Genomic DNA, 144,179 nt, shown 5'->3' on the forward strand with positions numbered 1-144,179 from the left:
AGTTCCCATAATGTCACAACATTTCTTAACTTCCAGAGAAGACTGTTTAAAGCAGTGGTTTCCAACATTTTTTGGGCATGCCCCACCAAAGCATCGCTTAAATCCTGATGCCCTCCCCTCTGTGGCATGTAATTCTTATTATTCAAAAAGTGAACTCCTATTCATGTGGTGTGGATGAAGCCTAAAAAGCCATTAACTTGGTTTAAACAACTTTGTAAAGAACATGGCACCCATCAAAGACAAAAATAAGGATGCCTGCCATAGATGTGGGTGAAACATCAGGAGGGAATGTTTTTGAAACAGGCCATACAGCCAAGAAAACTAACAGCAACCCAGTGATTCCAGCCATGAAAGCCTTCAACAACACAGTTGAATGTGTTTGTAATGAAAGTTGCCACCCTTTTCTGTACTCATGCATTCTCTAGTTAACTCTTACATTCTCCCCACTTCTATTAGTGGCCTTTCCCTCCCTCCATTGTCACCTGCTATTCATTCTGATTTTAATTTTTAAAATGTTTATGTCACAATATATATTTCTATACTGTGTGTGAGGCTCCTAGAACCATAAGAAATGCAAAAGAGTCACTGTTAATAACTCATTGCCCTCCTTAAAAATCAAATTGTTCCCCTTGGGGCGTGTGACCCAGGGTTTAAAGATATCTTCATTATTGGTGTGAACCGAAATAATAGTAGGGTCTCTGATTTAATGACAATTGGCATAAAAATAACTCATTTTTGACTATTTAAGAGACTATGCTTAGAATCTTCATGGAATATTGCCAAATCAGGAAAGAAAACACATCTTATCTGCCATAGTCATAAACAGAATGTGCGGGCTAACGGGCTTGGAGATGACCATATGTTTGTTTTATAGATCTTCAAATCCTATTATGTATCCAATTTTAGTTTAAGTATAGCAATCCATGTTAGGCAATGGGAGCTGAGGGGGAGAGATTTCAAAGGGAAATGGTTAAGAAGATACCGGTATAATCATGTGTATTGTCTGGGTGTGATTCTCCTCCCAGCCATTTTTCCCCCTGCCTGTCTCATAGCTACTAATCTTCTGATTTCATGCCTTCTGTCTCTTTCACCAATGTTTTAAAACTTGATATCTTAGTGTTTCCCCCTCTCACTCTAAAGATGACATGTAGTTGACACACTTTATAAGTGGCTTGACCTAATTCTTGCAGATTACTATGAAATGCGTGTTAATAGTAGTAATTGATTGCTTGCAATAGAAAATGACATTAGAACATTAATTGGCATCTGAATTAGCAGTACTGTAGGTTTGTCCTTTGTTTCACAATACCTCCCATGCACAAAGAGATCTCTTTAAAACTTGGGGTGAGATTCAAGTCAAGCTGGATGGATCAGTGCGATAAGATGCTTTCTGAAATATTAGCTGTACATCTCCCCAGCCAGACTTCCTGTTGCTGTCCCCTGCCCTCCATTCCACCTTCTAAGCCATGCAGCCTCCAAACAGCTGTATTGGATGCCCCATCTACACCAGAATTTCAAATTGGTATTGAAGAAAGTGGTTTCACTGTACAGATTTTTTGTGTGTCAGGAAAGACTTGAGAAACTTCAATTTGCTTCTGGTGTGACAGAATTGGCAATCTGTAAGGACATTGCCCAGGGGCTGCCTGGATGTTTTTGATGTTTTACCATCCTGTGGGAGGCTTCTCTCATGTCCTCACATGAGGAGCTAGAGCTGACAGATAGGAGCTCACCCCATTCCCTGGATTTGAACCACCAGCCTTTTGGTCAGCAGTTCAGCCAGCATAAATGTTTAACCCATTGCGCCATCAGGGGCTCCACTATGCAGATAATTACATAGGAAATCCTGGAACCAGTCAGAGGCCCGGATGGCGATTACACAAACCAGAGCACAGAGGTGAATTAAGAGCTTTCTTTTGCACACTTTTGTGGGATTTTGTTGTCTGGCTACCAGTTTGAACCTAGCTTTGAACTACATTGAATGTTCAGTATAGATAGGGCCTAAGTTGTTGGAGAGTGAGGGAATGTGCAGCAACATGTCCAACTATTTTCCTTAAACTGGATGTGCTGCAACAGACACTAGCAGGGACCTTTAGACCTCCCTGGGATACCCTTGTAGATGAGGTCCTTGCAGGACACTCTGCTAAAAGAAAATACCTCATGAATACACTCAGGCAACCTGGAAATGTTTAAAACCTAAGTTTGGGGGAACCTTGGTCATTGCATATCTATCTTGTTTGCTGTGTCATAATAAAATAATAAAAACTGTGCGGTTTTGTGGCATTGTATATTTCTGCCGCTTCTGTGACTGTTCATTTGTATTTTGATTCTGTAGCCCACTTGTCGATGGGTGTCCAGAATCAGCAGCATCCACCACAGTCGTTTTTATCCTAGGCGATGACTGAGCCAGTATAGACTTCGTTTTGGTTTGTTTCTCCATAATGCTAATGAGTTAGGTGCTCTTAGTACCACTCCTCAACTGAGACCGCTCTGGCTTGGTTGGACCTGCCGGTAGTTACACTACTGCCAGCACAGCTCTCAGCATCTTTGGAACAGTTAAGCCCCCCCCCCCCCCCCCACCACCACCACAAGGTGGTACCCATTGAATCCTAAACACTTGGGAAGTGTTCAACTTGCGATTTTGTAATACAAAATCCAGCATATATATCTCATTTGCTGTGTCATACTATGTCTTCGTGTCAAAATAATAATAACAACAATAACAACTTTATTTTTGTACCCCGCCTCCATCTCCCCGAAGGGACTCAGATCAGCTAACATGGGGCCAATCCCAGGCAATTACAATAAAACAAAATAAAATAATACAAGGCATGTGTCTTAGGGTTACTGTGTAAGCATGTTTATCTGATGATGATGATTGCATATTTAGAATTCCAGTCGTCAGTGACTGAAAAAGTGAGTTGCAATGTCATAAGAAAGACTCAAGACATTTTAACTTACTAGCAGGATGACTGCCATCATATTTTTCTCCATCATGGGAGATCTGGAATTACTCACCTTCTCAGTTATGTACAAGCCAAACTTCTCTGAGAGTAAATTAGATTGAGGGTGAAGGGTATTACTTTGCAGTGATTTTGCCCATAGATTTTCTGATCATAGAACATAGTATTCCCAGTCCTTCCACTGCATGTGGTTTTTTTGTTAACATAGTTTGTTGTAGGTATTGGGTCTCCTTAGTGTTTGTACTCCCTACATTTTGTGTCTTTATTGTGATTAGCAAAACCTAATGGTTTTTACTATTGTATCAGATACCAGATATACATTGAACATAATAAATACATCATTTTAAATATTTTGTTTTGTCCCTCTTGTCTGTATGCTATAGAATAGGCAATTCACTTTATCTAAACTGATATTTATGTGTTTTCTGACATTATTCATTCTATGTGTGGGGAGAAGGTGCTTGAATCTCTATATTTTAAGTTAATTATGGTTGAGAGGGTATATGATAGCCATGTTTATAAATATTTGAAAGCATGACTTATTGAGTAGGGGGCAAGCTTATTTTCTGCTGCTTTAGAAGTGAGGACAGGGAGCAATGGGCTAAAGTTGCAGGAAAAAAGATTTTATGTAAACATAAGAATGAATGTCCTGACAGCTGCTCAACAGTGGAGTAGGATGCCTGGGGTGTGTGGTTGTGTCTCATTCTCTGGAGGTTTTGAAACAGAGGTTGGGTGGCCATCTGTTGGGGGGTGCTTTGATTGTATTTTTCTGCTTGGCAGAAGGTTGAATTTGATTACCTTTGTGATCTCCTCCAACTCTATAATTCTAGAGTTGGTGTCCTTGAAGATGCTGCTATTGCTCTGTATGCAGTCACAAGAAAATGACTGCATTGGGGGGATCTGAGGTATTTAATGGTCAGTAAAGATTTACAACCTGTCCAACAACCAAAAAGGTATTGTATTTATGCCCAGGTTTTTAAGTAACTGATACATTTTCATGTTGTTTTATGCTGTTTTATACTATATTGTTATATATTTTTTTTAATTTCATGGATTGTTTTAACTTATGTTGATATTGGGCTCATGCCCATGTGAACCGTCCCGAGTCCCTTCGGGGAGATGGGGACGGGATACAAAAATAAAGTAGTAGTAGTTGTTGTTGTTGTTGTTGTTATTATTATTAGGTGAGGTTGAGATAGTATAAATCTGACCACACCATTGTATTTAATCAATAGGATGCAAGCTATATTAATAGATTTAATTCAAATAGATTTAAATGCAAGTATTTAGATGCTGCCTTTCAGGACAGGCATCCTTCTAAGGACATTTACTAGTAAGATAACACATAGATTATAAAACTGTTATTAGTAATTGTCCATAAGACAAATCTTCTTCTTAGGAGATTCCTCGTAGTTCGAGGATGATGGTCTTCCAGTAATTTTTCTTGGAGGACGCCTGTGCGTGATTTTTTTTAGTGTGTGGAGGTCGGTGCACGGCCGGTCAACACAGTCTTCACAGAGTGAGGTCCCAGCAGTGGTGTGATTACACGAGAGTGGCTTCTCAGTCTGTTGTAGCCTTCTTCCGCCTTCACAGCCGTTGTAACATGTACCATGTTATCCTCCGCCTGCTCCGCCGTTGAGGTCTTTGGGTCTTCGGATTGTTCTTGGTCTGGATCCTCCCCTGTGGCCACTCCTGGGAGTGTGTGACTCCGGTGGTTGTGCCCACAGGTTCATTGGAACATGAAAGCCCCCTCACCACGACAAGGTGACAATCCATCGAGGGATTATAAAACTGTTATTAGTAATTGTCCATAAGACAAATACATAAGGCACAACAGTATGTCCCACTCAATCATATAAAACTCAATCAGATCAAATGTCAGTGTTTCCAATTTCTTTCACCACATCAACTGAATATGGTCTGGAATAACATCTTGATTAGGATTTTGGTTCTATCAAGTGTGCAAATTGGTAAAATATGCCATGCCAACAGCTGCAAATTCATGTATACTATTTACACTTTTATTTAAACTCTTCAACAATACATCTTTCAGACTTCCACATATTTATACATACTTTCATTGTGCATATATATATATATGTTTATTTATATATTTATAGAAAAATATTTTTTAAGACTCAAAAGCCTAAAGGAGCTGAGAAAACATTATTGCTACATTTCAGCATTTACATAAAACAATCGGAGCAATAAAACAAATCTGAAACTATTAAGCCGCTCTGTAACCAAGTAGTCAACAAAAACAGAATTATAAAAATATAACTTTTCAGATTATAGGAAAAACATTGTCTACTCAAGTGCCAAAGAAGTACCATGATGTCAACAATTATTACAAGTTTTTCTCTTATAGCCGCAAAGGCCAAAAGGTTTTGCATTTATTTAAGATGGTGGTTATCATAACCTTCAAGGAGGGTTGGGGGAAGAAAGCATACTAGTCATATTTTCACCTTTAATATATACATATACTGAATATGTGGATGGAAGACGGACTGATGCATACCTTTGGGTCCTGTCACCTATACCTATCCAGAAGGTGTAAAGTGGCCCAGGAGGTGTACAGTTAGTCACACAAAATCTCTTCTACACAACTGTGAACTTTAACTGTGTAATGCTCCTACCCGCACATGTGAAGCATAGATATGAAGAACCCTATAGAGTTGATTCAGATAATAGTCAGGGCACTGTCAGCTGTTACAACCCTCCTCCTTGCTGTGTTTCTTGCATGCATACACTAATGGGTTGCAAGTGAAAACAGGTACAGAATGACTCTAATCCAGTGCACAGTTCTGATAATACACACGGAGCTTGGAAAACACAGTCTTCCCCATTGTCAGAAAAGGAGGAGAATCTGCATGTGCAATGAGAAACGTGACAGGCAAAGGGAATATTTCTTTTTATAGGGGGGAGAATGGAAAGCCCCTGCTTACATGGAGCTTGGGTCAAGCAATGCCCCACAAATTTCAGCGAACTTTTGAAAAGTGCAATGGTGTAAATGAATCCAGTGTAAGTGCCTACATTTAAGAAAGGGGGGGGGGCATATTTTTGGAACCTTAACCCCAAATAATCTGGTAAAATACATCACTCTCGGTCAGCAAAAGTTGGTGATGTTGGACATAATTTGAAGCTTCTGGCAGTGCATGTTTAAGATGAACTTTCATTTGGGTCTACAGTTGCTCAATAAAGTTGTATTTGGACACAGTTACATCTAACAATGTAAAGCCAACAAGAGAAGTTGTTACATTTGAAATGTAAATCACAGGAGTCCTAAAGGGAAGCTACACTGAAAATATACAGATATTTTAGCGCAAGTCTATTACTCAAAAGATGATCTGTGAGATTTTTGTTTATTGATTGATAGGTCCTTATAGAAAACCAAAGAGTATTCAGACAATATGGCAATATAGACACGTAACTCCTAAAGCCATTAGCCTGCATTTTGTGCTAACCTGAAAATCCAGTAACTTCAAAATTTACTTCTTTATCTATGTTTCTATCCATACAGCAGTCAGTACTACAGGAAAACATGCCCTTCCCAAAATGCGGCCATGTGAGATTTTGTTCTATTAAGCTTACAGTTACATGTACCCAAGATATGCTTTGAGTACAGTAAGAAAATTATTTGACTGTTCTACATTTATATATATATACACACACAAAATAATAAAATATGGACTTTTTTGGAAATACATAGCTCACAGCTCTCCTAATCAGACAATTAGAGCTACGTAAGGTACATATCATAGTTCCTGTTGTGATACAAGCAGCCGTATCTTCACCAGACCTGGGAACTACTAGGATGTTCTCCATCAGTTTATGATGGTACATATTTGTCCACTTGAAATTAGCCATGCAACAGTTTATCTTTATTTCTCAATATATGTCGTTAGAAATAGGTACACTGATTGACCTTCCAGTGTGTATAATTGGGATAAAAGAAATATACTGGGGCCCTTCTGCAACATCACAAAATATTGGAGTGTGTGTGTATACAAATGGGAACATAAGCATACAAAACAAAAGCTTGGAAATTATCTTGTTCCCTTCTTATATATCTTCTGCCTCAACTGGAAAATGCAAACAAGATGGTTATTACCTGTTATAGCAGTGGTTCTCAACCTGGTGTCCCCAGATGTTTTTGGGCTACAACTCCAAGAAATCCCAGTCAGTATACCAACTGTTAGGATTTTTGGAAGCTGAAAGTAAAAAACATCTGGGGATCCCAAGTTCAGAACCACTGTGTTACAGAGCTGCGGAACCTGTATCCTTCTGGATGTTGTCCTGACTACAATTCTCATAATTCCTGAACACCAGTAAGGCTGTCTATATCTTATGTGAGATGAAATAAAACATCTGAAGCTAGCTCAATGCCTTTGTTTCTTTCTAATCAGGTGTGTAGAGTCTTGGATTGGGGGGGGGGGGGAGGTTAATCCAATCCTGGATTTCTTCTCTTGCAGAAACAGAATATAGTATAACTAGGAGGACTACAAAAAGCTTTTCCTCACTGTAGTCCTTGGAGTATCTGCAAGAAACTGTTTGACATGGCTGCAAAACCTTTTGGAACTGATTTCTTGACAACTCCATAGTCACAAGAGGAAAAAATGAAAATCTCAATGCTACCACCAGCTTCACATTTGGATTTGGCCCAGAATGTTAAAGTTTGCTTACATTTCTAAGATTCAAAGCTTTAGAAGTAATGGAAATTTCCTTTCCAAATTTTCAAACACGACCACCAACTTTCTAGAGTTAGAGCTCTTGAGATCTCCATTTTAAACATGTTGCTTTCAAAGAAGTTCATATCCCATTTTTAGACATTCTTCCCCACTCCCAAATTTTAATGTTTACTTTCCACTTCTACACTACAAATGCAAATAACACAGCGACTAGACACAGCCTCTAGCAAACAGTGCAACAATGCTGTAAATGTGATGGGCAATCTACTTTGTTTTTAACAGCATGTACAGTAGAGTCTCGCTTATCCAAGGTTCTGTATTATCCAATGCAGTTTGCCTTTTAATAGTCAATGTTTCTGTAGTCAATTTTTCAATAAATTGCAAAATTTTGGTGCTAAATTCATAAATACAGCAATTATTACATAACGTTATCATGTACTGAACTGCTTTTTCTATCCATTTGTTGTAAAGCATGATGTTTTGGTGCTTAATTTGTAAAATCATAACATAATTTGATGTTTAATACGCTTTTCCTTAATCCCTCATTATTATCCAACATTTTCGCTTATCCAATGTTCTGCCAGCCCGTTTATGTTGGATAAGTGAGACTCTACTGCAATAAAAAAGAAAATTACTGTAGTATCCCTACTACTCTCAGTGTAGCGGTGAATAAAACGAGAACAACTCATAGCCATTGGTTTAAAAACTGCAGAATCTCAATCATGGCTGGCTGAATTTGTTTTCAAACATCTTCATGTGTGAGGAGAGGCTGAGTAAACGAAGCACTGCTGCCCACTGAGTTGATTCTTGCAGAATGATCTGTACCATTTCCTTGACTGCAAATGCCGCTTGTAACATTTGAGTAAATCTGGAAGAGATGCAAACCGGAATCAATACTCAATGGTGATACAACACCAAAGTACCTATCAACATTTTTGCATGTATTTGAGCCAAGTTAACACACTTGATCAGTCATTTCCTGAAGTACAGCCTTGGTTACAAAATCTCATGTCAAAGTGAATTATTTGGGAAGGAAAATGTCATTTGGGCAGTGTTCTTGAGGACCCAATGTCTTCCCAATACATTTCTGAGGTCAACTCTGTCTTTTATTTCTCTCTGACTTTGATCTTTATATTCCCACCCCATCAAACATACTGAACCACAGTTTATAGCTGTGGTTCAGTACAACATTTCATGATGCATATGATGAAATGAATCCCAGGCTACTAAAAGCCATGTCATAATCAATTCATTATCTTTTAATGTTCCACAATACGTTTTTTTAACTATTATTTCTTTTTGTAGTAAAAACCTTATAAATTAACCTTAGGGCTTTGAAACTTCCCTTAAATTACTAAAGCCTGCAGGAAATTCTCCACTGATGAGGAAGCTATCTGTTACTTGGTAGGACAAATACTTCTCTACAATGAGTTTAACAATAGCTACATGCAATACTTTCTCAGAAATTATTAATAACTATCCAAGGCTCTACAACTTTGTCAAATGGAATCATTTAAAATTGAACGCAGGATGTTGGTATCATTTCCAAACACTGTGTCAAATAAAACTTTTTGCAATTCAGCCTAGACTACTCAACACTTACATGGTTTGTAGTATCTGAAATCTGTTGTTCAATCAGTTGTACAACTTGCTTAAAGGTTGGTCTCTTTACAGGATCAACATCCCAACAACTCTTCATTATCTCATACCTACAGTCATGGAAAGAATGCATCAACTCAGATTTTAGCAGCAGATAAACCATTGACTACAAACATTAGAAAAGTCTGTTTGTTTTCAAAACAACCTATTAAGTCTACAGGTCAACCAAAGGGAAAAAATCAGAATATAGAATGAATACATATTCAGACAACCAGTGTGCTGTAATATTCTTGAGTATCAGACTATGATTCTAGGAAACCAGAGTTTAAGCCCCCATCCAGTTATTACTTCTCAGTCTGAATGACACAGGGCACGTCACATTCTAACAGTCTCAGAGAAAAGGTAGTGGTAAACCTTATTGTTCACCAACCCTTTTCTGACTTGTGGTGAGCCTAAGGTGAATTAATCACAGGTGTTCTTGTCAGGATTTCTTCAAAAATTCCTTCCAAAAATCGACTGTTGGATTCTACTGAATTTTTTTTTATCTTAAGTGCAGGTCCCAGCCTTATTTCCATCTTCACTGCTTTACAAATGTACTTTAGTGAAAGTCCTCAATGATATATCAAAGTGCTACAACTGGTTTGGTTTTGAATGCATTTTGTTAGCCAACTCTTTTAAAGAACATTTTCTAAGATTGAGCCAGGGGAGCTGTATAGTGTTTTAATTACTGTAACAGGTCATTACTGTTTTAAGTAATTTTACCTGGCTTGTTTTAATTATTATGGGTTTAACTCTATTTTAATATTTATATGCTGTAGGTTTTAAATTGCACTGTTTTTAATGTTGTGAGCTGCTTTGGGTCTTGGTCAAGGAAGAAAGATGCACACTGCACATATCTAGTTTGTAATTCAAAAAAATATGAAAGAACAATACAATATTTAAAATGAAGAAAAATTTTAATCAACATAAACTTACCAGAATTCCAAGTGGAAGTGTGAGCCTGCTTTTAGCTGATATGATAGTTCAGTTAATTAGGATTGTTGTTGTTGTGCGCCTTCAAGTCATTTCACACTTAGGGTGACCCTAAGTTTAAAATTTATGGCAGGGGCCAAGTAAAGGACATTGGAGGGCCACATTTGGCCCACGGGCCTTAGTTTGGAGACTCCTGCTCTAGGGTTATTATATTTATTTATTTATTTATTTATTTATGTAGGAATTTGTACATGTTTTTTCCAAATTGTAGTCCCCCCCCCCCCCACGGTCTGAGGGATCATAAACCGGCCCTTGGCTTTAAAAGTTTGAGGACCCCTGCCCTAGAGTGAATCCAAGACCAATTGATAGCTATGTCCTACTGACTGAAATACGGGCAGAGAACGCTTCTCAAGCATTGATCCTGCATATGCTTTAGACCTTAACTCACAGAAGTACTAAGGGTAAGCAATTCTGGAAGCAAAAGTAAAAAAGCACCTAGAGAACTAAAGTTTGAAAAAGGCTGTTGTAGACTACAATCTATAGGATTAAATTCAACTGTTGGTCCACTGAATTAATTACTGGATTAAAATTTAGTACATATATAAACATCATCAATGCTGAATAAAAGACTTCTAAAGATAGCTGTGGCCCTGCTGGAGAAGGAATTTTAGCCACTGGAGCGAAAGCGTGGTTTAAGTGTCAAGCCCATGTTATTCCACATCTCCAATATCAGCTAAAACGGAATTGTGCAAAAATAAGCAAACAGATGCAAATATGAAAAGGAAGCATATCTCAGTTGTACAACGTGGCTTCTGCAACCAAAATATCCAAGATCTCAGAAAGAAAACAGAACATTAATCTATATCCCTGCAAAGCTGCTGGGGTCAATCAAAATAGACCAGTGTTTATAAGTATTGTACCTAATTGAGGTCATTTGCTCATGTTGCTGCTTACAGATTTTCCTGGTGGAAGGTTTAATTCACCTGAGTGTTTTGATTTTTTATTCAGTTTTATGTTTATATTACACAGAAAGCACTCAACTCTTGAGTACAAATGATTCAGTAAACTAATATCCCAATCTCATGCAGATATACTTGGGACATCAATCTCATTGATTTCACAGGGGCTTACTTCCAAGAAAACAATTTAGGAACAGCTGTAAGTCTGTGATAGGGAATCTTATGAATATTCAGAATATAATTAAGATTTTTCTTCACTACTGCAACTTCTCAAAGACAGAAAACAAAGACAGTTATTGAAATCAAAAGCTGGACGCTTGTCATTTTTCATTTCGGAATTGTAAGAAGTCTGGTCTCTCACATTTCAGCAGGTGCAAATTCTGGGCTAAACATCCTGTATCCTTCCTTAATCCTTTTATAGAACTTGGAATCCACAGGCATTCCAGGATAGGGGCTGCCTCCTGTCAACACAGAAGATGTCAATATATCATAGCGTGTTTAAAAAATTTAGAGAAATAAAACATCCAAGCAGTAATCTTGTTGAGTTGCATGAAGCAGAAACCCAAAAGCCGAGTGTGTTTTACCTAGAGAGAAGAGTTCCCAAAGCAAAATTCCATAAGACCAGACATCACTCTCAAATGTGTATACACACTCAAAAATGCTTTCAGGTGCCATCCACTTGACAGGAAGTCGTGCCTGTGAAAGAAAGAAAGACAATGGATGGGAAGATTAAGAATTATCCCATACTATTTTATGACAGTAAGATTGTCACAAGCTAAAGATTTTTAGCCAATGATCCATCTGCCTTTGAATAGATTAATCAGTGATTAATGGTATTTGAACATATAGATTTCTCATTGTACTCAAGGATTCTGGATTCACAGATTCAACCATCTACATCTTAAGATTCTTTTAAAAATGTACAAAAAGTAAACATTTGATTTTGCCATTTTATATAAGGGACACTATTTTTCTACACTACTGTATATAATAAGATTTGAGGAACCACAGATTTTAGTATCCCTCGGGGGTACTAGAACCATCCCCAGTAGATGATGAGAACCTGTTGTGTGTACATTACCGAAATGGAGAAAGTTGTCTAACAGTTTTATTTTTCATTGAACAAAAACACCTCTCATTTTAGATGTAATAACTGTAATTAATTATTCTTCATTCAGCTTTTATTTCTCTTAACAGGAATGGATCAGACCTTGGCCACACAAATCAGCCAAGGAACCAAGGACTGTTGGAATGATGTATCCTTTGCCTTTGAGGAAAAGCCTTAAGGAAAGGAAGATCAACCTTCCTCTCTCCTTCAAAGGGGCCACAGAAAGAGCTGGAAGCTGTGGTTCATCCTCCCTGTCTGAAAGAACAATCTTACAATACTGTGACTGTAGAATAGAAGGAAATTACAGCACAGTCTCACTCCACTCACTGGTCAAGAGACTAAGCTCACTGGATGAGGTGGGCTTAGTAATAGGGTTTGTTTTCATTGTGAAAATTTGCTTTAAGCTGCCTTGAAGATCATTCAATAAAAAGGCAACATATAAGCCTCCTATGTAAATACTTCCTAAGTGTTCTTAACTGGAAGCCCTGACAGTTAAAATTGGTTCTCACTGATTTATCACTGCAGCCTTTGTTGATGAGTCTACCAATTAAATCAATTACAGTTTACAGCTCCAATTATTGTACAGCCCACTGAGAAAGTGATCACTATTAGAGTACAAGGAGCTACAAAGATTCCTTATCGTAACAACCCAGATGATACTACCAAGGCAACACACACACACAGAATAAAATTCCTTTGGATGTATTGTTGTGACCTTACATTATTGTCTCTTAAGATCCAATTTGATATCATGGAAGACATTTATTTTTGGCCTGCTTCAATGAAGAATTATTTGTCTTATGTCTCATAAACTACTCAAATTATGAAGACGGCATATTTTCAATTCAACTACAGTAGAGTCTCACTTATCCAACACTCGCTTATCCAACGTTCTGGATTATCCAACACATTTTTGTAGTCAATATTTTCAATATATGGTGATATTTTGGTGCTAAATTCGTAAATACAGTAATTACTACATAGCATTACTGCATATTGAACTACTTTTTCTGACAAATTTGTTGTCTAACATGATGTTTTGGTCTTCATTTGTAAAATCATAACCTAATTTGATGTTTAATAGGCTTTTCCTTAATGCCTCCTTATTATCCAACATATTCACTTATCCAACATTCTGCCGGCCCGTTTATGTTGGATAAGTGAGACTCTACTGTACATGTAATCTAAAGGCCCTTAAAAGGTTTGACAAGTGTGACAACCCACAACATTTTAGCAATACCCACAGAAAAGTAATCATACTATAATCAGACAGATTATGAAGATTGCGGTCCTCTTATTTATTCAGCCTTGTTTTATTGTATCCTTTCTTCCAACTTTTAGGTTTTATTTGATTAAAGAAAATGTAACTTACATCTCCATAAATATTTGGGTTTTTGTACTATAAAGTTGAAAATTAAATGCCTAAATCCAATGGTTAGTCATTGAAAGAGGGGACCCGTTGAGATAATCAAGCTTATGTAAGTGCTGACTTGACAAGATGCTGTTGTTTTAATGGGTCTACATTTAGTTCAGACAAAAGGATCTTAGGACAAATAACTAGGTAATTAATAGTTTTTCTATTTGAATGAGATAATCTCAAACAACAGTGCCTTATGTCGCGCAACAAATAATTTTTGAAACTAAAGGGACCTTCTGTAACAATTTTTGATACAGTGCATGTGTTTATGTAAGAGGTTATGTGAAAATGAAAATTAAGCTTGTAATGTGTCCTCCTTTGGGCTATACTAAATTACCACTCCTTTGAACCACTTCTGGTACTTTTCTAAAAAAAAAAAAAAGACTAATACTACTGCGGTCAAGATATTCAAGAAATGCCTCATCTACTTTTTCATATTGCTATTACAAATTCATTTTCTGCAACCTTATGGCAACCTTTATAGTTTAAAACCGATATCTAATGGCAAGACTGGGATAGACCTAATGAATCAACTGCTGAGTGGTAAGTCAGCATTATGTAAATCTTACAGAATCAAAAGGTCTCCTGTAATTGGGTTCCAGCCTTGAAGTGTCATGGGTTATCAAACCCATGACACTTCAAAGGGCCACATGGGTGATTTCACCAAAGTTACTGTGATGTTGTCGAAGGCTTTCATTGCCAGAATCACTGGGTTGCTGTGAGTTTTCCAGGCTGTATGGCCATGTTCCAAAAGCATTCTCTCCTGAAAATTTGCCCACATCTAAGGCAGGCATCCTCAGAGGCTGTGAGTTATATTGGAAACTAGGCAAGGGAGGTTTATATACTGTATCTGTGGAAGCTCCAGGGTGGGAAAAATCTGACTATCAGTATTTAAAAACTCTAAAGCCAGGACAGTAGATAAAGAACACTCTGAAACCAGGGGAATTCCAGACATGAAACAATTGGGGGCAGCTAACACCTCCCAACAAAGGATTCCCCCAGGCAGGGATCAGCTATATCTTGAAGCTGCAAGGCCATTAAAGGCTAATCGAGGTGGTTAATTACAACATTCACACTTGCCTCCAACAGACAAGAGTTCTTTCTCCCACCCTGTTTTGTTAGGTGACCATGCAATAAGTAGCTGCTGGGAAGGAAGAGTATGGAGTGTTGAGGTGGACGCTGACTGGTGGAATGTTTGAGGAGATTTGCATGAAATTGACATCTAATTAATGACAAATGTAAGTTCAGATGGAGAGGTGGACTGGTTGTAGCCAAGGATTTGAAAAAAAAATTGCAAGAAGAAAAGGGAGTTAAGTTAGACTAGAATTGGAGTAAGAGAAATGAGTTCAAGTTGATTGATTGGTGAGGGTCTGATTTAGCTTGAAATAAAAGGTATTTTAAAGGTTATGTATAATGCTCTGTATTTTTATGTTTAAATTCTGTAACAAAGATTTTGTTTTTACATACTTTGGCTTCTGGAATTATCATTCTGAGAATCTGGTTTCAGACAAGGTGTCTGTGGAGGAACTGTTGAAGGTGGGATAAAAGCAATATAAATCCTCATAGAAACTTTGAGGGCATTTAGATTGATCCCACAGAAGGCAGCCAGGATGAATTCCTTAAGCATAGCAGATATGGGATCAGGGAAAGCTCCCACATTGCAAAAGGCTTCACATTTGGTGGGCTTAATGGTAAAGACTCCTATATTTGGCCAAAGTAGTGGAATGGTGTGAGAGAAATCCTCACAGTTGGTGGGACTGGTGTGATTGCCCAACTGGAAAACTCCACATTTGATGTTTTCAGTGGTGGATATAAGCACCAAAGTTACCACTGTGGAGTACAAGAACTTGCTGTGCTGGTTGCAGAAAGCAATTTGCTTAACTGCTTCATTTAACTGTATGAAGTAGGATCTCTGAATTAGAGCTTCAAGCCATATCTTTGATCACGCAAAGAGGAGCAAATCTGTTCTTGTCATACTTCGAGGGAGACACTGCCTGCTGTCACTTTCCAGAGTGATTGGGAGGGCTCCTTAGCATCTGCTCTGAGATTATGCCAGACACAATTACAGGACATCTTCTTCCCCTTGTTGTTAACAGCTGCAGCTAAGCCCTCTTTCATGCCATAAAACATCAGGCAACTCAGGACACCAAAACCCCTTAATTTAGACAAATGGAGAGCAATTACTTACTGCCCACCTGCAAGCTGTTGTCTTACGCTTAAAGAAAAAAAAAGCCCCAAGGATGGAGTTAATTAGACTGAGGCTGGAAATTAAAGCTGGTGTCTCAATGCAGTTTCTCAGCACATGGATATGCTATTGAGGGGGTTTCTTCCTAAATTTGCTAGTTTTGTTTGTCAGATTCTTTATCTCTGCTTAACTGCCTGCATCTCATAATGAAATCTGCAGTAGAAAAGTAGTGGCAGCAAAAACAGATCTAAAAGGAAGGCATGCAGTCATCTTTGCTTGAGCCCTGGATGAGACGGATCTTCATTATCTCTGGAGATGGTTTCAACGGTGTCCCCACCTCCAGTACACAGGAAGAGATTATAGCTTTATTACAGTGATTTAGCTGAGAGGAAGTTTATTTGAGGGGAGGCCATTTGTAATGAACAGGTAACATAAGGAACCTACTTCATATCTTCTGTTAGAACAGTAGTAACTAACCTTTTTTTGACCAGGAACCACTTGATCAGGGACCACTTTGACCAGGGACCACTCTCCAACATTAGTACCAAAAGGATTACGAATCAGTTTTTGGTCAACATTAGATTCAGTTTGGTTATTTGGGGTGCTGATTCAGAAAATTGCATTGGATAGACCACATCAGCTCTAGTTTATGATACAAAACATATGCCATCCATCCAGTAGTTGTTATCTGCTCACCCACAGAAAACCATATTTAATAATCTAGAGCTGATTTTCCGCACATGTCTCGCAGACCTTATTTTAGGTCTCACAGCCCACCAGTGGTTGGGAACCACTGTGTTAGAACATCCAGGCCATTTTGCTTCCACTGCCCACCTCCATCCCCATTCTGTGCTTTCTAGGCAGAGCATTTTTTGTATATATAATTTTTAAAGGCCATTAAGAATCAAGGAAGGTTTTACAGTATGCTTTATACAGATAAAAGTGATATCCAAGCATACTTACATTTCCTTTGACAACATAGTTTGAGTCATTCCTAATGTCTCTTGCAAGACCAAAGTCACAGATTTTTGTGATCCGTCCATGAGTGAGCAGGATGTTGCGTGCTGCCAAGTCTCTATGGATGCACTGAATGGAACAGACACAACAACAAAAGATATGCATACAATATCAAAAAACAAAAATAACTGTTTATAACTCTTCTAGTGTGAAGGGCTGTCTAGATTGGAGGGGGGAAGTGACATGTAAATCAAATGTATCTTGGCGTTTCTCATTTAAAGCAGGGGCTAGTTTTATGTCCTGAGAACTATGGGGGGGGGGGGGGGACGGACCACTGAAAAGCAAAAGAAAAAAATGAAGTGGCCAAGAATCAACTTCTTGGTCCTCAAAATAAGTATTTTGTGATGTGAAACAATACAGAGAGATGTTGTAACTAATTTGAAATATAAGGTTTTTTTTTAAGTTGTTATGGGGATTCTGCTATTCTTGGTTATTTGATTTTTCTAATGATGACTTATAATGACGATGTAAATCTGTAATCCACAGAATGACTGCTGGTCTTCCTAAAAAGACTGGCTGGAATGGTACTTTGTCATAATATCCTTGTCAAAGTTCCAGTGACAGAGTAAAATAATTTATCAAGGAACCTACACCAGTTTCCTTCGAGAATTGATTGTTCCAAGGTAACTATGGGAAGAGTCTATATTTAATTAGTTTACTCCACGTTGCCATGTGTCACTTTCTATGATGATTTTATTTCATTTAATCTGTTTACCTTTCTCTCTAGAAATTGTACCTTATCCTTCTGAGACTGCCAATTTAGAACATGACTCACTGCATAGTTAATTAGAAGGAAGTTCCATGGAAATCAAACGAATATGCTTCTAAGTTATGCCTTTGGGATGGAATTTGTTGTTTGCTTTAGGGGTTCTTGTATCAAAGATGCTGCATAACTGGGTCCAAACATTCTGTATGTTTTGTATAAAGAAGATTAAGTTACCGGTAGGTGAAACCAACCAATGGTTGACTTCATAAATTAGAATCTTCATGAGCCAAAAATGAGGGCATAATTTTTAAAAGTTCCTTAACAGCTAGATTTCTAAGCTTCTCCCAAAGTCAGACCAAAATGCATATGAGCCCTCTGATTCCACAATGTGACAATTACTGCCCCACTCCAGATATATCAATCTCTTCCCTGAGCAGCCTAAATGGAAAGAGTGCGGATTTTCAAGTTGAAGAGCTTTGTTTATTCCCTGCACACGTTCTGCACTCTCTTCTTTCATAATTTCAGAGATTGGGGTGGTGGTGCATGAGACAGGGAGGAATTGCTGCCTCATACAATTTGGTCCAAGGAAGCATGTTTTAAAGAATCAGAATGGCAGGCAAGATATAAGTTGACTCCTTTTAGAAAGGATTATCCAACAAGGAAAATATGCACCATTTAAAGTCACTCTGTATGAAAAGAAATCATTATTTTCCATGTTTCTGACTTACATTTTTCGAGGACAGAAAGCTCATTCCCTTTGCCACCTGGTAAGAAAAACTTAATAGGTCTTCAATATCCAGAGCCAGTTCATCATCTTCTAAGATGGCAATGGTGACATCCTGATTAACAAACGATCCTAAGCAACAGATGTGGGAACAAGGCACAAATGGATTAATTATGGCTGTTTGGGAAGATAGAAGGCTTTCTATTAACAGAGCATGATACCAAATTAACACAGCAATGCTACTCAAACATATTACAGTACAGTCTCACTTATCCAAGCCTCGCTTATCCAAGCCTCTGGATTATCCAACGCATTTTTGTAGTCAATGTTTTCAATACATTGTGATATTTTGGTGCTAAATTCGTAAATACATTAATTACAACATAACATTACTGCGTATTGAACTGCTTTTTCTGTCCAATTTGTTGTATAACATGATGTTTTGGTGCTTAATTTGTAAAATCATAACCTAATTTGATGTTTAATAGGTTTCTCCTTAATCCCTCCTTATTATCCAAGATATTCGCTTATCCAAGCTTCTGCCGGCCCGTTTAGCTTGGATACGTGAGACTCTACTGTATCTGCTATGAAAACACAAAGCAATTCTGAACATCTTATTGAAATCTGCCTGCTACCCTGCTTAAAAACCTTCAGTATATATTATTCGAGTTAAAAAATTGACAATTCCAAAAAAGAAGATTTTCTACTTTCCTTCCTGCCAACTCACCTGTCCTTCCTGGACTTCTTTTAGCAGTTTTGGCATGGACAACCTTAGAAACTCCAGGTTTCATATCCATATATTCATTGGTGGCATCACTGTATGGAGAAAAGAGGACAACTTTGCAACTCAAACAAAAAGCAATTGGGGAGAATAAATATCTTGGAAAGCAAACAATATTTACACGGAACGTTAATACATTTAATTAAAAATAAAGCAAGGGAGAATATACAGCTAGTGATTGTGACTAAAAGCTCCTTAGTTTGACTGTTGGCATTTAAAATGAAGGGATTTTAGGATGCCATCAACTAGAATGATTTCTAAGCTGATGCTTTGGATTTCAGAAAAGTTCATTTTTGTTACAATAACTTCGCCACACCAAAACTAGCTATCTTCTGATATACTTATAGGCTCATTAGTTATTTTACTCTTATGCCTTGTTTTCATGGATGTTTGAATTCACAATAAATCATGGCTTCCTGCGGCAGACACAAGCCAACACTCTTCCCTGTTCCTTTCCCTTGAACTCATTTGTTTCTACTCCTCTTCCAACATGGTTCAATGAGGATATCTATACTAAACTGGCCACAACTTAGCAAGTCATTCCAACTGTAAACAGTCGAATTTTAACTATAGTTTATAGAGGAAAGTCAATTTCCTAATCCATAGTTTTAAGATGAGGTGTTTTGAATGAAATGTAAATTAAACTAAATATTTTTCTGGTTAAAAAGACATGTGAATCAAAGACAGAACAGAGAGTTCCTAAACACTCACTAGTGGTTGTAGCAAGCATTTGAACCTGCTTTGAAAGTCTGGGCTTAAAATTCCCACGATTAAAGAAAATGAAAGAAAACATGTAACTAAATCATTGGTGAGGCCACATCTTGCAGTCTAATGGTTACAGCCCTGATGCGCTGACCTCATTCAAACCGAAGATAAATTCATAAAAAACAGAATGTCCCAGAGAAGGTTCCAACTTAAACTTTCTTTGCTTGGAGAGATTTTTGCATCATCTACCAGCAATTTAAAACTTTGTGGGAGTTAGGGGCACATGATCCCTGTAAAAGTTGAAAAACTACAAATCACAAATGCCTTCAAAGACAGTTCTCTAGTCATTTCTAGACTCTCCTGCCAGATATTGACCACAGAATCATGCTGGAGGACCTAGAAGTGTCTAGAGAACATATCTTTTTGGTTGCATACAGGGTAGCAGTGGAAAATAAGTAATCTGTGATTATGCAAATCCACAAATGTGGAGACTAATATAAGTCAGATGCAGACTTTCCCAAGCCCTTGGAACTCTTCAATGATTAAAAACTTGGAAGGTTCAAACCATTTTTGATTTAGAGCATTTTTACTGCTTGCATGAAGGGAAAGAGTTAAGCTTCTCACCTAGAGGGGAAGACCTAAGATGCTAGGCTACAGACCTGATCAGATATTGAGCAGATCTGTAACTTAGCTGCAAAACGAATTGGGTCCTCATATGCTCTGAGCCTTCGGCACTGAAAGCCAATGAAAGAGTAGACTAGCCCCAACAATCCAGCTATTTCAGTAGCACAAAAACTGAACAGGTGGTGAACTGGAAAGAGATCTGAACTCAATAAAAACTTCAATGACTGTGTAATTCTAAATGAAGTTACAGCTTTTATTAAAATCTAACTACCATGTCTGTGCTCTCATTTTTGTTCAGGATAAACAGTGTGGCTTGAAAGTAATATAGACATTTTCTTATGGTGCTAAGCTTACTGTGTTGTCTGTCTAGAAAGACCCAGTTCATAATGATTAAAAGACACAAAAAGCCTATATTCAAACATTTGATGTCTACTGCAAAAGAAAGACAGGCTGCATGGAGGACACAACACAAGAGGGAAGCTGTAAACATAAATTTCAGGGTAAGGCTTCTCCCACTGCTCAGACAACAAGCCAGCTCTGGTAAATAGAACAATTCTATGTAGCCATCCCCTGAAAAGAAAGAGTGAAAAGGAAATGCGATAAACAAAAATTCCTCCTATCACAGAATGGATACAAGAATTGGCACCAAATCCTTACTACATGTGTTCTTTTTGATGGAGGAGGTTCTTGTAAACAGCTGTTTCTTCATGCTTTGGGCAAATAAAAGAATCACGTTTTCTCCTCAGGAAATTCAAAAGGTCGCCATAACAGCAATATTCCGTGATGACCAGGGTAGGACCTGCAGATGCAGAGGAAGTTAGAAGTGGTGAATGTATTTTGCATCCTGGCTCAGACATAATAAAAGATTATTAGGCCACGTGCAAAAAATAGCCTGTTTCAAACAGCACTACAGAGCTGCGTTTCAGCTTGAAAAGTCAGGGTGAAATTACATCAGCAGCATCTCTATTCAGGACCTGGGCCCTATTTCTAATTAAGAAGATGTCATTCCCAATTAATTATTTCCACACATCAATAGGACTTCAGTGTTAAAAGCACACACATATACACGAATTAAATAAGTCTTGTGATAATGGTGCAAACCAGACACATCTGTTTCATTTTGGAGCCCTTCCTGAAGGAAGTGATCTGTTCCAAATGTAAGTTTCTCACATTAATCCTTTGATTCATTTCTGTTTATAGAAAGACATCTCCCTCTTACAGTAATGTTTTGGAAATGGTATAAAATATTATATTCAGGAAAAAACAATTCAGCTAGAATATGCTCACTAAGACACAAAGTGAGATCTTCCGGACTTTCAAAACTGTTATTCAGATTCTGAAAAAGGAATAAAATCTCAATTGTTTTTATATAAAAATGGGATTTCTCAATGCCTGATCAGTCATTTGAATATCTAATACCATTGTCTGGGATTTTGAAGTTAGGATCTTGGATAGTTCTTCTATACACCCCAATACATATAGATACAGAAATACTTTTTAATAACTACTCAATACGATAGCAAAAATACACCTGTTTGTTTATATAGGCAGAGTATGCAATAAATATTGTGTCAAAAACCGAGGGGTAAAGGAAGCCAGGACTGCTCAATCCATGTTACAAATAGCATTTGTAACAAAATATGGCAGTTTGGAAGGCTCTTGTTCAGGTGCAATCCACCCATCTATTCCTTATTTCAGAACAGCCCACATTCTCTTCCTGGGATTTTTAAAAGGGTTTTATTTGGTTCAGCTGAAGACTGAATTCAAAGGAAAAATTGGCCTGATTCAGTCCAATCTAAAATTAACCCAGATTGTTTCTGGCCAGATGGGTTAGTGACTGGCTTATATGAACTCAAAGACCTCCACTACATTCTGGGTCTCTCTGGATTAACAAGAACATCAGAGGTAGTGGGGTCAGCATATGAGGAATAGTCTATAGTGCTGTATTATAGGGAGAGACATAAGTGGGGATGGGATTCTAGGCCAGCCTCCAATTCAAGGCAAGTTTCATTAGTACTTCCTGATACTTCCACTTGCAGTGTCTTCACAGAACACTTTTGTCTAATGTCACACATTATCTTGTTTTCTCCTTTCCTCATCCTTTAGCTAGGCAGAGAGGGACTGAGAGATCAATTTGATGAGACTACTGTCAGATCGCCCAATTCCTCCTTATGCATTATTTGTTTGTTGTCAAAAGTGTGAGGCTTTAAAGAAAATATAGTGTCCTCTGGAGTTTCTTGGGCATGTATGTGAATTTCTAGGATTTTCCCTATTTTTCTAAGGCTTACTTTAACTGAACCATTATGTGATTCTATGTTTATGTCTTTAAAGTTTCACTTCTTTTTTTTTTTAGATCTAATTTTATTAAAATACACAAAGACACACAGTGTGACATACATGGCAGTTCAAAATATAATTTCCCATTTTTGGTGAAATCAAATAGGTACAAATCTTGACTAAGAGTAACAAACATTTAAGGCCTGAAGGGAAAAAAGTGTTCAATAAGATTTTCAAAAGAGATTTTGTTCAACTTGCGCTGCCTCTGATGTACTACATTTTTGCTTTGAGCTTAGACAGGAACCTCTACTTTTACTATGCTATTGCCTTCTGGCTATTTTTGCTTTGTATATTCAGAAATTTGGAGCTAATGTTAACTTTGTAGTTATAGATTAATGTATCAATCAGACAGAGAGAGATACACAGGATTGCCTGCTTCTTAAAGCAGAGCATACACAACACATAGGAACAGACCCTACACATATTTGTTCATAGAGAAGTAGAATTTTAAAATAGTTCTTTAAAGTTGCCTAACATTAAGCAACCTAGCTGCAATTTGGGAGAGTTAATCCTGTCTTGAAGCTCCAATTTCATTCAGATGTGGCAAAAACCTTCAGACAAAAGTTGTAGTTTCCAACAGAGGTGAATAGGAGGAGCAGTAGCAGAAACCTGAATAACAAATCATGGCTTGTATTTGCACACTGGTTTAGGCCAGTCACTCCTGGGTCCACCGGGCATGTTCGTCTTCCCTAAGTTGTCCTGGCTCATTCCTTCCTTAAGTTTCTTTGCCCTTGTAGTTTTTGCAAATACTTTTGTAAAGCTTGGGATTTTCCTAAGCATTCTGATGATAAATCTCTGTCTCTTGAGCAGGGATTGCATTGTTCTATTTCTGTAATGACTCAGATTCAGGTGATTACATTTATCCCTCATTTATGGTTTTGATTATTCAGACTTGATTTAAAATCTCTAGGAATTTTAAAGTCCTTCAATGTGACTTTATGGTCAAATTCCTCCTGTAGGATGATCTGTAGGAGGATCTAGAACCTCTCTCTAGGAAGCTGTAGGCCCTCCAATACAATCCTGTGGCTGGCTTCCAGTTGAAGTTGACTTCCAGTCCTGCTGGAAGACCCAGAGATTCCTAAAAAAAGTGTTCTCTCATATTTTAAAAAATGCAATTTCTTTATTTGGAGTTTTTCACTCTCACTGTGTTCCTGTGCACTTAACCACCATGAATGTGGAGGGGTGACTGTAAGTCATTACTAGTGCTTTACTAGTTGATTTTCATTTGCTCTAGGGCTCACAGACCCTTCCAGTTTTCTAAGCTGGATACCCCACAGGAAACTGAAGCTGTATTTTCCATGCAAACCTTGAAACCACTCATGGATGTGTCTTTCTGATGAGAAACTGCCCTAGAAGCACTGTAGTTTTTTATATGGAGAAATTGTCAAAAACCATACCTCCAATTGTGCAGGCTCCTAGTAAATTCACAATGTTAATATGGTTGCCAAGGTAACTCAACACTTTCAGTTCTGACATCAAGGCTTCCTTTTCAGTGAAATGGGCACTGGCTAGAGAGAGAAAAATGGGGCTCAGCAAGTAAAGGAGCAGAAGATAGTCACATGTTGGCATATAAATCTGGCTGCTTTCTCACATACATACATACATACATACAAACAATGATACCTTGACTTAAGAGTTCAATTCATTCCATGGCTGAGCTCTTAACTCAAAATGCTCTTATCTTAAAGTAAACCTCTATTTAATGTTCTTAAATTGAGATGCTCTTAAGCCAAGGTTCCACTGTACCCTTTAATACAGTGGTTCTCAACCTGTGGGTCCCCAGATATTTTGGCCTTCAACTCCCAGAAATCCTAACAGCTGGTAAACTGGCTGGGATTTCTGGGAGTTGTAGGCCAAGACACCTTGGGACTCACAGGTTGAGAACCACTGTTTTAATATGTTTAAGGAGGTTCACACAAACCTTCTGCCTTTTCTGTTATGGAACATTTCCTTACTTATGGAATTCATTTGGAAAGTTTCACTTCTACAGCAAAATGCAACATTCAATTAAACTACAGGATCATGGCTTTGCAGAGATAAGAGGAATGTCAATGACTATCTAAAGGATGGTGAACATTCCACATTTGTGGGTTTTATTTTTTCCCAAGGGTCACCCACTAGCAGGCACCAAACCCAGAAAAAAATGGGGGGGGGGGTTGAAACTTTTTTAAAGCGAATCATGAAGAATAATTCCATAACACAAAAAGCTCCATCGATAAACTTCAGTGGACACTCAAGACAGATAAAACTTCAGTGGGCACTCATGGGGATTTGGTTAATCAGTTAAAATCCATTAGTAAATCAGGTTATTTTAAAACCTGAAAATTTTCAGGGGGGAGGGGGGGACCCCTCACCTGCCCCCCCCCCCACTTTAGCTACAGCCCTGCCCACTAGGCTTCCATGGTCGAGCAGGAATTTGATCCTTGGTCTCTTGGGAGTAATAGTTCAGAACTCAAGGTAGTGCATTATAGCAGCTCTCTGGTTTACTGTATGATTTCACATTTTGGTCTTTGTGCTGGTTTGGGGCCCTACTGAGTGCCAAAACAAGAGACAATAACTGAAACAAAATGAATGGAAGCCTCAGAACTTACGCTTGAGCATTTTTACAGCTACTCTCAATCCTCCATCAGGTTTGAACAGACCATAGGCAGTTGCTTCAACAACTTTCCCAAAAGCTCCAGCTCCTAGAGTCTTGCCTATAGGATTTCCAGAGATCATAAAAAGTGCAGATTTAAGAAAACAGGTTAGCCATGAAAATTAACCATATACTGTAATATACAAAATAAGCTAATCAGTTTTGACCATTTCGATTAAACAAACAAATCCAAAGAAAAGATTCCTTGCACCCATGCTGTTGTTGTTGTGTGCCTTCAACAGACACATGACAACTCTAAGACAAACCTATCCTGGAGTTTTCTTGGCAAGATTTGTTTGGGAGGGGGGTCTCTTGAGGCTGAGAGTGTGACTTGCCTAAGGTCACCCAGTGGGGTTCCATGACTGAGTGCAGATTTGAACCCTGGTCTCCAGAGAAATAGTCCAGTATTCAAACCATTACATTATGCTGTCTCTCCCTGCATCCATGGATTTTTAAAAAAATCATTTGATGCAACAAAAGGAGGGGGCATGAAAAGCTGTTACTGGGTTGTTGTATGTTTTCTGGGCTGTATGGTCATGTTCCAGAAGTATTCTCTCCTGATGTTTCGCCCACATCTATGGCAGGCATCCTCAGAGGTTGTGAGGTAAATGTTACTATTTGCAACAAGCACAATATCCAGCATAACGATCAGATAACAGAGTTCTTTATTTTATTCTTTCTTTTCACTCAGTCTTAATCTTTGTCAGTCCTCTCTTCTCCCCATTTTTTAAATTTTTGACATGTGAAATATAATGAACACAATACATTCCAAGCATGAATAGGAGCTCTGGTGTTAAATATGGTCAGTGATATATATTGTGTTCGGCTGAGGACCCTATTATACCAAAGCTAGGGTACAAAAATTACAGTATGACTCCTGTATTTGTGGTGATATGTTCCAAGCTTCCCATGTAGATACTTGTGTTGGGTTATCTAGCAATCATGTATGTATTTTCAATGTGGGATGGTTTATGTAGTTAGTTTTGTTTGTTGCTTAGTAACCTGAAGCCAAAGCTGCATTCCAGAGTTGATGGCACCATTTTAGGGATGATGTGGGAAATGGGAATATACTTCCTGGAGACATACAGGAAGTTACATATGCCTTTAGAATTTGGGGCATAAAAGAAGAGACTTTATTTTGCTCTTCAAGCTCTTCCTGCCTCTTTACCTCTTCCTTTTTTTGGCTCTTCCTGATGTTACTTCTTGTTAAGAGATATGTAGTATCCTGAACTGTATTCTTTTGGAACTAAGATTTTTTTTTTACCTGTATGACCATCATCATACAAGTGAGTAAACATATTTTTACTATTTTACTTTTGATGTCTCTGATGCTTATTTTATGCACATGACTCTTTAAAGGAAAAGGGAGGCTGGCTATTTTGTTTTTTCTCACCTCTGCTCACATAAACTCCTAGACTTCTGTATTTGTGTACTCTGCACCAATATCTAATCATATTGGTATCATAATCCTAACAGGTATGAATATATTCCTAGTAACTTGAAGTCATAGGTAATAGCAAAACCTATATTTTGACTACACTTGAGCCAGTAGCATTCCATAGAATAGCACTGGAGGATCTAGGAAACCCACAAACACTTCCTGGAGCATGGAGTAATATTATTTTGGAAACTGGATATTAAGTCCATGGATAAGAGGGTCATACTGTACTTTAGAAACATGGTATATTTATGTATTATCTGCAGAATATCTCCAGGATTTTTCCTATCCATTTCCTCCAAACCAGCACCAAGAAATTGTAGTCAATAACCAAGGAAGATGCAAACTAGGTAGAAGAGCTGTTGTGGGTACCATGGTGTCCAGGGCATGGTGTTTGCAGGTTGCTTTAAATATGTGATGGGCTTTGGCCACCCCTAAAAGTAAAACTATTTCCTCAAATGACCTGCAAAAATGTTAAAATTATTGTCCACCCCCCCCCCCAGTACAATAAATTTTTGCTGACAACTTTTAATCCACCATCAAAATCAAATGTGTACAAACCAACCAAAAATTAGCCGGTTTCTTGGAAACTCCCATTTGTCATCATATGGAAGCTGTGTTGGGTCTATGTAAACATAGTTGTTTCCATTTATTTCATCAACCACTTTCCACTGAATCTCATACTTGGGTTTCTGGAAGACAGAAACAATCTTTTAAGTGACCAAACTCCCAATGTGAGGTCAGAAATCAGTTAAAGGATGCTTACTACATCAGTATTTATTGAATTTATTTATTCAAGGCTCTTACCTGAAGATATTTGTACACAAGAACTATAACTGTGATGCACATGAGACCTGCTGCGACTCCAAAGCCAATTAGCAAAGGGGTGAAAAGGGTATGAGTGCTGATTTGTTCTAAAGTGAGATAAGCAAAAAAAAAAAAAAAAAAAAAAAGAGAGAGAGAGAGAGAGAGAGAGAGTTGTTTAAATCTTCAATAGAGAACTATAACACCAATTTGACTATCATTCCAATATGACATTAAAGCAATTAAAAAGCTACAGAGCAATATAATCATATTCATAATCAAATAGAATCATATTCTTGTAAAATGGAAACACTGGTAGTGGTTTTGGAGTTATAGTACAGGAAAATCAGAGATTAAACATTTATATAATAGATTAAAATCTATAGCAGAGCTTGGGAAATTATATTAAACAGCAATTAGAATCATAGATTAAAAGAGTTGGACGTGACCACTTGGGCCATCTAGTCCAACCTCCTGCCATGCAGGAAAAGTAGATTCAAAGTATGCCCATCCAGCCTGTTTAAAAGCCTCCTACACAGTGGTGAAGAAATATAGATGGACAAATGTTAACGATGTAGTAGATATAAATCAACAGTAGATATAAAAGAATGATACAAGTATTGTATGATACATAAATATCTGCTATGTGATAAAAGTAATTATTGTATGAAAATTTTTAAATTCAACAAAAACTATAAAAAACCAAAAAAAAACCACCAAAAGGAGGAGCTTCTGCCACACTCTGAGGCAGAGAGTTCCGCTGTTGAACAGCTCTTATGGTCAGGAAGTTCTTCCTAATGTTGAGGTGGAATATCCTTTCCTGTAATTTGAACCCATTGCTCCAAGTCCTATTCGGCAGCAGAAAACAAGCCTGTTCCCTCTTCCTTGTGACATCCTTTCACATATTTATACATGGCCATCATGTCTCCTCTCAACCTTGTCTTTTGAAGGCTAAACATGTCCAGCTCTTTGAGCCGCTCCTCATAGGGCATGGTCTCCAAACCCTTGATCATTTTAGTCACCCTCCTCTGGACGCATAACTTAATCATACTGTTATTGAAGGGAAACAAATAATTACAAGTAACTCATTTGCCTAAATCTAGTTAAATAAATGGGATATTGTCAAATCAACATCTATTCAAGTACTATTGATTTAATGGGTATATCCTTAGTTGGCATTAACATTGGATTTAGGTGATTAGTTATTTTCAAACCCTGCTACACAGAGTATAAAAGCATGTTGAAGAAGAAAAATTAAGTATTTATCTCTACAGCAACATCCTAGAATATGATTGTATTATAAACCAGAATAATGTTTCTGGTTTCAGAGAGTTCATAGAGTTCATAGAGTGTAGGTGAGTTTGTGTATGAGTTTGTGTGTAAACTATATACCTATAATTGAAATGAAGTTTCAAAGGCAATTTTTGCTGTTACCTTTGACTGCAAAGTTGAAATAAGCTGTGCGCCTGTCAATGGAGTTGGAAGCCTCACATGTGATTGTGCCGTTGTTCTTGAACATGCTGGCATCAATGGTGCTTTCAACGACTACCTTTCCAAAGGAAGGAAAGGGTGAATCATTATAGCTGGTCTTCACGTCCACTGGAGAAATATTTGATGAATCTGAACACCTGGAAGAAATAATTTATCTGAATAAAAAAAAATCAACAAACTGGCAGAGAAGAGCTAGATGCTCTGCATATATCTTCTACTACTAAGTCAATAATAATAATACAGTAGAGTCTCACTTATCCAACATAAACGGGCCAGCGGAATATTGGATAAGCGAATATGTTGGATAGTAAGGAGGGATTAAGGAAAAGCCTATTAAACATCAAATTAGGTTATGATTTTACAAATTAAGCATCAAAACATCATGTTATACAACAAATTTGACAGAAAAGTAGTTCAGTATGCAGTAATGCTATGTAGTAATTACTGTATTTACAAATTTAGCACCAAATTTAGATGTATTGAAAACATTGATTACAAAAATGCGTTGAATAATCCAGAACGTTGGATAAGTGAGTGTTGGATAAATGAGACTCTACTGTAATAAATTTCGTCTTTAAAGCATTAGCTAGGCTTGCATCCATGATAAGTCAGAATTCTGAAGAGTTTTGGTTTATTATTCATGCAAACTATGTCCATACACAGGACTTGATAGTTCCTGGTTTGAAAATGTTCTCTCCCACCCACTCCTTCCAAAAAATCTGAATCTCAAACCTTGATTTTTCCATTTTATGTAAGGGACACCATTTTACTACACTGATGTATATAATGGGACTTGAACATCAATGGAGGTATGTATTCACAAGGGTCCTAAAACCAAAGTTCAGCAGCAGATACTAAGCGACCACTGTAAAGTATTATTCTAGCTTTGATAGACTTATCACATTGATCTTTTAATTAACCTGCAAAATATTTTCAACAAGAAAACAAAAAATATGTCAAGAAATTATTCACAACTTGTTATTAAAACAGATCAGATACATTAAAACAATGTAGACATTGACAGGCTGGTCTAAAGAAGCAGGTATTCCTGCGATAAATTAGCACAAGATCTTGCGATTTACTCCTTGGGTTTTGCCTTTCCATGTGTCTGTTTCCATTCTTTTCATGTGTTATCATCTTATTGGGCTATAGTGATTTATTTTATTTGTGCTAAGTGTTTTCCAAAGTGAAAAACCCCGTGGCTGTAGTTTGATGAGGGTGTGCCATGTTTGAAGGACAATTTTTTCCCTCTGAAACTTTTAATTTTTCTTCTCAGAAAAATGCAATGGTGAAAAAGTGCTAGGCCACTAATGTATTGAATAGCTATGGTATATTCTAACCCTAAAATATTTTTAAAAACAGGTAAGAAAGGAGGAAAAGTTTTAAAAAGATCACCTTTCTTTAACCTTTCCCTGTGTTTACCTTGAAACAGAGGAAACGGGCAAGGGAAGAAGAAGTTCAAACAATATGCAAACACCAAAGAACACGTTGCTAGAGGAATTACTGTGGGAATGCTCTCCCGCAATTATGAGCCACAACTATTTTTGCAAATGTGCAATTTAAGACTTATGTTTTGAATATGATGTGAGCCACCTTGGGTCCATCCTGGAGAAAGGCGGCATAGAAATCTCCATAATAAATAAATATATTATTTTAGTTTGAGAACTACAGCAATAAGCATCTCTTCACACTTACTTTGTTTAGAAGAGTCTATCTTTAAAGCCATATTCATAATTGTTGGCATGTTCTACTGCCTCTTTGTCCTATCTGTTGTATTATGTGTCACAGTAGGCACAACCCAAAAGGAGACCTCTTTCATGGGAAGAAGTTTCCTTTTCAGAGAGAGTGAGTTCTCTGGGAGGAGGAGTTAGAGATGAAAATAAATGAAATGGAATGGTCGCAATTGTGGAAACAAAGGCACTTGAAAAATTTATCAATAAGAGTTAAAGAAAATTATTATAAGATAATTTGGAAATGGTATTTAATGCCATTAAAAATGTCAAATATTAATAAAAACCATCCAAAAAATTGCTGGAGAGGCTGTCAGGAAGTGGGAACATATATACATAAGTGGTGGCATTGTAAATATGTTAGGAAATTTTGGTACAAAATATTTAAAGAGATAGAGGATATAATGAACATCAAATTGGAAAGAAACCCTGGTATTGCATTATTATCAATATATAATAATAATAAGATAGATAAAAAATAAAAAGAAGCAATAACAAATTTATTGACAGTAGCAAGACTGCTTATAGCAAGGAACTGGAGAAAAGTAATAGATGTACAGATTGAAGAATGGTACAAGGAAGTATGGAAATCGGCAATAAATGATAAGCTAACATGTAAATTAAAAGTTAAAAGAGGGATATGGAAAAAATGATTTTGAGGATGTATGGGGGAAATTTATTGAGAAAGGACTCCAAAAAAGGGATGGAGGGCTACCGCCTCAGGAAGAAATGAGATTTTGGTTAGACAATACATAAGAAATGGCTCGGGGAGGGAGGGGGGATACACAGTGGTGAAGAAATATAGATAGACAAAGGTTAATGATGTAGTAGATATTAATCAACAGTAGATATAAAAGAATGATGCAAGTATTGTATGATAAATTAAATATCTGCTATGTGACAAAAGCAACTATTGTATGAAAAATTTTAAATTCAATAAAAACGACTGTAAAAAAAAAAGAGAGAGTGAGTTCTGAATTTAGTAATGAAAGAAGCATATGGCTGGAATGGGTTTTATTCAAAACTCCAAAACTCAAAACACTTCAATCTGTACTGTCAAAAGCTGAAGCAAACTCTGGGAGATTCTGGAAGGTTTAAGACAAAAAAAGTAACTTTTCCAAGCAAAACTTGTAAAGACAATAAGTTAGGAATCACTGTAAAAAGCATGTTATGATCTTTCTCATTTTATATTGTAATGCCACAATTCAAACTCTCTGTAACACAAAACACATGTACCAATTTACAAAATTTTGCTATTGCACAGCTGATGACAAATGCATATTTCAGAAGAAAACTAATGAAAAACAACTGTTGAAGAATGGTTCAGATAAAAAATGTATTATCCGCTTGTAATAAAAGTCCAGAACACTGTCAAATACTCAAGTATTTTATAATCTTGTTTGCAAATCCTCTACCTGCACTGAAAATATATACAATCATCTTACAAACTTGGTAATTACCTTTGTAGTGAATTCTTTTCTTTTCCCTAAGCTTAAAAGCTTAGGGAAAGTACCATAGAAGCTACTCTGTGTAAATGGAAACCTAATTACTCTGCATCCTGGAAAATTGTGTTATTACATGATAAATCCAAAAGATAATAGCCATACACAGAAGGTATTTTGTAATTGTCATTTACAGGGTTAAATAATTAGGGCCAAGAAGAGCCTGGTTGTAAAGAGGTGGAAGTCCTCTGAAGTCTCACTTGGCCCATAATGCCTGGTCATAAATTATAGTGACTTCTTCCAGTAAAGGAAGAAAACCCACAGAGTTTTAATGAAAGAAAATGCTAGCTGCCACGTGGGTGATAACATGTAGAGATTGCTTGTCTTACCCCAACTTTCTAAGGGATACTGATTGGTCATACAGCTGAAAAGCTAGGGAAAACGAAACTTGAGTCTCTGAGTTGACCCACCCCATAAAGAACAGGTATCATGATCATCTGTTACCCGCCTCTACTCATGGCTTGAGGAGGAGCACAAAACAGTTAAAACAGATCACTATAAAACATACATTAATGACACACACACATACACAAAAGCTGGGTTGCAAATTAAATCTTAACAACCAGCCTCACTACTGGTATATTTAGTGAGTTTCAAAGGCTGTGTAAGCAATGCATACAAGTGCACAGTTTTTTTGTTTTTGTTTTTTTGCAATCATGCATGGCTATCTGGCTTGTCAAAAGTGAGGTTAATGAACACGATCCATCTCCCTTTCCCCAATGCATTCACTGAACATGTAATTTTCACAAAGAATATCCCAACATATAAAATAACTTCTGTAGCATCCAAAGTTGCTGGCAGGTTACTTGGTGGAGCCAGGTCACACAGCAAAGGTTCCATGCTGTTGGTTACTTCTGAAACGATCCTCCAGGAAAACTCATTGTTATAGTTTATCAGGGTTGTAGGGCATGATGTAGTGCATACATTTAAAGTCAAGAAACCAATTATAAGTGTTGGATAACAGTTGGATCTACACATGTTCAAATGTTTTGTCCACTCACCTCTGCTCAGTTCCTGGGCAAATGTACCAGTTTATTGTAGGGGCAGGGTACCCTGAAGCCACACAATGAAGCATGCCGTTGCTAAGTCTTTCTGAAGTGACAATCTCTGGTTTGGCTGAAAATAAATGGGCAAATCAAGGTTAGTTCTTGGATTTCTGTGTTATTGCAATTCCTATTTTACCCATACTACTGAGCAGATACAAAAACATGTTCACAGTAGGTAAGGCACCTTCCTAAGACAGCCCTATCAATGACAGTGACTCTTACACCTGTGTTGTTGTAATGTTCCTTCAAGGTGACTTTTACTTATGGCAATCATTAAATGCCCCTAAAATATTTTCATTCCATTAGTGTGGACAAATTGTAACTGTCCTGACATTGGAATCCTTATCTGAAAAGCTCTCTACCAATCATACGTATAGAGAAATACCAATGTTCACGTATATTGGTCAGATCTTTCAAAAGCATTGTATATCTCTGGTTCAGCCACACTTTATTTGAACGACCTGTTGTGGATCCTCCATAGAAGGATTTGTTTAGCTTCTGAATCAGGAAAGGAGACCCTATGACCCTCTGGGTGTTACTGGAACCCAGCTACCATCATTCATCATTAAGACTCACTGGAACTGCCGTCCAACAAAAACGGAAAATCTTCTAGTTTCCCATCTCCAGATTAAGTGGGTGAAGATTAATGGTTTATAGATTGCTATGTACCAAAATATGTATCTCTACCCACTAAGGTTTATGGTTTTGAGCTTCCTTTTCCAGTGCTTTCTTCTAATACTTTTAAGAAATCACAGAACTTATGTATTCAAGAGATTATTTTCTCAGCCTGAGGGAAGACAGCAGCCATAAACAAGATTTACAGACATTTATGCTAGCTACCTTTGAAAAAAAGCATTAAGATGAACAGGTACACCAAGGAAAGGCTTTTAACAAACTTATCCTTAACATCCTGTAAGGATTTATTTAATAGAGGAATTGGACAGCTGTAACAGGAAGTCTAGCCAACATCATTTGGTAACACCTATGTAGTCTTGACATTCAGTCATTTCACATCCTCAGATGATAAAAAAAAACCCAACTACAAACGGAAAAATGAGAACCCCATTACTCACAACAGTTTGGAAAAATTGCCTTTTGGACTAGAGCCCCAAAGCAGCAGGTGAGCTATCACTGGGTATAAAAGTTGAGATACCTGGATTATTTATGATGTTATCAATACAGGACACTATTTTCTATGTGTAGTCTCTTTTTATTATCACCTGTGCCTTCAAGTTGCTTGTGGATTTATGACAATCCCATGAATTTCATAGGGTATTCTTAGGTAAGCAATTCCCAAAGGCAGTTTTGCCAGTTCCTTCCTCTCAGACTAAATCTGAGTTTATTGGCAGTCTCCTAGCCAAGACTGCCCATTCATCTGCTGCCTTAAGGATTCAGTATGTGCTCTTTCTCTTTCTCTCTGTATTTGCATTCAGTGTCCCTCTCAACACATGAAACCAACCACCCCTTCTGAAAATCTGTCGGGGTTGGTTTGCAACATCACTCAACTGTATGTTTAGTGTAGTCATCAGACACATCCTGGTCAGAGGCAGAGTCAAGAAAAACAGCCCCAGGCATGTTTCAACTGTTTTATTTAACTCCCAAACAATCAAAAGTCATGAACAAACTTCCCACTTCCCATCATAAGATACTTTGACTGCCAGTATGACTCTTGCAGCCCGATCTTAAACTATAGAAGTTTATGGAGGACATATTCACATGAGAGGCTAATCCAGAATTTTGGAGAATTATGGTTTATTCAGAAACAGCTGAGTGCTGCCACATTTAGTCCTGCTTTGCTTCTCTCGGCCAGTCTAGTCACAAACAAACCAGTTGTTTTCTCATCATGCCAATCAAATGCAAAGGCCTGGCTCTGCTGTTCCCTAAAAGGTGAGAAATTATAAACCAAGAAGTATAAAGTCCAACATTTCTCACTTGCCTTGAAGACAATTTTGCCCTAAGTGGCAAAAACACATAGTGCTTTTCATATTTGTTGAATACACAATGATAAACTACCAACTTTAGTCCAGATTGGCTAGAAGGGAAGGTGTGGTGTTGTACAATGAAATAAAGCAACACTGCCAACTTCCAGATCATCTCTGTGAATCAAATAGCACTGAAATTACAGAGGTGAGCCATTCTCGGCCAATCTGTGCTGCATGGTGAAATCTTTTAACATGCACAAATCCCCACAGAGCTATATTCTTATTATGCTTTTACAAAAACTCTTTATTTAATACGTCAACATACTGAACTCAGGAATCCTGAGTCACAAGGCATTTAAGGAAGAATATACAGAACAAATTGAGCACAGGCTAGTAGAACTACATGTGTATTATATCCTTCACCAATTTATTTTTAATATTATATTTCCTCCTTTTCTGCTATCAGGTCTCAGATACAAGTGTTAGCTACCGGTAGTAATTTACTTCCTGATATTGTGGTACACAAAGACAACTAGTCACTTCTGGAGTAGTCTTCACAGTGACTGGTTGCCAAGTGTTGGTGATACTGTTTGTGGCACTGTGACTAAGGTTAATGGATGTTTGTCAAATAAAATCCCAGAGTACAATCTTTAAATTTATTCTTCTTGGCTTTAGAATTAAATTTTACGCATTACAGATGAAAGTCTTCCTAAATTTAGAATACATTTTAAAATGTCTCATTAAGATCAACTTCCAGAAGGGTAGTTATGTTACTGTTGCAGCAAAAATAGCACAAAATCTTATGGATTGGTTCCACAAGAAGCTTATACAAATGTGTTAATCTAAAAGATATCACAAAATTTCATGTTATTTTTAATGAAACTTATCAAACAGTGATACTAGTGTAAAGGTCAAAGTGATTGACCAAGACTCCACAAGACCAGGTTTTACATGTCTCCTATAACTAACCTTGGGCAAGTCAATTTTTCAAGAGAAGAGGAAGGCAAACCTGAATAAATCTTGTCAAGAAAACCCCATAATACAGCCACCATATGTCAGATTGAATTTGAAGGCATGTAGCTATAACACTCTTCAAGATTCCTATGATTGGGATGAAATAAGAGCGAATAGTGTTTTGCTAGGGACTCCTTCCAACTTTCAGCCTCTAATTCTAATTTAAATGAGGAACCTTATAAGAGACTGAAATGAGACCAGGATTTGTGATCCCAAATCAATTGGGGCCCCTTCCACAGATGAATAAAATCCCACATTATCTGCTTTGAACTGGAATATATGGCAGTGTGGACAGATAACCCAGTTCAAAGCAGATATTGTGGGATTTTCTGCCTTGATTTTTTGGATGGAAGGGCCCTGGGTGTGTTATATTCTCTTTCCGGGCCTCAGCATTTCTATTTGTAAAACAAGTTTGAACAACCCCAGAGATACAAAACAGGCAAAAAAGGTCTTGTGACCTTTCTCTCTGTTGAAGCCTCAAAAGAACAGATTGCCCATCTTAAAGTTGTTGCCCTGCAGGGTTTGTGTGTGTGTTCAGAGTACCCCCCCCCCCCCCAAAAAAAAAAAAGAAAAGAAAACTGTTAGGGAAGTTCAGGAGAAGGGAAAAGCCCAGGTCCGTGTAAGTCCCAAGATTCATTGGGGCCAAGTATGAGTTATTTGATCCGGACAGGTCCACCTGTGTATGAAGGAAACTCCTATTTTTTAAACTAGGGACCCTTCCACACAGCCATATAACCCAGAATATTAAGGCAGATAATCCACATTATCTGCTTTGAACTGGGTTATCTGTGTCCACACTGCCATATAATCCAGTTCAATGTGGATTTTATACAGCTGTGTGGAGGGGGCCAGGTTTCCACTCCAGAACCTATATTTGCTATTTGTAAAAAAATGAACACCTAACTCAAGAGGAAAACGGTATGGCTAATACAACCCACACAGTATAATAATAATAATAATAATAATAATAATAATAATAATAATAATAATAATAATAATAATAATAATAATAATAATAGACAGACTACAAACAGAGGCACAACTATGTGGCCCAAATGATTCATTGGAACTTATGCCTCAAGTACCACCTCCCAGCAGTAAAGAACTGGTGGGATCACAAACCTGCAAAGGTTGTGGAAAATGAACACGCAAAGATACTGTGGGACTTCCGGATCCAGACTGACAAAGTTCTGGAACACAACACACCAGACATCACAGTTGTGGAAAAGAAAAAAGTTTTGGATCATTGATGTCGCCATCCCAAGTGACAGTCGCATTGACGAAAAACAACAGGAAAAACTCAGCCGCTATCAGGACCTCAAGATTGAACTTCAAAGACTCTGGCAGAAACCAGTGCAGGTGGTCCCAGTGGTGATGGGCACACTGGGTGCCATGCCAAAAGATCTCAGCCGGCATTTGGAAACAATAGACATTGACAAAATTACAATCTGTCAACTGCAAAAGGCCACCCTACTGGGATCTGCGCGCATCATCCGAAAATACATCACACAGTCCTAGACACTTGGGAAGTGTTCGACTTGTGATTTTGTGATATGAAATCCAGCATGTCTATCTTGTTTGCTCTGTCATACAATAAAATAATAATAATAATAATAATAATAATAATAATAATAATAATAATAATAACAACAACAACAACAACAATAATAACATCTGCCTAGAAGATCAGGTGGCAGAGGACTCTTACGAGTAAAACAAGCAGTCAAAGAAGAAGAACATAACCTGGCAGAATATGTAAAGCAAAGTGAAGAACCTGCTTTGATTGAAGTCAAAAATCAGAAACTCCTCAAAGCACAGCAAACAAAAACCAGTACAAGAAAACCGCACTACAAACTAGAGCTGACAGCTGGCACAACAAAACATTGCATGGAAAGTTCCTTGACAAAACTGAAGGAAAAGCTGATAAGGAGAAGACCTGGCTATGGTTCACGAATGGGACCCTGAAGAAGGAGACAGAAGGCCTGATCCTTGCAGCCCAAGAGCAAGCCATCAGAACAAATGCAATTAAGGCCAAGATCGAAAAATCAGCTGATGACCCAAAATGCAGACTGTGCAAAGGAAGCTGATGAAACCATTGATCATATCCTCAGCTGCTGTAAGAAAATCACACAGACTGTCTACAAACAGAGGCACAACTATGTGGCCCAAATGATTCATTGGAACTTATGCCTCAAGTACCACCTCCCAGCAGTAAAGAACTGGTGGGATAACAAACTTGCAAAAGTATTGGAAAATGAACATGCAAAGATATTGTGGGACTACCTAATCCAGACTGACAAAGTTCTGGAACACAACACACCAGACATCACAGTTGTGGAAAAGAAAAAGGTTTGGATCATTGATGCTGCCATCCCAGGTTACAGTCGAATTGACGAAAAACAACAGGAAAGACTCAGCCGCTATCAGGACCTCAAGATGGAACTTCAAAGACTCTGGAAGAACCAGTGCAGGTGGTCCCAGTGGTGATTGGCACACCGGGTGCCGTGCCAAAAGATATCAGCCGGCATTTGGAAACAATAGACATTGACAAGATTACTATCTGCCAACTGCAAAAGGCCACCCTGCTGGGATCTGCGTGCATCATCCGAAAATACATCACACAGTCCTAGACATTTGGGAAGTGTTCGACTTGTGATTTTGTGATACGAAATCCAGCATATCTATCTTGTTTGCTCTGTCAGACAACAACAACAACAACAACAACAACAACACCAACAACAACATTTGTAGACCACCCTATCCCCCTGAAGGGACTCAGGGCAGTTTCTAGGATATAGGGCAAACATTCAATGCCAAAAGTTTTACTTTACAAGCTTATCTGGCACAATCATATTGCTAGAATAGCTATTTGCCTTTACTAAGTAGGAAGAGTTGGAGTGTTAGACTACAACCAGAGTTCAGATCCCACTCAGGGCCCTTCCACACAGCCATATAACCCAGGATATCAAAGCGGAAAATCCCACAATATCTGCTTTGAACTGGGTTATCTGAGCCTACACTGCCATACATTCCAGTTCAAAGCAGAAAATGTGGGGTTTTATTCAGCTGTGTGGAAGGGCCCTCAGTCATGTAAACCCACTGGATGGCTGCAGGCATATCACTCTCTCTCAGCCTCAACTAAAGATTTGGGCAAATCCCCTTTAAACAAATATTGTCAAGAAAACTGCATGATAGTTTTGCCCTGGGGTCAGTATAAGTCAGAAATGACTTGAAAGCACATAACAACAACCATTAGGTAGAAAAATAAATTGACAGTAAACGTAATGTAAATCGACTCAATGGTGCTGAAGTGATGACTATTGAGATTCAAAAGAAAATGCACGTCTTTAAGTTCTCTTGGAATCTCTTTTGCTGATAGTTCAAGAGCACTTAATAAAGTAATCAAATTAGAGATTTAAAGCATTTAATGGTTGATTATTGACAAGAGAATGGAGCTATGCAAAATAGCTTAATGAAACATTCAATACTTAATTTGTTGTAGATGAAGCAGGGAGCAATATATAGCCATTAGCAGCTTCTTCTTCTGCAACAGGGGATAATTAGGAACAATTGAGTGCATCAAGTAAGCCCCTGCAAGACAACTCTCAGAATTGGGCACTGGAAGGGCAAAATACTTGCTAGCTGGCCTCAGTTTGGATCATTTTTAATTGCACCCCTCTGGCTACAAGCAATGTTGCTCTTGGTGTTGTAGGACCATCCATTGAAAATCCTATTACTTCATGAAGGATATACTGTTGTGATCAATCATTATTCTTAGCCCAGTGGCGGGGAATCTTTTTTTGCAATCCTGATGTCTTGGATTAATTACGAGAAGTCTCAGAAGAATAGCCAGTGCTAAGGGACTATATACAGGAATTGCAGTACAAATCATAAGAAGGGCTAAATGTTCACTACCTATGGATCAGCCTGATCTACTCACTGCCAGGATAACATGGGAAGCCCAGCCCTAGACAGAAGCTTGGGATACAAGGATAATAATAGTCATTGTAAGAAACTGGGATTATATGCCCTCTGAAATTGACGGAGAGATACATGGGGAAACCAGACCTTCCATCAAATGTGTATTTTGTGCCTTCCTTCCTTCCTTACTTACTTACTTAATTTAAAACTTTCTTATAACACTTCTCGGGTGAACTGATGTACTGAGAAGATTCATATCAGCCATCTACAAAGTAGTTTACATTGTGTCTTTCTCCAGCTACCATCTCAAGGAGTATGATTGTTATATTTGCTATTCCAGTCTGAAGCTCTAGTGTTGATGAATGGAGTGGTTAGGATGTTACAATTGTGCCTTTTGTGTCATCCTCCTAAAAAGAGAGGTGAGGATGCTCCACCATCTGTTTCACCATTATCAAGGATAGGAAGAAAACCCCAAAACCATGGTTTTCCAGGGAGAAGACGCTTTGGATCAACTGGATAAAATGTTGTTAATTTCTATGTCAGCTTTGGAATAGTTCCTAGTTATGAATTAAATACAGGAATTCACTGGGCTCAAAAGCCTGGTGAGTCTTTTGGCACTTTTGCCCTAGCCAATGTGAACGAGCCATGTTGGGCTGAATAAAAAGATCTTCTTTGCTACTCTTTACTCTGGAGAAGTTGAAGATTTCTGAACAAAGTCACTCATAATAAAAATGAACTGGCTGGTTGTGCATCAGAAGGTAACCTTAGTATCCGCTGTAGGAATCCATCATAAATTTAGAAGGAAAATGTCATTTTCTGAATTCTGGAGACTAGGCACCTGAACCAAAGTGTATAAACCCTAACATTTGGTAATCTCAGCTTTTTAAAATCCCATAAGATACATTCCATAAATTAAAAGTATTTCACACAGCAAGATATATGTCAAACTTGAAATTAAAATTCATGGGCCCAGGATATTTGCAGAAGCACGACTTCATGGTTTCCAAACAAATCCTGAAAATTTACAGTTTTTCCCAGATTCCTATGCCATGTCTGAACCCATGCATTCCTTTTAGAATCTACAAAACATCAGTTTAAGAAAGTAACGTATCAAATGTCAAAAAGACAAGCAGTTGAGAGAACACAGAATATAAATATATAATATTAAGCCAGGATTAATACCAAGATGAAGAAAGAGGAATTGGAAAACACAGTTCTAAGTATTCTCTTTGAATACTGTTAGCATGCAACACCAACTCATGGCAAATGCCAGAAAATACCATCAAAATATGGCTAATGTTAAAAGGGAAAGAAAGGAATTGAACACCATGATTTTAGGAGAACACTGAGTAACTACACACACAAGTCTTATCACATTCACGTTTTAAAAGTGCTGGCTCCTGCTTTCAATCGTGTGGCTGCTTCCAGCAGAATTCTTTAAAATGCTTAATGTTATATCATTCCAAGGCTCATCCCAGTTTGCATACTAAGGCTTCAAGGGTGCTCCCCTCCTCCGCCACTTCAGCCATTAAGAAATTGTGGCATGTTATTGTGTGTTGTTTATGTTAAATACAGTGATCTGTGATAAAGCAATACTTTTCTGTTTGTATTGCTCTTTTCTGCTCGTTTCTACTTACTGTTGACATAGACGTTGAACGCTATAGAGGAGTTAGCATCTGAATTGGACACAAAAAATGTGTAAATGCCTCCTTCTGTTCCTTTCAGTCGAGTAAGGTGAAGCTCACTGGAGTGTCTACAGAAGGAAGAAGTACAGCTTTATTACTCTTGTGACAAAAAGGCAGAAAGGCCAGTTACTCTCTTGATATATATGGGAAACTGAATAGACTGCTAAGACACCCAAACTTAAATTTTGTTGCATTAGCGACAATTGTTTTGTTTTGTTGCTGTTGTTTCTTCCAGAAAATCACACTCCTGCCTGTGAGTTTAATGCAATAGGGAAAGTGCTGCCTTGGCTGTGTGAAGGTGAATATGGACTTCACCCAGTGGATGTCTGCAAATTGTTATGAAGTTAATATCTTTCAGCGTAAACCATTTCACATATGTTTGGATGCTAAAATGGTTTAAAGGCTACCATATTAATCTGGAAGTAGGGCCTACTGAACACAGTAGGACTTGCTTCTGCATTAACTAGTATAGAATTGTGATGTGTTTCTTGGATACAGTGAGAAGGGGGAAAATGTAGTAGCAAAGCTATGTGATAAGGTAGTGGATTCATTTGCCATTTGCTATTACTTAAGACAAGGCTTTCAATTTGCTTTCCAATATATTTGTCAGGATTTTATGTTTTTCTTTAAGCGAATGTTTATTTATTGACACCAACTTGGATGTAAAAGCTCATGAAGTCTTTTTCTTTAATTACAACTGCATATATAGCACACATTTATAAAAATCTGATACCACTTTAACTGATGCAACTAAATCCTAGGAAATCCTGAGGTTTGTGGTCTGGTGTACTCAGAATTCTCTGCTAGAGAGCACCAGTGGTCTCCCCTGAATTACAGTCCTGGGTCTGTTTAGCAAAGATTGTAAGTACCTCATAGAATTACAATTCCCAAGATTCTATAAGATTAAGCCATAGCACAAAGTGTTATAATGCTGCAACAACTGTACACTGAGGAATTCACCCTGTGGTTCCCCTATGTCTAATGGATATTGAGAGTGCATGTCCTCCATTTAAGCATTCCTCTTCTACAGGAGTTCATTTCACACTACATAAGCAAAATACAAGGTAGGTACTATGATAATTCTGGTGTCTGTAGATTGGTTATGTATGCACTTCAGCTCCCCGACAGAGATCTCCAATTATTTCCCCTCCCTCGAAATTAGAAATCTTAGGATTCCACAAGATGGAACTGTGACAATTACAGCACAATCACAGATCTATAATTCTGAGAGAGGAACTCAGGAATCTTCAAATAGAACAACGTATCACCGTAATCATTCAAAGAGGTCCTCTAGTAATTCCAAAATGGGCTACAGTCGCCAAATTTCAACTATTATGTCAACTCTGGGGAAAAGAAAAAGCTCTTGAGGCTCTGGTATCACACTACTCTGGTACTAAACTGTGGGACTGATAGATGTTATAGGATATATACATCTTTACCAGCTAAACCAGTGGCTCTCAACCTGTGGGCCCCCAGATGTTTCGGCCTTCAACTCCCAGAAATCCTAACAGCTGTTAAGCTGGCTGGATTTATGGGAGTTGTAGGCCAAAACACCTGGGGACTCATAGGTTGAGAACCACGGAGCTATACTGATTCTATTGCTACTACTAGATCTATTAAAGTATATAGAAGTAGTGTAGCTCATCATATCAGGAGGGAAGGGCCCAGCTGTCCCACCATATAAATAAGGTTTGGATATGTCTCTGCCCTTTCAGCTTTTGGAAATCATATTTAAAGTTTGTTGTAAACTGCTATGAAACTTCCATATGGTTACTCTTCTGGAAAGGAAACCCTAGCATCTACATCAATGCCTATTTGGTTGCACTATATTTTTACTTTACCTGTTTCGGTCTATATTTGTGACTCTGACGTAATGATCAGATGAATTTTGCAAGGTTTCATTCATATACATCCATATTTCTTCTTCTGGTTTGGGATATGCTTCATAGGTCACTATTAAAGCCAGATTTTCTCCATCATTGACATGTACCGTTGAATCTGTAGAAGTTGATAAACTGACATATCCTTTACCTGGTGGTTGAAATACAGGTTTTATTTTTATTTTTAAATTGCCGTCCCCATCCCCCAAAGCACATATAATTAAAATCAAGGTCAAAAGCAAAAGGAAAATTTACAGAGAAAAGTATGCCATAAATTGCAATGTGTAGAAAAGCAAGCCTTATTACTTGGAGGTTAGAGTGAGTGCCAATGACATTGTACTGAATGAAGTGAGCAATAACTCGTGTTTCACATAGGGATCTTCCTTCTCTATGGATACTTCCATGGATTCAACCACAGCATTTACTGGGGCATTCAAGTCTTGGGGACATGTGGCTCAATTTATTTTTTGCTTATGCATTCACTTTATTTAACTTATATTCCACACTTTGACCTGTATTAGAAATGTAAGGTGGTTCACAAGATAAAAACAGCTGCACAAATATAACAATGATAAAACCGCCTTGCAACGAAGAGGTCAAAGAGGTAATTGTCTGAAATGTCACCTAATCCTCACTAGCAGATTTTGGGTGGACAAGGCAGCAATTGTCCTTGTTCCTGGTTCCACTTATTGAAGGAGTTCCATCAGTGGAACAACCATACAAGACTGTACTAATTCACTATGTGAACTAATACTATCTTAGAAGCAGAGGAAACAAAGAGAGGGGGTGGGAAAACCTTTTTTTGTGCCAATTATGGATAAAGGCATGTTCAGAATGCTCCTGCTAATTACAGCACATAAATATGTTCCTAATCAGTTTAGCACTTATGGTAATTTTAATATTTAAAAAGTACTATGTGTCATAGGAATCCAGCACTCTGGGGCAGCTTTTCAGGAAAGCATGTTAATAAACAGCACATCATAAGCACTTCTGATGGCTCTTGACGGAACTAATCTGGAGTGTGTGTTTCAAAACAATGGTTCAAGCTTTTAAGTGAGCCCTGGAAATCAAAGCTTTCACACTAAAATGTGCTCTTTGGGTACAATCCAGCATACCTCTGGGAACAGCTCCTCCCATATGTTCTTCCCTACTCAATTACCAGATAACACTTTGTTTCATGGGTCCTCAGTTCAGAAAGTAAAGGACATGTTGATGCAGGGCATAGCAACCATTTTACCTGGTTAGACTTTCACAAAAACAAGTCCACCAAGCCCTTATGCCATCTTCCTTTTTCTATATGGTTGGAGGTTTCTTACTCAGTAGGGTACAAAATTGATATGGTGCCTTGAGTTTCAAGAAATTGCTGTTTTTACATTTAAAAAAAGAGATTAACACTTAAACCTCCAAGAAGTGTGATTCCCCTATTAAATAAAGTTTGTGCTTCTGCCTCTTATTTTCACCCCACAAAAGAGGCCGAAACAAGGCACATCTGGTTTCTCAATGTGTGTCTTGCAATAAATCCAGAGGTAAGCCGTGGGGTGGGATGAGACACTAGACCCACTGCAACTGCTTACTTCTATTCTATCATCTTCAATCTGAAATTACAATCTTCCTGTGTTCAGTACAGGACTTTAACAGATAAGAAGTGTGTAAAAGATTCATAAATACTATCAAATGTTTATATTAGCATTATTTTCATGTCACATCTTTGAGTGATTATTTTATAATTTTACGATACAAGGGAAAAAACTCCTAGACCAGACCAAAAGCCTACGTAGTCCAATATTCAGGCTCAATGGTAAAAAGCAGGATATAAGTACATGATATTTTCATTCAGGTTCCCCAGGAACTAATCTTCAGAGGCATGCTGCCCCTAATGTTTTAAGTAATGGCTAGTGGCACCAATGGTCATATTATTAAGTAATTTATCTATTATTTCAATATGTTTACAGACTATTTTCATTTCATTGGTTTGCATGTCACCAAGCAATCTTTTTGGAGGGGAAAACATATTATAAGCATTTAAGGATACAAAAAGGATACAAAAACATAGCGAGTCATGATGCTCGCTACGTATTTTCAGAATGTTATTTTACTGTTATTGTTTTAATTATATATGCTGTTGTCGTATTGTTTTATCTATTGATCGAACTTGGTCCCCATGTGAACTGCTCTGAGTCCCTTCGGGGAGATAGAAACAGGTTATAAATAAAGATGATGATTATTATTATAAAAACAAGGAGTCACTAAGGTTGTCCTGCACACGTATCTTCTGCAATTCTTATTTCAATATAGGATTGCACAAGAAAGTGTCTAATAAATTATACTTTATCATCACATAAAACAAAATCTAAACATGCTTGGACCTGAAATAAGCTATTGGAAGAGGTTATTGTAAAACTGATTTGTTTTGAAATGTAACATTAAAAAATAAGCGACACCTATCTCCAAAAATCTTCTATTTCCCTTTCACCTTTAGTGGGCTGGACAACACACAAAATACATATATTTATCAGTTGCTTCCCCTATGGCACAGAAATCTTACATGTTTACGATGTTACTATTTACCTAGTACTGTCAAGGTTATAGTGACATTGGATGTTCCAAAAGGGTTGCTTCCTTGGCACGTGAATGCTCCAGAATCATTAACTCCCACTGAACGGATGCTCAGAGTTAATTTTTGTTCATATCCATAATCACCCACATTCTTGCTTTTGCTTGTAAGATTCTGTTGGCAAAGGGGGGAGGGAGAAATTAACATCTCAGATACAGTGTGCACAGCATCTTTCCCAGATAAATTAAAAATAGATGTAATTATAACTTCAACATATTAATATTCATAACTTAAAACCAGAATAATAAGCCTTCATGACAAACTTGTCACTGGAACCTCTCCATACAAAATGACATTCTCAACGTGCACTCTGAAAAGAAAAAATGTCCTTCCTAGAGCAGTATGCACTCATACACACATTTATCCTTCTTATTTCCTTTCTCCAGATTTGCTCCTATGTCCTTGGTATTATGCCTTCTTTTCTAGTAATAGCTACATAAGAGGTTTGTCTTTATTAAGATGTGCAGTCTTTGGGTGGCTTCCAATATTATTTCAGCAGCCAGGAGGCCAAGGCGGGCTGTCTTCTGTTGTGCCCCTTCAGGATATTGCAAAACAAGGTTCACACTGGCAGAGCAAGACTTACAACAATGAAACTTCACAGCAGTAGAGTGAGACTATACCAGTTCGCAAGAGAAAATGCTATCTTGCGTAGTAATTTCATCACTTAGGGCAAGACCCAATACTAGCTCAGGACATTTCACTGCCTCAGGAAACAAGATGGCACATATCCCTTTCCACATACTAAAGAATTTTTCTTTGACATAGGTGAGTTGCAATGCCATTTAACTGAAAAGAGGTCAGTGTAGGGCAGGCAGGGAGGCCACTTAGCACATATACCTGTATTCTCCAACATCTTGATCCTTCTTCTTTGTCTTTCTCCCCAGAACCTACTGCCTGAAATATTTGCCTCACAGTAATTAGTGGTAGGGCTAACCCTTGTTTTGTCATTTCCTCTCCAGCCAGTCTCAGTGAAGGACAAGTGATACAATAGCTTTCACAGTACTGAGGTGACAATATAGAGATTTTTTATTCTAGCATGGGCAGGGCTTATAGCTGTTATGGTGAGGGAATACTCACGTCCAAGGACAGCGCCTGATCTGTGGAGCTTGGGGGAAAACACATTTTTGGATTACAACTCTCAAAATCATTCAACCAGCATGGCTACTCATTTTCAACATTAAGTTTCTCATATCTACTGATTTCCTGGAGCTTGAAAAAACTTATTTTTGGGAATTCGTGGCCATGCTGGTTGGATACTAGAGCAGAAGAGGCAACCCTTGCAAATATTCCTACCAGGTTTTTTTATAGAAACAAATATGAAAAAATGTATGCAAGAACAAAAACAACGAAAAGCAGCAAAATATGAGAGTAAGAAGCCAAACAAGTAAACATTTTTTTGAATACAAAATTTATAATGATTTCAGAAGTATCTTAGAAGTCCCATTTGCAGGTCCCATGTTTGGCTGGTAGCTAGTGAGGCTTTGCTTCACCATTTGGGTGGGTAGCCATCAGATAAAGCATTTAAGAGACCCAAGGGCTGAAAAGGATGGCGGATTAGCAGAGAATGGCATCTAGGACTCCAGGGAGAGATTACCCAGGATGTATTTTCCCCAAGGCTGTGAGATTTATCTGTCATTACAATGCCACATGAATCCTTTTTCTATTCACACACAAGTTGTTGGTTATTTTCATCAACCCCCCCCCCCCCCACCAAACACACACACCTCTTAATAGATATCTCTCAATTTCTGAATGGCCAATGATTCAAGAGATAGTTGGGCCATTATCTCAAGGGAGCAACTGCTACTAAGGTTCCCGGGAACCATTTTGTCTGACCTGCTTCAGTTCCTCTGGCACACTTGTTGCTTGCTGATGGTTAATGACTGAAAAACCCTCAATCTACCCCAGCTTTGATTCAACCTGGAACTGAATTCAGCCAACCAAACCACTCTTTTTGAAAATAGTTAATGCTCATAATCATCACCATCATTGTGACAACAGCAGCGGTTCCTGAGTTTAACTGCAAGCCTTTTTCACACTTGCAACCTCCTCCTGATGATCATCACATTAAGAGTAAAGAAAACCTAGGCATCCTTATATCAATGATCTAAAGCAGGGGTTGACAAACTGTGCAAAGTGATAGTGAGGGGTTCTGCAGCTCCATGATGCTTCCTGCATCCTCCTCCTAAGAAATGCAAGGAAAGCCCTCTCCCCTTCTTTGCTTCCTATTCCCCTTCTACTGCTCAGGGGGTGCTTTGTTGTGTTTTTCCTGCAGGGCAGAAGGGTGTGGACTGGATGGTGTCTGGGGTTTCTGCTATTATTATTATTATTATTATTATTATTATTATTATTATTATTATTATTACTACTACTACTACTACTACTACTACTACAAAGGCTAGATGACCATCTTTTGGGAGTGCTTTGATTGTGTTTTTCCTGCATGGCAGAAGGGGGTTGGACTTGATGACCTCTGGGGTTTCTGTGTTGTAATAATAATAGTAGTAGTAGTAGTAGTAGTAATAATAATAATAATAACTACCAATACCACTACCACCACTATTACTACTATTACTACAAAGGCTTAACTGGATGGCCCCCCGGGGGGGGTCTACCACTGAAATACTGTTAAGTTTATGTTGGTTAGTTAAAATTGTCCTTCCTTTTAAATACTGTATTGTTCTTTCTTTCGTTCCTTTTCTTTGGCACTGTGTGAATTCACACAAACACTCTCCATCCATCTGCCACTGACCCAGTCCATGTCTGATAAATATACATTATATATAATATAATATAGAATATAGACATTTCTTGGGGCTTCATGAGAAACTTTTGCTTAAAAAAGGGCTCTGCAGCCAAAAAAGTTTGAGAACCCTTGATCTAAAGGGTTTAAGTCAGAGAACTATTATTTCATACCTTCGAGATACTCATCATATATATATATATATGTGTGTGTGTGTGTGTGTATGTGTGTGTGTGTGTGTATGTATATATATAGGGGGCTTCACCCTCATCCTACTTTCCTGCTCCATTTGTGTTCTCCTACTTTCAATGTAAAGAAAAATAAGTACAGACGGACTACTATATATGCCAAATGGAACAAAATGTTGGTTTGTTTGTTGACCTCTTTTTCTTTTCTTTTTTCTTCTTCTCTTTTTTTAATGTATCCCCAATATTTAATAAAAAATTAAGCAAAAAAAAAAAAAGATACTCATCTTGAAGGTCTAGCTTTCTATCTTTACCCCAGAGTCCAATACTGTTCCGTTTAAGAAAACAATTCCCCAAATCCCCCACTACCATGGCAATTCTGCCTCTCTTCTGAACATCACATTATATTTGATGCTTTAATGTTCTAGTGGAAAACCTAGGTGCCTGTTTGGGAATTGCCTTGTAAAAATGTAAACTTAAAATACTTTTCGAATGCATTTTGCCATCTGGTTTTGGATTACAACTCCCAGTAGTCACGTATGGCCAGTGGTTACAGATACTGGAATTTGAAAATGTTTGGAGGAATACGATCATGGCAGCTGAGTTCTTTAACTAACTTGTGACCCCATAAATAACCTGAAGGCACTAGATTCAGATTTTGGGAGCAAAGCAAGGTCTGGGCTGACTACTACTTGAAAAGGAGAGTGCCACGGATAAACCATTTCTGAATCTTCCTTGTTTTTTTAAAAAAAATGAGATGAGATTTTTCATTGAAATGAATTGAACAAAGTGGATGGAGAAATCATGTCAGTGGAATTTCAAAGCTTCTATATTTTCAATCAGATATTCCACGCAAATCCACAGATTGTTGCTATGCTAGACTGGTAGATGATATTTCAGCTGCCATCTGAGGCAATTGCTTCACATTTCCTCAGAGTAGAGCGCTGATGTCAAGGGTATGGGGCAGAACAGCCATGAAGTCTATTAAAAGGTTGAGTATCCACTTGAAATTTGTCCAAGCCATTGCTCTGGATAACAACTCCTGCTGTGAATTTTATTTTGTCACCACCAATGACGTATACATCCTCAATGCCATCCTATGGTGTTTTTGTAAATACTGGTCTTTTCAAGTACATTAGTTAAGACTGATTGGATATAATGAACTCACCACATTAGTTTGAACAATCCAATTAGCTCGCAGAGTGCTATCAACATCCCTGATTGTGCACATAACTTCAAATTCTTCACCTTCTTTAAGAAGTTGGTCGGCTTTGGATAAGGTGATGACTGGAAGGGATTTGTGAACTGGAAAACAATTTAGGCATGTATTATTTTTCATTACAAGCAGAGACTTTAACAGAGAAGTGGGGGAGGGAAATCAACATTTATTAACCTCTCAATAAAATGTCACATCTTAAGAGCTGATCTGAAATCTCCATAATACATTAGCATAGTGCCCTTGCTTAGTTAAAGCATGAAAACATTTACTGAAACTAAACAACATGCACAAATAACTCTATGTTTAAGCCCATAGAGACAGAAGGCTAATCAGAAAACATATTCCATAATCATTTTTGTAATGTTGAAACTCATAAATATCCTTATCCACTCATAAAAGCTCAATGTAGGTAATTCAGGGAAGGTCAATATTTTCTGTGTCAAGGGCCACATTGTTTTGGAGATAATCTGTAAATAGCTAGATGTCAGACATAGGTAGGGCTGACACCAGTCGGACCAAAGCACAAGGCAGATGAGTTTCCCCACCTTTTCTTATTCCCACCCCATTCTCTCTTCCTCTTCATCTAGCAAGGCTCCTGGGGAATTGACAGTATTGCAGAAGTCTGACCTGACCACTTGCGTAAGGCTTTTGGAATTAGGCTGAGAAACATATTAGATCCAACTGAGCCCTGCATGTGGCCTGAAGTTGAAGGTTTTCCACCTTTGTTAAAGATTCAGTCCACTGGTTACCTAAACTGTAGAAGGACACAACTATGTACTAGTTCTTAGCAAGACATTGCGGACAATACGCATTACCTGGCCGCACAAAAAGGTTGATGGCTTCTGACTGTTTTTCCACTCCGTTGTGTTGTGCTACACATTGGTAACAGCCCAAAAATGATCTTTGTACATTTTTTATGGTAATTCCTTTCTGAGGGTCAGGTTTTAACACAATATTCTCAGGTAGAGACTTGGCATTTTTACATCTTTTCAATGTGAAATTTGAAATCTCTGGGTCTGTCACTGGGCATTGAATAAGAGCATCACTGTCTTCAACTGCATACGCAACAGATTCGTGAAAGAACAGAACCTTTGGATCTGAAATGAAAACAAAAACATGTTCTTGAAGATTATATATTGAAACAGTTATTCAGATAAGAATTCAACAGCATGCCACACATCAAAACTATTCCTTGTCTTTATTGGCATATTAAAATATATTCTTCAGCACTATTCAAGAAATTCATACATTTTTATTATTACCTGGGCTCCACATTACTTAATGAAATCATGTCAGACTATTCAAGATCTCCGCTAGGCTTTTTTGTAATTCATTGGAAGCGTTTACAGATTCTACACTCTTGTAGGAACTAGGAAATACTACCATGTAGACCTGGTTCCAAGGAAATCAAGAGTGAGTAATCTTCTCTTTGGTAGACAAAGCACAAATAGGAAGGACTGTTTCTTGGCAAAGTAACAGTTTCTCATGAATCAATATCTCAGGAAGAAGAAATACTAATGATGAGCTCTGACCATTTGCGATTGGTAGGGAAGGGAAAACAGAAGGAAAGACCCCTGCATCCATCTGTCCATCAGGTCTTGCTTTCTTGGAGAAATTCATAATAGTGACTCACAAGTACTACCATCACCAAACCAAGCCTGGGCAGCACAAAGAAACATCCACAATGAAGGCATTTCAAACAATAAATATAGACCTAGTCTACATTGCCATATAAAATCCAGATTATCTGCTTTGAACTGGATGATATGGCAGTGTAGATTCACATAATCCAGTTCAAAGCAGATGTGAATTATCTACATTGATAATCTGGATTATATGGCAGTGTAGAAGGGGCCAGAGATTATGGAAGGAGCAGAATGCACAAGGAAAGAAGGAAAGGATATTTAACTTCAAAGACTAAACAAGCATCATTAAGACCTTCACTGTACTTCACCAAGAACCCTATCACCAAGGTCTAAGAAAGTAGTTTAAAAACTCCATCCCGCAGAGAATTACCAAAACAACACTAGTCCCCCCAAAAACCACTTCACTGTACTTCCCCACAAGCACTGTGACTGGACTTTTGATATGCATGGGAACTTGGAAACTAGAACTGTCAAATCAGCAAAGTTCTGTTTTATCCCATCCTCTGGCAATTTCTTTGACTAAGTTGTTTTGGAGACACATTGCCTGTTTTTAAAATGGATTCACAAACTAGTTCAAACTGCCTTGGCTAATTCTATTCTGAACCCAGTTCAGACTGATGCAGTCTGATTTGTAACCAATCCATATCAGTCCAAGCCAGTTCACTTAAGTAATTTGCAAAGCCCTAATAAAAACAGCAGGTATGAGGGGAAAAAAAAACCCTGAGGAAGACTATGAAGAAAACAATAAATGGAGGAAAATGACAAAGAAACTCAGCCCCCATATATATTGCCATATTATGCATTTTCAGAATGCAGCTTAACTGCATTGAACTACATGATATGGCACTGTAGACTCATATAATCTAATCCAATGCAGTTAAACTGCATTCTGAAACTGCATTAAATGGCAATGTAGATGGTTCCTAAAGTGGGGGAAGATGGGAGGCAAAAGGAGAAATTATTCTGGCATGGTGTTAGCAAACCTCCAAGAAACCAAATGCTTTTTATAATCCTGGGCAAATAGAGACAGCATATCTAAAGAGTGGGTGAACTCTAAAGGTATGAAACTCTGAAGGCAACTTACAGTGATCTAAGCATTTGCTTAACCAGCCTAACCTTCACCTCTAGTGTCTGTCTCAGGGTTTGGATAAATAGGAACTACCTTTCCATCAGCATTATATTCTCTGCTTGAATCCCACTGAATGCAAAAGTCCATCAAAGCCAGCATTCATTACAAACATGCTTGGCCAGCCAGGTACCTTTGGGAATTTCACAAGGAGAATGTGAAGGCGCCAGCTATCCACTCTTGCTACTTCCCAGCATTTGATGGCCAGAGGGAACTTTGATGACTGGTGAGCAAATAATATTGCTGATTGTGATTATCTTCTGGTTCCCTAAAACTCCACTTCTACAATATGTTTGTGAAAAGGTGGGTTTTGCTTGCATCAGCAAAGCTATGAGAAAATTCGCTGAGTTTGAAAAATACTACTGAAATGTCTATTTGCTTTTCAAAATAAGGACTTGAAGCTATCTGTTCAAATGAATTTTTACTCATATTAAATTATAATTAATTACAATCTGTCCCATTGAAAATCAAAAATCCTTGTTTTAATATGCTTTGCTCATTATTAAGAAAATACAATACATTCTTCTCTAGATATATCATCTACACTGAACACTTGAAAAGGAAATTGGAACAAATATATGGGAACAGTCAATAGGTCACAAGAAGGACATGTTCTGGCCCCACACTGAACTTCTCTTTCAATTGTTTTACACTCTTCACTATCTAACCCAGGGAGGGGCAATTTCCATGAAATCAGGAGCTTTAATGATTTAAATTTAAATTAGCCCGCTCTATATTATATTATTTCAGTTTGGCAAATGACACAATCAGTTTATAGCATTTTTGGTGTTTGTAACATCAGTGTTTGAATATTACTAGGGGTAAAGTTATGCAGACGTCCAGTTGTTAGTCTCAGCTTGAACACACCCATTGAATCAAAGGGGATTTCATGAATTAACACTTATGTAACTCCTACTGATTCAATGGGTCTACTTTATCAGAACTAACAACAGAATAATAAGCAGAGTTTTGAGTCTGCAAAAAACTTCAATTGTTTGCAATACGCACATTCTGTGATCAGAGAAAAGACTAGAACTATATATTTTCTCCTCCTGGAAACATGTGAAGTATTTTTAGGTTATCAGAAGAACACAACAGATTAAATGTATAGGTTCTTTTAAAAATGAAATGAATTACTCAGCTTATACTTTCCAGTTCATGCTATTGTTTATTTGCAGGCTATGCAGGGGATAAATTCCCACATAAAGTCCCACTACATTTCTATTTCCTTTTGTTTATTTAGCATGAAATGTATCCTGCACAACATTCACACTTCATTATCATGAGCAGGTTTTTCCCATCTCATTAACAAAGGGGGGTTCCTGTAGAAAGCGCTGCGAGATCAAATGTTTAATCCCTTTGCAAAAGAAAATAATTGTAATAGAAATTCTTGATTGATTGTTGTTCTGTGCCTTCAAGTTGTTTTAAATTCGTAATATCCCCAAGGTGAATCTAAGAGAAGATTTTATTGGCAAGAACCTAGCAGAGGTTTGCCTTCTTTTGAGGACGAGAGTGTGTCTTGCCCAAAGTCATTCTGTGTGTTTACAAAGCCAAGCAGAAATTGGAACCCCTAATCTCCAGGCTCAAATTCAAACCTTTACACCCCATTAGGAGTGAAGGTTAACTTTATTCTGCTGTAAACTTGTAAATAAATACTTAAGCACTAATAGCATCCCTTCAGATCAACAAACTCTACTGTGATGTACAACCTGAGGTGAATGTTGAAGCAGTATTCTCCACCCCTGCTAGTAGCTTTCCAACATACCATATTTACTCGAAGATAAGCCGAGTTTTTCAGCCCTCATTTATGAGCTGAAAAAGCCTCCCCTGGCTTATAATCGGGTCAAGGCCAGCAACGGAGCATGCAGGCTATTGCTTGCAATATGTGATCTATTTCTCTCTGCTCCACCCTTTTCAGTGTGTTTACTTTTGCAAAGCCTCCCTCGCTCTTAATCAAGGGAATGTTTTAAAAAGAGAGACATCCTTGCAAGTCAGGAAGAAGAAAAATATATATTCATTAATCTTATGAAAGCATTTTTCCCTGAAATATTTGTTAAACTCTCCTACAGATATATATAGGCATTAACCCTTTGCAAGCTTTTGCAATCTCTATGTACCTTTATATGTGTATCTATCTATATACATTAATGTTATATATGATTTTCCCCTCATATGTTTGTAGGTCTTTGCAAATCTTTATACATATAGATCCATGTACCTGTGTATCTGTAACCATACATATACATTATTTTTATATATAAATTTACCCTCATATGTTTGCAAGTCTCTGCAAATATCTATATAAAGAGAGATGTCTGGATAGATAAGAATATATTCTTACCTACCTATATATAGGGCTTGAAAATATTACAGGGGGGAAATGAACACGCAAATATATATAGACATGTCTAGATAGATATGACTATATATATATATATATATATATATATATATATATATATATATACACACACACACACACACACACACACACACACACAGAGAGAGAGAAAGAGAGAGAGAGAGAGAGAGAGAGAGAGAGAGAGCTTGCAAATATTGTAGGGGAAATGCACACACACACACACACACACACAATTTGCAAACGTTTCAGGGGGAAATGCATATGTGAAATTAGTATCTATAATTATAGATCTATATCTAGCTCTGCATTGTTTATATAAGCATTGAATGTTTGCCTGTTACTATGTTGGAAGCAGGCCTGAATCCCCATGGGGAGATAGGGTGGGATCCAAATGAAGTTGTTGTTGTTGTTGTTGATACCATATTGTTTTTGTTGCCCCTGCTTTTCCACTTATAGAGCTAGTTTATTGCTTTTCTTTGAAATACGGTAAATATTCAAAAACATTTAACCTACTGATGCCTCGATTAATGAGATTTTATTGGTATCTATTTTTATTTTGAAATTTACCTGTAACTGTGCATTTCCCACCCATGGCTTATACTCAAGTCAATAAGTTATCCCAGTTTTTTGTGATAAAATTAGGTGCCTCGGCTTATATTCGGGTCGACTTATACTCGTGTATATACGGTAACTGTTTGGAAAGCACTAACCTGTCCCTTCCATAAAGGAGGAAGACATTTAATGTAAGAATGGTGTGTACAGCTCCCAAAACTCAGGGAGCAAGGGGATTTTTTTGGTCTAATTATCATAAGGAAGACTGAGAAAAGGCCAATGGTTATGCTACTAACAGACATGGTCACAATTCCTTTGTGTATAGAAGGGTACTTCACATCAAGAGGCCAGTCATGTAAGATGCTCCTATATCAATACTGGTGGTCCTCAAGGAGACTAATACAGGGTCACCCTACATGAATTACCCTAAAGAAGAAACAACCAGCTTGCTTTAGAAACTAGTAGAGTCCTTTCCTCCTTCGCTTAATCATATTTTTACAACTCCAGAAAATCATATTTTATTTTCATAGAGATATGGTAACTGTCCTTCATCCTCTGTGGCATAGATGGACAAAATGCAATCCACAGACTGCACTTGGCCCTCATGATTCCAATGTGTGGTACAGTGGAATCTTGACTTTAAAGAGTGTCTCAACATAAGAGTGTTTTGATTTAAGAGTCATTGCTCAGCCCAGGTTTCACTGTGACATAAGAGCAGCATTCTGAGTTAAGAGCTCGTGTGAGAGGGAGCAGTCTCCATGTTTCATGCTCTTGTCTACTTTGAGGAACTTTGGTTTAGTTGATTTTGTGTGGTTTTTATTCCTGGTTATGTTTGGCTTCAAGAAGAGAGTGAGAGAAAGCAAGAGAGGCAGAGAAGCTGGAATGAGTACAGTATGAAGAAAATGATGCCTCTGCCTTTTCACTTTGTGCTTACTTGCCACAACTTCTGATCATTTTAAGGTTATTTTTATTTGTTATTGTTCATGTGAATGTGCATTTATACAATATTTGTCATTTATAAAGTGCATTTTATTTTTAAAAATGTAACAAAAGGTAACCCTAAGGAGCCCCGGTGGCGAAGTGTTAAAGCACTGAGCTAGAGACCGAAAGGTCCCAGGTTCAAACCCCAGGAGCGGCCGCTGTTAGCTCCAGCTCCTGCCAACCTAGCAGTTCAAAAACATGCAAATGTGAGTAGATCAATAGGTACCGCTCCGGTGGGAAGGTAACGGCGCTCCATGCAGTCATGCCAGCCACATGACCTTGGAGGTGTCTACGGACAACGACGGCTCTTCGGCTTAGAAATGGAGATGAGCACCAACCCCCAGAGTCAGACATGACTGGACTTAACGTCAGGGGAAACCTTTACCTTTTTTTAACAAAAGGAGGGGGGGTTGGGCCCACCAAAACGAATTAATAGCATTTCAGTGGGAAACTTCACTTTGAGATAAGAGCATTTTGAATTAAGAGCTCAGTCACTGAACGAATTGCTGTATAGTCTTAGATTGAGATATCACTGTACTTGAATCCTCCATAAAGTGCCCCAAAATCTACTGATTGCCCCAATTTCTTACAATTATGAAGAACAAAACACAGTAGTATTGTGTCCTCCCAACCAAATCTATGGAAAATTGTCTAAAAATGACATAACTTCCAGCACATTGAGCATATTTATTTGGTCTTCAGAGAGTAGTGGTGTAGCCTCTGTGGTCCCCTCCATGTCCCAGGCATTTGTGGGGGAGAGGGAACAGACTGAAGTTCAAGAGTAGTTCAAATACATAAGCCAACAGCCCAGAGAAACCACAACAACCCTAAGCCAACAGAGTTGGGCTGAAATTTCTATTAGCCCTGTCCAATATACCCATTGATAGAGATTATGGGCTTCGTTGGCTAATACATAATACACATTATTCATCCTTACATCACAGGGAGCACTTTAGAAACCAAGGGACCTGTATGTGGCAATAATTCTTTAAATGCAGTTATCAAAAGTTTACTGGGTTGGCCACATGTGTTCCCAGGAACTCCTAGCAGACTGCATGGCTTCATTCCATTCTTTAAAAGAATGGAAAACATGGCAGAACATTATTATTTTTCTCCATTTTCTCTCATTAACACTCAAAAGTGTGTGAACCACCATACCAATTCCCCTACCTAGAAGTCATTCTGGGTGCGACTGTGCAGTTTGCAGGGATTGTAGTGTAACTTTTTTCCCGTCTTAAGTGTTACCATAGAAAAATTGTGGACATTCTGGCAAAATATGTACTTCCCATTTGTTGGTACTTCCAAAAATCCTTTTAGTGGTATAATGGCCCACTCCATTGGAATACTCATTAGAAGCCCACACTTCAGATCCACAGCTTTTATTAGTCTCAAGAGATCTAGGCTCACTTGGGGATGTTTCTAGTTTGCTCTGGGAGACAGCCACAGATTGAACATCACCAACCAGAACTGTAGTGTCTCAAGGGAACCTTTTAAAAGCCATATTGTCCAAGACAAATCCCTTAGGTAATATTTTCAAATAGAGTTGAGGAATTCAACTCTTACTGGAAATGAAGATCTGCTTCTAGTTTCAATGAGTTACATACTGTGGATATCAGGTGCTGCTTATGGGTAATTACTGTTATTAATATTATTCATATACAGTACCCCAAAACTATAACCTTGTTGTAAAAAACTGATGTAAAGCTCTATTCATGTCTCAGACTGGATCTTCTCAATATGGATATCAGAATGACGGCATCATGCTTTTTTGATTCAGAAATTTTCAGCTGAATCACAATGCTTACTTGAACAGACATCTTCATGGTTCAGTGACTATGACCCCTGATTAATTACTTGCAAACGTTAATAGGACTTCATTGACTTAACTTTATGGCAGCTATGAGAAATGCATGCCTCTGGAAAATGCAAACACCAAGGCCTTTTGCACCCTTTGACCTATCTAGGCTCCCCAGACCACTCTTTTTTCAGGATAAAAAAGATTGTCTTTCTTGAAAGCTTACAGAAGAAGCAGCTTTAAATAGACCGCAGCCCTCTTCCAAACAACATTTAACATCAATAATACCTGTTCTTCAAAACTCGGGAGTGGATTTCTAGCCACTTCTAGACTGTTTTTTGGCAGTCAATTTAGTCCCCAGAAGGTTCTGGAGCAATAAAATGGACCTTTAATCCACTGCTGATACCCAAACACAACCTAAAGTATGGATTCATTTACAACCTGGAGTTACAACTTTAAGATGGAGTTCTATAATTCTTTGTTTATTTAGTAACTGGTTGTCTCTGAAGTAATTTTAAAATGTGGAATGATTGACAGAGAATGTACAGGTGCATATGAATTGGAACTGTTTGAAATGATGTAAGGATGAAAGAGAGAGGGTTGAGGTTAGGTTAGGAAAAATTGTTGAGAGACATTTTACTGTGTGTTGAGGGAAAAGCTTATCTAGGTATGATAAGATGAAGGGTGAACTGAAGGACAATGCAGGGTAACATACAGTTATTATGTATAGAGAAGTGCAGCACAATATCACTGACCTAATGAAGCCTATAAACAAGTATTTCTTACTGGGGTTCTTAATCTAGGGTTCACAGAGGGAAGTCCAGTTACAATCTACAAACTGGATGTTTAAAAATTTTCCTTTGATTTCATTATTGTATTTTTATTTTTTCTCATCACAGAAAATGTTAAAGTAAAAAAAAAATTCCTACACTTTTTGTTTGTTCAGTTTAATGTAAATAAAGAAAATTAATGTGCAAGGCAGTAATTTCACTGTTATGTAAAATATTGTGCATGTCTGTTAATATGTATCGTTTTGGGTAGGATGAGGTCCACAGCTTTCATGAGGTTCTAAAAGGGGTCTACAACTCAAAATAGGAAATGAACCACTGATTTATCTGTTGGAGAGTGAGGAGTCAGAAGTGAGTATGTAACATCTTGTGCTGGTAAATAATACTATGTTCCTTATGGTATTTGACAAACCACCAATGAATGGAATCTAATAGCCAGTGCTACAACAATAATTTGCATATTAGGACCTAGATCTGTATAACGAGGAAAGAGAGGGAAAAGAATACTAATAACACCTTACCTTTAACAAAGACGTAAATGGAGTCATTCAAGCCCTCTTTGTCCTTGCACGTATATGTCCCTGTGTCTCTGGGTCCAACTGCATTTATGTAAAGCTCCTGGGATCTTAGATGCTTGGGCAGTGCGGATGGGTCTGCATTCTGGATATGCCAGGTCACAGCGCTATCATCCCTACAAAACAGCCTTAATTCTTGCCCACTATTGACAACTAAAGGGGATTCTTCTGGAGTGATCGAAGGTCTTGTGCCATCTGTAATAAATAAATGTATAAGACACTGTTACTTTAATTTGTAGTGTTATTTCTTTTGAAAAAGATAACTAAAGTACTACAGTTTCAACAATTCCATTACTCTAGAATAAATATTCATAGTTGCTTCATTATTTTTATCCAGCTTGCCTTATTCGGTTGACAGAAATCTAAAAATATAGGACTTTTTCACACTTGTTATAGCATTATGATTCCACTTTAAATATCATGGCAATCTCCAATGGAATCCTGGGCTTGTAATTTGATGAAGCACTACAACACTACTGATGAGAATTTTAACTTTATTTATTGTGTCAGATGATGTAAATATGGAAGAGTAGTATGGCTTAAACTCTACTGAAGCAATGAAACTTACATAATACCAGCATAGTAACACCAGCTACTGATTGATTTCATTTACTGCTGTCTCTACACTGAGTGGTGATCCCTCTTCAGTGTTTCATGTAGCTCTATCTACTGTTAACTTGCAATGCAAAGGATTCAGTCTTGAACCCTTCAGATGCAAATTAGGTGGCCAATCACCAAGTTCTATCTTTCCCCAATCTATTCTGACTCATATTGTAAGCTGTGTGTTCAAAGAACTAGATGCAGCCACTGTATGTTATCACATCTAATGCATACATAATGTTATGTTTACTGAAAATAGCAGGTACTGTGCTAAAGGGGATCTGGGAACTGGCTTAATTCTAGTCAAATTTCTGTAGTATTGTTTGCTATACAGAGATATACATAAAAAGTAGTAATCAATGGTCATAGCTTGTGAAGGAGCAATATACAGGGTGTTTGAAAAAGAACTCCCTAGTTTTAAGTATAATTACATTAAAACTAGGGAGTTCTTTTTCAAATACCCTGCATTTATCACAAGATATATCTTTAACAATTTATTAAGGTAAAAGTAAAGGTTTCCCCTAACGTTAAGTCTAGTCATGTCCAACTCTGGGGGTTGGTGCTCATCTCCATTTCTAAGCCGAAGAGCCAGCGTTGTCCGTAGGTACCTCCAAGGTCATGTGGCCAGCATGACTGCATGGAGCGCAGTTACTTTCCTGCCGGAGTGGTACCAATTGATCTACTCACATTTGCATGTGAGGATGCTAGGATGGCAGAAGCTGGAGCTACCAGTCAGCGCTCACTCCGCTCCTCGGATTCGAACCTGGGACCTTTTGGTCTGCAAGTTCAGCAGCTCAGCGCTTTAACACACTGAGCTCAGAATTTACAGGCTCAGAATTTCTCTCTGGTTATCTGATGTTTTCTTTATTTCTATCAACTGGCACTCTGACAGATTATGGTTTGGTTTTTAAAATAATGTGGAAGTACTTCCCTATTTGACTTACAATGTACTAGTTTGGTGCAAACAGGAAAAACAGTTCACTTAATTATTCTTTCAAAAAATGATTCTTCTCACCATTAGAGACAACGTCACCAAGCTAAGTCTACAAATGAAGTTTGCATAGAATATCACACAACATATATTATATGTTTATCTCAGCACCTCAGCAGTTCTTCAAAGTACAATTGATTAAGAGAATGTCAAGCAGACACCCCAGTTAGTGAGTAATCCAAAGAAACTGTGACACAATAAGGCAAAGAGGTTAATCAGATTCCCCAGAGCAGGGGTTCTCAAACCTTTTCCTCTGCTGAGCCCTTTTTGAAGCAAACCTTTCTCGTGGAGCCCCAAGAAATGTTTATATATTATATATAATGTACTTATAGTGTTCCTTAATTTATCGCAGGGGTTACGTTCCAGGACCACCCGCGATAAGTGAAAATCTGTGAAGTAGAGGCACTATTTTTATTTTAATATATATGCATTTTTAAAAAAATAGTTAGGTGGCCTTTCTCCCCCTTGCAAACCCCGGGGAGTCAGTGAAGCCTTCCCTACCAGTGCTTTGGGCCCCTTGTTGCTCTGGCTGCCTCTGCTCCTGGAGTTAGGGAAGAAGGAATGCAGCTCCAGCCCGGTGAATGAGCAAGCAAGGGAGGGTGGGTGAGAGAATGAGAGTGGGGACGAGCAGCAGCAACAGCAGGAGCCTGGAAGAGGCAGCCAGGCTCCTTCTGCCACCGCTCCAACTGGGCCACACCAGGAAATGTGGAGGACTCGGAAGAGGGGTCAGGACTCATGGAGGAACCACCCACCCTCCCTTGCTCGCTCATTCACTGGGCCGGAGCTACATTCCCTTTTCCCTGGCTGCAGGTGCAGAGGCAGCCAGAGCAACATGGCAGGCATGAAGCAAGGGGGCAGCAGCAATTGGGTAAATAAATAAATAAATTTCCCACAAAACAGCGAGTCCGCAATAAGCGAACCGAGAAGTAGCAAGGGAACACTGTGTATCAGGCAAGGACAAACTTTTGGACACAGGGGCCACATTGCATTTTAAAATTTGACAAAAGGCCTGGGTCAGAGGCAGATGGATGGGAGAGTATTTGTGTGAACTAATTGGAAAAAAATATGAACAAATTCCTATGCACACTGCACATATCTCATATCTAGTGCAATAAAAAAGGAAAGAAAAAAACTACACAAAATTAAGAACAATTTTAACCAACATAACCTTAACAGTATTTCTGTGGCAGATCCCAGGAGACATTCAGTCTAACCTCTTTATGCCATGCAGGAAAAGCACAATAAAAGCACCCCCAAAAGATGGCCATCCAGCCTTTTAGAAAAAGGAGGAGGAGGAAGAACCCCAGGGGCTATTCAGTTCAACTCCTTTCTGCCATGCAAGAAAAGCACAATCAAAGCACTCCCTGAATGGTGGGAGGGAAATAAGGGTTTCAAAGCAAAGACGGAAAGTGTGTGTGTGCATGGGGGTGTGGCAAGGAAAAGAGTGTGGGCAACGAGGGAGGTGGGGAGGAGAAAGGGTCTGTTTCGGCATCTCTAAACTTTAATTTCCCTGCATTTCTCAGGAGAAGGAGGAGGAGGAGAGGAGGAAAGAATTAGAGGCAGAAAGCAGCAACACCATGGAGTCCCGGACTCACTCATGGCACCCCAAGGGCTCCATGGGGCACAGTTTGAGAACCCCTGCCCTAGAGGATATGATCGACATAATCAACATACAGCCTTTCAAATCAATAGTTGAGTGTGTGCTACATTGGATAACGTTTTAGACAGCAGTAGCGGTATCTGGATTTAAATCTTAGCTAACTCATCAAAATCATGCGGCCTATTAATACACTCAAGCCAATGGGGAAGTGGCTTCAACATCACAGCCAACTAGGGAAAGAATGCACAAACTGAGGATTCCAAATTAATGCCAGATCATGTGGAAGAAAAGATTCTATGATTTCTCCCCCTTATTTTGAGAGATGCCCAGTCTTTGGCCAATTTCTAACAAAATGTATGCATTGAATCAAGCACTGAATAACATGTCAATGTTTAAGCAAATTACATAAATGTAATGTGTCCACTCTAGTATAAACTAACAACTTGATGTATGTTCGTCCATACATTATATTTTCACACATAGAGCCTCTGGTGGCCTAGGGGATAAAAGCCTTGTGACTTGAAGGTTGGGTTGCTGACCTGAAGGCTGCCAGGTTCGAATCCCACCCGGGGAGAGCGCGGATGAGCTCCCTCTATCAGCTCCATGCAGGGACATGAGAGAAGCCTCCCACAAGGATGGTAAAACATCAAAACATCCAGGCGTCACCTGGGCAACGTCCTTGCAGACGGCCAATTCTCTCACTCGAGAAGCAACTCCGGTTGCTCCTGACACGGAAAAAAAAAATCACACATGAAAGCAAGAGGGCTCTACACTAAGAAATTCTCAAAGGATCAACCAATACTGGCTAACCTTGGGTTTATCTCTCAGCTTGACTCATGCCTATTTGTTTGGAACAGACAGAGATAGGCAGAAAGAAAATTTGATAGGTAGGTAGGTAGAAAATAACCACGCTACTGACATCAAACCACTTATTATTCCAATGATTCAATATTAATTTCAATTCCTTCCAATCTTCAAAGAATGTTTAACAGCAGAAAATATGCATAACAAAGCATTTTCTAAAGCCATTTATTAATATTTTCATGCATGCCTGACATTGTAGTTGCTCCTTTAGCAATGTATTTGGAACAACAGCCTTCTTTCATTCCCTCACTTAGAAGTCATACATCTAAAGCCTACTGTTTTGCTCACAATAGATCTTCTCTTTTAATTTATCATCACCTCTAACACGGTAGTCAATGTGTAAGAATGTCTCCAAATCATCATGAATACAAACAAAGTCACAGGACTGAGGTCTGCATTTCCCCGAAGTCATTATGTCCATTTATGCTTTCCAGAAAGGGAAAGCCAACACTTGTGACTGAAAAGCAACATACACCATGGCGCAAAATGGTCATAACTGGACTAGAATAGGCTAAGGCAATTAACTTATGAGCCGCTAATTTACTGTATATACTTGTGCATAAGCCGACTACATGGACAGGTTCTGGTGTCAATTTTCCTTTGACCTGTGGATAAGGCAAGGGTAAAACTTTGGGTAATGTAACAAATAAACCTTTTCCTCACTTTTTTTAAAAACGCATAAAACGAACATACTGAGGAAGAGCTAAAGAGGAGAGGATTTGTTCATTTTAAGGAGTATGTAAACTACATTGGTGATCTTGAATGTTTACATTTACAGAAATACAGATAAAGAAAGGAATATACATGAATGACAATGTACCTGGAAAAAAGGGACAGGGAGAAGACCAAGGAAAGGAATGTCTTTATTATGGACTTAGCAAAAAGGCAGTGAAAAGAGGGAGAGTCAAAAAGTGTGCTTAATCAATGATCCCTTCCACAAACAAGCCAGAAAATGGCAGTTTCCATCCTTCCTCATCTTCTTTTTTGGCCTGAGCAGAATTCATCAGCAATGTGGGTGAGATTGAAGAATGTAGCAAACCTGTCATTATGGGCAGTTAAGGTGGAGTAGAATAGTAATAGCCATTTTATATAAGAATTTACTGAATAAGATTCTCTGTAGAGTGACTATGGGGGCCATTTATGGGGACTCATTGTGACCTCAAACCTCCGCAGGGGTGGAGGACCGATTAAGATGGTCCGCCCCAGGAGACTTATGGATCTGGACGGACTCCTGAGGTCTCTTGGAGATCTTTCTCCTATTTCTACAGTAGCCCACAAGGCACCCCTAAAACAATGCTATATGGACAGAAAATCACAAATATCTAGTTTAAAGGAAATGTACATGGCGAAGGAATGGATGGGAAAGATAAGGGGAAAAAGTCATGCCCGTGGGATGCTGGATTTAGCACAATCTGAACTGGTGCCTGTGGTTTCACCTATTCACATCTGATAATATATGTGTTCTCTATGAATTTTCTAGGTCCTTCAGTTACACCAGTGCAGGGGTCCCCAAACTTTTTAAACAGGGGGCCAGTTCACGATCCTTCGGACCATTGGAGGGCCAGACTATAGTTGGCCACTGAGCAATAATAATTAATAACAACAACAACAATAAAAAAGAGGGTTGGAAGAGACCCTTTGGGCCATTGAGTCCAATCCCCTTCTGCCTTTGTGCATTGAAAGCACAAGCAAAGCACCCCTGACAGATGGCCACCCAGCCTCAATGTTAGTAATAATAATAATAATAATAATAATAATAATAATAATAATAATAATAATGAGGGTTGGAAGAGACCCCTTGGGCCATTTAGTCCAATCCCCTTCTGCCTCTGTGCACCAAAAGCACAAGCAGAGCATCCCTGACAGATGGCCACCCAGCCTCAATGTTAATAATAATAATAATAATAATAATAATAATAATAATAATAATAATAATAATAAAGAGGGTTGGAAGAGACCCCTTGGGCCATTTAGTCCAACCCCCTTAATAATAATAATAATAATAATAATAATAATAATAATAATAATAATAAGTTTATTTGTATCCCGCCTCCATCTCCCCCGAAGGGGACTCGGGGCGGCTTACAGCAAAATCAAAATACAAACAATGATAAAATATAAAACATCAGGACAAAAACAAAACCAATAAAAAATATACACAATAAGTTAAAAAACACAACGCAGAATTAAAACATCAGGTTAAAAACAATGAGGTTGCAATAGTGGATAAGCAAAGTGTACGGTGCACATTATGGGTAACAAATTCATAAATAGATAAAGTGCATTAAAATCATTTAAGGTCACATTAGGTACGGTAGGGAGGAGTCCTGAGTAATATCAATCAATCAGGAATTGGGAAGAGCGACCAGTGCAAAAGGTCGAGGAGCATAATAATTCTTCTGCCTCTGTGCACCAAAAGCACAAGGAAAGCATCCCTGACAGATGGCCACCCAGCCTCAATGTTAATAGTAATAATAATAATAATAATAATAATAATAATAAGGGTTGTAAGAGAAGAAGAGACCCCTTGGGTCATTTAGCCCAACCCGCTTCTGCCCTTGTGCCGTGGGGGCCGGATAAATGGCTTCAATGGGCCGCATCTGGTCCCCGGGCCTTAGTTTGGGGACCTCTGCACCAGTGGTTCCCAAACTTATTTGGTCTACCGCCCCCTTTCCAGAAAAAATATTACTCAGCGCCCCCAGGAAATTATTTTTTTTAAATTTTAATAGCAATTAAACAGAAAGATATATGTATTAATGTTTCTACCTTTTCCCTAAAATATAGTAAAGAAAGGTGTAAATTTGAAACATTGAAGTTTGAAATTATAATAATCATCATCATCATCAACAACAACAGCTTCATTTGTACCCTGCCCTATCTATCTCCCCCTGGGGACTCAGGCCAGCTTCCAACATAGTAACAGGCAAACCTATAATGCCTACATAAATAATGCAGAGCTAGATATAGATCTATCATTATATATACTAATTTCACATGTGTATTTCCCCCTGAAACCTTTGCAAATCCTCTCTCTATGTGCATTTTCCTCCTGCAATATTTCCAAGCCCGATTTATCAATGTTTATATCTATCTAGACATCTGTGTGCGTGTGTGCGCGCGTGCATTTTCCCTCTGCACTTGCAAACATGTGAGGGTAAAATTCATATAACATTCATATGTAAAATTAATGTATACATCTAGGAACAGATATACAGGTACATGGAAATCTCTACTTATCTATATTTACATAGGATTTGCAAAGACCTGTAAACATATGAGGGGAAAATTCATATATTAATGTATTTGTAGGGGGAACATCTATATAAATATTTAGAAGCTTTGGGGCATGCATTTACCCAAGGAAGAAATGCAAGCAAAGCCCCCCTAAAAACAACTTTGTCCACTTTTCTCCTGCCCTTTCCCACCTCTTTTCTTTCTCCCTTTTTCAAACTCTAGAAGTAGCCAGAAAAGGCTTTTTAAAACTTCTCTCCCCCTCCCAAAAAAGCCCACCTCATTTTTGTTTCCTTAGGAATAAAAAGAAATATACACCTTCTGTTGCTCTCTTTTCCCTCCTTCCCTCCCTTTGGACTCAAATGTTCTTGCAATAATAGCAGTAGTAGTAGTAGTAGTAGTAGTAATAATAATAGTAATAGTAATGAATCGTGCAAATTTACAAGAATATCTTTTTTCCTTCCCCTTCTACCCATGCAATCTGGTTTGCAATTGTTTCTCTCACATTCTCCTTTCGCTTTTGAAAACATTTGCTTCTTGTCTCTGTCTCTCTCTCTCAAAAATATAAGATAACCAGCCTGGGAGGAGAAGCAGAGGAGGGAGGTTTGAGAAAAGAAAACATACTGTGGCCTCCAGGCTCTGCTGCTGGCTTGACCTTGACCCGAATATAAGCCGGGAGAAGCTTTTTCAGCTCATAAATAAGGGCTGAAAAACTCAGCTTATCTTCGAGTATATATGGTAATCGTTATTCATCGCCTCCAAATGCACCTGTGGCCATCACCGCCCCCCTGAATTGCTGCTGCGCCCACCAGGGGGTGGTAGCGCCCACTTTGGGAATCACTGAGTTACACTATAGTTCGTATCTTCCAGTTAAAGTTGTTCATTCCAATAGGATTTGCTATAATTCAGTTTTCTGTTTCCATGGTAATTTTGTGAACACATGTGTAATACTGTATATTAAACATTGTTATAAAATACAGTACATACAATTTACCTTGATAAGTACATTATACCTGTGATTATACAAAACTCTAGTATAGTAACTGCATCATATGTAATGAAAGAGAACCAACAGGGTTGTAATCCTATATAGGCAGTCAACATCGCCTGAATGCATTTAAACATAATCTTGCAAGCCTTAATGAATATTCAAGTCATGTTTCTTTATACTCCTCTCATGAAACCCAAATATCAAAAAGAAAGAGAAAGCTATGTGATTGTGTGAGAAAAGAAGCTGTGCAACACAGTTCTATTCTCAAAGGAGTCATTTACTGCCACAAATCAAGTTTTAAATAATACCCTCAGTTCTCTTCTGTCCCAGGTACAATCTCCTATATATGATTATAGCTTTCCCCAATGCAATATTAACCACTGGAGATGATGCATTTTTTTTCTTTTTTTAGTAACAAGAGGCAATACTTAATCATTTCAATCTCCAATAAGGCAATTTAAATAATCTAAGATGTATACTTTGCTTCAATTTCTTTTTTTTATTCTGGCAGACTTTTAAGAATTGAGTTTTTGCCTTGAATGAGGAGTGTTAAGACTTTTATTTGTTGTTTTTTAAAAAACATTTTCTCTTTTAAATTGGTTTTACATTTTTATATAAAATTGCTTTTAAACTTTTTTTATTCTGTGAATTTTTAACTATGTCTGTTTTTACTGTTAGTTCTCCAGTCCTAAACTAGGGGAAAGACAGGATACATGTATTGTGGTTGTGGTTTAAATAATATATTGCATTTTTATATTGTTTAATTTTTTCTTTAACAAAAAGGAACACACCATTGTTGACCATTATAACAAGTAACTTTTTTTGCCAGTGAGCAATATCACTTGCTAGGCCTAAACACCAGATTCAAAGTCAGCCCTGGTATGTACTTGGATGGGAGACTGCCAGTGAATACCAGATGCTGAATGCTATATTTCAGAAGAAGGAAATTACAAAACTATTATTGAATATTCCTTACCTAAGAAAACCCTATGAAATTAATGAAGTCACCATAAGTTGATAGGTAATGTGAAGGTATGCATGTATACACATACCGGTCTACTGAAAAAATCACATTTAAAAATAAATTCATGTTATTCTGATACCTTTTTCAAGTAACATTTCCAAACTTTGTTATTAAGAATGTTAATTATAAACACAATATAAGATTTATGCTATTAAAGTTCAGTTGTGTTTTTGAGTTCTTCCAACTTGGCACAGCCATTGTTTGCTCTGAATTAGCTATACACCTGTGCTGCATTTTGCACATGACTACCCAAAGACAATGTTATCTGAAAGGTGATTATCACCTGTATTTCTTATTATGTGCTCAGCAGGAAGTTTTTAAAGATCTGGTCCCTGATATTCCTTCTTACATTCTCAGTACCAGGGGGAAAACAACAACAAAGATCACAATACCTATTCATTGTTTACCATGGCATAGACATCTCACATAGTCTCTTTTTAGAACAAAGCATTCTGTGGCCACAGTTTGACATCACAGGCTAGGCAGGCTTAATAAAAACAGTTCAATTACCCTTCACAATTACAGTTCCTGAGCTAACTATCCCAACAGATCAATAGTGGCTTCTTTGGAAACTCTTGAAGGAGGGAGGGGGAGATAGGGAGACAGGATTAACAAGAGTTCTGTTGTTTACCAAACGGGACATTTCCACCATCTGTGAAGTTAATGTGATAATGATAATCTCTCTCCCTCCCTCTCTTTTAAGATTAATCCTTTTATCTTTAAAACTCTAAAGAACAACAAACCAAAATACAATGAATGTGGCAGGTTGCATCAAGGGTACTTAATTACAAACCAATTTAGAAAAATTAAATAAAAATTATATATATATTTTGAAAAATCGTAAGTGTGTGGCCATTTCATTTTTTAAAAAATTCCAAGTGCATGACCATAGACTATGAGGGTTTTTTCTCATGGCCAAGGCTAAGCAGTGTGTAGGAAGACGCTAAGTGGACAGAAGGGAAGTGGCTAAAATGTCATGGAAACAGCTGCAGAATGGGTAAGAAAGAGCAGGTGGAAAATAGGTACTGAGACCAGGAGATGTCAGCTGGCTACTGCACTGAGTTACAGCTGAAATGATTGGAGGTCTGTGGTTCTAGAACTGCAATAAATGGATGGTCCTCAACCAGAATCATTTTTCAGCTGCAGACACCTGTGTTACATTTCTATTCTGCACCCTATATCAAATGGCTACATAGTACATGAAGATCCCAAATGTGGCTACCTGAATTGGTCACCAAATAAAAGCACCCAACCCTAGAACACAAAACTGGAAGGTTACAAAGGAAGGAAGAATAGCTTCAGCCATAAGCTGTGGATGGAGCTTTGGTTTAAATAACTATTATCATGCTGCACGACAAAATACAGAGGTGGGGAATCTGCGATCTTCCAGTTGTGCTTGAACTCCAGTTCCCATCAATCTTAACCAGTACAATCGCCAACATGAAAGTAATGTAAATAATATGTGTATTAGCAATAGTAGGTAACAGAATATAAGAGTGAATGCACTGGTGTATATTTCTGCCTAGTTTCGTATTACGCATTACAACAGTGATACCCAAACTCTAGTCCTTCAGGTGGTTTGGACTTCAATTCTCAGAAGTCTCAGCTGCCTTGACAAATAATCAGGGATTTTGGGAGCTGAAATCCAAAACACTTGGAAGACCAGAGTTTGGAAATCACTGCCTTACAGCGTGCATATGTCTAGGCAAGCTATTATGAATGGTTATTAGTCATGGCTTTGTATTATCAACAGTAAAAGAGCCCGCATGGTCTAGAGGTTAGAGCACTGGATGATGACTCTGGAGACGAGAGTTAGAATATCTTCTCAGCCATGTGCCAAGAAAACTTTGCAATAAGTTGCCATAGGTCAAAAACGACTTGCAGACACAATAACATTATCACCAGTATCATACATGTTACTTATTACTACTTGCTGGGAAACACAGATGTCTATCAGTGGGCTTATGATGGGCCACATTGGGACAGAATGCTGAACTATATAGACTCTCAGTCTAATCTAGAACTAGTTTTATTAATTGCATGGTTAATATCCTTGTCACATGAATGCGCCTGCCAGTCAAATAGTCTTATTCATTTTCAGGACACTATCAAAAATTCTCACTAGGATCTTTTTTTTTGGGGGGGGGGGGGGGTTCTTTGCACCTTCTTTGAAATGATCCCTTCCAGGATTCTCATACTTTCTTCTTATTTCTCAGTGGTTTGATTTAGGCAGAGTTTGCTCTGAGATTAAATGGTGTACCAAGCGTAGTATGATTAATTTTTGTACCACTTCACCTCATGAATTCTTCCCAAACAAACACTGCCTGCTCAGTATAAGTGTCAAGTTTGACTTCAACTAACTCTGCAAGATAAAAACTGCTTTCTAAAATGCAATCATCCTTCTTCCAGATTAAGAAAATGCTAATCATCTATTTGCTCCCAATGCTAATTTTCCTTCTCTGGCATTACATATTTAACTATACAAAATATGAAATAATTACATTGGAACAAATAAAATGGATCAAAACACACATTAATGGAAAATTGATTATGCAGATGTGTGGGGATTTTGTTTTCATTCATCCTAGCCCTCAGAGGACGCTTTGCTTAATAGAATAGCATTCCAACGCAAACTCATCTTTGGAAGCACTGTTACAAGAATGTTACTCGTTCACTCTGAAATGCTTCTTGAAATGTGGATTATGGGTATTAGGTGACATTTTCTTGATTTCTATGAAAACGGCAAGGAAGAAAACTGAAATATGAAATATATTCTTTAATACCATAAATTGACTCACAAGTCATTTCAAAAACACTGAACTGAATCAAACTGTACCTCTCTTTGCAATATGAATGCTAATTATTTCAAGGGACGGCAACAATTTAATCAAGATATTGAAGTTTCATTAAAGATATTCTGATAAGTCGGCTAGATAAAGCTTTTAGAAGAAAAAATAGCAATAACTACATAATTATTCTACTGTTGCTATTTTGTTATCTCTGGAATTTATTTCCCTTGCAATATCTCATTTCAAGAAAAATGCAACAATGAATAAAACATGCAGATTAAAATAATCTATACAACTAAGATGGGGACAAAAGAATGCTAATACTGTGTCCTGACTCATGTCGACAATGGCTGCACCTATGTCTGCAATACCTGGATGGCAGTAGGAAGTTCAGAAGTGGAGAGTCAGTCTGGAGTCTACAGGGACATCCTAGTCAAGGTAATTTTGAGTCTGCAGGTGAATGGCTCGCTAAAATGGCCAAATTTGAAGATTTGAGCTACAGAGGATCAAATCTTAATAGTTCAATAATACACTATCTATTCAAGCTTTAAGCCCCTCTGAATTCAAAGGTGGTTGGTAGGGGACAACAGCGCAGCCATATTTCAATAACTGAGGTTTGGTTTCACCTTGGAATATAACTTTTTCTAGCTTATAATGAAAGGCCACATTCTGAGAGTGCCATGTCTCCAGATTTCCTTTTTAGATGATATAGTGACATTTGAGCAAATGTATTTATTTTTATTGTCATGCATATTGTTATGGATGCTATGCACCATGGAGACCGTATGTAGGCATTTAAGGTTTATATTATATTTTACATTCAACATACAAAACCCTACATTCAAATGTCACATTGTCAGGAAAGAGTAGAAACAGGGAGGAATAGCCTATCTGTGAGTGGTTTTTTTTTCTTACATAGCTAATGAAGGTGTGGGCTGGATGCCAATCTACATGCCATCCATACAATATAGAGGAGCCAATTTTGTTTCAATGCTATCGCTGTAAATATTCACTTGAATAATGTGATCAGACTCCACCTTTGTCTGTGAAAGCCAACTGATTAAAATAATTAATTCACACCCTCTTCAAGCCAACCACTGAGTGCATCTCTTTGTAAGAGACTTTGCCATTCGATCTGCTTGACTCACGTAGTCAAAGGCTCCACTCTTTTGAGTCTGGGAAACTGACAAGTCATTATTTTCAGAACCAGACAAGGTAATTCATGGCTCACTCCCAAACTCACTACACATCTGCAAATTGCAAGTCAGTAATTCAAACAATATATACGTTGTGGGCAGCTTTCTAGGCACAAACCAAAGGAAGTGTAAACACCCCAGTGGAAGTCTCTAGAGATGAATGAACCACTCGAAGCACGAACTGTACTTTTTGACAGGCCACAAACACTTTCTGAGTTTGTACATTATATAGAAGACCTAAGGTGCCCTCTTGCTCTCTTCTGTCACAGAGTACTGACGACCCCAGAATAAGAGGGACTTTTTTTTCTTCTTAAGAGGTGTTGCTGAAAAGTAGAATTAATGGTTTTATTATATTCTGTCTAAAATTTGACCCATGCAGCCTCCAGCAGTATGAATGGGACTCCCCATGCCCAGGAGGTAAAAGTTCTGTGAAATCACTGTCTCTTATCATCATGTTGAACAGACTTGCTTTCTATCTTTCTCAAAAATAGCAAGGAAAGGTGTCTGTCATCCTGTTCCACAGTATGGACAATGGATAGCTAGTATAACCAGTGGTTATGCTGCTTACACAAGTCTGAGTTGTAAGTTTTCTTAGGGAAAAAAAAGCTCATCCTGTTAAAATGCCTAACAATATCCAACTTCCAGTTATAACTGAACTAAATGAATGAGTTTTAGGGGCACAGTTATCTCCTGTGATATTATACTTAATTTCAGCTACAAAGCATGTTCCTTATTTCAGTGGTAATATGCAGCTTGAAAGAAGATCATTAGTTAACTGAGTGTAATTCCTTGAAAGGGAATTCTACACTGTAGAATTAATGCAGTCTGACACCACTTTAACTTCCATTGCTCAATGCTATGAAATCATGGGAGTTATAGCTTTACAAAGTCTTTAGCCTTCTCTGCCAAATAGTGATGGTGCCTAATCAAAATGCAACAGTATTGAATACATTTTAATAGTACATTACATGAAATTCTGCCTCTTCCTTGTAAGTACACTGTAGAACATTTTCTTCTCAATTCCAGATTTCTTACTTCAAATGTATTGCTTTAAAGCAGTGCTAGAAACCGGTGGCCCTTCAGACTACAGCTATTATCATTCCTGGCTACTGCATACATATAGAAACTGGAGTTCCACAACAGCAGCCCCTCCTGTTTTTCATTCGATGTCTTATTTCCTGTACTTTTATTTCCTGTTATTTCATGTAAACTTTCTTCACATATGAAGAGCTTTTCATTCCTGCATCTATACACTTTGTTTGTAATATTTCATTTGATGCCATGAGGGACTTCCGTTCTCCGTAGTTGTTGAGAACTGCCAAGCAAAGACTACTACTCACAGGAAAGAAACGGCACAGTACTTCCGAATACCTTTGTTATCTCTCATTCCAAGCAGTGTAACTCATCTGTCACACTTCCAAAGAGAAATACCCTACTTGCATTACAGATTGCAAGCAGAACAGATTTAGAGCTGTTATGAATCAGAGCTAACTTCTATTCCTATCAAAGAGAGCTGCCAATGTACAACGAAATCAATTTTAAAAAATAAATGTGCTACAGATATATTTCACTTAACAAAGATGTGTGCCTGGCCATTACTTCTTTAACAGAAAATTTGGTAACAGAGGCAGAAATACCATGGAAAGAATCAGGAAAAGTTCCTACACTACAAAAGAAGAGCCCTTCAAAATATTCTAGCCAACTTTTTATTCAATACTAGCATTATGTGCATGTCAAATGAAGTAACCAGGTAATACACAAACAAAAATACTTTGAATCTTCCAGAGACCATTTGAAAGCTTCTTTCAAAATGCATTCAAGGATTTATTTCAAGAACCTCCACTTTTCTTGTGATTTCTATTTTGGTGGCCAAACAGACTGATCTATGCTTTTTTTTTGTGTTGTCGAAGGCTTTCATGGCCGGGATCACAGGGTTGTTGTATGTCTTTCGGGCTGTGTGGCCATGTTCCAGAAGTATTCTCTCCTGACGTTTCGCCCACATCTATGGCATACCTCACAACTTCTGAGGATGCCTGCCATAGATGTAGGCGAAACGTCAGGAGAGAATACTTCTGGAACATGGCCACACAGCCCGAAAGACATACAACAACCCTATGTTTTGTTTTTTTTTTGGATGTTCTGAGGCTAGTTGATATGGCAGGCTTATCTGGTTTCTCCCTTTTCCTTTTGTTCTTATTGACAAAAGGGTTCTGGCGTCATCTGCTGTTTACCTTGCCCATTTTAAGTGGGCATATGCTGTTATAGTGGAATAAGCAAGCATATAATTTCATGCTTTTCCAGTTCAAGCTTCTTCATTGTTTATTGAAGATACACTGTCACAACCTAACATTGAAACTCTGTATTTCTCCACCTTTCCCTCGCAATTCTCCCAATGCTAATGTTGACTTTAAAAAAACCCTCTCAGTTAAAATGAGAATAACGAAAGAGGTGTTTGTACAGGCATAAAAGTAATTCTTTGTCATAGGCTTTGTTAACTGAGATATGCCTCTTTTTGGTGTCTTCTTCACAGTTTCTTTCTTCAAAGCTAAACTGTTAAGTGTTGCTATGAAATCTGCTTAATGAGGTATTCCTGGTTGCAAGGTAATTTTAACAGCTCAAGAAAAGAAAAAAGCTAAAAGAAATATAAACACTTGCCTAGCTATTACGGTGTAGAACACAGCCCCCCAATGTTTAGTGGTAATGCTGATTAACCATAATTCAGAAGTAAAAATATGGGGCTGATTAAGTTCCAAGCAGAACATAATCAGTTCTGCTCATAATCACTGTACGTTGCTAAAAACATTTAAGTAAAATTGATATGAAATTTAAGCACAAAACTACATGTTCTACCTGTGTGAGATGAAAAAACATGTTATATACCTTTTCATGTAGCCTGTTCATTTGTCAAGATTTGTCATGACTATTTTTTTTTAAAAAAAGAATAATTGTGTTGTTGAAGGCTTTCATGGCCAGAATCATTGGGTTGTTGTGAGGTTTTGGGCTGTATAGTCATATTCCAGCAGCATTCTCTCTTGACATTTCACCTGAATCTATGGCTGGCATCTTCAGATGTTCTGCTGGCAGTGAGGCGAGTGGAGTGTATATATATCTGTGGAATGTTCAGGGTGGAAGAAAGAGCCCTTGTCTGTTTAAAGAAAGTGTGAATGTTGCAATTAGCAAGCTTGAAATTAGGATTTTAATAGCCATGAAACTTCAAAGTCAATCAGTGAGGCTATCTGTATAGAGGTAACCTGGCCTTTGTTGCCTGGAGGCATCCTCTGTTTGGGAGGTATTAACTGGCCTTTGACTGCTTGCTGTCTGGAGTTCTCCTGTTCCTGAGTAGTGTTCATTATTTACTGTCTTGATCCTGGTGTTTTTTAATACTGCAACCAGTTTTTGTTCATTTTCATGGTTTCTTCCTTTCTGTTGAAATTGTTCACGTATTGTGGATTCCAATGGCTTCTCTATGTAATCTGACATAATGGTTGTCAAGAGAGGTCTAGAATTTCTGTGTTCTCAAATAATAATGTGTTCAGGTTGGTTCATCAAGTGCTCTGTTACAGTTGACTTCTCTGGTTGAATTAGTCTGCAGTGCCTTTCATGTTCTTTGATTTGTGTTCAGGTGCTGCATTTGGTGGTTCCTATGTAGACTTGTCCACAACTGCATGGTATATGGCAGACTCCTGCAGTGGTTAGAGGATCCCTCTTATCCTTTGCTGGACGTAGCATTTGTTGATTTTTCTTAGTGAGCCTGTAGATTGTGTGTAGGTTGTGTTTCTTCATCAGCTGTCATATGCGGTCAGTGGTTCCCTTGATGTATGGAACAATTGTTTGGAATCTATTGTACAACTTTCTTTTGCAGAGCACTAAAAATAAACCTATAAATTATTATTGCTTCTTAGCACATATACTCTATAGCCCTACTGACCACAATATGGCTTTCCCCAAACTAAATATCCTAAATCAAGGTACCAGAGAGGATCTGAAAAATAAATCTCTTTCCCTACACTATAAATTTACAATTCTCATATCAGTTTACAGGCTTCATGGGACTGACTTGCAAGAGAACTCTTCCCATGTCAATAAAAACCTATGGAAAGCCATTCACCACACAGTCAACTGATTACTATGTATTCCTGTAAAATTATACAGTAGACAGAAACAATATTTTGTCTCATTTTTAATAGAAACACAATCATACACATCTTTGCAGAGGAGCCACAACAGCAATGTTGTTTGAAGAATGATTGGGGTTGACAGAAGATGCAATGCTGAACCCAATGACATGGGCATTTGTGTAGATGACCAAAAATGGATGACCATAAATTCCTGGAAAAGCTTTCTCCATCCCAGGATAACAGGATCTGGGCCATAAGGTAAAATCTTGACCTATGTTTGGGGGGGGGATATTTCTCTGTAAAAAAAGGGCTACAATAATATAGAGGAGATTATGTTGCATGTCAACATTATCTGCATCCAATCTCTGTTTGAAACCTGGGAAATCTGCTGCCAGTCAGTGTACAGATACTTGAATTGTTCAGACCAATTTGACTAGATGAGGGTACTGGGGCAAGGAAGATGAATGAACATTATGGCAGGCATTACCTGGCATATTGATATGCTTTGCCTTGAGCCCAACACATTAAATGATGAGAATTGTAGTCTGCAACATTCAGTGAAAAGGGAGTTCCCATTTCTATTTAGTTCAGTGGTTCCAAACCTTTAAGAAACTGCAGAGGTAAAAACTGGATACATCGTAGACCACAGAGATAAATCAACCCATCTCCCCACCAACTGCACACAAAGAAATAAACTCATTTTAAGTAACTATAATGTATTAATCATCATACTAATATTTACATATAACTTTTTTTGTTTTGTTATATAAAGACACCATGAGACTTAATGGAAAAAATAATGTGTTTGGGAGGATTACTGTAATCCTCCCAAACAGAGCCCAGGCTCATGTTAGTACTTGGACTTCGTGAGTTTGGAAGAATAAGAACTCCTCTTCCATTGGCCCAGCCAAAGGGAGAGAGCATCCACGTGCTTCCTTCCCTTGACTCCTCATGAGGAGCCAGTGATGGAGGTTCCCTTGGCCTTTGCCTTCACTGATCTGCTGGCCTCAGCCACCTCCTGGTCTTTACAATTCAGCCTGTGAACAGTGCTTACTTCTTTGCCTCAAAAGCAGGTAAGGAATGAAGGATCCAGCACCACCATTACTGCTCCCTCTCTTTCCCAAGCGTTGGACCCTTCCTTCCTTATCTGCTGATGAGGAGGCTGTTGCTGTCAGAGCCCCATTTGCAGGCCCAGGCAAGTGAGCTGGGCTGAAAGAAGGGGGCTGCAAATGGGGCTGCAGCAGAGGCAAGGAAGAAAGGATCCAATGCCACCCTTCCCACCCTCTCCATTTGCCAAGCATTGGACTCTTCCTTCCTCACCTGCTCTTGAGGAGGCTGCCGCCTCCACAACCCTGTTTGCAGTCTCCTCTTTGCAACCCAGCCCCATCGCCTGGGCCTGCAAGGAAGGAAGGATCCAACATCAGACAAAGGGAGGAGGTGAGCATAGCAGTGTAGGATCCTTCCTTTCTTGCCTGGGCTTGAAGATGCTGCTGCCAGATCCCCATTTGCAGGCCCAGGTGGTGGGGAGCAGGGTTGAAAGGAGGAGATTTCAAAAGGAGCTCTGTCAGCAACAGCCTCCTCAAGAGTAAGAAGGGAAAGAAGGATCCAACTCTGGGCAAAAACTATCCTTCATTCTTTACCTGCTCTTAAAGCAAGGAAGGAAGCCTTGTTCGTAGGCTGGATTCCAAGGAGGAGGCAGCCAAAGCGATCAAGCCAATGGGAGTGGAGGCCAGAGACAGCACCATCATCACTGGCTCCTCATGAGGAAGCAAGGGAAGGAAGCACATGGGGACTCTCATCTCCCTTTGTCGTGGCCAATGGGAGAGGAGCACCATAAGCCTGAGTGCTAACAGGAGCCACAGCTCTGTTTGGGATCAAGGAAAAGAGAGTCAGTAGTAGAAGCATATGTGTTTATGGGATTTTGCCCCTTCCTAAACAGCCAGGATGCATCAACTCAGGTTTTCTGTGAAAGACTCCCACTTTTCTGTTTCTTGTGGACCACTGGTTGGGAACCATTCATTTAGATACTGCTTCCAGTTCAATGGAGAGGCCATGTGGGATGAGACAGTTCTTGCCCACTCTAGAAACAGCCTGCTTATATAAAAGATTCATTTGGCTACAGCAATGTGTTGGAATAATATCCAGATACAAGTACTGAGCGCAGACTCTTCTAGGATTTAACACAGTTATTTTCTCCAATGTTTATAATAATGGTCATGCTACTGCACTTTGAAAACATCTCAATAGTGCTACCAACAATCGTAAAGATATAGCATGCAGTTATAACATTGGTAATTAATTTGTGACTTGGCAATCTTATTCAACAGTTTGCCCAAATGAAATGCTCAGAAAGCTGTGTTCTAGTTAAACATCCAGGTTTATCACTTTCAGTCATAATAACCTTTAAAACTGATGTAAAAGCCCCAATTATGATCCAGCCTCATTGGCTCAAATTACAACTGGGAACTCAGAATAGGATTTCATCTAGTAAAAATAAAAACTAGCAAAGAGAGTATTTGAAAAGAAAAGGAGAGAAAAAGACCAAGGGAAGAGGAAGCAGTAAATAAACTGTATTTCACTAAACCAAGTACTACAGGTTGGAATTTTTACCTTCCTTTCAGGACATTGGAACTAATTTCCTCTTGTCCTTTTACAACAGCTAAAAGAGACTTGAGGAAGTGAGTCAAGATCCTGGAAGCTATTTGTACAACACTACAAAGAAAAATAACATCTGTACAATTCTGCTAAAATGTGATGGGTAATACTGTGTGGGATGACACTTCTCTGGAAGAATAAAAATGACACAAAAATGTGGGAAAAAGCACTGCCTAAATTCAGACTGCAAACCTGCATATGATTTTGTGGGAGCAAACCCCATTAAATTGAATGGGGCTTGCTTCTAAGTAGATATGCATGAGATTGCACTGAGAATCTTGATTATTTACACTTCTGCTTTAAAAAGCTTTTCATAAGTTAATATATTCCGACCTTTGTATCTGTGAGGTGTATGTCCCAGATTTCGCATGGAAATGCAAAGCTGCAGATAATAGTAAATAGAAATGAAGAACTTTTGACCTACAACTAGTACAGAGTCATGCTGGAGAACCTAGAAAAAACCGACAGATGAGACATTTTGTCAACAGTGGATAAATGAAACTACAGATATCCATCCAAGGATTTATTCCCAAGTTTGCGGTCCCAGAAACACTTTATAACAGGCATACAAAAAGCAGTAGCTGTCGTTTTTACTACTTAGATTGTGCTAAAGGAGTATTTACTACTTATTTTGTAGTAAAGGAAAACAGTGAAGGTGAACTTAGTATTTAGCATTAATACAACTGAACTCTTCTTTCTCTCTAGGTTGGCAATTAGAGAGTTAGAGTTCATTAGAGAGACCATTTTCTTCCTCCTGAAGAGCAGAAATGTGCTATGTGCACAAGTGAACGAATTCTGAATGAAGTGCACATTCATTCAATTTTGGCTTCAGATTATATGGAATAAGGAAGATTCTAAGGACATCTTTTTTCCACAATGGGATTTTCCTGCAAGGGATTGTGTGTTTCTGGTTCTTGATATTGCCTTTTTCTTTTCCACTTTGCCATTCTTTCTCTTCTATCTTCTATCAAATAGCAACCTTTGATTTGTCTTTATATATCATGCTTAAAACTTTCTTTGGATGCTTCTATATGGAGCAAATTAAACATCTGCCCTGGATTCAGCACATACCTACAGAATCTGAGGCTATGTATCCAGATGGTCCAATCCATTCCTTTGGATTTGTGCTGCCACAACTCCTCACAAATGCCTGGTTATCACCTGTCTCACACCCGCTAAGTTCATAACAGATGCCTATTTAATCAACAAGGGGGTACAATACCTCATTTCTTGTTGGTCGTGCAGGAACGCTGTTGTGACCTCACCAAATATGACCATGGTGGCCAGGAACTCTCATGGAGCTCTATGGCCAGAAAGAGTGGCAACAGCAACAAGGGGTCCACTCATACCCTTCTCTGTGCTGATCACTGCAGGAGAAGGATGATGGTAGTGGTGTGCATGTGGAGAATGGATTGGACTGAGACAGACTTTATTCAGCTGACTAGATAGCCACAAAGCTCTGAGATACTCTGTTGGGTTTTCTGTAAAATGGGATGCTGTGGATATATGATCCTCATCTTAAAACAAGGAGGGGAACAGAAAAAGAGAGAGAGACCCACAAATCAAACCAGAAAAAGGAATTCCAGTATGCTGTGTATCACATATCTGAGTCTCTCACATACATTATGGTTTTGAGAATGCAAGAAACAAAAAAAATTTCCCCACTGAATCTTGTCTTCTCTCTCCCACAATAGAAATTAGATTTTTTTAAAAAATCAGCCTAAGCATGCCAAAGAGATAGGTGGAACTGGAGAGGAAAGCCGGAAATAGAGGGTGACTAGCAAGCCAAGTCGTCTTTTTAGGCAAAAATGGGGAATGAGAAGGGAGAAGTGGAAGGAAGACTGTAACAATGCTAAAAAAAACAAACAAATGGAAAGGTGTCTGAATACTGCTACCTGAATTGCTATCGTCACAACAATTGTTGCAAAATTTCCATGCAGACATAAACTGTAAGCTGAAGTCACCTATCATATACTGCTCACAACTGGATTGTATAGATTCCTGGAAAATTGTTCTATGCTTCCTGTTAACAAACAATGAGAAGAACTGGAAGTAGGTGAACTATCACAGTAGCCTGATTTTTATTTTTTTGCCTTTCCACTGTGGAGATGCCAACATCCACTCCAATCTTTTTCTTTCCCAGAAAGAAAAATGTAGATGTACTATCAAGATCAGCAAGATTTGGCACAGTACTGGAAACAGAGAAAATACTTATCACACCTTTCTCCCAATCACAAGGCTCAAGGTGGCTAACAAAATATTTAAAACAATAGAGTATACATACCATATATCATTTGTAAAACAATTAAACAATTTGTAAGTTAAAACAATAAAGTATCAAAATACATTTAACTATCTCTATATAAACCTTTTAAAAAAACCTTTAAACAACACCTCAGCAGTTTATAAACTAAGGACACTACTTTGAGAAATAAAGCAGTTGTCGATGAAAACAATGAAGAATCCTATGACTAGCAAACACATTGTAGGCCTAGGAGGCTTGTTAGCCTGTAATTCTATACACTCTCTCCTACATGCAAACTCCACTGAACACAATGCAAGAACCTTCTGAACAGATGTGTGCAGATCTGAACAGATGTGTGCAGATGTATTCATCATTCTCTACTACTCTGTAAGGAAAGGTCTTGGGGAAACTTAAAATAAAATACAAAATACCATAAACAAAAAATAAAACAACTAGCCACAGTAAACAATTTTATTCCAGCTAATATATATATATATTCATACTGTTAAAAATACTCTCCCATCTGCATATCAATGAGAGTGACAGGCATACATTTCAGGGAGAGAGTTCCTTAGGTATAGTGCTACCACCAAGAAGACTCAACACTCTGCACCTACTCAACATCCTTCGTACAGTGGGTGCTTTTAGTTCCCTTTATTATAGTAGTCCATCAAAAATTTCAGGTAACTGATTATTCAATAAAGATGTTATATTTATATACATTAGAGTCAGAGACTGGTATATTTAGTGTAAATCTGTGTTCTCTTTTAAAGACAGGGTTCTTTATTTGAATGGCTCCTAGATCTCTGCACAATTTAAAGATAACCTCAGGAAAAAAGAGTCCTGCAGTTGTCCACCAGCAATTAGCACCCAGATAGCAGACCATAAACAATTATGAAGGCTTATGATTCTCATTTTGATGAAAAGTACATTTTTAGTTATAACAATTCTTTATATATAGAGAGGGGGGGGGATGAACAAATGAACGAATGTTAATGCAACTCTGTCCTCTCCTTACTTCTGTTTATGTTGAAGTATTTCTTCTTTCTTGGCAATGGAGAAGCAGCCACCCTAGGAAGATTAACACATCTTTGTATGTTTACTTTACAACAGAAGTGTACGGCTTTGGGACAGGATTGGGCACATTAGATCTCTAGGACAATCTGAGTGGATACATCCCCACCCTACATAAAAAGCCTACAAAAGCTGTTCCTACATACCCCCAACACCCAGTTTTTATACCACCACCACCACCCTGAAACGTTAAATGGCCTGTGGGTTGTGATCGAGGTGACTACCCCCCCCCCCCCAGGACTTTGTAAAAGATAGTTCAAAAATCAAGACTTTATGTTCTATATTCCATATATTTATAGTAGAAGGTGATTGAGACTTTTTTACTGGAGTTTACTGTGGATTATCCCTGCACTCTGAGGCAAGAGATAACAACTTCATGAATTGTAAAATCATGCTGCTAAAACTCCACTTTTATGAATTTCCATGTTGGGTTCCCCAGATGTTATGAACTTCGTTCTTATCAAATATTTTCAATTGTTTATATCATTCATGATTCCCCTTTATGCAATGTAACTCACTTTTATGGATTCTCCCTTATTTCCATGAAATCTATCTGTCTGCCTATATGTATTTGTACTCTTTGGGATCCCCGGAAAATATGTATTTTTCCCAGCAGGGTTTATATTCCAACTTTATTTTATTTTTCATTTTATTTCATATAATTGTCAAGTCATGAAATCAAATAGGAAATATTTTGAACCCAACCTGAACCCCAGAACCCATCCCAGTTCCTATGACCCAGGCTTCCCTTCCCAAAAACAAAAGGATAATCTGCCACCGCTTAACCCAATCAAATTCAGATTGCATGGACAATATAGGGCTTGAGTCGCCGAATTCGGAGTGTTGTCCTAAAGGTGATTCGCCCCAAGGCAAACATTGTCATATCTCACCCAAAGGAAAATCCAGGACACCTCAGGAAGGCGCCCTGCAGAGCCTGTAAATATGGCTCATTACCACCCATCCTTACTTCCACCTCTGACACCCCAAGGCATATCTAAAATCTGTATACGTGGCAGGAACCCGGACACCCTTGATTGCTGTCATTAATCCCTTTAGAAATCGGTCTAGCAGGAATTAATCCGATCTTTCCTGCTCTGTCACTTCATTGTTTCAATAACTCCCGCCTTCTCCTTCCTGATTGGCTCGAGTGGGGACAAAAAGCAGCTCCCTATTGGGCCAACAGAGCAAGGCGGGAAACGAAAGCCCGCCTCGTTCAACCTTCTAGCCTATCAGCGATCAGAGGGGCGGGGGAGTGGGGCGGGAAATTCAAAGGGCTGTCAGACTGAAACTTTGTATAAATATGGCTTTATTTTGATTATGTGGCACCCTAGTAGACTGAATGATCACTACTAGAGTCCTTTTCAGCTGAATCGCTCAATAAAGACTCCTTGGAGGAATTTTCCTTCAACTTCGGCGGACCTTCTTCATTTCGGCTTCAGGTTGTATTGCGGCTCATATTTTCCTATTGGCTCCGCCAAGGTCCGTTCTCTCAGGACCGGGTCGGGTCTCTCCTTAAGGGCCCGATCCCCTAAAGCGCGGTCGATAACAGGGTCCCATCATCTGGTGAAAGGGAATTTAGGGAAAAACATATTTTGATCTCTGGGGACCCTGGAGGACACAAAATCGGCCCTGACCTGCAAACAGAACTTTGCCTACCTGTGCGTTACAACATGGCTGTTTATTAACATGTCTCTACTTAAAATTGTTTATAGACATGGTTTGAAATTGTTTTAACCTTTCAAATCTGCTTCTATCTTGGCAAATTGTTACGGCATTTTATTCTATCTAAACTATTTTAGTGTTTCAAATTGTTTTGATCTGCTTTAATTTATTTTATTTACATGTTGCCCTGAGATCTCATGTTAACAAATTAATAAAAGTATTTAAATAAACAAACCTGCAAACTTCCTAACATTAAGTCACGTAACTTTAGGAATGGCTTTATCCTATGAAAGCTGCCACAAAGCCTTTCAAATGCTGCAGGATTATCTGCCTTTGCCACAAACTGAGAAATGCAGGCCCTTCTGCAAGTCTCAGCAATATCTTCATCTTGTGCAACATGGCTGGCAAGATGAAATCAAAATGATCATATGATAAGGTGACAACTGGATCTATGAGGTTAATGGGTACAGCAATCACAGAGTTCTTCAACTGTACAAACACAAAAGCTCAGAAAGATGATTTTAAAAAAACCAAAAAAAAACCAAAACCCTACACCTTGCTGTATATATCAGCTAAAGGAGCCATACTGGCTGGGGGAATCTGAAAACTACAGTTTTTAAAAGTAATTTTTCCAAGCTTTGTTTTCTTGAAATGTTAGGGAGAGATACAACTTCTTTGAGGTCATACTGAGAAACTCCCAGCCAAATGAGGATTTCCAAACTATAAATCCAACACGCCTTCTAACATATAATAGTTGCTAACCTAGAAGAAAAAAGTCTCTGGATGTAACCTTCCATTATAGAATCCTAGAATAATAGAGTTGGAAGAAACCACATAGGCCATCTAGTCAACCCCCTGCCATGAAGGAAAAAAGCACAATCAAAGTACCCCTGACAGATGGCCATCCAGCCTCTGTTTAAAAGCTTCCAAGGAAGGAGCATTAAAACTAGAAAGGAAGGAACTGTACAGGAGAACCACCAACTCATTAATTAAGGCAAGGACACAGTTAAGCCAAATTACACAAGTGTTAAATGCTACAACACAGAGGTAAGTAATATATAGACCACACAGAACTCATTCATTTTTAGGCCTAAGTGGCACCGCATTGAGGCACAATTGCCCATGGCAATCCACAAAATTTGAACTGATTTGGCCTTTCTTGTCACTTCCTGAGACTAAAGAAGGGAAGAAATTATTCTTCTTTGCAGTCTCTATGATGCTTTAGGATATTTGGTGGAAATTGTGTTGAAACAAGGGAAGGCTACAATCCAGTCCTTCAAATACTTAGGGATAGCAACTGAGACACACACACACACAAAACAGAGTTGTTATCCCTTATTTAACAGCTCAATTAATAGGAAAATTACATTTAAAGTTAGATCTATTGCCAGTTTCTGTCTACTGGAAGGAGTGAAGCAGAACAGCAAACAAAGAAACTAAACCCAATGTAAATGTCTCCTCCGTGTTTGCCTAGGTAGAGATCCATTAAGGCAGTGTGTCTCTCTCTGCACTTCATGCTTCTACTCAGTATTAATAAATTAATCCAATGTGTCACTCAGAGCAAAAACAAACAAGAGTTCTTCTTTTGAGGCTCCAGAGATCCTCCAATGTCTGAATATAGTTAAACAATGACACAAGAGGCCAAAATAATCATTCCAACAACCTCTAGTCTTCAGTACCAATGCCTGAGGAGGAGTGATGACCTTCTAAAAAAGCTGTAAAACTAAACATGTTCTCCCAATTTTTTCCTGAGGAAAAAAATATCTTGGGAGATTAAACAAAAATTATGAAGCACCTATCTCACATACTGAAGGAAAGCTGGATATTGAATAATATCCCTCTGACATATTTGACTATGATTCAATATTTGCAATAATTAAGTCACTATCAGTAGTGATAATGAAGAAAATATTCTAAGGGAGGATGCGCTGAAATACATTAAAAATAGATTTCACACACACCACGATGGTTTTTCCCAAAAATATGTAGGCCAATAGATAAAGGTTTCCCCCTGACATTAAGTCCAGTCGTGTCCAACTCTGCGGGTTGGCACTCATATCCATTTCTAAGCCGAAGAGCCGGTGTTGTCCACAGACACCTCCAATTTCATGTGGCCGGCAAAACTGCATGGAGTGCAGTTACCTTCCCACCAGAGTGGGTACCTACTGATCTACTCACATTTGTATGTTTTCAAACTGCTAGGTTGGCAGAAGCTGGGGCTAACAGTGAGAGCTCATCCCGCTCCCCAGATGCGAACCGCCGATCTTTCGGTCAGCAAGTTCAGCAGCTCAGCGGTTTAACCCGCTACATCACTGAGGGCTCCACAAAGACTATGGAAAAACAAAATGTGTGTAATATCTTATTTGAAATAATGTTTAAAGCAGGTTTGCAAGTATTTCTATCCTATTCAATTGGCTTGCACCACTACTTACACTGTACTTTTTCTTTTCTACTCATCAATAAGATTACTTTTTTCTTCTCTTTCTACTACTGAAGGCCAAGTGACCCTGAAGCAGGGGTCAATCTTCCTGAGCCAGTGGACTTATTTGGAATTGTAAGAAAGTGTCATTGACACTCTCACAAAATGGCAGGTACGATGGTCATGGATAGTCACAAAACGCATTTCCTACAAGTCTCAGTGGAAAAGCAAAAACAAATATAATTTTCCAAGAACCTGAATACCAGGCAATGCTGGGGACTGGGCTTCAAAACACAAAGCTATTCTTCTGAACCCTCACTCATCTTTCTCAAAACACAATTCGCTTATGGCAAACTAATGAGAATGTGAGACATGTAACCTGGCTGACAACCCAGTACCAAGGCAGAGGTGTGGTTCCAGCCGCAAATGTCAAAGTTTATTATTTTCCCCAACAAAACACAATGAAAACCCTTATCAAGGAAGATAAAATAGAGATGCTCAGAAACACACTGTAGAAAAACTATCAACCACACAGCTTGTAAACAAACACAAAATCCCATGAAATATTGACAACAATCACATGCATGCACCCTGGCAAAACATCACACTAAAGCCAACCAACCAAAAAAACCCCAAACAAACAAGTGGAAAATACACACACTAAGCCAAAAATAAAATTGCTCCTACACACATAAAAAAGCAGACAACACACAGTGCAGGTGTCAACTGTTCTAATGTTGTGGTTTTCCAAGAAGTTTCCCCTCCTGTCAACTATTTTCTGGGCCTGGAATGTACGTCAAAGTGCATCACTGGACTGAAACCTCTTCCTATATTAATTTTCAAAGCATGCTTCTGGATATCATCCCTTTTTTTTGGAAAGGGAGGGGGTTAAAAATAAAATAATTCAATGGGGGAGAAAGCCTTGTGGGCAGCAGGAAAGGTGCACAGAGCTAGGAAAGAACTCTGTATTAGACAGGTATTTTTGGGATAATATCAAAAAAGTCACAAATATAAACTTCCACTGTAAGTATAAAACAAAAGAATGATACAGGAAGATGGTTTGTGTCAACCGGTAGTATAGTTGTTTGTCAACCCATAGAACAGTGGTTTCCAAACTTATTTGGCCTACCGCCTCTTTTCCAGAAAAAAATATTACTCAGCGCCCCCTGGAAATTGTTTTAAAATGTTAATATCAATTAAACAGAAAGATAGATATATTAATGTTTCTACCTTTTTAGTAAAATATAGTAAAGAAAGGTGTAAATTAGAAACATTGAAGTTTGAAATTATGAAACTATTTTTTGAACTCAGAATAGAAAGGTAATATAGTTATTCATCGCCCCCAATGCACCTGTGGCCATCACCGCCCCCTGGATCGCTGCAGCGCCCACCAGGGGGTGGTAGCGCCTACTTTGGGAATCACTGCCATAGAGCTTTCTTAGGCAAGGAGTACTTGTAGGTAGTTCGTAATTGTTCTCTGATGAAACATAGTCCATATCGCCTTGTATTTCATGGCAGTAACTAATTGGGGTTAACACTGCTTAGCTTCCACAATGTGTCCAAACAGAAGAGCATGTAAAAAGCAAAACAACTGTCAACATTTTAAAGGGTTGTTTCCAAGTATTTTTGCATGGTTAGACCTCTCTGGAAGTTTCAGATGCAATCCAGAGGACCCTGAGGATGGATCTACACTGCAGAGTTAATGCAGCTTGACACCACTTTAACTGCCATGGTTCACTGTCATGGAATCACAGGAGTAGCAGTTTGAGAAGGCACCACCAGTATTTCACAGATAAAATTAAAGACCGTGTAAAGCTATCTCCCATGATTTCATAGCATTGAGCCATGGAAGTTAAAGTGGTGTCAAGTTACATTAATTCTACAGCGTAGATGCACTGTATATAAAATCCAATCCACATCAATCTGATTAGGATGCTAAATTGTATGATTATTACTAAGTGTTCATTGTTACTGATTGCAATTGGACATATAGGCATTGTCATTTCCTCTGGATTGTGTACCTTAGTTCTAGAGAGGTTGATGCCACAGAAGAATCTTTGACATATAAATCTTTGGGAGGGGAAACAGAATCTGATGAGCTATATAGTGTGACATTGCAATCCAATTTTAACAAACTACCATGTTGCAGCAAATGCTTAACTTTGTTTTTGCTGATTTAGCCAAAAGCACAGTGTCCACAGGACTTAGAAACATTACTTTTTTGAATTGCAACTAACAGAATACACCAGCCAGCATGGCTACTACATGGATAGTGGGAATTGAAGTACAAAAAAGTAACTTGTCCAAAGGTTCTTTCCACCCCCGTATTTGGATAATGTGGCCTCAATAATTCCCATTCCATCTCTGGCTATTTCTGCTTCATATATAAATACAGTAGATTCTCACTTATCCAACATAAAAAGGCCAGCAGAACGTTGGATAAGTGAATATGTTGGATAATAAGGAGGGATTAAGGAAAAGCCTATTAAACATCAAATTAGGTTATGATTTTACAAATTAAGCACCAAAACATCATGTTATACAACAAATTTGACAGAAAAAGTAGTTCAATACACAGTAATGCTATGTAGTAATTACTGTATTTACAAATTTAGCACCAAAATGTCACGATATATTGAGAACATTGACTGCACAAATGCGTTGGATAATCCAGAACATTGGATAAGCGAGTGTTGGATATGTGAGACTCTACTTTATTGCTTATTACTTGTGGGATATTCAAGAACACAAGAACTGTCCTGCAGTACAAGATTAGTTTAATTAATGTTTTGTTAAGATGGTTAAAGGTCACTATGAACAGTTGAAGAAAGCTATGTAGTTAATGGTCAAGACAAGCTCAAACTTAAGAATTTGTTCTTAGAGGATAGTAACACCTCCTGCCAATGTAGCCTGATAAACACTTCTGCTTTCCCAAAGCCTCTTGCCGCTTCTTGCACCAAGGGTATGATGCCAGGGGCTCTGTTATTGTGTTGATGCAGCTTTCACATGTACTGCAACTACTGCTGTCCATATTTGCTCTGAGTATGAAGTAATCAGACTGGTATTATAAGTGCATGTCAAAATTGCTTCATCCAACTTCTGTTTGTGCTCTACTGTACTAATTCCAAGAGAATCAACACACAATTTAAAAGCAAACAATGGGGCACAAATTTTATGAAATTCATTAAAGTCTAACAAAACATAAAAACCTGCAAGTAATCATTAATGTATACTAATTAATAAACAGGGCAATTTGTATCCATTCCCAACCTAATTTGGATTCATAAGTATGACGTTGGATTTGTGGATATGAAGTCACTAACACAACTTCACTCAGAATTTTAAAAATTACCTTGAAAAAAGAATATATATGACAACATGCTAAAATTATACATAATTGAGTGATGACTGAACAATGCTCTGGGACTCAAAGTATCAGTCTTCCACAGCTTAGTTATGAATGGCTTCAGCATGTCATGCTATTCATTCTTCATAATGGTTTTGGACCTGAGATGGAGATTAGTATATCCCAAGATCTCAAAGGGTCTATCATGCATACAACACAGCACAAGAAACCAAGAGAAGATATTTCTGAGAAGATCAGCATGAAAACCATAATTGGGAGCAAAAGTTAAATTTACTTTGATGGGTTCTTTAAAAGGCCATTAGTGAAATTTTGGATTGCATGTGCTGTGTCACACCACATAACTATTAAACATTTATGATGATAGTGGACAAATAAAGAATAAAAAAAACCTGCGCACATTAAGACAGAATAAACACAACTCCTGCTAGAAAGTGCTCAATGGATTCGATGTTAGGAGTATTTTCATCGCTACTATACTTTTTAAGGATATTGTTTAACCACACAGACATGTTGTATTGATTAAGTGATAAATCCACCTCAAAAGCAGCAGTGCACTGACACTGATATCTTTCCTTCCAATGAGAAGCTGCTTCCCCAATAGAAAGTCAACTCAGAATAGGCAGGAACTTTGGAAGCATGCAAAAGGTGTAACTATGTTGCTAAAGTCTCCTCTCCGTGGCAAATTCTGGTACTGCACTTACACATCATGCACCTTATGCTCCTTCATTTGGCAGTATTTTATAGATGTGCAACCTACCACATGTTAAAAATGTTTTAAAATGCACATCACCAGAATCTTAACCACAAATTTGATTCTGATGGAGAAAACTGACTTAATAACATCCTTGTGGGAGGCTTCTCTCATGTCCCCGCATGGAGATGGAGCTGATAGAGGGAGCTCATCCACGCTTTCCCGGGTGGGATTCGAACCTGGCAGTTTTCAGATCAGCAACCCAACCATAAAAAAACAAAACAAAACAAAACAAAACATCCGGGTGTCCCCTAGGCAATGTCCTTGCAGAACGGCCAATTCTCTCACACCAGAAGCGACTTGCAGTTTCTCAAGTTGCTCCTGACACGAAAAAAACAAACTTAACATTTGAAACATTACTTCCATGCTACAAGCTCTTATATGAAACATTTATTTTTATTTGAGTTGAGTTGAGTTACAGTTCCATCCGTTTCTTCAAGAATGCTGAAAGTGACAAACACAGCATTCCTTCTCTGTACTTTATCCTTGGAACAACTCTATGAGAGTAACTCATCCAAAATCAACCCATGAGTTCCATAGCTTAATGGGGAGTAAAATGTGGATCTCCAAGGCCCTAGTCCACCCCTTTAACCACTACAGTATATTGGATTTTTCAGGCAGTTCTCTTTGGAATCCATGTTAATACTGGTTAAGCTTTTTATCTACCATTTTTGCAGAATTTTGAGCACCCCCTTTGTTCTTCACTAACTTTATTATCCAGTTCTTGGGAAGCAAAAGCAAAACACAGAGTTGTTTCAAGGATAAAGAGAGGAGATGGGAGTTTTCATTTTCTACATGCACCAAGTTCTTTATTTCTAATGAAACCCTGCCTAAGAATTACAGTGTCGGATTATCAAGATGATTGTGGGATTGCTTCTTTTTGTTTGCTCTGCACTGAATAGAGAAGTATACTTTGTGGATGGCAATCCCAAGACTTCAACCTGGTACTCTCCAGGTGTGCCAGTCTACAACACAGCTATTCAGTTGCCATGAAAGCATATGAGAGTCCCTGGAGAGGTCCAGCATCTCATTTACACAGAAATATGCACTGCAACAGGGATGAGTCTTTGCTAATTTCACTCTGAAAATGAACAACAAACCTTAGCAATTTTCTTCCTGGTGAAAATGTTTCCATTCCTGCACAGCAGGGGGTTGAACTAGATGGCCAATGTGGTCTCTTCTAACTCTATGATTCTATGATTTATTCTCTGCAAAAACCACACATAACTTTTTTGTTCAGGAAACAGCATTTTTTGCCTAGAAAACTGTAAGCTACCATATACCATGCAGCTGTGGACAAATCTACATAGGGACCACCAAACGCAGCATTGCCCGAACACAAATCAAGGAACATGAAAGGCACTGCAGACTACTTCAACCAGAGAAGACAGCCATAGCAGAGCACTTGATGAACCAACCTGGACACAGTATATTATTTGAGAACACAGAAATGCTGGACCACTCTAACAACTACAGTAGAGTTTCACTCGCTTATCCAACGTTCTGGATAATCCAATGCATTTTTGTAGTCAATGTTTTCAATACATCGTGATATTTTGGTGCTAAATTCGTAAATACAGTAAATATTACATAGCATTACTGTGTATTGAACTACTTTTTCTGTCAAATTTGTTGTATAACATGACGTTTTGGTGCTTAATTTGTAAAACCATAACCTAATTTGATGTTTAATAGGCATTTCCTTAATCCCTCCTTATTATCCAACATATTCGCTTATCCAACATTCTGCTGGCCCATTTATGTTGGATAAGTGAGACTCTACTGTACCATGTCAGACTACACAGAGAAGCCACTGAAATTCACAAGCACATGGGCAATTTCAACAGAAAGAAGGAAACAATGAAAATGAACCAAATCTGGCTACTAATATTTAAAAACTCTAAAATCAGGACAGTAAATTAAAAAAAGGAATTCCAGACAAGTAATAACCAGGGTCAGTTAACACCTCCCAGCAAAGGACCCCCCAAACAGGAAGCAGCTGGACTTTGAAGCTGCAAGGCTATTCAATGCTAATCAAGCTGGCCAATTGCAGCATTCACACTTGCCTCAAGCACACTTGCCTCAGGCAGACAAAGAGTTCTTTCTCCCACCCTGAACATTCCACAGATACATAAACCCCACTTGCTTAGTTTCGAACAGACCTCACAACCTCTGAGGATGCCTGCCATAGGTGTGGGCAAAACTTCAGGAGAGAATGCTTCTGCACATGGCCATGCAGCCCGGAAAACTCACAGCAACCCAGTAAGCTGTTTTCTGCACCAAAATGTGCATATTTTGCACAAAGTAAGTCACAAACTATGAAGATGCTGGCCAGTCCAGGTCCTTCCTTGCCTGGGCTTCCCAATAATTCAGGCACATATTTTTGGAACACATTTTTGAACGTTTTAAAATGTCCTTTCTATCGCTACACTGCAGAATGAATGAAATTCAGGTGTTGTAGTTGGGCCAAGGGGCAGTAATGGTTCTATGGGTGAAACAGTTGGAAGGGCTAATAGAGAGCAGGTGCTTGATGAAGAACAACAAGTAAAGCGGGTCCGGGAAATACTTATGGCTCCTTCAGAGGATGAGACGTTTTATGGGTTTTCTAGTGATGAGGAGTCCATGCTGGAGGATGATGGTTTCACAGAGAGTAGAGGAACTAAAAGGTCTACTCGAGAGCAGGAGTCGGATGAGGAAAGAGAAAGGAAAAAGATTCGGGATATACTCACTGCTCCCACGGATGAAAAGACATTTGAGGGGTTCTCTGGGAATGATGGGTCTGGGAGTGAAATGGAGAATGTTGATTGGACTCAAGTAAATGTGGATCATGAGCCAGCTCATGGGGCTGCATCAGGGGATTGGCAAGCCTCTCATACTCCTGGGACATGGGGAGATCTAAGTCTAGAACGAAGATGGAGGGACTGGAGGGATGAGAGATGAGGTCCACAAATGAGCTCAAGATCAGTTGTGGATGATGAGGACAGGGTGGAGGCCTCATCAGCATCGGACTCCGATGAGTAAGTTAAAAGTGGAGTTTCAAGAGCTATTGCCTTGCAGAAGGCAAGGTGTCGTTTTGGGGACATTGCTTTGTCGCTGCCTGTTCTCCTTGGGTCCTGGCTGTACAGCTTCCTTATAATCCGGATTGAATCCTGCTTCGGTGTTCCTGGCTTCTGACTCCTGCTCGGCTCCTGACAACGTTTCCAGTTTGGCATTTGCTTTGGCGTTCTTGCTCTGGTGCTTCCAGTTTGGTGTTCGCTTCGGCGAGCCTGCTTCAGCGTTTCCAGCTTGGTGCTTGCCTTGGCATCCCTGCATTGGTGCTCTTGCTTTGGTGTTTCTACTTCGGCGCTTCTGGCTCCTGAACCCGGTTCGACTCCTGACTACGTCTGTGCTTGCTCCTGGCTTGGCCTCTTTGGTCTTTGAAACTCAGCCTGGCTTTCGACTACGCTTCTGTTTGCTGCCTTTTGGGAGCGTTTAGCTCCTCTTTAGCTCTTTGAGCCACAGCATTACGTGGCGTTAGTTTTGGTGGCGTTTGTGTTATGTTTGATGCGGATTATCAAGCCAGATAATCCAGATTATCCTTTTGTTCTTGCTTTTTGAGTTCTTTTGAACTAAGACTTTTACCTTTTTAAAGAAACACTGCAGTTAAGTGTTTTTGAGTTTAAAACATCATCTAATAAACATTTAAGAACTTTTATTGTGTGTGTGGCTCTTTAAGACGCAGCTGTATCACGACATCAGGTGCTTGGAGTGGCATTAAACATGTATTCATGAAAGGAAAATCTAGTCTAAAATGTATGCTTGTTCATGTATACTGACCCTTAAGAAAACGTACTGTAGTAACCATACTAGAGCCTTTCCTTGTGTGAAGCGGCTCTCACTGTAAGGTGATTTGAAGGTAGTGGGGAGGAAGCACAAGGTGGCAAGTGAAGAAAGGATAAACAACCAGGTAAAGCCAAAAGGAGTTACTTCAAACTTGTGTGCAGTAGCAGCAGGTCCCAGCAGGGTCTAGTCAGTTATGAGTAATACCCTCTGATATATACAAGAGCTGCTTTTCTGGCATAACTAGCATTTTTCAGAACTCTCTATTTACAAGCAAGAGTGCCAAAAACTGGAATTTGCTTCTAATGATCAATACACATGGCTGGCTACATTTGGGATGGAAAGCAACAGCAATAGTGTGAATCAATGAAAGAGTGCTTAGAAAATCTGCTATCTGTTATATTGATATTTGCTGGGGGGGAGGGGCTTCCGTGAAAACCTACCATGGAAAAATATTTAAAAGAAATTACAACATGTTTTTCTACCTTTTTTGAGACTTTTTTTTTACAGTACACCTGTGTTTGGTGTTTTGCTGTGCTATAATATAAACCTACAAAACAATGCTAGGGAACTGTCCCACATCCTGGGTTTTCTCCAATCAGGACTGCCTAATCATCTCATTTACCTCAATTCAGCAAGTCTAACCAAGCGGAACAATGATACACCCATCACACATAAAATACATCTCATTGCATTCAGTGGTGCTTTTTTCCAAGGTAGTGGCTACAGAATTACAGCCTACCAATTACCTGCGAATAAGACCCTTTTTATATTCGAGCAAACATACATGGAATTGTGCCCTTACTCACTTTTCCTAACTACATACAACTGCAGCCGTATACAAAATTACTTAACTATAGCAGGATCCGGACTGCAAACTTAGGCACTTCTTTGAGAGCATAGCTGATTGAAGGACACAGAAACTGACTGACTTGGCAAAGCATGCAAAAGACTGGGCTGTCAGCCTTACTTCTGCCAACAGAACTTGGGTTTTCCCTTCTCAAGGCATTTAGAACTTGAAGTAGGTTATTTCCCTGCTTTGGGAAAATGGGTGTGTGTGCGTGGGCATCTATACTGTAGAATGAATGCTGTGACACCTCTTTAACTGCAATGGAATTCTGGAATTTGTAGGTTGCTGAGGCACCTGCACATTTGGGAAGAAAACTCAAGACCTTGCAAACCTACCAAACTCCTACAATTACATAGCATTGAGCCAGGGCACTTCAAGTGGAGTCAAGTGGTGTGAAATCTACAGTGTAGATGCACCCCAAGTCACAGATAATGATGACAATAATATAATCACATACAACAACAGCCCCATACAAAGTTACCTAATATCACAAGATCCAAGCTGCAAACTTAAGGCACTTCTTTGGCCCCTTCCACACAGCTGTATAAAATCCACATTGAACTGGATGATATGGCAGTGTGGACTCAGATAACCCAGCTCAAAGCAGATATTGTGGGATTTTCTGCCTTGATGTTCTGGGTTATATGGCTGTGTGGAAGGATCCTATGTGAGCAAATGCAGCTGACCGAAGAATACAGAGCCTGATTTTGACAAAACAGACTGGGCTATTGGCTTACTTATTCCAACAGAACTTGGCTTTTTTTCTTTCAAAAGCATTGAGAACTGGAGACATGTTATTTTCTTGTTTCGGTAAAATGGGTGTGTGCACACGGGCATAGACGCTGTAGAATGAATGCAGTGACACCTCTTTAACTCCAATCCTTAACTGCAAAATCCTGGAATGTGTGGGCACCTGCACTCTTGGGCAGAGAAAGCTCAAGACCTTGCAAAGCTGTATTGTTGAAGGCTTTCATGGCTCACTGGGTTGCAGTGAATTTTCCGGGCTGTATGGCCATGTTCCAGAAGCATTCTCTCCGGACAGTTCGCCCACCTCTATGGCAAGCATCCTAAGAGGTTGTGAGGTCTGTTGGAAACTACGCAAGTAAAGTTTATATATCTGTGGAAAGTCCAGAGTGGGAGAAAGAACTCTTTTCTGTTTGAGGCAAGTGTGAATGGTGCAACTGGCCACCTTGATTAGCATTAAATGGCCTTGCAGCTTCAAAGATAAGCTGCTTCATGCCCCAGAGAATGAAAATGAACAAAATCTGGCTACCAGTATTAAAATAAATTCTAAAATCAGGACAGTAAATAAAGAACAACACTCAGATGACAGGGGAATTCCAGACAAGAAACAATCGGGGCCAGTTAACACCTTTCAACAAAGGATTCCTCCAGGAAGGAAACCGCCATTCTTTGAAACTGCAAGGCTATTCAATGCTAACCAAGGTGGCCAACTGAAACATTCACACTTGCTTTAGGCACTTGCCTAGTTTTTCCAACAGACCTCACAACCTCCGAGGATGCCTGCCACAGATGTCGGTGAAACATGAGGAGAGAATGCTTCTGGAACATGGCCATACAGCCCGGAAAACTCACAGCAACCCTTGCAAAAGTCCGAAACTCCCAAAGCACTGAGCCAAAGCAGCGCAAGTGGAGTCAAGCTGCATGAAATCTACAGCGGAAATGCTCCCCAAGACACAAATGATGATGATGATAATACAGGCATGGGCCAACTTCGGTCCTCCGGGTGTTTTGGACTTCAACTCCCACAATTCCTAACAGCCTACCGGCTGTTAGGAATTGTGGGAGTTGAAGTCCAAAACACCCGGAGGGCCGAAGTTGGCCCATGCCTGTAATAAATGATAACAACCCTATTCGGCTGAGCTTTCCCCGCGGGATGCAACTTCAAAGCCAAGCCTTGGGAAGCGGCACCGAGGAGGGCGTGGAGCGCCTTCCAAACTCAAGTTAACAGAGGAGAAAAGCAGGCGACGCGCCCCCTTCCTCTGCCTCGCTCCGGGTGCGGATTCTCCTCAGCCCCCGTCGCCCCTTTCCTCCTCCACTTCACCCCGCTGACCCACCTGTTGTTGCCGGGCAGCCCAGGAGCGCCGCCAGCAAGGCCATTTCGAGAGCCCAGGAGGCTTTCATGCCGCCAGCAGCAACGGTCCCTCCCGTTGAGGACTGACTGACTGACCTCCTCACAAGCGAGGAGAAGAGTGTGAGGGGAAGCGCGGGCGGCGCGCGACGCAGCCAACCTCGGATGCCGCGCGCGCTCCGGTGGGGGGTGGGAGGGGGCGTCCAACTCCCCTCTCTCTCCCGGCCACGCCCCTTTGTTTCTCTCTCGCGCTCCCTCGCTCGTGCTGCCTCTTTTCTTGCCTCGCGCGCGTCTCAAGCAGGTTGTGCGCGCTTCTCTGGGACTGAGGCGGTGGGATTTTCTCCCCCTTTGGGACCCGTTTGCCTTTCAAGCACAGAATAACAATGCCCAATCATACAGTGATAACACCAGTCTTGCTCCTCGGTTATCAGTGTCCGCTCCTGTCATAAAAAACATGGGAAAAGTTCATTAAACTGCAAACGCTTTGTTTCGGCAGGACATCCTGCAGCACATTTTGCTCTGGTTTTTCAAGGAATATCCAAGAGCCGGGTTGTTGTGCATTTCCCGGGCTGTATGGCCATGCTCCAGAGCATTCTCTCCTGACGGTTCACCCACATCTATTCCAGGCATCCTCAGAGGTTGTGAGGTACCTCACAACCTCTGAGGGCCCTTCCACACAGCCCTATATCCCAGAATATCAAGGCAGAAACCCCCACATTATCTGACTATGGATTCAGATAATGTGGGGGTTTCTGCCTTGATATTCTGGGATATACCCTGTTTCCCCTAAAATAAGACATCCTCAGAAAATAAGACCTAGTAGAGGTTTTGCTGAATTGCTAAATATAAGGCCTCCCCCGAAAATAAGACCTAGCATAGTTTGTGTTTGGAAGCATGCCCACTGAACAGAACACCAGAGCATGCAGGATTGGCAAATGTACGTACCATAGATTGATGTACATGGAAATAATGGTAGTAACAAGAAATTCTTGATAGGATTCACAGTTTGTCTGATTATGCTGGTTTGTGATGACAACTACTGTACAGTATATAATAAATGTTCATTTTTTTGTTCAACAATAAATGTGAATTCTTCTTCATGGAAAAATAAGACATCCCCTGAAAATAAGACCTAGAGCATCTTTGGGAGCAAAAATTAATATAAGACACTGTCTTATTTTCGGGGAAACACGGTAGGGCTGTGTGGAAGGGCCCTCAGAGGTTGTGAGGTACCTCACAACCTGAGGATGGACTCAAATTACCCTGTTTAAAGCAGATATTGAGGGCCCCTCCACACTGCTCTGTAATCCCAGAATATCAAGGCAGAAAATCTCACAATATCTGTTTTGAACTGGATTATTTGAGGCCACACTCGGATAATTCTGCCTTGATATTCTGGGATATAGGGGTGGGTGGAAGGGCTCTGAGGATGCCTGCTATAGATGTGGGTGAAATGTCAGGAGAGAATGCTTCTGGAACATGGCCATACAGCCAGGAAAGTGCACAACAAAGCAGGAATTTCAGCCATGAAAGCCTTCGACAACACATATCTAAGGGCCCTTCCACACAGCCATACAACTCAGAATATCATGGCAGAATATCCCACAATATCTGCTTGGAACTGGGATATATGACTCAGATAACCCAGTTCCAAGCAGATATTATGGGATTTTCTGCCTTGATATTCTGGGTTTATATGGCTGCGTGGAAGTGCCCCCAGAATATCAAGGTAGGAAATCCCACATTATCTGCTATGACCTGGGTTATCTGAGTCCACACTGCCATATATTCCAGTTCAAAGCAGATAATGTGGGATTTTATTCAACTGTGTGGAAAGGGCCTATGAAATCCAGAGTATCTGCTTTGAACTGGGGTATATGGCAGTGTAGAATCATATAATCCATTTCAAAGAAGATAATGTGGATTATCTGCTTTGATAATCTGGATTTTATTTGGCAGTGTAGAAGGAGCCTGAGCGAGGGCCCTTCCACACAGCCACATAACCCAGGCCCCTTCCACTCAGCTTAATACTATCCCACATTATCTGCTATGAACTGGAATATATAGCAGTGTGGACTCAGATATCCCAGTTCAAAGCAGATCTTGTGGGATTTTCTGCCTTGATATTCTGGGTTATATGGCTATGTGGAAGGGCCCCCAGAATATCAAGGTTTATAATCCACAATATATGCTTTGAACTGGATTATCAGAGCCCACGCTGCCATATATTCCAGTTGAATGTGAATTTTATACTGCTGTTTGGAAGGGGCCAAAGTTTCTGGAGTATTACAACTACAGTACTTTCAAAGTGAAACCCTGCGCATTTAAACAGGAAATAACAATTTCAAACCAGTCACATTTCCTCCCCTAAATTTTGTTATGTAGTGGAATCATGGTGCTTCATGCAGTCATGCCGGCCACATGACCTTGGAGGTGTCTACGGACAACGCCGGCTCTTCGGCTTAAAAATTGAGATGAGCACCAATCCCCAGAGTCAGACATGACTGGACTTAACATCAACCTTTACCTTAGTGGAATCAAACCAGCCTCCCTCTCTGTCCCTCGGAAAGAGACTGATTTTTTTTTAGTTAAGAAGGTTCTTTTTTTAACATGAGGTGAGGCAATTTCATGCTGAAGTGCCTTTACGATGTACCTCCATCAAAACATAAGGAAATACCAATTTTTACTCAAGTCTAATGCACCATTGAATCTAATGCGCACCTCATTTTTCAAAACCCTGATACAAAAAAAGTAAAAATGTAATGTGTAGCAGCAACATGTAATTGACTCTTTGTAATGGAATCATAGAATCATAGAGTTAGAAGAGACCTCATGGGCCATCCAGTCCAACTCCCTGCCAAGAAGCAAGAATATCACATTCAAAGCACCCCAATAGATGGCCATCCAATCTCTATTTAAAAGCCTCCTAAGGAGCCTCCGGGGCAGAGAGTTCCACTGGTGAACTGCTCTCACGGTGATGAAGTTCTTCCTAATGTTCAGGTGGAATCTCCTTTCCTGTAGTTTAAAGCTCTTCTTCTGCGTGCTAGTCTCCAGGGCAGCAGAAAACAAGCTTGCTCCCAACTCCCTATGACTTCTCACATATTTATACATGGCCATCATGTCTCCTCTCAGCCTTTTCTGCAGGATAAACATGCCCAGTTCTTTAATATGGCCATCACAGTTGCTGTCTGCTTACAATTCCTTCTGTAAAAACCAAAGTGTTTGAACACCAAAGCTTCCAGCAATGGAAATGAAAACCTTGGGCGCATGTAGAACAAATCCACTTTAACTGCCTTGGTTCAATGCTATGGAGTCACAGTGGCTGTAGTTTTGCAAGACCTTGTGTCTACTCTGCCAAGGAATGCTGATACCTCACCAAACTACAAATCTCAGGATTGTATAGCATTTTGCACTGGCCATGACGTCCCTCGAAGAGGAGCTTCTGAAGCAGCTTCCCCTTTGGCTATGGCTCAGCCCTAAGGTGACCATATGACACAAATCTAATGTCCGACCCAATTTTGGTGAAGAAATTTAGCCCAAAAGGTGAGCATTAGATGATAGTCAATAGGGTAGTTGCATGAGCTGTGCATTTGAAATGCCTTCAAAATTGCATCTGACGTAGAAACCAACACACACTTCAGCGACCCAGCCATAACAAAGCACTCTGAAGTCCCACAGATTGTAATGGCAGAGCCAGTTCTATCCTACCCTTTAATGCCATTTGGACTGCCATATAATGCTGTTAAACTGCATTATATGACCATTTCAGACGATATTTTACAGCAGTGTAGATCCAGCCACATGCCAATCTCTTGCAGCTATGGTCTTTTTGGTCTCCCAGAAGACCATAGCTGTAAACAGGTGGGTAGCTTTTCTTTTGAACATAATAAGTAAATTGGTGGGTAGCTTTTCTTTTGAACATAAAATATTAAATTTAATTATGTGCAAACTTTGCCATGCTCAATTTAAAAAAAAAAAAAAGTGCCGGGAGAGATCAAAATCCTTGCAAAATATTGTCCTTCTCGAGACTATTTCAAATGAAACAGTCGTTCAGGACAGCCTTTAACACAAGTTCAGGAGTTATCATTCTAGTAGATCTCAACCTGTGGGTCCCCAGATGTTTTGGCCTCCAACTCCCAGAAATCCTAACAGCAGGCAAACTGGCTGGGATTTCTGGGCGTTGTATGCCAAAACACCTGAGATCCACAGGTTGAGAACCACTGTTCTAGAACTGTTATAGAACTTTATTTATTCCAAGAGAGGTCTAACAATCCATGTGTTGATACTGATACAGGTGTGCATCCCTTATCCAGCATCCCAAAATACACCCTAAAATCCAAAATTATCCACAGGAGGGCCTGAGATAACAACACTTTGCTTTCTGATGGTTACATGTACACAGACTTGTGCTTCATGTGTAAAATTGTTTAAAATATTGTATAAACTTATTCTGAGACTTTGTTTATAATTTGTGTTTAGACTTGGGTTCCATCTCTAAGACATCTCCTTGTGTACATATATGCAAATACAGGGATCCCAAAGAACCCCAAATCCAAAGCACTTCTTGTCCCAAGCATTGCAAATAAGAAGTACAGTAGAGTCTCACTAATCCAAGCCTCGCTTGTCCAAGCCTCTGGATAATCCAAGCCATTTTTGTAGTCAATGTTTCCAATATATCGTGATATTTTGGTGCTAAATTCGTAAATACAGTAATTACAACATAACATTACTGCGTATTGAACTACTTTTTCTGTCAAATTTGTTGTATAACATGAAGTTTTGGTGCTTAATTTGTAAAATCATAACCTAATTTGATGTTTAATAGGCTTTTCTTTGATCAGTCCTTATAATCCAAGATATTCGCTTATCCAAGCTTCTGCCGGCCCGTTTAGCTTGGATTAGTGAGACTCTACTGTACTCATCATTTGTATGCTAAAAAAGTAAACCAAGTATCCATAAATCACATTAGTCATTCTCAGTTGGCATGCCAGTCTCTTGCAGAGTGCAATTGAGCATACCCGACTCAGTTTCCACATTTAGGAATAGTTCAGCATGGCTGCATCTGGGCTGGCTCCCTAATGAAAAACAGTGAAGCCACCACTTCTCAGGTGGCAACATCTGAGCCATTTCCCCATCAGCTTTCAGCCATGGCAGTTTCTTTATAAGAAATGAAGGCTGGAAAGAAGAGGAACATCTTTCCCATTATATCGGACTGGATCTACACTGCCATATAAATCCAGATTATCTTCTTTGAACTGGATTATATGGCAGTGTAGGTCCAGCCTCGGTCACCAGAATGCCTTAAACTGATCATGACCTGGACTCTGCCCATTGTTATCAATTTTTTATAAAATTCTTATTGAAGAGTTGTGAATTTCCATATCCACTGATAGGAATGTCAAGAATGTGAGGTATAGAATTGCTGCGTCAATTGTTAACAAAAGAACTGTGAACATTTGAGTAAAGCTGGATCTGCACTGCCCTATATCCCAGGATCTGATCTCAGTTTTAAACTGGATTATATGAGTCTACACTGACAGATAATCTGGGATAAGCAGATAATCTGGGATCATATCCTGAAATATAGGGCAGTGTAGATCCAGTCTAAGGCCCCTTTTTATACTACCATATAATTGAGATAATAAAGCAGACTGTCTGCTTTGGATTATACACTGCTATATAATCCAGATCAGAGCAGATAATCTGGATTTTATATGACAGTGTAGAAGGGGTCTAAAATCCCTCAGAGACGACTAATTATTTTGTTAAAGGGGCAAAAGTAGTAATAAATGATCAGATGTTCCAAATTTGCCTACAGATCTTAGGCCCCTTCTATACAGCTGTATAAAATCTGATTATCTGTTTTGAACTGGATTATATGGCAGTTGTCACGACCCAGGCTGCAGAGCACCAATAACCATACACAGAGGCCAGAATCTATCTAATATCTTTATTAAGGAAATATGTAAAGTCAATAAAAATAAGTGCAGAATAAAGTTCAGAAGAAGACCTTTCGGGAAAGGTCAATTATAGTCCAGGAAAACAATGTCCAATATGAAATATTAAGGTCCAAAGTTATAATCCAGTAACCGAAACACTCACTTTGCCAAGCAAAGTGAGGGGAGAAGACAAGGTCCTTTAGTACATGAAACTTAGGCAAGGCAAGGAAATAACTTGATTCTTGGATACAAGGCTTAATTCAAGGCAACAAAGAACAAGGAGCAAAAACAGGATCCTTGGTAAATTCGTGGCGAGGTCCGGAAGGCAAGGCTGGGTTCGTGAAGCAAAACAAGGTCCTGAGAAGCAAAGCAAGGCTGGAAACGGGAGCGTAGTCCACACACAACCTACTCCCGTAGTTGACGAATTGACTCCGCAAGATTCCTACGAGGGCAAAACACCTAAGTAGGGTCTCGTTTTCCCGCCAGAGAGCAATTCTCTGGGGAACCAGAACCGAAAGCCATTCTCTGAGTCCAGATGCATGACTCCCTAAAGATTCCCATGGGAAGCAGGTTTAATCAACCATTTGTTTGGCCGCGATTCTCAGGCTTCTGCGATTAGCCTGTTGAGCTCCTCTCTGTTGTTGACAATAATCACGGCGAGAAAATGGGGGAGATTTCGGCTCAGGGCTTGTTTGACAAACTTCTGGGAGACAAATCTCCTGCAGGTGCAAGGGCTCCAATTCTGGCTGAGAAAGCTCCAATTCTGGCTGAAACGGTGGGAAACCTAAGTTTTCCTCTTCATCTGTCACAACAGCGCTAGGAACGGGACTACATGGCCCATGAGTCATCACAGCAGTATAGATTCATATAATCCAGTTCAAAGCAGATAATGTGGATTGTCTGCTTTGATAATCTGGATTATATAGCAGTGTAGAAAGGGCCTTTGTTATACTCTTCTGTAACACAGTCCAACAAAAAAAATTGCTGTCTTGGTTTCTGTTCCTGGAGTTCTTTGGCATGTTGAGTCAGAAAAGTGCATTGGATAGTCCGCGTCAGCTTTAGTTTCTTTGATATGGGTTATCATGGTTTGCTATGGGCAAGAGGATGACAACTGTTAGGTGGCATATATTCTGTGTCTCAAAAACTAGATAGGATAGGAAACTCGTGCCATTTTTGGAAAGCTGGTGCCATTTTTGGAATCAGCAAGTCAAATATACCCATTTGAGGTACCAAAATATATGTTGGCTAGTGTAATGTGTCCCTGCAAAGGAATAATGCAGATGCACAAAGGGGCAGACCTAGAACAGACATATCATCCTACTGCTCCATGTGAATACAGACTGAAATGGACTGGGTTCAGCCGCTGAACCCTTGTCTAATTTTAGAAGTGTTGAGTTTGAACTTTTTGTGTGATCAGCTTGTCCCTATCTCAAGACGTTACTAGAGTGGGAGGGGGACTTGAAGGGGAAGGGGTCTAATAAAAAGGTTGTTTTCCTAGAAGGGCATATATATATATGAAGCTAAATAAGGATTTAAAGTGGATCCAAACTCTACTTTGCATCCACTTTAAATCTACTTTACTGAGGGGCCTTTAAACAGCTCATCCAGACAGGTCCTGGGCCTCACCAGACCACAAACTCCAGAATTCTGCAGGAGGCAGAAACTGAATTTAAAGTGGATCAATGTTCTGGTGTGATGAAGCAGATAGTTGAATTTTTAAATTCTTTTTTAAAGAGAGTATCTTACCTTACAGTTTGTATCTGGAGGTCCAGGGAGAAGTATCAGTCGGCCAGACCTGGGAATTTGGGAGACTGTATCTGTGGCAATGACAACATTGGTAGAAGCAGTGGCCTGTCATTCCGTGATAAAATTCAGTGCTGGTCAAGATTGACCATGTGACCTTCTTTACAGAGAAAAGTCCTCTATTTGAAAATTTGTTAGAGCACTGAATATATCCTCTGTTTAAAGCAATGTCCAGTCCAGGTCTGCATTAAAGATAAAATGTTACTTTCCATTTAATTAGCCTCTGAATAGCAGACAGCAGAGACACCAGGTCACCTACTAATAGTCTAGGTGATATGTCCTGGAAATGTAAAATTACACTAATTATTTCTGCACTCTGTCCCTATCTAAAGAAACTAGCCCATGTGCATTTTGTACAAATTGCTGCCTTTTTCTGTCTGCTATTGTTTCTTTCCTTCCTTCTCTGTGTCTCTCCCTCTTGGCATGAACTGGCTACTCAACCTTCACTTTGGACTGGTGATATTTCAACCTCTGTTGAATGTAACATACATATAGACACAAGTGCAATGTGTGTGTGTGTGTGTGTGTGTGTGTGTGTGTGTGTGTGTGTAAGCAAAAGGGGGAACTCTATTAGGGATGGAAAACCTTTTGTCCCTTTCCATCACCATAAACCAGCACATTTAGTGATGAGAAATTGTGGGACTTGTATTCCAACACATCGAGTGGACAATAGATGCCCCCTTCCTGCTTATTATGATCTCATAAATAGGCTTGCATTGATGCTATGAGCCTTTTTCCATCACACAGAGCCCTACTCACTGAAATATGTTCTTCTAATTAAATGGGATATGACTATGGGCTTCTGGCTTAGGTTTTTAGTGGGTGTCATCAGTGTGCTGACATCACTCAGTTCTGTTTTCTCATTGTCATATGATTCAGCTTTGGCGGCAGAAGGGTTGAATCAGTGTCTGGGATCTTTAATGGTTGAGAATGAAGAAGCTGATGTTCGGTTCTAACAGATTGTTGATTAGTCCACTTGGAAGATTATTGTTCAAATTTGTGCTGCATGGAGCTTTACTTATATAAACAGAAGGCAGGATGTCTATAGACCAGGGCCCATCTCCCATCCTCAGTATTATTTCATGTGATCCACAAAGGTGATGTGACACAAAGGCCCCATCTACACTGCCATATAATGCAGTTTCAGGATGCAGTTTAACTGTATTGAACTGGATTATATGTGTCTACTCTGGGGGCACCGGTGGTGCGGCGGGTTAAACCGCAGAGCTGCTAACCTTGCTGACAGAAAGGTCAGCGGTTTGATTCCAGGGAGCGGGGTGAGCTCCCGCTGTTAGCCCCAGCTTCTGCCAACCTAGCAGTTCAGAAACATGCAAATGTGAGTAGATCAATTTCAGGTAGGTACCATTTCAGCGGGAAGGTAACAGCGCTCCATGCTGTCATGCCAGCCTCATGACCTTGGAGGCGTCTACAGACAACGGCAGTTCTTCGGCTTAGAAATGGAGATGAGCACCAACCCCAGGAGTCGGACACGAGTAGATGTAATGTCAGAGTAAAATCTTTACCTTTACCTTACACTGCTATATAAAGTTGTTCAATGCAGTTGAACTTCATCCTGAAACTGCATTCTATGGCAGTGCAGATGGGGCCAAAGACAGGGAGAGACACTGGAAGACAGAAAAGAAGAGGAAGGGAAATACATTTCTTTGGCCCCTTCCACACAGCTGAATAAAATCCCACATTATGTGCTTTAAACTGGAATATATGGCAGTGTGGACTCAGATAACCCAGTTCAACGCAGATATTATGGGATTTTCTGCCTTGATATTCTGAGATATATGGTTGTGTGGAAGGGCCGTAAATTGCAGACCATACTCATCTTTGGCTTGATTCATCAATGATTTTAACTTAGTGCTGATTATTATTCCTGAACCAATGCAGACATCAACAACAACAAAAAATCCCATTTAGGAACTTTCCCTTTAAGAATACCAGGTCAGATGCTGAGTTAGTGTTTTGTATTTTGGATATCCTAACCCTGTGATATCAAGACAAAGACCTGCACAGAAACTCTATCTTCATTCACATAATTAATATTCTGAAGATGACATCCCTTTAAAGAATTCAAGACAATAGGCCAAAAGGAAGTCCAAACAGACATCTTAAAAGGAAAGATAGATCACTGTTCAGAACAATGTCGCTGCTAACAGAATAAATAAGATTTCTTCCTGGCCTCCTCCTCCACACACACACATCTACTAGAAAGAAATTTCCAATAGTCAGATGTTAGTTCTGCTCTTGCCCCTAACTGTCAACTTTCTTCCAAAGGTTAACAATGTTATCCCATATGACCTGGAAGCATCAGAGAGAAGCCTTGCTTTTATATTTTAAATGGCTGTCTTGCTTCTTTATTTCTCTTCATCTTTGACAGGGGATCTCCTTTGATTGGTGGATGAATCAGTCCACCCAGCTAGAAAAACAGAAAACATTTACTGTAGTGCTCAAAAACATATTTTCCATTATACAGTTTACTTAGTAGTCCATTTCACATTTAGCTCAAGCTCGGAAAATCTTTAGAAGACAATGGTGGGAATTCTTTAAGCACACAACATGTTTATGTATATTAAAAGGTCATAGTTACCTATTAGTATGAAAAATATATCATAACTAGCTTTATGTGGGGAATTTATTCCTGATTCCAGATTTTATTTATTGTGTTAGAAGCGAACCGACGGTACAAGTTGTAATGTATTTGAAAACACAAAGTTAAAAAAAACTTGGCATTATACTAAATGTCCTTTGACCAGTAGCTGGGCACTTGGAGTGCTTCTGGTGTTGCTATAAGAAGGTCCTCCATTGTGCATGTGGCAGGGCTCAGACTGCATTGTAATGACTGCATTGTAATAGGTGGTCTGTGGTTTGCTCTTCTCCACACTCGCATGTCGTGGACTCCACTTTGTAGCCCCATTTCTTAAGGTTGGCTCTGCATCTCATGGTGCCAGAGCGCAGTCTGTTCAGCACCTTCCAAGTCGCCCAGTCTTCTGTGTGCCCAGGAGGGAGTCTCCCATCTGGCGTTAGCCACTGATTGAGGTTTTGGGTTTTAGCTTGCCACTTTTGGACTCTCGCTTGCTGATGTGTTCCTGAGAGTATCTCTGTAGATCTTAGAAAACTATTTCTTGATTTAAGGCATTGGTGGGCTGGCTGATATCTAAACCAGAAGCGACTTGAAACTGATTCTGGATTATGTAGTATTTGAAATTCTTCCTGGAGTCCTGTATTAGTCCTCCACATGCCACAGTGACAGAGATATTGCCTCCTCATAGATAGCACCATTAGTTTTGTAAGACTTAATTAAGTTGTATATTTAATTCTCTTTTATGGATGGAGACTATGTGTACTTAAAACAATTAACACCACAAAGGGCTCTGGGTGGGAACGATCCCCCTCTTACTACTTCATATGTTTGCTCCTTTAGATCAGGGAAAAGGGACGTGAAGGCCTCCTGACATATTTGGACTGGAATTCCCTTCATCTATAACTAGGATCACCAGTTCTCTGGGCTCCTTAGCTGAAGCCCAGGAGGATTGCTCTACTTCTATAGTAAAGGTTTTCCCCTGACGTTAAGTCCAGTCGTGACCGACTCTGGGGGTTGGTGCTTATCTCCATTTCTAAGCCAAAGAGCCGGCGTTGTCGGTAGACACCTCCAAGGTTATGTGGCTGGCATGATTGCATGGAGAGCCGTTACCTTCCCACCGGAGCGGTACCTATTGATCTACTCACATTTGCATGTTTTCGAACTGCTAGGTTGGCAGCAGCTGGGGCTAACAGTGGACGCTCATTCCCCTCCCGGGATTTGAACCTGGGACCTTTTGGTCTGCAAGTTCAGCAGCTCAGTGCTTTAACACACTGCGCCACCACCATATGGGGTGCTTTTACACTGTTTGACACCATATTAGTTACTCAATGCTATGGAATCTTGGGAGGTGTAGTTTGTTGAAGCATCTGTCTTCTTTAGCAGAGATAGCTAAAAGCCTTTTCAAGTTACAACTTCCAGGATTTCATAGCATTCAGCCGTGACACTTCTTTGTGTATGAGGAGTGACTTGAGAAACTTAAACTTAAGTGCCATGGCACTTAAAATGGAAGTAAAACTGCATTGTAAGTGCACCCTAGATCTCTAGACGGGGAAGACAAATGTCCAGATGAGTGATGCTTGACAGGAATAATGTTTGTCATTTGTGTGCGAGCTGGCTTTAAAACTTAAGTATCCTTCTTCTCTACCCCTGAAAATGGTAAGAGGGATCACTATGTCCAGATGAGTGATGCTTGACAGGAATAATGTTTGTCATTTGTGTGCGAGCTGGCTTTAAAACTTAAGTATTCTTCTTCTCTACCCCTGAAAATGGTAAGAGTGACCACTATCTCATTGTTCGTGTATATGTTGTGCTTGATTTATGGGTTTCAGCTATTTGTTAAAGAAATGGTGCAGAATCTCTCTCTTTAACACACACACACACACACACACACACTTTGCCTCTGAAACACTGGGGATTTCTCCTGTGACATGACAATAGAGAAATCTATGGTTTCAGGCTGTGAGTCTGGCATCTCAGTGGTCAGAAGGTAACTTGGTACTCCAACTTTAGTCAAGGTAGCTGATACTATGGGGTGGAGGGAATTGCAATCAAACATCTGAAGATGTCTACATGTTCTTCATCCCTGCTTTTAGAGCTTGCCTGCTCAACAACTAACCCAACTGCCTCTTCTCTCGACCATGTGTGGTGTCCCCCCATCAGGACATTTATTTGTTTGATTTTTAATGTGGAGGACTGTTAATTACTTCACAGGTCACACTATTTGGCTAGCAGGGTGAATTCATTTATTGGGGATTGGTCAAGCTGTTATTTGTGGAGGCATACTTTAAAGTAGGAGCCCCGGTGGCGAAGTGTGTTAAAGCACTGAGCTGCTGAACTTGCAGACCGAAAGGTCCCAGGTTCAAACCCCGGGAGCGGCGGGAGCGGCCACTGTTAGCTCCAGCTTCTGCCAACCTAGCAGTTCGAAAACATGCCAATGTGAGTAGATCAATAGGTATAGCTCCGGCGGGAAGGTAACGGCGCTCCATGCAGTCATGCCAGCCACATGACCTTGGAGGTGTCTACGGACAACGCCGGCTCTTTGGCTTAGAAATGGAGATGAGCACCAACACCCAGAGTCAGACATGACTGGACTTAACGTCAGTGGAAAACCTTTATCTTTATCTTACTACTTTAAAGTAGTGCCCACAAGGTTGTTGTGTGTTTTCCGGGCTGTATGGCCATGTTCCAGAAGTATTTTCTCCCACATCTATGGCAGGCATCCTCAGAGGTTGTGAGGTATATGCCTGCTATAGATGTGGGTGAAATGTCAGGAGAGAATACATCTGGAACATGGCCATACAGCCCAGAAAACACACAACAACCCTATGATTCTGGCCATGAAAGCCTTCGACAACACATAGTGCACACAGTTTGAAATGTCATCAGTCCAATGAGTAGGTTAAGTAGCCAGTTCATGTTGTTGTTGTTGTTGTTGTTGTTGTTGTTGTTGTTGTTGTTGTTGTTGTTATATGTATTTATATCCCACTTCTTCTCTCCCAAAGGAAACTCAAGGCAACTGTGGAGACTCAAGGCAACTGTGGAGACTCAAAGGTGTTGATGTTATAACAGACCACGGAACAAGCCCATGAGATCTCATTCTGAGGGTTTTTTCCCCTATTCCAAAATACAGTGCAAACAGGAAAAACATCAACATAAAGGAAACATAACCACAAGAGGGAAAACACACAAAATCAGATTTGTTTGAGATATACCTCAGGCCTATGAAGGTTAGATTCAATCTTTTTAAAAAGGAGTCCCTCCTAGTGGGATTCTTTTTCTTCTTCAAACTCCAGGTATAACAGCAGAGATTAACATATTTGTTTTCTTACATATTTGAAGTTCTTATACTTCAAGTTTCCATCACATTTCCAGAGATCCCCAAGATGGTTAACAATAAAGAAATTTTAAAAATACATTAAAGCATTATACATGGCAAATAGTATAATTATGTTTTTAGAAAAGAAGGAAATTTTCAGACCACATTTGCAGACTTGATTATTTGTGAATTTGATTAAAATTTTCTCTCTAGAAATCTCTAGATGTTCTAGTGTGAGTCTATGATCAGCATCTGCCAAAATTTGACCATTGTGTCATGATGGACGGCCTAAGAGATTCTTTGAGAGAATGCCTGTGTGGGAGGCGGGGCCAGGGCACGCTGGGCGGGGGGGCCAGAGCTGGCCCCGCCTCCCACGCTACTCCCGCTCGCCCGTCTGGCCTTTTCTAGCTGGCCAGACTGCAGCGGAGGTCCCTCCAGGCTCACTATTCGCCGTGGCCCCGCCTCCCATGCAGCGTGGGAGGCGGGGCCAGGGCATGCTGGGCGGGGCCAGGGCGCGGGAGGCGGGGCCGGTGGCAGGGGCGCTTTTCAGCACCCCCGCTTCACATTCAAAAATATCTCCGGCCGGCCCTGCCGGAACTAAATGGATTTGCCACGATGCTGGACGAATCCATAGGTTAATATGATAAGGTCCATAGTGAGATTATTTTTCATGAAGGATTTCTCAGTCTCCGAACCATTCCTTTTCATACATTGCAGATTTAATTACCTCAAGTAGGGAGGTAGGTTTCTCCTGCTCTGTTTGTGAAATTATAGAACACATCCTGACATATATATAGCCAACCAAGAGTCACAGATTCTTAAACTGTAACACATAGAAAGCAAAAAAACATGCATTGCCATATAATCCAGCATCAGATAATCTGGATTCAGAAACTGGATTATATGGTAGTATAGATGGGGCCTGAGTCTTCACTCCATCTTATTGTAAGATAACTCTCTTTCCTACCTTTCCACTCCCAAGTAAGCATTAAGTTGTAATCTACCATGAAAGAAAATACACATTGGACATGCATTTAGATCAAAAGGGCCGACACCCTTCCCCTTCGGTTACACGGTCCAAGGGTGAATGCTGAATGAGACAATTTTAATCAGTTGACATAAACTTTATATAATCTCTGCTGACAAGGCACCAATACATTCTATTGTCACCCACTGAGCACGTCCAGAACTCATTTAACAAGAATCAGTGCATGTTCATTAATGGATTCTTATGATTTGTTATGTCACAATCCAGCCCAAACCAGTTTGGGCAGGCTGCATATTTACAGATTTCACTCAATCAATTAGCTGTTAAAATGATCGTAATAAGCAGCATAAAATGGTGACAGGCACATAAAATAAAAGTACATTGACTCTTCACAAACAGTAGTTTGAGGTCCACATTATAACGCAATATAAGTAAAACCTAGCACGTTCTGACTTTACATTAAAAAAAGCCTTCATCTAAGAAAACAGTACAACCTGAACTGGATTTTCATCAGATATTTCTTTTGACATATGAACAGTAATAATGGCAAAGTTTGAAATCATATTCTGAACTCTACCATCATTTATTTGAAATCTACTTTGTTATGTTCCAGACAAAACATTAACCCATCATCATGACAGCTCCTTTGCATTTGCATAGATGAAAATCACTTTGTCTGATAATACTGCAAGGGAATCTTCAAGCTGATTCACAGACGCATCTTGGTGCTTACAGTCAGTAAAAGCTTAGCCGAACCAACTCAAAAGCAAACAAATACACATTTTAAAAAGTGGAAAGTATCTTTCCATCACTTCTTTGCTTGGCTAATGCATGAAACATGGCTTTCTTGATACCTGCAACAGAGTATAGAACACCATAAACAAGTCAAAGAGTTTAGCTGCGCCATATCATACTTCTCTGAAATACACTGTGCACAACTGAAAAACTTCTATAAATTGTCAAGTTGGAAAGTTACAAGACCTTCACTCCTTTGCAGTTTAAAAACTATTATTCCCGGCGTTCAAAATGCCAGTACAAGTGACAACCCCCCCTCCCAAAACAAACCCCAGCTAAATCTATTCTTGAGCCTTAAATATGGCATTATACAACAATATACATCCAATACTATTATTTGTTTATGAATTTGATGCACCCATTTAAGTAAGCCTTAATAGGTATTTTTGGAATGTTATTCGTGAACAGGTAGCAAATATAACATGAAGCTTGAAGGTCTGATTCTAACTCTTTTCAACTGACAAAAAGAAGCAAATAAAAAACACAATCCATTCGTAGTTGTCTCCTTTTGAGACAACTACAAGTTCTGCTTGTTTACAAATGGATAAAGAACACATCAATTTTGCCAGCCCATAATTGGTAAACCATTGTTGCTGTTCATAGCTGCATGTCACAGAATTAGCTTACTGAATATTGTGTTGTCGAAGGCTTTCACAGCCCAGAAAATGCACAACAACTTTAATGAGTTTTACTTTAAACCCCAACAATTTTCTGCCATCTAGAATGTGCCCCATGTGATATCTTTCTGAGATAGTCAAAGTTCTTTATCTATCACACAACTGTGAAAAATCGATGTGGCTTAGCGAGTGGCAGGAAAATGTGCCTGTTACTACAGTGGCAAGTGAAAAAACAATGGCGTTGGGTCCATGTAGAGTTACGTTTCGATGTCAACACTATTGGTTTGCTGGAAAAGGTCAAGCCATGACTACAGAGAAAAGCAAACCAGAACCAGGAAGGATGGAAGAAAAGGGACAAATCAAGGCTCGGAACCAGGATCAGGGAAGTCTCTGGCATTTGATAATACTATCAATAGCTGGGGAATGGTGGAAAGAAACTAGTGGGTCATTAATATGTGTAAGAATGCCTTCAACGTGACTTATGTAGACAAATGGCACTATTGATGAGGAAGAACACACAAGCTAGGAGAAGCTGTAGCAATTTTGGGTGTTGTCTGGTTTCCGAGCTGTATGGCCATGGTCTAGCAGCATCTTCTCCTGATGTTTATTTATTTATTTATTTATTTATTTGCAGTACAGTAGAGTTTCACTTATCCAACATAAACGGGCCGGCAGAATGTTGGATAAGTGAATATGTTGGATAATAAGGAGAGATTAAGAAAAAGCCTATTAAACATCAAAATAGGTTATGATTTTACAAATTAAGCACCAAAACATCATGTTATACAACAAATTTGACAGAAAAAGTAGTTCATTACACATTAATGCTATGTAGTAATTACTTACGAATTTAACACCAAAATATCATGATATATTGGAAACATTGACTACAAAAATGCGTTGGATAATCCAGAATGTTGGATAAGTGAGACTCTACTGTATTTATATTCTGCCCTTCTCACTCCGAAGGGGACTCAGGGCGGATCACATTACACATATAAGGCAAACATTCAATGCTTTAACATAGAACAAAGACAGAGACAAACGCAGGCTCAGAGCTGGCCTCGAACTCATGACCTCGGTCACAGTGATTTGTTGCAGCTGGCTGCAGCTGGCTGCTCACCAGCCTGGGCCAAAGCCCGGACCTACCCTGCATCTGTGGATGGCATCTATCCTCTGAAGATGCCAGCCAGAGATGCAGGTGAAATGTCAGGAGAACATGTTGCTAGAACACAGCCATACAGCCCGGAAACCACACAACAACCCAGTGATTCCGGCCGTGAAAGCCTTTGACAATATACTGCAGCAATTTGTTTTTGCATGACAAGATTCTGCAAAAGACAAGATTTTGCTTCCTCCTCTCCTCTTTTTCTTACTAAGTTGGTCATCTTCTTCTGAAATCAATTTGCAGAAGCTGAACTGGGGCAAGGACAAAGGGGGATTTGGAAAAATAGGAGAGGAACTGAGACAGCTGAAAAGTGTTCGTTGGGGTTGTCCATAACAAACTGGGTCTGTTTGAAGGTACAGTAGAGTCTCACTTATCCAACATAAACAGGCTGACAGAATGTTGGATAAGCGAAAATGTTGGATAATAAGGAGGGATTAAGGAAAAGCCTATTAAATGTCAAATTACGTTACGATTTTATAAATTAAGCACCAAAACATCATGTTTTACAACAAATTGACAGAAAAAAACAATTCAATTCACGGTAACGTTATGTAGTAATTACTATTTTTAGCACCAAAACATCACAATATATTGAAAACATTTACTACAAAAACATTGACTGCTAAAAGGCAGACTGAGTTGGATAATACAGAACGTTGGATAAGCAAAGGTTGGATAAGCGACACACTACTATATATATAGGATGGCTAAAATCTGAAGGGTGCCATGGCACTTTGCTAGAGCACTCCACACATCACTGTTAGAACCACTCACTATCACATAACTGATTTACTGAATTTTATTTGTCCAGTTATATTAGCATAAATTATCAAGTGCCCAATTTTTTTTTATAAATAAACTTGCTGTGTCCGGCCACGCGTTGCTGTGGCAAAGTATGGTGGTATGGGAAATAAAGTATTGAGGAATTGTGGTAGTTGAGGTAAAGGGTAAAGGTTTTCCCCTGACATTAAGTCCAGTTGTGTCTGACTCTGAGGATTGGTGCTCATCTCCATTTCTAAGTCAAAGAGCCGGCGTTGTCCGTAGACACCTCAAAGATCATGTGGCATGACTGTATGGAGCGCAGTTACCTTCCCACCAGAGCAGTACCTATACATCTACTCTCATTTGCATGTTTTTGAACTTTAGGGTTGGTATAAGCTGGGGCTAATAGTGGGGGCTCTCTTCGCTCCCCCAATTCAAACCTGCGACGTTTCGGTCCAGAAGTTTAGTAGTTCAGCACTGTAACACGTTGCGCCATCAGGGGATATTATTTCCTAAAGGTTGTGAATATACAATATTTCTGATTGTTTTTTTTTGTCTGTTGGAGGCAAGTATGAATGCTTCAATTAGGCAAAATTATTAGCATGTAATGGCCTTGCAGCTTTAAAGCCTGGTTGCTTCCTCCCTGAGTGAATTTTCTGTTGGGAGATGTTAGCTGGCCCTGATTATTTCCTGTCTGGAATTCCCTTGTTTTTAGAGTGGTGTTCTTTGCGATATTTTCTGTGCTTCTACTGTCTGTGGCCCTTAGAAAACAGAGGATTTGCTAGACTTTGGTGATGGGAATAGTTTGTTGGGAGGTGTTAGCTGGCCCTGATTGTTTCCTTTGTGGAATTCCCCTGTTTTCAGAGTGTTGTTCTTTATTTAGTGTTGTGATTTTAGAGATTGTATTGCTCTGTTTTATTATACCACAGTAATTATTTCATATTACAGTAGATTCTCACTTATTCAGCATTCGCTTATACAATATTCTGGATTATCCAAAGCAGTCTGCCTTTTAGTAGTCAATGTTTTTGTAGTCAGTGTTTTAAATTCATTGTGATATTTTGGTGGTAAATTTGTAAATACAGCAATTACTACATAACATTACTGTGCATGGAACTGCTTTTTCTGTCAAATTTGTTGTATAACATGATGTGTTGGTGCTTAATGTGTATAATGATTACCTAATTTGATGTTTAATCAGCTTTTCCTGAATCCCTTATTATGCTACATATTCACTTATCCAACGTTCTGCCAGCCTGTTTATGTTGGATAAGTGAGACTCTACTGTATATTTATAATCTTATATTATTTGCTTAGAATTGGATCATATGAGGCCCCTTCTACACAGCAGTATAAAATGCACACTGAAGTGGATTATATGGCAGTGTGGAGTCAAGATAATTCAGTTCAAAGCAGATAATATAAGATTATAAATGGGTTATATAGTTGTGTGGAAGGGCCTTGAGTCTACACTGTCATATAATCCAGTTAAAATCTGATAATCTGTATTTTATAGGCAGTGTGGAAGAGCCTGAGGCCTAACTCTGCCTGTCCCCTGGGCTGTGTGGGTTGCTAGGAGACCAAGTGGGCGGAGCTTAGCCTTCTAACTGGCAGCAATTGGATAAAAACAATTATTCCTCTACCTCTAATTAGAACTTTATTTTCTTTTCTTTTTGTTGTATCAACCTAGAGGCATGGATGAGTGGTTGTGCTGTCAATTTTCTAGGTTGTGGGGTGTTTAGTTTTGTTGTTTTGTTGGTTGCCGGGATTCCATCACTCTTATATATATATATATATATATATATATATATATATATATATATATATATATAATGAATGATTAGTGTGGGTCTGTGGATATTGTGCCTTTGCAAATCATTTACACAAAGTAACGTTGTTAGTATATAATTTGCCTGGGAAACCTTGTCATCGTGATGTTAGACAGAGATATCTCTAATCTACATGTGATAGAAAGAAACCAGAATTTTTACAGAAGATCAAACAGTGCAATCCTATATGTGCTAGAAAGGGCTATTGAGTTCATTGGGACTCACTGTTATCAAATAAAGGTCAGATAAGGATGTAGTTTTAGTTTACTTTTGGTTGTTTATCACTTATATAAAAATGCTTCACTTATTTTGCTGCCAGTTGGTTTGGGTTATTAACTGTAATAGCTTGCAGTGCAAGTTATAGATTTCAAGGTTCTGAACAGAGAACTAATTTTGTAGTGTGACATCCAAGTTGCACGGCATTTGGAAGAATCTTGAACAGCAGCTTTTTCAAAATGTATGCTTTTAATTTCTGTGTCCAATCAGACTAGACAGTGGTGGAGATTCTTTCCCCCTTAAAAGTAAAACAGCAGTTTGTATGATTATGGCAGAAGAATAGAATGCAAAAATCCATTACGCTGTTCAGAAAAATCAGATTACTGCAAAATGATGGCTGCACAGTGCTCAGGAAATTCAAAAGTATGGTTCCTTCAACAACTGCTAAGTCTATTTTCATATTTCACGTGCTTGCAAATATCAGGCATGCTTGCTTATTAGGCAAGAGGAATGGACTGGTAGTGGAAACTATTTCTTTTTTAAATTTCCTGACTTCAGTAATATTAGATGTTCAGTCTCTCTATTTCATATATGTTCCTCATTGGAATGTATAAACAGCATCTAGAAAGGCATATCTACAATCTTGAGATTTTATAAGGAACTTCTTCTAAGGGAATAGACTCAGAGCTTGGGAAAATTACAATTTTTTTATTATTACAGTTCCAGAATCCCCCAGCTAGCATGGCCACTCAGCATAAAAAGTAACTTTTCAAAGCCTGCTCTATCTAAATTGAATGGGCCACAAGTTTCAAAAGTTGCATTGTACAAACAAAGTTGTAGTAGTAGTGCCATAAAATATAATAAAGGGTTAAAAAAGCAAGTTGGCTTTCTTGATACAAGAACCACCTGCATTTCTCTCATGTGTTTTTCCTTCTGTGCCTCGCCTCTTTCTTTTCTTTAACGAATGACAGATAGGCACGATCTAAGACACTCTGGTGTCCGGGGCAAAGGATAACTCTTAAGCCGGTGGCAGGAATGTGCCCTTCACAATACTCAAAGCAACATGGTCACGACAAGCCATTTCCCCCAGTTTGGCAGAAAAGCCAGAGATGTGGAAATGAGGGTGGCAGCACCAAAGCCTACTGCTTCTATTGATTCCCAGCATCTGCTGCCAGAACCAATCACCTCCATTTGCCAAACAGCTGGCCTACTGTGACAAAAATTAAATTTGCAGCAAAAATAAGGATCTTTCATTCCTCACATATAGAGGCATTATAACAGCAAACAGCAGCAGTTAGCAACCATAGACAGCATCGTTTTGGAGAAAGATCATACACTAGAACAGCATTTCTCAACATGGGAGTTGGGACCCCAGGGTGGGTCGCAAGGGGATTCCAGAGGGGTTGCCAAAGATTATCAGAAAACACATATTTCTGATGGTCTTAGGAATCCCTTAAGTAGTGTGCCAAGTTTGTGCAGATCCATTGTGGACTGGGTTCGGATTGCTCTTTAATTGTAGATTAAGTATAAATCCCAGCACCTACAACTCCCAAATGACAAAATCAATTAAATTGATTAATTCAAATTTCAGCATATCAGGTATTTGTGCCAAATTTGGTCCAGACCCATCATTGTTTAGGTTCACAGTGCTCTCTGGATGTAGGTGAACTACATCTCCCCTAAATCACTGCAGTTCCTCTCAAATCCCTCCAGTATTTTCTGTTGGTTATGGGGTTCTGTGTGGGAAGTTTGGCCCAATTCTATCATTGGTGGGGTTCATAGGGCTCTTTGATTCTAGATGAACTATAAATCCCAACAATCTCAACTCCCAAATGTCAAAGTCTAGTTTCCCCAAACTCCAGCAGTGTTCACATTTGGGCATATTGAGTATTCATGCCAAGTTTGGTCCAGATTCATTATTGTTTGAATCCAAAGTGCTCTCTGTATGCAGGTGAAATACAACTCCAAAACTAAGGGTCAATGCCCACCAAACCCTTCCAGTATTTTCTGTTGTTCATGGGAGTTCTGTGTGCCAAATTTGGTTCAATTCCATCATTGATGGAGTTCAGAATGCTCTTTGATTATAGGTGAATTATAAATCGCAGCAAATACAATGCCCAAATGTCAACATCAATCCCCCCCCCCAACCCCACCAGTATTCACATTTGGGCGTATCAGGTATTTGTGCCAAATTTGGTCCAGTGAATGAAAATACATCCTTCAGATCAGATATTTACATTATGATTCATAACAGTAGCAAAATGACAGTTATGAAGTAGCAACAAAAATAATGTTATGGTTGGGGGTCAGCACAACATGAAGAACTGTATTAAGAGGACGTGGCATTAGGAAGGTTGAGAACCACTAGAACAAGACTTGTTTTCTGTTTAGATGAATGGCAGTTCAGAAGTGTGGTAAGAATTTTGGCTTGCCTAGCCGCACCTAGAGCCATGTCCTGCAAAATTAATCCCCAAAGATATTTGGCAGCATGCAAATTTGGATGCTGGAGTCACCGGCTCACATTACAGTCCAGCATATGCATTTTAAGGAATGTTCCATGATCATTATTTTGGCTTGTGATCTCTAAGAAGAGATAAAACAGTAATGATTCCTTTGGATTTAACAGCTGCTGCTTGATACCATCAACCCCAGAAGAGATAAAACAGCACTGATTCCTTTGGATTTACCAGCTGCTACTTGATACCATCAACCCTAAGGTGCTATTGACAATTACTAGAACTGGTAAACAGAGAGCTATTGTGATGCAACCATCCCTTTCGGCTGTAGTTCTCTTGGAGTCCTTCCACACAACCATATAACCTAGAAATCGTCAGATAATCCACAATGTCTGCGTTGAACTGGATTATCTGAGTTCAATGTGGATTTAATACAGCTATGTGGAAGGGCCCTTGTTTAGTATTGAAGTGACTGTGGCCCCTTACACACAGCTATATAAAATCCCACATTGAACTGGGTTATATGGCAGTGTGGACTCAGATGACCATGGGCCCTTCCACACAGCCCTATATACCAGAATATCAAGACAGAAAATCCCACAATGTCTGCTTTGAACTGGGTTATCTGAGTCCACACTGCCATATAATCCAGTTCAATGTAGATTCTATACAATTGTGTGGAAAGGGCCTGGGACTTTGGGAGGAAAACCATCTTTACTCATACCACCTATCCCCCCGTTATTATCTTTTTTTATTTTAGCATTATTTAGTAATTATTAATTAATATAGTTTGTAGTTAATTTTATTACCCCATATGTTTGTTTGATGCAGTATAGAATTGTGATGTTTGTCAGTATGTTTTTTTAAAAGGAATCAGCTCCCACAAAGTGTGATGTGATGGCCAATATCTGTGACGGTTTCAAAAGGATATTAGACAAAATGATAGACAGCTGGCTTATCATATCAGTGTCTATTAGTCACAATACTAAACAGAACCATCCTGCTTAGAGTCAGTACAATTCTGAAAACCAGTTGCAAAAGTAGGAGGGGGCTTTTGCCTTCATGGCCTCATTTTGAGTATCTGAGGGCCCTTCCATGCAGCCATATAACCCAGAATATCAAAACAGATAATCTACAATATCTGCTTTGAACTGAATTATCTGTCATATAATCCAGTTCAATGTGGAATTTATACAGCTGTGTGGAAGGGGCCTCAGAGACATCTGATTGGCTTATATGGGAAAGTGATAGTGATAGTGAACTACATCTAGCTTCTATTCGATCCAGCAAGACTTTTCTAATGATGTTATCTCAGAACTTTTTGAACTAGAGAATGATTGATGTTTACAATCAAAGGAAACTGGTGGCTGCAGTCTCAGTGGGTGGTGAGTCTGGTTTGACTTTTAGTCCTAACACTAAAGGAACTGGCAAATGTGCTGAACCCAATTCAAAGACAGGATTCGGCAGCTTGGACAACTTCTTTAGCATTCACATCAAACCTTGAGTCTATTCACCACCTTTCTGACATGGCAGCCACCAGCTGCCATTAGTTAGAATCAAGGTTTGGAAAAGAAATGTTGTGGATTACAGATCCTAGTATCCACCAGCCAGCACTGACTGGGGAATTCTTGGAGTTCTAGTCCAAAAGTAATATTGCCAAACCTTTGGGCAGAATATATTACTCAGATCCAAGAACTGGACAACTACCTCAGTGAATTGCTTAAGAAAACCCTATAAAATTCATAGGATTTCCATAAGCCAACAGGTTATCATCTATAAAGCTTGTTATGAACTATAAAACTTTGTGTGGTTCAAGTCCAGGCTATTTGGCAGATCTTATCTCCCTGTATATATTGGCTCTGAGGTCCTAAGGTGAGATCCTTCTATCAGCACCACCATCATCACAACTACGGTTGGTCAGGATGAAAGAGAGGGCCTTCTCAGGCTGGATCTTCACTGCTATATATTCCTATTATCTGCTTTAAACTTGATTATATGAGTCTAAAAGGTACAGGTGGAGCTCACCCCATTCCCCGACCTGTCAGTCAGTAGGTCAGCTTACTGACCTGTCAGTCAGCAAGTTCAGTAGCTCAGTGGTTTAATCCGCTGTGCCATTGGGGGCTCTACACTGGCATATAATCCAGATCAAAGAAGATTATCTGGATTTTATGTGGCAGTGTAGATGGGGCCCCGAGACTCTGGAGCTCCCTTTCATAGAATGCTAGGCCCCTTCTACACTGCCATATAATCCAGATTATTAAATCAGATAATCCACAAGTGTCTACATTCCCATATAATCCAGTACAAAGCAGATAATCTGGATTCTATATGGCAGTGTAGAAGGGGAACTAGAATGTCTCCCTCCCTGTTGTCCTTCTAATGGTAAGTAAAGATAAAAGGAAAGGTTTACCCCTAACATTAATTCTAGTCATGTCTGACTCTGGGGATTGGCGCTCATCACAATTTCTAAGATGAAGAACTGGCGTTGTCAGTAGACACCTCCAAGGTCATGTGGCCGGCATGACTGCATGGAGTGCCGTTACCTTCCCAAACCCACCAGAGGGTGCAGGTTCGAATCCGGGGAGCGGAGAGAGCATCCGTTATTAGCCCCAGCTTCTGCCAACTTAGCAGTTCGAAAACATGCAAATGTGAGTAGATCAATAGGTACTGCTCCAACAGAAAGGTAATGGCGCTCCATGCAGTCATGCTGGCCACATGACCTTGGAGGTGTCTACTGACAATGCCCAGCTCTTTGGATTAGAAATGGAGATGAGCACCAACTCCCAGAGTCAGACAGGGGAAAATCTTTACCTTTACCTTTAGGGAGTTCTGCATGGTTTTAGGCTGAACTATTGTTTAAAAACCTTTACATTTCTTTACTTGAAATGATATTTTCACTTAATTGTTTCCAAAACTGGTAACTAGTTCAATTCTATTTTAATATTTTTTTTGCACATTTTAAATTGTGTTCCTTTGGAAGTTGTAAGCCACAAAATAAAATAGCAACAACATCTGGGCTCAGTCATTCTCCCTGGATTACTATGCACTTCAGCTACTTTCTCTCATTCAACTGGAAACACCGGCAAGAATGAAAAAGGTGTTAATAATCCTCTAATTATGTTGTTCCCTCTAACACCAGCACACAGATTGCTACTGTTAAAGCTTCACATCACTAACATTGCCTGGCATAAAGCAAAACAACAACAGAAAATACTTGGATGTCATTTCTAAGGAAGCATTAGACATTTAGGAGACAAAGAAGAACACTGTCCCTTTTTCTTTTGATGAGTTTAATAGACTTCTAGTTATCCACTGGGTAAATACCATTTTCCTTTTTAAAAACCTACAAAATGTTACAATGTATAGTTTTTATTGGGGGTTTCACCCCCTGCCTTGGCTTGTTTCTATAAGGCCAATAAATAATAATGATTTTATAATCGTCTCAGATCCAGCCTTTGTGAGAGTTTGTGTGATTCAGATGGCTAAGGAAATTAAAGACTAAGAATGAGCCTGTCAGCAGTTTTGGCTGCTGTTTCCTTTAGCCTGAGGAAATCAAGATCTGCTATGAAGATTGCAGTTATACTGATAGTGAATTCCTTAATACCTAAGGGTTTGTTTTGATTGGAGTCCACAAGACCAAATATCAATCGGTCTTGTGGACTATGATTAAATGCCTTGTTGTGGTTTTTTAAAAAATCGTCTCAGAAGCAAATTGAGAACATAGCAAGTCGCTTCTGGTGTGAGAAAATCAGCTGGCATCAAAGACGTTGCTTAGAGGACGTTTTACCATCCTGTGGGTAGCCTCTCTCATGTCCCCACACGGGAAGCTAGGGCCGGCAGATGAGAACTCATCCCATCTCACGGACGCCAATCTTCAGGTCGCAGTTCAGCCAGCACAAGGATTTAACCCATTACACCACCGTGGTTCCGATAGTTGTATCAAAAATTACAACTGTTTCCATATTTGCAACACATTTAGCAGACATGGAAAGTACAGTTCCTTACTATTGTACTGAGTCCCCATCTACACTGCCATATAAAATCCAAATTATCGGATTTGAACTAGATTATATAGCAGTGTAGACGTGGAGCCCTTCCACACCACCATATACCTCAGAGTATCAAGGCAGAAAATCCCACAATATCTGCTTTGAACTGGGTTATCTGGGCCCACACTGCCATACATTAAAGTTCAAAGCAGAAAATGTGGGATTTTATTCAGCTGTGAGGAAGGGGCCTAATATAATGCAGTTCAAAGCAGATAATGTGGATTATCTGATTTAATAATCTGGATTATATGGCAGTGTAGAAGGGGCCTGAGTATTCCTTGCCTATGAAAACCCTAGGAAATTCATAGGGTCTCCTTAGGTTAACAGGGAACTTGAAGGCACAAGGCATAGTATCTTAGGAACTAAGCTACAAACCTTTCTTGCATTATAACACGTAATAATTTTTGTTCATGTGCTGTCCTAAGGATGACACTAGCTAACGTATGCAAAGATCTTTAAACTAGACATACCAATATTAGGGCCCCTGGTGGCGGCACAGTGTGTTAAAGTGCTGAGCTGCTGAACTTCCAGACCAAAAGGTCCCAGGTTCAAATCTTGTGGGAAGGTAACGGCGCTCCATGCAGTCATGTCGGCCACATGACCTTGGAGGTGTCTATGGACAATGCCGGTTCTTCGGCTTAGAAATGGAGATGAGCACCAACCCCCAGAGTCGGCCACGACTGGACTTAACGTCAGGGGAGAACCTTTAACCTTTACAAATATTGTGTCCCTCCAGATATTTCTTGGGATTAAGATTCCCAGCATTTCTTGCTGTTGGTTATGCTTGCTAAGACTGCTGGGAGTTGCAATTCAACAATATCTGGAGGGCAGTACAAAAACTTTCAATGGAAAATATTAAATGCCATAATAGGTATTAAATATTATGGCAATTACAAAATAAATCAAAAGGCGAGCTTGGGAAAGTTTATTTACTATATTTAACCCCCACCCTTCCCACCCCGAAAGGGACTCAGAGTGGCTTACAAGTAGGGAATAACTCAATGATGCATATACAAAACATACAATAAAATAAACATATATTTAAAACTATGAAATTATAAACATCTAAACATTAAAACCAATTATTAAAACCACATAATCCAAAATCATAGTCCAGGAGCCGTTCTGGTCGTAATTGCACTTATTTCATATCACTATTGCATTAAATTTACTGTCCGAAGGCTTGGTCCCACAGCCATATTTTTAATTTTGCTCTGAAGGTCAGGAGGGAGCTGATCTGATTTCACTGGGGTGGGAGTTCCAGTGCCGAGGGGCCATCTCTGAGAAGGCCCTGTCTCATGTCCCCGCCAGTCACGCCTGCGAGGGAGGTGGGATCGAGAGTAGGGACTGCCCTGAAGATCTTAACTTATGAGGTGGTTCAGATAGGTAAGCTGAGCCAGAACCGTTTAGGACTTTATCGACTAAAGCCAGCACTTTGAATTGTGCTTGGTAGCAGAAAAAAAGTTACTTTTTTGGTGTGTGATGCCAAGATTCCTGCCACCCACAGTCCTCACTTTCTTGAGCATGGATTAAAAGCTTTACAACAGTATTTCCTTGAATTTCTTAATATACCCATTTTTGGAAAACACCAGGCATAGAAAGACATACAAATGCAGAGCCAACTGCCAAAGGGAATGCTTAACTGATCAGCATAAGAAAGCAGGAAAATAAATATAAATGTCATTGCAGTAATAACCCAAATTAAAAGAGAACACGTTTTTTAAAAATTTGAAAATATGCTGAAGATTAGGTTGCATATTAATAAATAACACAATACATCTCTGAAATGAAAGATGTGTGTATCTTGCCCCAGGAAAGGAAACTGGCATTAAGCAGCTTTCAGCATAAAAATTAACTAACCAGCAGGGTTCCCCCTCCTCCCCAAATGATCTGTATTGGAAGGAATACCTGCCAGTAACCCAAAAGGGATACCAGATTAAAGAACATAATTTTCTGTCAGTTTGTTAACTATATATGTATGTTTACAAACATCTATGATAGGATCCAGTATAACATGTGATCCAGTAATATCTGCCTAACAAATGATACATTACCCAATTGTTTTTCAATACAGTATAAGCATTATGGCTTTTCCATTTCATTACTTCTTTCCTTTAATCATTGCTCATAGCTGCCCGTGATAATCTTGTTTTGCCATCTCAACAGCATCAAATACCATAGAAAATTGTTCATTTTTTCTGGTGGCATTTATAAACGAGTGACTCCATGACCATATCTGCAACTACCACTATGCTGTGGCTTTCCACTGTTTATATTTCAAAATGGCTTTGTCCGTTTTGTTGAAACATCTGGATAACTGTGAAGGGAGAAGTGAACTGTTACCCACAAATGGGCAAGACTAATCAAGGATGGTGGTAAATCTTAGATTATCTTGGTATCTGTCAGCTGCAGAACAGTAATGACAGCAGAATTGAGCTCCCAAACCTGTCCCTGCTGCTTAAGCAAAGAAAATGTGCCTATTTTTTTTTTTTTTTTAAATCCACACATTTCTGTCCTGCCCTATAGCAAATGATTTCTAAGCTCAGCAGGGGAGCAAACAAACAAAATTAATATAATTGGTTAAAACACTTTAAGACAATAAAATAATTTAAATAAGCTAAAAATATAGTTAAAAATAACAAGTTTAAACCGGTTTAAAAGAGCAAAACTCTTTACAATTCATGACATTCAAAGTCAATCAGTGAGGCCCAAAGGCTTTGATAAGTAGCCATGTATTTATTCGCAGTCTAAATGAAGCCAATGTAGGTGCCAACTGGGTCTCCAATGTCGTGATATGATTTGGTACGGAAGGAGTCCATAGGGGTGACACCATGAGAATGACCATGCTAAGTGACACCAAACCTAGTGATGTCAGTGTCCACAGTCGTGGGGCAAACTCCGTAAGTGCTACCCTGTTTCCCCGAAAATAAGACAGTGTCTTATATTAATTTTTGCTCCCAAAGATGTGCTAGGTCTTATTTTCAGGGGATGTCTTATTTTTCCATGAAGAAGAATTCACATTTATTGTTGAACAAAAATTTTACATTTATTATATACTATACAATAGTTGTCATCTCAAACCAGCATAACCAGACAAACTGTGAATCCTATCAAGAATTTATTACTACAGTAGATTCTCACTTATCCAACACTCGCTTATCCAACGTTCTAGATTATCCAATGCATTTTTGTAGTCAATGTTTTCAATACATCGTAATATTTTGGTGCTAAATTCGTAAATACAGCAATTACTACATAGCATTACTGCGTATTGAACTACTTTTCTGTCAAATTTGTTGTTAAACATGATGTTTTGGTGCTTAATTTGTAAAATCATAACCTATTTTGATGTGTAATAGGTTTTTCCTTAATCCCTCCTTATTATCCAACATATTTGCTTATCCAACATTCTGCTGGCCCGTTTATGTTGGATAAGTGAGACTCTATTGTACCATTATTTCCATGTTCTACAATCTATGGTACGTATGCTTCCAAACAAAAACTTTGCTGGGTCTTACTTTCGGGGGAGGCCTTATATTTAGCAATTCAGCAAAACCTCTACTAGGTCTTATTTTCTGGGGATGTCTTATTTTCAGGGAAACAGGGTATTTGGAATGTGGGCATGGGTTGAGCTGGAGAGTCAAACCTTTAGTTCTCTCTCTTAATGGCCTTGATTTATGACACTTGGACCAGTTTTCTGACCCTGCTACTACAAGTGTTTGGACACCTTTCTGATTTACAGTTACTGACCTTGGACCATAAGGAAGGCTGAGTGAAGGAAGATACATGCTTTTGAACTCTGGTACTGGAGGAAAATCCTGAGAGTGCCTTGGACCGCAAGAAGATCCAACCAGTCCATCCTCCAGGAAATAATGCCCAGTGGCTGCTCACTGGAGGGAAGGATATTAGAGGCAAAGTTGAAGTATTTTGGCCACATCATGAGGAGACAGGAAAGCTTGGAGAAGATCATGATGCTGGGGAAAATGGAAGGAAAAAGGAAGAGAGACCGACCAAGGGCAAGATGGATGGACGGTATCCTTGGAGTGACTGGGTTGACCTTGAAGGAACTGGGGGCAGTGATGGCCGACAGGGAGCTCTGGCGTGGACTGGTCCATGAGGTCACAAAGAATCGAAAATGACTGAATGAGTGAGACAACGGCGACCTTGGACTGTTTAATACCAAATACCACTGGTAGCTATAGACTTCATCACATTGATTGGGGGGGGGGGGAGGGATTTGCCCGCAGCAATGCTTCGCTATCATATGTGGGGAAGCTTTGTTGTGTGGCTTCTTTCTGTGCTTGCCCTGTTGCTGCATAAAGAAAATGGGAAGCCTTCTGTGTGCTGACTGATGTAGTTTAGGACTCTTGCAGCACAGTTCATCTATGAAGCCCTGCCAGAAGTGAGTGTGCATTGTGTGATGGGTGGCATGGGCCTCGTAGATGAAGTGTGCTGCAAGTGTCCTAGGACACTCACGAAGACCCATGTGATGAAGTCCTATGACTTCTTGTGAGAGCAGGACAGGCAAAGTACTTGGATGGGTGGAGGTTGGGCAACTTCACGCATTCTTGGAGAAAACAGATTATCCTAATCCATTTCAATCTGGTTTCAGACCATGGTGTGGCACTGAAATGGCCTTAGATCAGGGGTCCCCAAACTTTTAAAGCAGAGGGCCGGTCCACAATCCTTCAGACTGTTGAGGGGCCGAATTATCATTTGAAAATAAAATACGAACAAATTTCTATGCACACTGCATATGTCTTATTTGTAGTGCAATACAACAATAACAATGAAAGAACAATACAATATTTAAAAATGAAAACAATTGTAACAACCAACATAAATCTATCAGGATTTCAATGGAAAGTGTGGACCTGCTACTGGCCAATGAGATAGTCAAGTTAATTAGGATTGTTGTTGTTGTATGCCTTCAAGTCATTTCAGACTTTGGCCGAGCCTAAGTCTAAAATTAATTAATTATTTATTTACTACCTTTATTTGCTACATTTCTATCCTACCCTTCTCACCCCAAAGGGGACTCAGAGCAGCTGTATGTACATACAATATATTATATTATTAGCATAGCACAATATTAGCATTATATATTACTATATTGAACTATACCACTATACTGTAATATTACTGTATATTATGTAATATATAACATATAATTAATATTATTATATGGTATTATTATTAGTATTATATTGTATAACATTATAATATTTTTATCAATATTATATGTATATACAATATATTATATTATTAAAACTGATATAAAAATATTATATTATAAAACTAAGGGCGGGGGCCAGGTAAATGACCCTGGAGGACCGCATCCGGCCCCCGGGCCTTAGTTTGGGGACCCCTGCCTTAGATGATCTGATAATCTATTCCAGGAGAAAGACCTGGAGAACACTATTCTGTTGATCTTCATAGACCGCTGAGTGGCTTCCGATGCCACTGATAATGGTATCTTATTTGACTGATAGGAGGCACTGTACTGCAGTGGAGGGCTGGTTCCAGAGAGCAGTATTAGGAAATGTGTATTCTGCCCCACAGCTATTAAACTGTAGGGTATCACAAGGTTCCAGCTTGTCCCCCAAGAAATTCAATATCTGTATGAATCTGCTCTAGGAATTCATAAGAAAGTTTGGTATGGGAAATCATTATATGCTGATGATGCCCAGTTCTACTTCTCCATGCTATCAGAATCGGTTGAGGCTGAGGAGGTGATAAGTGCTTGGGTGCTGTAATGGGCTAGATGATGACAAATAAATTGATAAGATGAAGGCTATGTGGACTGGTGCAGTTCTTGGGTATGAGATGAGGTTGCAGCCCCCCTGGTGAACCAGGTACAGAGCTAGATATTGTTTCTAGATCCACCACTGTCACTGGAAGCCCAAGTGGACTCAATGGCCCAGAATGCTTGACTGTTAGGCCAACTATGGTCTTCACTGGAAAGAGATATCTTAGGCACAGTCTATATCATCTCCCAATGAGACAATGTGTTTTACATAGGGCTGTCCTTGAAGAAGACTTGGAAGCTGCAGCTAGTGCAAAATGCTGTCTGGAATATAATATAGGCAGCATGTAATACCAGTCTTACTGCCTCATCACATTGTCTGATTTTTCCGTCGTACACTGCTTCCCTTCCATTTTCAGCATGGAGCCCTTCACATGACGCTAAAGCACTTCTTGTCAGGCTCCGTACTGAAAAGGGAGAGGAAGCGGTGCATGCCGCCACCATGGTAAATTGGAGCCATCACTTTACGTCATAGTATTATTTAACATGTTTTCGGCTCATTTGTGCTTTCTTACTGTTTTTAACCTGGTTTAATACTTTGTAAGCTGCCCTCAGGAAAAAGTGAGGATGTCCATAGTCATATGCTGCTGACAGGTCTATGAAGACAACTCCTGTTATCTGTCTCCTTTCAAAACCATCTTCTAGGTGCTGAGTCAGGTTCAGCACTTATGATGTGCAGCTTTTCCCTTTCCTGAAACCAGCTTGCTGTGGGATCATACCTGGGTCTACTTTTTCCATAATTCTATGCAAAATAAGTCTAGGACTTCGTAAAGATGGCACAACAAGGAGATTGGTCTATAGCATTTTGGATCATTATGGTCTTTGCCTGGTTTCAAAATGGCTATGACTCTTGCTTTCCTTCAGATTTTGGAGATATGATACAGTAGAGTCTCACTTATCCAACACTCACTTATCCAACATTCTGGATTATCCAACGCATTTTTGTAGTCAATGTTTTCAATACATCGTGATATTTTGGTGCTAAATTCGTAAATACAGTAATTACTACGTAGCATTACTGCATATTGAACTACTTTTTCAGTCAAATTTGTTGTATAACATGATGTTTTGGTGCTTAATTTGTAAAATCATAACCTAATTTGATGCTTAATAGGCTTCTCCTTAAGCTCTCCTTATTATCCAACATATTCGCTTATCCAACGTTCTGCCGGCCCGTTTATGTTGGATAAGTGAGACTCTACTGTAGGATGCAGAGCAGTTGTTCATCAGCTTCAGCAGTCAGCGCCTTGCTTTTGGGCCAAAGTTCTTAGTTCCATCTGTAGACCGTCCAGGCCAGCTGCTTTGCCATTTTTACATTTATTGGGAGCTGTTTCTAATTCAGTGGATGTAAAAGGTTCAGTAGATGTAAAAGTAAAGGTTCGCTGCCCTGAAATCTCCTGATATACAGTGAAATATTGATATTTTAATTAAAAATGAAATAAACAAATAATAAATAAATGTAATGACTTAGCTTGTTGTGTTTTGAAATAGAACTCAACATACCTATGCTCAACTTTCTATTCAGTCATAAAGGACATGGCTGACTTCAGTTTAACCTACCTTGAAATAACTAAAAAGAGAAGGTGGTTGCAGGTCATGGTACTTTGCCTTACAACATACAGTGCTAGACCATCTATGAATCTGTATTCAGGGCACATTATCATATTGTATTGTCAGGGTGATTTTTGATTTGCTGCACTCCTCATAGCAGTCATTTTTCGGAATGGTCACCCTTTCAGTGTAGCCACTTTTTCAACATTAAAACAGTTCAAAATGTTTGGAGATCCTTGAAAGAAATATTGCATAGACAATTAGACATCCCATCCAGAGGAAAAGAAACAACTGCTTGGGGATTAATTTGACTTTTAACTCTTCCATCTCTATTAAGAACATTTTCTGGAATTGTGAAGTACTGTCACCCCACTGTACCATACACAGCCTGAAAATGTTCAAAACAATTAAAAAAACAAACCTTAAATTTGCTATTTTGTATAAGGGACACAATTTTACTATGCTATTGTGTATAATAAGACTTGAGCAACCATGATTTTGGTATCCACAGAGGATCCTGGAACCAAATTCTAGTGGATGCCAATATGATTAAACCATAAGAGCTTTGAAAGTTGCACCTGGTTGTTTTCTAAAGAATATACATAAAGAATATATTATTTAGGAAGCAGCATAAGTGAAACTGCTCCAGAGTTCAAACAGACAAATTATCTACCTTTAATAGCATTTTCTTTCAACAGGCACTGTGTCTTATAACCTGATGCAAATAATCGTTTGCTGGTATGTCTTCAAGCAGTTCCTGAGCAACTACATACTTATTTTCTCTATCTTCTTTGTGAATATGCCTTCTTGCCTAATATATTACCAACAGAGTAGACCATACATGAAGCATGACAAAAATCCGATTACTATAAAAGACCACAGCTCCATTCTGTGTCCTCAAAATTCCCTTTTGCTACTAAGAGATATATTAAACAAGGAGGCATAGCCTAATTTTCATTATCTTTGGATGTTCAGTAGTGGATCATATGAATGAATGCATGTCTTTTGAAAAAGAACATCTTATCCTTGGTGTGTCTTTAAAACAGTGCTTCTCCCAATGTATAACTTTCAAGAGAAACTTGATATTGAAATGGTTCTACAAACCGAATACTGACCAAAAGAAAAGACTAGCCCTTGCTGCTGCTGTGTATCTTCAGATCATTTCCAACTGAATCTATACTTCCATATAATCCAGTTTCAGAATGCAGATTAACTGCTTTGAAATGGATTATATGAGCCTGCATTTAGAAACTGGATTGTATGGAAGTGCTGATGGTGCAAATGGGGCCTTATGGGTTTTTCTTCACAAAATTTATTCAGAAGAAGGTTACTTTGCACTTCCTCTGAGGCTGAAAGAGTGTGATTTACCCAAGGTCACCCAATGGGTTTCCATGGCTGGTTGGGCATTTGAATCCTGATATCCAGAATCAAAGTCCAACACTCAAACCACAATACCATATTGATCCTGCTTTTATGTACATTATGGTAACCACCTCAGGTAGCAAAAGCTAAAGGGCAAAAAGTGGCATTCTCCCAGCTTCTAAACCCTAGAAGACAACACAGTGATATCAAACACAGACGCCCTCCCCGGGTCAAATTAATAAAGTAACAAAGACAGCACTGTGGCGGAGCATTCCACAGGTGGTGGTAGCCTGAAGTTTGGTCAATCGGTTATGCGAATGTTCACAGGACTAGAAGAGCCCAGCAGCAACCAGAGATCTATCTAGCAACAATTTCTCCCTTTTTATTAGTTTATTACAAGATAAACCTTCAATAAAAGTGCACCTCAGTGTTTTACCTTCTATATCTGCTTCTGTGCATCTCTTTGACTCTTTTTTACTTTCTCTTCCTTCCTGCCTCTGGCAGCTGGCCCCCCCCCGATAACCCTATGGCCCTCACGGCCCTCACTACGGACTCTTCTCCCCTCCTTCCTTCCTTTCTTCCTTCCTTCCCTCGCCCCAAATGTGACCCTTTTCTCCCCACATCTTCCTGGTGGATGCCCAGGCCTCCGGAATAGTCAGGTCCCACTCAGTATCCCCAGATCCCCTGTGTATGTGCACCCTTGTCCCGCAAATACCAGGCCTCTGGAGTCGTCAGGTCCCCCTTGGTATCAGTGGGCCCCTCATGTGTGTGTAATGTCTTATTTTAGGTTTTATATAAAACTTTGGAGAAAGAAGCCATCCAGTAGGACCCTGGTGACCTTTTGTTCACACCCCTTGACCTGGGGATTCCCTCCAGCATTTTTCCTGGTCATCACCAACTTACAAAGGACTCAATCACCCATCATCTGTGACCCACACCACCGGCTGTGCAAGAGACAACAGGCCTCGGAGCTGGACCACCTGCTCTTTGTACATGAAAAGACATTTTATCACTTGGCATTTCCTTCCCTGTTGTCAGGATAAGTTGCCCTAATCTCCACAATGTCCCCTGCATTTGAGGCTCCTAAAGACAATCATCACAACAATAGAACCCATAGGACCTAATGTCCCCTCTTTGTTGTGTCCCTCTGCTGGAACAATGGTAATCCACTCAGAACACCTCACATTTCTTTGTCTTCTTGATCATCCTGCCCCCCATCAGCCATTGGAGAACAGAAATCTGCATCAGAAGCCATCCTTGATTGGCTGGCAGGTGCTGCAATCCCACCTCTCCAAGGGAACCCTCCCCAGTTGGCTCTGATGTCACCGGGGCCCCTCCAATCAGTGTGGAGCCAGCTCCAGCTGATGCAAGAGTGGGAAGACAAAATATTTGAATGTAAAAAAATGTATGTTTTGCTTGTAAATGGGATCCCAGCTTCCTTCTGTGGCTTACCATGACCTGGCATCCAAATCATTTGACTTCAATAAACTACCTCGGTAGCTTCTTCTTCAACTTTGTGAGATTTCTTGATTGGAGAACATTGGGTTAGCTTCTTTGCTTTGTCAGGTGCTTGAATCCACAGATGGTCCGGTGCTGGTATCCGCTTATCAGAATTTGTTATCCGTGCTCCAGATTTCGTGATCAGCAGCCCACATCTCACTATCTGCGGCCAGTTCAAATTGCTCTATTTCAACTGTGTTTATTACACATCTTGACCTGAACCCATTAAACTGGTATTTTGCCATCTTACATTCAGCTATTAATTGAGGTGGTTTCTGCAGCAAGAATGGAAGAAGGTGCCATCTTGTTTTCTATCTCAGGCATCAAAATGCACACTACTGCAAAAAAACAAAAAAACAACAAACAACAACAACAAAAAAACAAAACAAACAAAAAAACACAACACAACAACAACTCTGAAAAACAAAACAAAATAAAACCTTCACCCACTGCCTGAATGACACTTGCATTTTTCCCAAATACAAAAAGCTTTCCCTGTTCTCTTAGAAAAAATATTCTGTCAAGACAGGTTCAGCGACACTGACGTAATGTTTATTTGATGCACATGTAAAGCCACTGCTTCATTGTACAGTCACTGATGCATATATATGAGCGAATTCAACTTGTGTAGAAAATATTGTCATAATGAGAGCAACTGGAGTTAAAATATTTGATAGGAGTTCCTGCCTCTTTCATGGTCCAAGGATATTTATTACACTTTTAGAGTGCCTAATAACCAGAGGCCTTGGTTAGTGTACAGTATATTAAAAAGGAAAAAGTAGAAAACAAAACAAAACAATAACCAAAGACAGTACATGATAAAACCAAGATAAAAACAGAAGAAAAGAGTAAAAACATCACAGCATATGAAAAAGAGATAGGCACCAGGAGAGCCTCTCTTGAAGTTAATTATGGCCCTAGTCTTTTCCCTTGGCCCATGCACCACATTTGGACCTCGGAACATCTGAGATAATGAATTTAACATTGAGCTAAAATAATTTCTCTAAGCTTGTTTTAATAAGAAAATAGCCTTATACAGGGCAGCAACTGAACAACAGTGATCCCTATTGTATCCAGGTTGATTCCTAGTGTTTTGGTCCTCATTCAGTCTACCACCTTGGCCACACCATCATCATCATCATCATCATCATCATCATCATCATTTATACCCTGCTTTATCTCCCCAAAGAAGACTTAAAGCAGCTTGACATAAAAGCATTAGCCTACAATTTAAAATATACAAAAATGCAAACATTAAAATAGAATTAAACACAAACAGCACTAAAAATTCACAGTTAAAATCCATCAAAACGTTTTAAAACCACAGCACCCCCTGACTAGATCTTAAACACCTTCATCTTTAAAAGCCTGTCTGAATCAAAAGCTTTTAGCCTGCCGCCGGAAGGACAGCAGGGAGCGGGCCATCAGTATTAGAGGAAAATAAGAAGAATCACTGATTATCAGTTATACATGTTCAGATACCAGGGATCTAAAGAATATTGTAAATGTCCTAATCCTCAATACATCAAAACATCCCATTGAAACATGGTTAACTGTCCATGGTGGCACAATGGGTTAGATTTGAACTGTTGAATCTGCTGACAGTTCAGAGCCTCGGGTTGGGGTGAGCTCCTGCTGTTAGCCCTAGCTCCTGCCAACCTAGAAGTTTGAAAATATGCAAATGTGAGTAGTTCAATAGGTACCGCTTCAGCGGGAAAGTAATAAAGGCACCCGTGCAGCTATATTGGCAAAACATGACCAGGAGGTGTCTACAGACAAAAGGTTTCTCAACTTGCAATGTAACAAGAGCACCTCCCCATGGCCAGAGTTGAACACACCTCCAGAAAGCCAGAGATGAAAGAGGAAGCCTTTACCTTTGTTCTGTGTATTTGTATGTCATTGTTATTCCACTGTATTAAAGGCATTGAATGTTTGCCTATCTGTGTATGTTGTAATCTGCTCTGAGTCCCCTTGGGGAGATAGTGTGGAATATAAATAAAAAATAAGAGAAAATCAGAACTGGTAGCCTTGTGATTTCTGCATACACATCGACAATTCCCAGACAACTCTTTGTTTTCCCAAACATTCCTTAATATATATGGTTGCAATACTGTTAACAAACTTGCCATGAAATTATTATCTACAAAAACAGGTGTGTCTCTTGTTGCAAGGGTAACTAGCAAACGTTGTCAAATATGTTGGATTTTGTTCAACAGCATTGAGGATTTTTGAATAGAAATGTATTTTTCATAATGATTCTAAAATGGAAAATGCAAAAAAGAAAATCATTCGGAGATGCGTAAAAATAATCTCATCCACCAAAGAGAAAACTTGTGAAATTTTTCATTCTTCTATAACAATGAAATAAAATGTTTACATTCCTGGGAATGAAACCCAAACATTATAAACAGGTCAGATGATTTTTAGGAAACCTCCTCTCTTGGGGAGGATGTGGGAGGAGGATTTAGATTTTTCATTCATCATGAAATTTGACCTGCTCAAATGGGGTCTTCCTAAGTACCTTCCATTGGTGCCATTAGCTGAATGTAAACATTATTATTATTATTTTATTATGACACAGCAAACAAGGTAGATATACTGGATTTCATATCACAAAATCACAAGTCGAACTCTTCCCAAGTGTCTAGGACTGTGTGATGTATTTTCAGATGATGCGTGCAGATCCCAGTAGGGTGGCCTTTTGCAGTTGGCAGATTGTGATTTTGTCAATGTCTATTGTTTCCAAATGCCGGCTGAGATCTTTTGGCACGGCACCCAATGTGCCCATCACCACTGGGACCACCTGCACTGGTTTCTGCCAGAGTCTTTGAAGTTCAATCTTGAGATCCTGATAGCGGCTGAGTTTTTCCTGTTGTTTTTCGTCAATGCGACTGTCACCTGGGATGGCGACATCAATGATCCAAACCTTTTTCTTCTCCACAACTGTGATGTCTGGTGTGTTGTGTTCCAGAACTTTGTCAGTCTGGATTCGGAAGTCCCACAGTATCTTTGCGTGCTCATTCTCCAATACTTTTGCAGGTTTGTGATCCCACCAGTTCTTTGCTGCTGGAAGGTGGTGCTTGAGGCATAAGTTCCAATGAATCATTTGGGCCACATAGTTGTGCCTCTGTTTGTAGTCAGTCTGTGCAATTTTCTTACAGCAGCTGAGGATATGATCAATGGTTTCGTCAGTTTCCTTGCACAGTCTGCATTTTGGGTTATCAGCTGATTTTTCAATCTTGGCCTTAATTGCGTTTGTTCTTATGGCTTGCTCCTGGGCTGCAAGGATCAGGCCTTCTGTCTCCTTCTTCAGGGTCCCATTCGTGAGCCAGAGCCAGGTCTTCTCCTTATCAGCTTTTCCTTCAATTTTGTCAAGGAACTTTCCATGCAATGTTTTGTTGTGCCAGCTGTCAGCTCTAGTTTGTAGTGTGGCTTTCTTGTACTGTTTTTTTGTCTGCTGTGCTTTGAGGAGTTTCTGATTTTTGACTTTAATCAAAGCAGGTTCTTCACTTTGCTTTACATATTCTGCCAGGGCATGTTCTTCTTCTTTGACTGCTTGTTTGACTTGTAAGAGTCCTCTGCCCCCTGATCTTCTAGGCAGATATAGCCGATCAACATCACTGCAAGGGTGCAGTGAATGATGAATGATCATGAGTTTTCTTGTTTTTCTGTCCAAATTCAAGAAAACTCATGACCATTCATCATTCACTTATTATCAATAATAATAATAAGAATCATCATCATCATCATCATCATCATCATCATCATCATCATCATCATCATCATCATCATTGTATGTCACAGCAAACAAGATAGATATGCTGGATTTCGTATCACAAAATCACAAGTCAAACACTTCCCAAGTGTCTAGGACTGTGTGATGTATTTTTGGATGATGTGCGCAGATCCCAGTGGGGTGGCCTTTTGCAGTTGGCAGATTGTAATTTTGTCAATGTCTATTGTTTCCAAATGCCAGCTGAGATATTATTATTATTATTATTATTATTATTATTATTATTATTATTATTATTATTTTACTTTTCTCCCACCTTTCTCCCACGAATAGGACTCAAAGCAGCATACATAAGAACACAAACACAAGTACATAATACAAACTTCTTATGCCACAATCCCAACATATGGAAAATAAATCAACACATTATGTAAACCCAAATTACATAAATATAAATAAGCATAAAACACATATATCATGAACAGTTTAAAACTGTACGCCTCTAGCCACTGAGGTTATCCTAACACATTAAACATAAGCAGAACAGTTCAAAGCTCCTTAACTCTGGTTATATGAGCCTTGGGGCCTTGATCTCAGGATGAACATGGGCATGAAAGCTTAGTCTGAAAAAACTGAACACAGAATATGCAATGAAACTATATTCACTATGGAAAGGCCAGGGCGGCTGATACCATCCTAATGTGTCTTAGAGACATCTATACTGTAGAATTAATGCAGCTTGGCCCCACTTTAACTTCTCTGGCTCAGTGTTATGGAATCATAATTCTTGTAGGTATATAAAGCCTTTAGCCTTCTTTGCCAAACAGTGCTGGTTCTTCACGAAACTACAATTACTGGGATTCCATGGCATTGAGCCACGGCAGTTGAAGCCGGGTCAAGCTGTCTTAATTTTACTATGTAGATGCACCTTACATTAGGATGCCAGAAAGATATTCTCCCCAATGGATTGCTACTTTAATTATTTTTCAGAAAATATGCAAGATGTGAAAATTGTCAGTCATCCTTGAAATCTAAGATGCACCCTCCTTGCTGACCTGCAATGTCATTTGTTTTCCACCAGTATTTTTCTCATCAATATTAAGGGTTACTTAAAAAAATAAAGAACGGCCTTGGAGATTCCTCCCCGGGCTGGTAGAGGTCACAGGGTTATCACATATTATGAGTTTAAATAATTTTAAAGTCCCAAAACATTTTTTCATAAAGCAAAGTAATCAACCGACAACACCAACGAACAAGTTTATAGGCAAAATCTCACAAATGTAAAGCCAGCCTTTTAATATAAAAATCTTATTATGTAATTTAATTTTTATTTTACCTTTAGCTTCTGCAATGCTGTAAAACTACATGTGAATATAAGCATATGGATGAAAAATGTATTTCAACAATGCCTGTTATTCAGATACCTGATAATTATCCATCTCCTTTGGGCTCTATTTATATCTAGTTGCAAACATTTGGGGATTCTGTCCATTTGCATTTGAAGCAAAAGTTCATCAAAGAATTTTGAAGAAACAGATGGCCGTGCCATATCTCAGTGGCATAATCAGCTTGAGTCAAATGTTCATATAACCTATAATAAAGAAAAACATTATTTTGCCCTTTCTTTCGTTATGTTTTTAAATAATTTATCCAGGGGATTGCAAATACAACTTCTTTCTTATAATCAAATCAATTTTTATGCTGCATTTTAATGCTAGAATGTTCACACTACATTTCCGTGATTTTCTCTTCAGTCCCTAGAAGCTTCAATGAAAGAGATCTTGGAGGTGAAAGATATTTCTGCTTATAACATTAGAGTATCTAACATCTGTTGCTCTGTCATGATTGTTGCTGTACCAAGATTGTATGACGTGGCATCATCTGTTTATATTTTCCTGGGTATACTACTTTGGCTCCTTCAAACTGATATTTTTAGTGTTTCCTACAAAGAGTGTGCAAAATGGCAGAAATCTGTTCTGTTTTCATTTCAAATTTTGGGTGCCTCTCCCCCGTTGTATTTTCAGGAGATTCTTCCCAAAATGGAAACGGAACTCAGGATTTCGAATTCTAAATCCGAACAGCGCCTCTGCTAATTTACCAGAATCTTCCCAAATCAGAATGGGGGAGGGGGACCCAAAATTTGAAACAAAAACAGAACAAAGACAGAATGGATTTGCACACTGCTTCTTGGCAGGGGGTTGGACTGGATGGCCCATGAGGTCTCTTCCAACTCTACTATTCTATGATTCTACACCAGTTCCCTACAAATATGAGTGCAAAGACTCATGAACTGAGATCTAAAAACATATAACTACGTACAGTAGTAAAGGTAAAGGTTTCATCTGACATGAAGTCTAGTCATGTTCGATTCTGGGGGTTGGTGCTCATCTCCATTTCTAAGCTGAAGAGCTGGCGTTGTTCGCAGTGGGAGTCTAACAGTGGGAGCTTACCCTGCTCTCTGGATTCAAACTGCCAACTTTTCGGTCAGCAAATTCAGCAGCTCGGTGGTTTTGATGGTTTTAAATAATTATTTTAATGTGAAGATAACTGATTTTAGTGTTTAGGTATATTTATGGTTTATTTTATGTTCCAGCATTGAATGTTTGCTGTATATTTATTTATTTATCTATTTATTTACAGTATTTATATTCCGCCCTTCTCACCCCGAAGGGGACTCAGGGCGGATCACATTGCACACATAAAGGCAAACATTCAATGCCATTACATAGGACAGAGACAGAGACAGACGCAGGCATGGGCTGGCCTCGAACTCACGACTTCTTGGACAGAGTGATTTGTTGCAGCTGGCTGTTATCCAGCCATATATGCTGTGCTCCACCCAGAGTGCCCTTCAGGATGAGAAGGGCGGAATATAAATGTTTTAAATAATAATAAATAATACAATTTAACAATCAGCTGAAAATGTGAGAAAGCAAGGATTAATTGGTATTGTCCTTGCCCAATCAAGACAGTTGGGTATGCAGCACTTCTGTCTTCTTTTGCACCCCTTTCCTAAAAATTGCTGGAAAAAAATCTGAAAAATGCTCCCACTGTCTCTCACATCATGCTTTCTTATATTATAAATACATCTATACACGTACTGGATATTATTTTGAGGGGAGGAAAATTAGTGAAACTGTGCTATTTAATGCATTGTTTTAAGACATGAGAGACAACATTAAACTCTTGGCAAGGCTGCCCTGAGATTAAGTTGTATAAAAGAATATTTGCATAAGTCAGGTAAGCCTTTATGGCAGCAGGATACTGTTGGATAGTGGTAGTTGGCATTACTGGCTATGCAAATATTCTGTCAACAGATGAATAAAGGCCAGTAACGGGTAATCTTTGTTTAATCTTTTCTTTCTCACAGAGTTTCTATTAAGATGTCAGCCTGTGGCATTCTGCTCCAAAATAAATAGGTTGTGTTTGCCTGTTGCATTTCAGTGATATGTACCAGCTACATAAAGCGCGTGCATTAAAATTGCTATTTGTGCTGAACTTCATTATTGAATAGGATGAAAAACCTTGTATTCCAAATGGGAATGTGAAAGAACAGTTTGTCTTATTGCCTGCCATATGATGCATTTATTGCTAAAGCGCTTGGAAGGCATCTGTTAGATACTCCTGGAGGCAGATTTCTACTGGCCTACAATTTGATCAAGAAAGTCTCACAAAGGAAAAATTCAAAGATTAAAATCGGAAGAAGAAGCAGGAAATCCCATTCAGACACTATCACTTCTCAGCGGAAAGAGAACTTTGGGAAGAACCTGAGCCACCAGTGTAGACTGGAAATACTTGCAGTTAAAATATGAATTCATAATGCTTTTTCATACCTGAAAGAGCATATAATCTCACATCTACTTATCCAAATCAAGGGCAACTCAACCATCAGGCAGAGAGAGGCGACAACCTCATACAGCAGATTTGGGGGGCTATAAAAGGCAGAAATTGTTGCGTCAAGAAGTAGAAGGTACTTATGTATCATTCTCTTTATTTAGCAAAGCACCTCAGACAGTTTCAGATAGTAGAAGTATGACGCAAACCACTCCAGAGCACATTATTTAGTCTTTTCCAGGAAAATGCCTTGAGCCAGAAATAACCCAGATCCTAATGTCATTATATGATGCTTTCTTCCAAGTGTCTCCATGAAATGACAGGACTAGTAACTACAAGAAAGAGTAGTTTTCCCATAGCAGCTCCATATTTATGGAAAGCATTACCCAGGCACCAAGTTAAGACATTTTTTTCCTGGACAGTTTTTAGCTTCGTTCTGGTTGCTCCTGTGTTTACTCCGGCTTTACCCGTGACAGTTTTTACCTTTTGCTACTGGTTTCATTTAGTGCAGTGGTTCTCAACCTATGGGTCCCCAGATGTTTTGCCCTTCCACAACCAGAAATCTTAAAAGCTGGTAAATTGGCTGGGATTTCTGGGAGTTGTAATGTTTTGTGTAGTGTCTAGTGTTTTGTGTGTATGTGTCATTTCAATATTGTTTACTGTTTGTATTTTAGATTTCAATATATTGCCTTAAAGAACTCAGATTATGAAATGGTCTGAAATGTGCCACAGCCAGCCAACCAATCAGAAGAATTTCTTCAAGTATTTTAATGTAAATGAATTTAAATTAAGATTTTTAAAATTTCTTACTTGAGATCTTATTATTGTTTGCAGTGTGTATAAAAAACCTGATTCTGTTACATGTATGGTGTGAACAAACTGACACTGGCAACCTCATCAGTTGGGCAAAATTGCCCGTTCTGTGATACTTCAACCTCACTTGTGACACAGAGCCCATTGGATCCCATCAAACGACGTTGATCTACTTCCAACAGGGCTCCGTGCCTCAATTGAAGTTGAAGTGTCGTAAGAGGCAGCGCTGGCAAGACAGGAGGCTTCCCATGTTGAATAGGAAACAACAAGGGAAA

The 144,179-nt window shown here is 39.1% G+C and overlaps 1 protein-coding gene across 1 annotated transcript; it reads right to left on the reverse strand.

Moving 5' to 3' along the window:
* Window positions 1-4,959: 4,959 nt before the first annotated feature.
* Window positions 4,960-98,933, reverse strand: kit (KIT proto-oncogene, receptor tyrosine kinase). Its single transcript, XM_062981546.1, has 21 exons — window positions 98,761-98,933; window positions 60,383-60,631; window positions 51,427-51,708; window positions 50,561-50,697; window positions 46,419-46,578; window positions 43,812-44,001; window positions 41,923-42,038; window positions 33,384-33,498; window positions 29,094-29,287; window positions 27,663-27,769; window positions 27,421-27,547; window positions 25,374-25,478; window positions 24,180-24,290; window positions 21,103-21,244; window positions 19,063-19,151; window positions 18,340-18,467; window positions 16,852-16,974; window positions 11,763-11,874; window positions 11,540-11,639; window positions 9,252-9,357; window positions 4,960-8,516 (listed from the first exon to the last, which is right to left on the reverse strand). The coding sequence occupies exons 1-21, from the start codon at window positions 98,825-98,827 to the stop codon at window positions 8,391-8,393; spliced, it is 2,886 nt and encodes a 961-aa protein (XP_062837616.1). The 5' UTR covers window positions 98,828-98,933; the 3' UTR covers window positions 4,960-8,390.
* Between the last annotated feature and the right edge of the window lie 45,246 nt (window positions 98,934-144,179).

This window comes from Anolis carolinensis, chromosome 5 (genome assembly GCF_035594765.1).
Source record: "Anolis carolinensis isolate JA03-04 chromosome 5, rAnoCar3.1.pri, whole genome shotgun sequence".
NCBI lineage: Eukaryota > Metazoa > Chordata > Lepidosauria > Squamata > Dactyloidae > Anolis > Anolis carolinensis.

Bases quoted from the DNA above. Each gene is read 5' to 3' on its own strand.
- kit (XM_062981546.1), bottom strand. From the start codon at position 98,827: ATGAAAGCCTCCTGGGCTCTCGAAATGGCCTTGCTGGCGGCGCTCCTG. The intron at 19,152-21,102 runs GTAAGGATTTGG...TTCTCCATACAG, and splicing joins CATCAAAAAGAACACATGTA to TGATGCCACCAATGAATATA. The intron at 11,640-11,762 runs GTAAAACACACT...CTGTGTTGACAG, and splicing joins TTGGGAACTCTTCTCTCTAG to GAGGCAGCCCCTATCCTGGA.